The 144,179-nt window shown below is 38.8% G+C and overlaps 3 protein-coding genes across 4 annotated transcripts in view; 2 read left to right on the top strand and 1 right to left on the bottom strand.

Annotated features, from left to right (window-relative positions):
* The window catches only part of rab4b (RAB4B, member RAS oncogene family), a 14,315-nt gene extending 771 nt beyond the window's left edge, over positions 1-13,544 (top strand). The window contains exons 2-8 of one of the 2 annotated variants that reach the window (XR_003675393.1): positions 6,460-6,540; positions 6,880-6,994; positions 7,171-7,233; positions 10,503-10,657; positions 10,749-10,844; positions 10,940-11,112; positions 11,669-13,108. Coding sequence is in view for 1 of the 2 variants with exons in the window: in XM_028465319.1 (XP_028321120.1) it covers positions 6,460-6,540; positions 6,880-6,994; positions 7,171-7,233; positions 10,503-10,657; positions 10,749-10,844; positions 10,940-11,055 (626 nt within the window). In the remaining variant the exon portion in view is untranslated. Of the gene's footprint in view, positions 1-6,459; positions 6,541-6,879; positions 6,995-7,170; positions 7,234-10,502; positions 10,658-10,748; positions 10,845-10,939; positions 11,113-11,668 lie in introns of both variants that reach the window. The other variant, XM_028465319.1, reaches the window with a different exon arrangement.
* Positions 13,545-15,685: 2,141 nt separating this feature from the next.
* Positions 15,686-22,360, bottom strand: ap2s1 (adaptor related protein complex 2 subunit sigma 1). The gene is made up of 5 exons (XM_028464527.1): positions 22,212-22,360; positions 19,852-20,001; positions 18,798-18,911; positions 17,376-17,435; positions 15,686-16,587 (listed from the first exon to the last, which is right to left on the bottom strand). The coding sequence occupies exons 1-5, from the start codon at positions 22,212-22,214 to the stop codon at positions 16,486-16,488; spliced, it is 429 nt and encodes a 142-aa protein (XP_028320328.1). The 5' UTR covers positions 22,215-22,360; the 3' UTR covers positions 15,686-16,485.
* A 5,896-nt stretch (positions 22,361-28,256) lies between these two features.
* arhgap35a (Rho GTPase activating protein 35a) lies at positions 28,257-111,908 on the top strand. Its single transcript, XM_028464153.1, has 7 exons — positions 28,257-28,916; positions 79,620-83,463; positions 88,601-88,742; positions 101,260-101,337; positions 103,898-104,029; positions 107,187-107,292; positions 108,599-111,908. The coding sequence occupies exons 2-7, from the start codon at positions 79,735-79,737 to the stop codon at positions 109,077-109,079; spliced, it is 4,668 nt and encodes a 1,555-aa protein (XP_028319954.1). The 5' UTR covers positions 28,257-28,916; positions 79,620-79,734; the 3' UTR covers positions 109,080-111,908.
* Positions 111,909-144,179: the final 32,271 nt, after the last annotated feature.

The following is a 144,179-nucleotide window of genomic DNA, read 5'->3' as shown; positions in this document are numbered from 1 at the left end:
GTCTCTCAAATTGATTTGACGTTTTGTTTTTTGGGGGGTTTCTTTTGTATCTCTCTGTGTGTACCAATGCTTTTTCTCTGATCTTACTTTGTTTTTACTTATTGTCTTGGTGATAATTGACTGCCTTGCTGCATCCACAAAGCAGAAATGAAAAGAAGTTGTAGTTAAAGGAACATTTTTCGACCGGCAATGAATCAAACAATGTGTCACAATCAGAGGTGGAAACAAAGAGTACTGAAAATTTCCACTCAAGTAAAAGTACCACTGTTTAGTTGAACATTTATTGGTCTAAAAATGTACTCAAGTAAAATTAAAAAGTAGGTTGTTTGAACAATGTTGTGGTTCTATCTTCTGTAGTCTAAAAAGGACAATGGAATACAAATATTAAACTAACTGGTTTTATTTCAAGGCAGACCTTTTATCAAATTCAAACATATGAAATGAATGAGTCTGACATCTATCAGAGATGCCTGAAGATGGAATCTAGGGGTGTCCTGATCTGATATCAGCCAGAAAACGAATATTGGCTTTTATCGGATTGCATCTACAATCTCCGATATATATTATGTTATATTATATTTATTCAGTTGTAAAATACTGTAGATGTTATTTTGAAGGTTAAAATGTGTGTAACCAATTGGTTAATAATAAGGCTGTTGCTATTGGTCCGGACCCAGACCTCAGACAAACCTGACTATAGTTCCAGCACTTCCTGTCTGCATGCGCAGTAAACTGAATGCCAATAGTTCTGTCACTACCGGACTCATGTCCTTCTAGCTATAGTTTTGTCAGTTTTATTTTAGCCCTATCCCTAACTCTGAGGTGGAATTTGCCGTGTTAAATATGCTAAAATTAAGGAGAAAAAAAACCTAACCCTAACCCAGGAAGTATCCTAAAATGTTTCTTTTTGTAATTGTATTTTTAAAGGTGGAATTTGCTGTGTTAAATATGTTAAAAAAAATGTCAGAAGTGGTATTCAAGTCCACATCAGCGGAAGGAAAAATCCTTGAGTCTAGCGCTTTAGACCACTCGGCGATCTTAATACGGTGGTAAAACAGGCACATTATGCTTATGTAGAAAAGGTCCGGCAGTGACGGAACTGCGCTAAGGAAGTGCCGGAATTATAGTCAGGTTTGTCTGAGGTCCGGGTCTAGAACTATAGACACTTATAGTCAGTTTTTCCTCATATATACTGTAACTGACTATTGTTCTCTGAGTAACATCACTTGATCAAGCCTTTTTTTAACATTCCACGCTACAAAATAAGTAATAAAAGTATATATCGGTATCGGCCAATACACAAGGCTGCAATATCGGTATTGTATTGGAAGTGAAAAAGTTGTATCGGGACATCCCTATTAAAAAGTAGCTTTTTTGAACAATGTTGGGGTTCTATCTTCTGTCATCTAATAAGGACAATTGAATACAAATATTAAACTAACAGGTTTTATTTCAAGGCAGACCTTAAATCAACTTCAAACAAATCAAATGAATGACATCTATCAGAGACGCCTGAAGATGGAATCATAACTATTTAAATAGTGGAAGATATGTCTCTACTAGTACAGACAATATCACATTCCTATTAAATGGAAAGTTCAGGCAAACTGTGATAATATCAGACAACTTTAATGTTTATATAGTTGGTCGGGTCATTTTGAACACTGTATTTTAAGTTATATCCCTATTGCATTCAGACAGGCGCTGACAATTGCATGATGTATTGTTTGTTTTTTTATTTTATGTCTTTTCTTTTGGAAGTTCGTTCTTTGACACTTCTTTTTTTTTCTTGTGAGTTTGCTTCACTCCAGAGTAACAGCATTCTATGTGGTCATTTTGCACATGTCTATTTTGTCCTTTGCATTTTGGTTTATTACTTTTTTGTAGTTAATTTATCTCCATGTTTAAAGGTTCAAAGTATTGTCATTTTGCATGTTTTACATATAAATGGAAATTTGAGCTTAAAGGCCAGTGGCATACAACAACAAAAACATATCAACGTAACCCTCCCAGCCTCTTTTGTATGGTTTTCCATACTTTAAAAGTAGGTTTGTTTGTCTTTTAGTTTTCTTGTAATATTTTTTTTTATCTCCCACCACAAAGTGTGGAAGGGGGATATAGGTTTGAGCTCCGTCTGTTTGTCCATCTGTCTGAGTTAAAGTGGACAGCTTTTCTCAAACTGTTTAAAATACTTGGATTACCAAATTCGGTGTTTGGCTTCTGGGTATCAATACCTTAATGGAGTTCGAAAATGAGAAGTGTGCAGTTATTTTTTCTGGAGTTATTGCTCTTGTTCTGTTTTTTTGGCGGGGGATGTTGGTGACTGTCTTCTTGTTTAATTTGCACTTATATTATTTATTGTGGGTTTTGTTTATGCAGCAGTTTTTTTGTTTTTACTTCGGTGTGGTTTTGTTGACTGTTTTCATATCACTGGAGCCCATCCTACTGAGCCCATGTGGCCCATGCAGAAATGTTTCCATGTGAATATCTAATGTTGGGAGCAGATCAGGTTACAACTTCCTTTAAGCATTTGCATTGTTGCCTGCCTCGGCCACAAAGGGAAAGTAATTGGTGTCTCACTTTTGTATAGTCACAACTTCCCTACTCGTGTCAGTAGTCAGTCAGACAGACAGCATAGATTCTGAAATGTCACTCCCTGTATTGTGCACTCAGACACCCTTGTCTGTTCCTACTCTTATTCACTTTATCTGTGCAGGCAGTATTTATGTAGAAGTGCCAGCCCTAATGGGAGGGTTTAATAGCCTTTTATCGATTCTTGTCGTTGTCTCCTTGTAATGTTGACTGTAATGTGAGCACTGGACCTTTTGTATTATTTCTTACATGAACATTCTAATCCATGCTGGATTTGGTTTTTTGTTTCCAATTCCATGTTTAGATTACATTACGACCAAAATGAGACAGTGTTGTTTTTAAGTTAAACATTAGTAGAAAATGTACACATTTTTCTCTCTTTCTTTTCTCTTGTGTTTTGGGTGGTGTTTTTTTCTTTACCCAGCTGCAGTTACAGGAAGGGAAACATCTCGTGTTACAGACTGTACATTGTTCATAGATGGCAGGACAGAAAATGTATTAATATCCCAGGATGGTACATTGTAATGAGCCATAAGGAGATCAAAAGCAAATTGCGTTGTTCTTCTGTTCCCTCGTAAGTTCTACCAAATGTATACAACGCATAAAGAATACAACAGCGCTGAAAGGTTGCTGTTGAAGGAATTTCCCTCCCTGCATTGCCTTGACAATACTGACAGCTTGATTGTTGGATGCTGAATGATCTCACTTGGGATTTAATGTCTGTGGAAAAAGATCAGATGCAAAGCAGGAGCCTCAGTTCTGCTGTCAAAAACCATTGAAAATGTGACGTATACAGCTGAGAAATTTTAATGCCTAAACCTGCCGTTTATGGTTATTTAGTGTTTAGCTACATTTTTTTAGGGTTTAGTGACTCAGGGGGCCCAAAATGAAGAATCAGTTATTAAAATGGTTGGTGGTACCGAATCATTGGCACATACCAATATATGAATGGGGCCCATTACCCAGTATGTGGCGACCGTGGCTCAGGTGGTAGTGGGTCGTCTTCTGATCGAGAGGTTGGGGGTTCGATCCCAGTACCTGACTATGTGTCGAAGTGAACCCTAAGTTTCTGGTAATTTCCAAATTTATGGGAACATAGTCGTGTGATATATCGTTTCAAAGGTAATTCAACGTAGATTACGATTATGCCCCGGAAAATTTGGTTGGGGCCAGAGGAGCCCATTTTTTGGCAATGGTTCATCCAAACGTGTTTCAGAATTTTTGGGCCGATCACCAATCAGTGAGTTAAAAAATACCGATCACCAATTGTCGAATTGAGGTTGTTTTTTAGGTACCGACCGAAATCCTTCGGTACTACTTGATACAGATGAACAGAAAATCAAACGGTACCATGTTTCGGGACCTCAACACACCTTGTGACTGTGAAGGAGTGGAAGAGTTGAAGAATTTCCGTGTAGGACCTGAACATAACATTTGTTGTCAGAGTGTGGGTGTGTGGCCCTTTAACTGCAAATGAATGCCCTAGTCGCTCGACCATGTGCGGAGTGAGGGAGCGTCTGTGACCGGAGCAGATTGATTATAGGCTGTAAATTTTGAATGATTGGCAAAATAAATGTTGCAGCTGCTGAATTTAACCGGAGTCCCATACTCAATGTCTGCTGTGAAGCAAGGGAGTTAACTCCAAAGCTGAGGATAACTTCGGCCTCCGGAGCGAAGTTAGACTCCTAGGTGTACAGCGGAGGTGGGGCGCGCGCACATGTGCGATTCTATGTCCACCACCATCATGAAAGACAGAAATGTCTGTTATGAAAGCGCACCGTTCTCTGACTCTCCATGTTAACAAGCGCACGCACACATACAAACACACACATAGACACTAACAGCAGACGCTGCCCCCACTTTCAGAGCCAGTAGACTGGAAGTCCGGTCCTCAGCCGCTTCGCTCCAACCGAGGGACATTTTTGCCATTTACACCTTTGTGCACGAATGCGAGTGAAATAAAGCTGTGTCATGTAAAGCAAACAACTCTTCGGTGTAAATGAGACAATGACGTCATTGATTGGATCAGCCAATTGATATATTCCAGATCACATTAGTTGCATAAAATGCAACATATCGGCCGATCCAATATAGCCAATCAGATGGGTGTAAAGCCTAATCATGAACCTAACCTCCAGGTTGTGTTGCTTGATAAAGAATAAAGGTGCTGCATGTAGTGAGCTATCAATCAGAATCAGAATCAACCAGAAAATATAAACAGTAATTAACGACTTATATGTACAAAACTAAATAGGATAAGATAATAAATGGTGGGGGGAAGCTAGAACAGCAGTAACTATTACATAATTTATTAGTAGAGGACGCAGGAGGCATCCTCACTTTTGTTTTCCTGAGATTTATGCTTGTACTCATATAATTTGTAACTTTTAAACTTTTGGAGTTATTGCCCGTGCAACTTTTGGTTCCCATCCACTTTCATTAGAAATTTTAATCTTTTAGCTCCTTCATCCCCAGCCATTAATCAACTGACGTTGACCATTCAGCCTTTAACATGTTCAGCTTCTGCCTTCAATCTATTTCAACTTTTTGCTAGTGTTCAGCTATTGCTAGGTTAATGCTTAGCTAATTCTCGGTTAGTGCTAATGCTAGGTTAATGCTACCGCTAGGTTTGGGTGGGCGATATCGGAAAAATATCATATCACGATCATGATTTTTTTCATTCAAATCATTTAGACTATTTTAAAGTTATTTAGCAATAAAAAAAAAACAAATCACCTACTTAAAATAATCGCCCTAAACGGAAAAACGGAATAAAAGATTATTTAGAACAAGATTTTTTTAATTGTATGTAAGCAATTCATCACACTGGTTCCTAGTACAATTAACATCAAACAAAAAGGCTGACAAGTTATTTTAGTCACACACAGTCTTAACTAAAGTGGTAAAGCATTAGCATTAGCATCACTTTCTACATAACAAGGCAGCATATCAATCTAGTGATTTCTATTTGTTATTGAGGTAACACACTCAAATTATAAAAATCCTACTTTAAGCAGTGTTTGAACGCCTCATTTCACACAGTTTAAACAATAATATCCTTAAAGATAAAATGTTACTGTTACTTATATATTTTTATATACATATTTACTTTTACCTTTCACAATTTTGCTTTATCACATTGTACAAGCGATTGAAATAGGTTGAGCATTGCTGGGTGGGGTCATTATTTTCAGTTGTCTGAAGCCACCATTAAGAACACACACAGCAAAGTGTAGATTAAGGAGGAGGTTATTTTTGGAATTGATCCAAGCATTTCTAAAGACATAAAAATGAACCTAAGCATTTAAATATTTACATTCCTTCAACTTTCATTATTGCACAATATAACTAAGGATGCAACATATTGATTTGAGTTAAATGCATTTCAGCATTTAGCCCACCAAATACACACAGACGATACTGTGTTTAAATGATATCTCATGGATTAAGTCAGAACTAGTGGGATGTTATTATGCTGAGTCACCATCAGAGAAAGTTTTTCCTGTGCTCTCCTGCTGTGGCCATCTGCATGTGGAAGTCTATGGCTGTCTATTTTACATGTGAGGGTGGGGTTACACTATCTGTATAACCAGCCTGTGTCAGTATGTCACACTGTCACCTATAGCTTGTTTATTTATTTATTTATTTGTCAATGGGTCAGTCGACTGCACCCCATCAGTCTGACCACATGCATGGCTTTGAGATTACGAGGCTAATTTGGCTCTGGTGGATTTTGTGTCCATGGTAGCTCAGTGGGATTAAAAGGAAATCTGAGGATTGTCTCTCAAGATGGCAGCAGACATAGAATGCAGATTTGTACCCCTCTTGTTGCTGTTGTATTGATCTCCACCTCTTTCCTCCTTCCAGACTTTCTGTTTAAGTTCCTGGTGATTGGCAGCGCTGGGGCTGGGAAATCCTGCCTCCTCCACCAGTTTATTGAGAACAAATGTAAGTCACTCGGCCAGAAAAGAAGTGAAATATTATGACAAGTATTAATCAACAAACACACTCATATGAGAACTTTTCATGAGTCATCAACTGAACTCTGTCAGCTGCAAGTTCCTACTGAAAGAATTATTCACTGACTGCTTTCTTTGTGGAGGGAAGTTGCACATTTCACAGCAACAAAAAGTAATACTAATGATAACAGATGTATTATTATCATAATACCGGTATTAATGTTTTTTCTCCTAATGACTAAAATATGAATTAATTCATCAGGAAATCTTCAAGCTAAATTTTCTGACAAAGCTGTTCTTTTATTGTGTTTTTATGTTTTCACTGCAGTTAAACAGGACTCTAACCACACTATTGGTGTAGAGTTTGGTTCTCGTGTGGTCACCGTGGGTGGAAAAACAGTCAAACTGCAGATCTGGGACACTGCTGGGCAGGAGCGATTCCGGTGAAAGCTTGAAGCATTTCCTGCTTACTGTCTTTTTGGTGGTTAACATCTGCATTTGCTACCTTAAACTGTCCCCCCCCCCCCAAAAAAAAAATTTTTGAGACAACAATTGAATAACGATGATGTCATATACTTTGATAATTACACTAAACATGGTTTGTGCTTATCCTCCACAGCTCTGTAACACGCAGCTACTACAGGGGTGCAGCTGGAGCTCTCCTGGTCTATGACATTACCAGGTATCACTTCCACTGCTCTTATCTCGTAGGATTCATCCACCGTTTGCTCCTTACTAGGTTTAGGCACACACACATTCATTCTATCAGCGCTAGGTTTTTTCTACTACGTAAGGAAAGCAGACAACACAAAAGACTAGTTGGATTCTAACCCTTGATGAGATGTGGCCTCGCTAACTTTCCAGGGCTGACCTTTATTTTAAAAATTGATAGATGATTAGAAAATAGCCAAATAGGTCATAGGTTCACCCGTGTTCTTTTGCCTGTTTGTTTGCAGAAATCTGCCACGATATAGCAGTCCTCCATATTGCATTGCCACCTAAATATTGGTTCCAAAATCTAATCACTTGTTTCTTACCACATTTCGGATATTTCCTGAAAATTTCCTCAAAATCTGTCCAGTTGATAATTCCCGCAAGTTCATTTTGTCTTTTTATTCAGACAACTTTTTTTCAGGAAATTTACTTTGATCTCCTGACACATTTCGACTGCCAACAACTGCCAGCCTTCCTCAGAGGCATCTACTGATTGCGTTCATCAGTGGAGATGAGGGAACATTTTTACACTCCCACACCTGGGACTCTCTTGTCCAGAGACCATTGGGCCACAAGGGACGTGGCCAGACTGAGAGAACTGAGAAGTTGGCCACGCCCAGAAAGATGCCTCTGAGGAAGCCTGACAGCTGGCAGTGGAAACATATCACGGGATCAAAGTAAATGTCAAAGTAAATTTCCTGAAAAAAGTTGTCTGGATAAATGAGTCGAATTTTAAATAAACTGGATTCCTTTAAGAATAAAACTCACAAATGAATGACGTTTTCCTGTGAATTCCCTCCCATCTATTTTCCAAACTAACATTTAGACTTGATAACACAGGGACCTCCTTCAACATAGGATGTTTTACTCCTGACTGCAGTGATGCAGTGGACCAGGAATGCAGCTCTGAGTGTTCTTGTGAGTCCTGAGTGGCAAGCAGCACAAGTCCATCACTGGATCTGTCACCTCGGGTAAAAGGAGACTAGAGGAATGGGAACACAGGAGAGTTAATGGAGAGTGGAGACATTTGTCACCTTTACTGGGTGAAAGGGTCAGCAGGAGGACACACAGCTGTGGATGTGTTTCTTCGTCCCATCTGCATCCACGTAAAGGGTTGCGTCATTCTTTGGCTGTTTGTGAAGCAGCTGTTTAACCTCACAGAGCAGTTACTCATGTTACTGGGGACAAGAGACCTGTTTTAGGGTCATCACTTTCTTCCTCCATAAATAAGTTAGCATGAAGGCTATATTGCTTTGTTGGTGCACACTAGTACCATTAGCTGCTGTGCACTGAAAGGTTTGGGTCAGAGTGTTTTACCCACTGCTGCTTTTATAATGGCCAGGGCATCACATGCTACTCCTGAAAGTTGCCGTTTAAAATGTTTGCATTTGTTTGCTCCAACGTATGTTTTCTCATGTCCTACGTTAACTGGTTTGGTTAACAGTTTCAATATATGCACCAAGGTATCTGCAGCTCCAGGCAAAAACAAACATAGTAAGTTAGTCACAATTTAATTAGATCTGAGTTGAAAATGAGAGTGAAACCAAAAAAATGTACAATACATAGTAATGTTAATGATATGATCTACCTGGTCACATGACCACTTCTCTCAGAGAATTACTGCCACATTAGATGGCAAAACAACAAAGTAATGCAGGAATTGTTTTAAGCAAGTTTTGAGCTTCCATCTTCCTGCAAAACAACCTTTAATGGAAACATGTTCAAAGCGCAATTGTACATTGTCAAAACTTTTGAAATATCGCTATTTTGTGAAAAACTGTAATAGGAAGACAGCTACTGATAGCATGTTCAGGCATGCATACATCCATTGTCATAAATCTGCACTGACTCCTGTTTTACAATGTCTCCATGTCATACTTCAGTGTTATTCTACTGCAGTATGGTTCATTACTGCAGTAGAATATGGTAGTATGGTTCATCATTTTTTTATATATTTTAAATATAGAGACTTGTATTAAAGCAACATTCTTTGAAAAGAGCATTTCAAATTTTGTCTTGCAAAGTCTTTGACCAAATCTGTAATGCAAAAACATGATCTGGATTTTTTTTTTCTGATGCAGTCATACATACAATAATATTTGTTATGCAAACACTCTGACACAAAGGCAGGGCGTAACTCCCTGTGTGTGAATCATCCATGTGAGCTCAAGCCTTTAGAAGCTTTGCATGACTACTAGGAGTGTTGAAAAAAATTGATTCGGCAATATTTTGCAATATTACGTCGCGCGATTCTCGGATCGATTCAAAATGCATCTGTATTGATTTTTTTTTTTAATCTTTATTTAACCAGGAAAGTGTTTTCCACTGCAGGAGACATAGTAACTACACAAAGAAGTGCACTAACACCTGGGCATGTTGACCAGCTCGTGTTTATTCAATAAAATCAAAAAAGAAAGTATTAACTTTCTGTATTTATTTGTTGTTCTAGGCATATAAATCAGTTAAGTTGCACTAAAGTCAAAGTTGGTTTAAAAACCACAGGCAGATTATGTTATTTCTTTATTTGAAGTTGTTGGCACATGACATGTTAAAGCCCATGTTTTAAGTGTAAAATATGCAAATAAAATATATTTCATACGTCATGTTCTCATGAAGGTGTACACATTTACAGATTAGTTGTTTAAGTCATAAATATATATTTTTAAAATCTCAATAATTGCCTTGTACTTTAGTATTGGGATACGAATCATATCACCAGATGCCAGGCAATACACACTCAATGACTACATATTAGTGTTGTACATAGGCCAGGGCCATATGGACCAAAATTCTTATCTCAATATTTTTTCTCAAAATGGCGATATACGATATAAATCCTGACATTTTAACTCTATAAAGTCTTACCAGAAAGACAATTCTGGGTTAAATTTGCCGATGACAAATGCCACTCAGGCACATTTATTAATAAAGAGCTGCACAGTGCCACTTATGGCTTTTTCTTCTATAAGGGACAGCATGTGTGAGTGAATTCTCTAATGTGGCTTGTTTGGGGGAAGGTCTAGGTTAGAACGCACTTGGGAATACTTCATCGTGTTATGAGAACTAGCAAAAGCAGCAATTTTTTTGCCATTTTAATACAAAATATGCTATAAAGTAAAAATATATCAGTATAGGCAATATTGTAATTTAAATGGATAGAAATCTTGATAAATTGCCCAGGCAGTTGTACATGCTTAGCTTTGCACTGAAACTGAATGGCTCCAACTGTTCTTGCAGTCGAGAGACGTACAACGCTTTGACCAACTGGCTCACAGACGCTCGGACTCTGGCAAGTCCCAACATCGTTATTATTCTGTGTGGAAATAAGAAAGACCTGGATGCAGACAGAGAGGTGACCTTCCTGGAGGCGTCACGCTTCGCTCAGGAGAACGGTAACTGAAGCTACATCTACTTTCTGTTCCTGTTCAGTTTTATTAATGCTGATGAGTGTCCATTTGTTTAATACTCATTGTGTCTCTGAAGAACTGATGTTCCTGGAGACAAGCGCGCTGACAGGTGAAAATGTGGAGGAGGGGTTTCTGAAATGTGCTCGCCTTATTCTCAACAAGATTGAATCAGGTACAGTGTTTGTTTCTTAGTCACCGAAGTTCTCTGTCTGCCTTGTGTGTCTATATACTGTAGCTGACTTTAGTGACCGTGCTTTTATTTTGAAGGCGAGCTGGACCCAGAGAGGATGGGCTCAGGCATCCAGTACGGAGATGCCTCGTTGAGGCAGCTGCGACAGCCCAGAAGTACGACTCCACAGATGAAGCAACAGTGTAACTGCTAGGGTTAAGCTCCTCCCCCTTCTCAGCCCTCACACGCACCCAATGTACGCCCCCTACAGGTCAGGGATGTCATCTAATAAAAAAATGAATCCAATCTAACCGTAGAGGGCTCGGCGATAAATCGACATCAAAGATATATCGAGTTTTCTATTTTGGCAAGGTAGAAAATTACAATATCACCTATATCGATATATTTCATTTTTTTAGCTTTTTTTTTTAATGCTTGTTTTAGGAGTCGCAGCTTTCACTAAATCTCAGAATGGCATGAAAAGCACAGTTTGATGGATTTTTGAATGCATCCTAACCCAGATCTTCCCCTAAACAAGCCACACTACAGAACTCACTCACACATGCTGTCTCTTATAAGAGAAAAAGCCAAAAGTGGCACATATTTAGAAACTGTTAATGAATGTGCCTGTGTGGCATTTTGCAACAGCAAATTTAACCCAGAATTGTTTTTCTGATCAGACTTCATTTGAATCAAAATTATTGAGATTGAAATCGTATTTTGAGAAAAGATATGGAGAGATGAGTTTTGGTCGATATCGCCCAGCCCTAGCTGTGACTTGTGAAGGATGTGATGATTTGTGATCTTGTTTTTTTTTTTTTTTGCAGCTCCAGGTGTTTTTGGGTGTGTGTGACCTTTTCTCCCTGAATGTCTCACACACCTCAGATCACCTTGATGGACGCTCATGACCCCCAACCTTTGTACTACGTTCCACGCCCTCATTGTGGAAGTCACTTTTTTTCCCCTCAACTGGACCTTAGAGCTAACAGTGAGAGCCAACTTCATTCAGAAAAAAAAGAAACTTTTAATTGGCTGTGAATGTGAACTGCAATCTAGTTGTTTTCATTTTAGTTTTTCATCCTGTTTTGAGTGACCCTTACAGGCTTTTTACAGCATCAATGATCCATTCTGTGCGTTTCCCAGCTTTTCCCACTATGCTACCTTTTTATTCTTTGACCTTTGCCTCCACACACTCCCAGTTTTTTATTTAAGGGTAAGTAGATGACTTTTCCGTCCTGGTTGGTACTGGGTGTGACTGATATCAAGTGTATCGTGTGCTTGAACATGCATAGGATTCTGTGTTTAATTTATTGTGAGAAAAACAAAAGGGTCATGCCAAGTGCGATGCAAATCCTAAAGAGCTGTGTGTGCATGTGTTCGTATCGCTCACCAGGGGATGTCTGTAATTTAGTCAGAGCAGATGAAAGGTCTGCGTTGAAATCCACTGTAAATGTAGAGTGTTGCTTTATATTGTGTATCTAGAATATATGATCCCCCTCCCCATGTCTCACTGCAAAGAAATAATCCAATGACACTTTTCCACACCCACACTGTGGGTTGTGTTTAAAGCACAAACGGAGACGTTTGCTCTTCTTTTAATCCAAAGGTTGTCAATACTCTATTAGATTAGCACCTTGTTCAAGTCTCGTTTTTTGTTGCACCTGCAGTCAGAGCTCCTTAAGGTGCAAAGACGGTGTTTGACATATGCTGAATAGTTTAACCCACACCCCAATGCTTCCACATTGTTGAATTAGTTAGGTAAAATCTATACTCTGTTTTTTTATCATGAAAGGAGAAGTGTTTCAGATTTACAGAAATGGAGAATTTCAGGTTGTGTTTTAATAACTTAAGAAACAAAAAACATCCAAGAGTCCTTAATTATTTAGTCAAAGCCACTGCTTCTGTGTGAGTCACCGAGCACACGTCAGAGAGGAGTTAATAAATGATCTGCTTGCATTGGACCCGTATGCCTGTCTCTGAACGCAACTTCCCAGGAAGTGTTTGTGTTAAAGCTCAAGTGGAGAACACACACACACACACACACACACACACGGGAGAGCAGCTTTCTAAGTAAACAACTCAAAGTGTGTCAAGAGGCAGGGGGTTAAAACATGTCGCGTCTATAAATAATCAACATTGTGTGATAGTTTGTATCCTTCTGCAAGTGCACTTTTGTTTTTAAATCTTTTTTTTGTTGTTCATATGCTGTAACTATAGAACTGTACATTTTGTTGGATTTGGGACTGTAATAAAGATTTTTAAATGTAGCCATTTTAATTTTTTTACGAGGCAACAGCTGAGCTGTGATTTCCTTGTTCGGGTGTTTGGTCTGTTTCTTGTTCCTCTGATGGCAGGTAATCATAAAGATGTTAACAATGTAAACTGACTGTTCCCCACTGGGTACCGATACTAAAGCAGTTTTAAATGGGAGAACGCTGCTCAAACAGTAGTCACTTAACAGTTCATTACCAAGCAATCAATAGAAAAGCCTTGTGTGCATCAGTTTATAGTCTGGATTCAATCATGTGATAATAAACAAATCAACTCAGTTGTTGCTCAGTAACTAATTGTACATGATAAATGGAAATACTCCTGTACATCTTAAGTAACTCTTGTTGTAAATAAGATTTGTCTATTGAGGGTTAGTGTTGCCCAGTGATTGTAATTATGCAAATTCCCAGTAAATGCTTGTTTTCCAGTTAAGTTGTCTCCTGTGTCTGTGTGTAGAAAACCACTCTGTTTGAATGTGAGCCCAGTTTAGACATCAGGGCCATCACCAGCTGGCTCAGTGTGTAGATGATTGATTTGGATCCTCAACCATCCTTCAGTCCTTCCTGTTCTCTGGAAGGCCTTTAGGTTGAGGTTAGGATATCAAAAGACTCGTATGATAAAGGCTAAATGTCCTTTGTGGCCATTTGTCAGGATTTATTCCCCAGGGTCGATAGAAGAACATCTAGACTGGTTTAATGTAGCTGGAGTGGATATATTGACTGATTTATTGATCCCAGTAAGGCCATCAGCCCGACCTCATATGTAACAGCAGATGTATCTGGTTTACCACCAGGTGGTGCTAGAACACTGGGGAGAAAAAAACTTCCTTTAGTTTAAAAGCGCCTTTAAGGTTTTTTTTATTTATTTTTTCAAATGTGACACTTAATACCAGGGGTGTCAAACTCATTTTAGTCAAGGATCAAATGCAGACCAGTTTGTTCACAATTGGGCCGCAGGTTTTATGTGAGACAATACCAAAGCAATAAGTGACAGATACTTAAATTGCCTTTGATTTATTTATTTATTTATTTATTTTTTTTTGACCAAATTGTATTTCATTTGTGGAATAATTTGAAAAAAAATTACAGGATATTGAAAAATAGGGAGGGGTGGGGGGGTTAATGACTTGACACTTAAATATTCTGCATTTCTTTTAGCTATAAAAAAAAAAGATTTAAATGCATAAAAAGATACCAAATGTGTAATAACTTAATATATAGTTACTAAATGACTTAAGAAATTTATTCTGTTATTCGAAGTTTCAAAATAACACGTGGTGCTGACTGCTGTTTTGAAAAATCTTTAAAATCACTTTTAATCTATTCAAATTAGGGGTTGAACAGACTAATCGACTTAAGTGTTGTCTCGCGACTCTGTCCACGTGACGTCGACTAGTCGCAGTACCTGACTTTTGTCCAAGATGGCGGCGCGACACGAGGGTCCTAGTGCCCCTGCAAAGCAAGGCAGCACAACATCAAACGTTTCTCCTCAAACTGCAGCTGGTAGGCAGATAATACGGCTAATATACATGCTAACGTTAGCTTTAGTGTAACATAATAACCTCTTCGTAGCTATTAAGGAGCTATTTACTCCCCCTTAAACATGACGCTCCGGTGGATGAAGTAAATGCAGACTGGAGCAGAATTACAAACGTGTTTAAGGGGGCGTAAATGTCCGCCGAGAAGCCACAGTGGTTGGAATTGTCGCCACCTGCGGTCACAGATTTTGGCACAACACCGGTATCACAGTCTGAGTTTACCTCCGTACTTAGATTAATACCGTAACCCTATATAAATAAATAAAACACGCGTCCGTTCACTTTGAAAACAAAATTTTATTTTATTTTTTAAAGCAAAAAAAAAAAAAAAATCCTTTTTCGGTAGTGCGCATGTGCACGCATGCGCATATACAATCTTAGTACGACGTGAACGTGAACTCAGTGCATGACATCGGCACTCGGCTGCCACTTTTTTTGCACTCGGCTGGGCTTCGACTTTTGGTGACGTCATGGACTAGTCGACTCCGCGAGTATGCACATAAAATCGACCTTTACAATGAAGTCGTTTTTAGTCATATTTAAGTCCTGTATGAAATTTCAAAGTTTTTCTATATTTATTCCATCGTAATATTCATGTAAACCTTGCACGATGATGTCCATTTTATGAAATATGCAGTGAAATCTCTATACGTCATTGACCCAGGTACTGACATCTGTTGAAATTGCAAAATGTCTCCACATAAAATCTGTGGCCCACTTGAGATCTGATTATTAAATATTAGGTAAATACTGCAAACTATTTCTAATGTAACTATATATATAATGTAAAACGATGTCAAAACGTCACTTTTATGGACAGTCAGACAAAAAGAAAGTTACCATTTAATCTGTTTTTATTTACACATTTGGGACTCACTGATGAATGTAGCTGTATACACACACACACATCTTCCATCAACACATACTCAGGTGGACAAGAAGGTAAGCGTACAAGTTATTTGCCAGTCGTAAAAAAAAAAAAAAAATACAAAACTTAATCAGTGACATAAGAAGCCATCATTATATCTGGATATGGTTCAACAGTGGGAATTTTATTTCAAATTTAATGAAATTATTTAAATCTTTATATGTCGGGAATGTACGGCCTCTAGCAAGAGTTCAACACAATACACACTTTAAAACGCAAACTCACATACACCTTTACGTTAAACATATTCTCCATATGCAGGCCTAAGTGTTTTAAAGAGTAACTAACAAGCACCACTTTATGTAAATTTGAAATTCAGTACAGCCTCCAAGGTGATCTATGTGTTCTCGTATCATCTCTCACCAGGAGGAGGTCTGACTCCACACCGGTTGTCATATCATAACAGAGTGAATGACACTCCACATGGGAACTTTCTGTCCAGGGTCAATAGCTGTGAAGGGCTTTGTGCACTGCAGCACTGATTATTAGCACCTCTGCACTGGTGGATTTATAGAAATAACTGCAAAGGTTGCTGTAAGTTCCCAAATGCACGAATCATTCCAGGCCGTCTATTTATGGTGCTCATTAGTTACTGTAGGGTCATTAAATGTTTAGGGTAACGAGAGGAGGAGGAGGAAGCAGTTTCACATCAATCTTCACAATGCAGGGAAATAAATGCCCTCACTCACTGGTGACTTCATAAGATATCAACCAGCTGCAGCCTCTGGTTTGGGCTCCAACCCACTGAATACAGACTAGTGGAACTCAGGCCTTTGTTTGAAATGTTAACTGTTGAAATGCATCTTCATTCTCAGCATTTAGACATTTTAATAACTTGTTCCAGACATGTGTGAGTGTCTGTAGAGGGTGAAGAATGATGGCAGTCATTGGTTGCAGTGGTTCAGGTTCTACTCCAGTGACTGCAGCATAAGGAGCTGTTTGAGGACCTTGGTTTGACTGGTTTCTCTGATCTCTCCAGCAAGGAACATCTCATCCACCACAGTGTAGACCTTCAAACAAGGGGATCAGACATCACAAGCAGAATAAATAATAAAGCACATGTGCTGTCATTGCAAATTATGGGCTATTCCTGTTTGGCTTCAAAATAATGTCTTCAGCCAGTCTTGATTTGTATCATTTTTAATATCTATTAGTAAAATCTAAACTCTGAATTATAAGTTATTAATACAAAATCCTGAAAATACACATATTGCATCTAGACAGCATGGAGATGTTGGTCACTGGTTTTAAACTATTTATCGGCTTTTTCAGTGAACGACTAATGTTTAAAAATGACATTTTTTTAATTGACTTCAATTCTTCACGAGTTAAATTAAAAATGCTGTAAAATGTCATTTTAATTTTTTTTTTAATGGACTGAAAATATATTTAGCAAGAATTTGCAAGTATATGTCAACATTACCGTTTACAGTCAACCATATTGAGGCACAGTTGGCTCAATTTTTGATAATGTGCTATAACATGTTTAGTGTCAATTCAGCAGAAATTGTGGAAGGAAATAGGTTTTACAATTTTTTTAAAAAACAAAGTGATGACTTTATAATTTGCAATAGATTTAAATATACAAACGTTTCTTCAGTATTGGGGCTACATTTTGGTGAAAGTTGCCAATCTGTAGCACACATGGTTCATTTGTTGGCGCACACACATGATTTGAAACAATGATTTTAAATGTTATCATGGCGCTATAATGAAAGAAACATTACTGTATACTTCTAATGCTTCTTGATTTACCAGGTTTAAAAAAAAGCCCAGGATTGGAAACAGAAAATCGTACCTTGTAAAAGTTGAAAACAAGATCCAATTCACACACGTTGTGAAAATACTCATTCAGCACCTGCCAAAGAACAAACATTTAAATATTAAATGATAAATCAGTAATCAGAAATGAAGTTTAAACAGAATTATTGAAGCGTTCTGTGTCTGCTCATACATAATGAGCAGACACAGAAAGAAACATGTTTACTTTAGAGTCACTGAACCCCAGTTAGGAATCAGCAGCAGTGTGTTTACTACTGCCCCCTAGTGGTAGAAACGAACACACCAAAAAAAATCTGATTTTTCTAAAAAAAAATAATAATAATGAATTATGCATTAAAACGAGGGCTGAACGATTTTGGAAAATAATCTAATTGTGATTATTTTTTCAAGGGCCTCTTGTCATGTACAGTATTTTTCAACGAACAGAAGCAATAAAATATTTATTTTTTTAAAGCACAGATTACAACAATAAAGCAAACAAATGTCTGTGGCTTTACCTCTTCAACATACTGTATCTAAATAACTTCACGTTTCATGAAACATGTAAAACATGTGGACTGCACTTCTTAAACACTCTGAACTTAACAGGACAGTACAAAAAAAAAAAAAAAAATTGCAGCTTAGAAAATCGCATTTTATAATATTACATGCAATTAATTGTTCAGCCTCAATTAAAACCAGCTGTGTGAACGTCTTATGATGCACCATTTGTCTTATTAGAATTTCAAAATACGACAAGGTTTATGCACGCTAATACTGACAGAGCTCTTACTTTTTAGGTTGTAATTCGTGACCAGTTCTAAGTTATTATTTAATTTGGCAGCAGGGATAGAGTTCTGCAGTGTGCGAGTGAACAACCCTTTTTGTTTTTTTTTTGTTTTTTTTTTTGGGGGGGGGTGGGGGGTAGCATGTACTTGAGTATTTCCTGGTACGAACATTTGAGAAACAGTGATTCAGTGACACCAGTGTTTTTGACATGCATGCAAAGGCATTTTTCCTTCTTAGACAAACATTTTAAATGACCTATAATCCAAAAGGCTCTAAACAGAAAATTTGTTTTTAATATTATCATAAACTCAAGGAGTGCCCTTTGATTAATTATTAAAAAATACTGTTGAACAGCAACTAAACAATTTAAGTTGAGATACACTTTAGAGGTCAAACACATCAACGTGACTCCATCACTTAAATCATACAGTAGTAGTCGTGCTACTTTGGCAACTGCATTGAGGGTTTACAGTAGGTACGTGACAATTAGCTGCTAATAATGTAATAGTACTTCTTTCTAAAAGCCACTAGTTAGAGTTGACTAAACAAAAGAGGGCAGTAATATCTGCAATCATCCGGAGGAATTCCAGAAAAAAGACCGACCGTGAAATTCCAACCATCCCATTTTCCTTATGGACTCAAACCATCATGATGTGTGGTGCTCTATTACCTCCACAAAGTTGTGGATTCCCTCGAGGTACGCCAAGTTATTATCAGTCACGTCCACACAGATGCAGAAGTAGAGACCAGCATAGCGTCGATAAATGATCTTGAAGTTCCTGAACTGTGGGAACCAAACAGAAGTAAGGCCAGTTCAGATTAGCACCATGTTGTGACAACAAGGCATCTTTAAAAAAAAAAAAAAGGTGGAAATGTAATTGAAAGGTATGTAGCTAAAAAACTGCTAAATATCCAGTGTTGTTTTTAAAATGTTGGTTGTTTTCAGTGAGTTCATCTAAAGCATCTTTAACAGACACACTATGATGAAAATTACAGAAATGTTTGGGTGTATGTTACACCAGTGTTTCTCACACAGGGGTATGTGATGACACTACGGGGCTACTTAAAAAAGTAAGATTTATTTTTGAATAAGAAATGATAATACTAAATATTACCAGCAACTTCACAAAACGACAACAAAAAACACACAAAAATAAGACTGAGAAAAGTGTACTGATAATTAAAAAGAGCAGACAAACAACTAACAAAAATACACAAAATGACACCAATAACACACACACACAAAGGGGGAAAAAAGTACTTACTATTACAGCAACATACAGAACGACAACACAAACTTAAAGGAGAGAAAAACAAAAAGATCACGACGAAAAAACACACAAATAACAGAGAAACATTACAAAACAACACCAAAACACCACAATGAGAAGAAGAATAATTTAATTAATACCAAAACACAAAACTAAGAGAAAAACAAAGAAACCGAAAACAACAACAAAACGCAAAAGTAAAACCACACACAAGGATCAGTTTTGCCCAACATCAGGAGGGAATGACCGGAGAAATGAAAAAACCTTAGGGAAAATAATCTGTCAGAAGCCAAAATACCTGTACGTTATTGTCATTCTGAGCTAAATGTTGCAGTCAGACAAAGGAGGGTACTTGGATTTAAAAGTAAGAGAAAGGGGTAAGTTGAGAACTCCTGTGCTACCACTATAGAACCACACGTCTGTATACAGTTCCTGTAGGAAACAATAACACACCTCAACAAAGTTAGTGTGCTTGGCGTCCCTGACGGTGACCACGGCGTGCACCTCCTCAATCAGCTTCTGTTTCTCGTCATCATCAAACTGCATGTACCACTTAGCCAGCCGTGTCTTCCCTGCTCGGTTCTGGATGAGGATGAAGCGAATCTTTGGACATGTGAAAAAGAAAGACAAGGTTACAAGAATTCATAATTAAACACATTGAGTGATTTTATTCAAACTTAACCCCAGTTAAGATTGCAGGAATATAATACAAGTGTGGAATTAACTATTGGAAAATTAAAACTGAAAATGTTTACACCATTAGCAACTCAACCATGGTTTTACCCTTAACATGGAAATCTTTAGTCACCTCATGATTTCATTCAATTACAATTAAAGGGACTGTGATTCGATTAGGAATCGTTTACTGATGCATTTATTGTATGCACATTTTCACAGCATTTCTTTGTTTCTCACTGTGACCACTGATGAATTACTGTTTTGTTTTTTGAAACATGGCATTTGCATTCAGACAGGATACAAACTAGAGGTGTCCCGATCTGATATTGATATCGGTCCGATATCAGCCAGAAAATGAATATCGGACTTTATCGAACTGCATCTAAAATCTCCGATATATATTATATTTATTCAAATTGTAGAATACTGTAGCTATTATGTTGAAGGTTAAAATGTATGTAACCATTTGGTTAATAATGAATGGGTCAGTTTTTCTCACACCTACTGTTGCTGACTATTGAGTAACATCACTTGATTAAGCCTTTTCTAACATTACACACTACACATTAAGTAATACAAGTATGTATGATTCAGCTGATACTATATCAGCATCGGCCAATACGCAAGACTGCAATATCGGTATTGTATCGGAAGTGGAAAAAGTTGTATCGGGACATCCCTAATACAAATGTAATGTTTTACCTTTTTTTTTTTTAAACAAGCAGAGGACACGTGTAAACGATTCAGTTAAAACTACATAATAAAGTGCCAAAGTAGCAGAATCCTGTTTGTTGTGAAAATACAATAAACATACAGTAAACAAAAAGGGCTGTTCTAAATTATAATTATATAATTCGTATAAGCAGCTCAGCCATAAGGCTTTGAAAATATCCATTCATTGTTCTTCTACAGTAATTCTGTAGAATTATTCCATTCAGATAATTGATTATCTGAATGGAAATGTCTGCATCATTAATCAAATCATTTAAAGCAGCGGTTCTCAACTGATCTCACCCTGAGACCCATATTTTACAAAGGTCATTTTTAGAATTCAACAAACCAAGTTTAGTTTTTCAAAAATAGCTGTACAAAACACACATATATCATCTTAATCTAAATATTTTCCTGTGCAACATGCATTTCACAGCATGCCTGTCAATAGAAAAGTTTCTTTCAAGATAAAATACAAAGTCCAACATGAGAGGCATTAAGTATTTGTTCATTTTTGACCAGCTGTCCGCGACCCACTCAGTACAGGTCCACGACCCACTTTTGGGTCCCGGCCCACCAGTTGAGAATGACTTAAAACACCATGCCACACATCAAAAATATGTCAAAATACTCTGAAATAGCTGGGACACACCTTGGCACAGGACAACAAACACGTCTTCAACATTCTAGTCTCTCTAAACTACATATTTCCTCTCATAAACTCTCTTTAAATTCTTACTCCACAAGCCAGTGGAAAGAACATCTCTATCCCAGAAAGCTCCATGGTGTTAACCTTCTATCAGACACTTCATCCCTATCACACACCTCCATGTACTGTCAGTGTATTTGGGAGGGTTAATTCTGGGTTAAAGCATTTGTCTGTGGAACTGATTTCTAATAAAAGGTGCAACAGTTCAGAGTCTAGAGGAGTTCTGGCCTCGATTTAACCAATGTTGTTTAACGTTGACAATAGAATGAATGTCAATGACCATTTATTTTACTACCCAAACACTACAGATCAGGAGGTCATGATGTTGACTGTTATGTGGAGGCCAAAGCCATTTAATTTTAACCTGTAAATACATGATGAAAGATGTCATCTTCATCATAAATGTACTTTAGTGAGAGTCGCTGATCAGCCTCAAACTGCTGTAGATTAGAGACACTGTTAGCTTATCTTGCGTTTACAGCAGCTTTGCCAAACTGCAATCCTTCCATTAAAACGTAACATACAGATAGATAAACAACAATGACTATTTTAGAAAGTTAAAGTCCTGTTTGATCGTAAAATACTGAGGTATTTCATTGTAGCAAAAAGCTAGCGTTTAGAACAGTCGGTAAAGGAGGTTGACAGGCTAACAAACCAGGAATTCGTCGCTATCATGAGATGAAAATCAAAGATATTTGACTTTTCTCATACTCACCATGTTTCTTGCTTATAACAGGTCCAATACACTTCAAAACGGCGCGTTTTAAGGTAATTCTGATAATATTTCTGTTAATTCATGGGATTTTTTTCAACGCTCGTCCGCTATCTAGGGTAAAGCTAACAGGAAGACGAAAATCGCCCCGAGTCCCGATGCATTGCGGGAAATGTAGTTCCTTGTAATGCTTATTTGAAATCAGAAAACGGGAAAGAAAACTACAACATCCAGCAGCATGCCTTACTTGGTCACATGAGAAGCAAGGAGAGATTTTCTTGTTCGTTTTTAGATGCTTAAATTCACTTTTTTCCCTTCTTCTAATGATTAAGACAAGTACTCTTTGCTTTAGATCAAATCAAATTAGTTAATATGTAAATGGATTTGAAAAAGGAAAAAAAGTCAATAATTAAGTAGATATTGATACGTTACAAATGAAAATCTGATGCTTTTTCATTTTGCTTGACCCTCAAAATATTTTGGTTTATCATTTAACAATTTAAACAATTCTAAAATGTCTGGTACTGATGTGTAGTGGCAATACAAGAATTGTAGTTTATGATTAGATCTATTTACAGTGGATTTATGTATTTACATTGTATATTTTCCTACTTTTTTAATATTTCTTAATGCTTTTTTAAGTTTTTAATTCTTTTTTTTTCTTCTTTTTTTTTTAGTAGTCACACCACATTATATACAAAATATGTAAATTAGTTATTATAATTTAGGCTTTACAATAAGCCCAAAACCCACCTTTTGAATTAGCTTTCAATGCATGATTATACTTGTCTTGCTTTTAATTATTTTTACGATCTTTTTCTTATTTATGTCTTTTTGTTATGTTTCTTCTATTCATGTTTTTATTTTATGTCTCTGATGTCTCACCTTTGTAAAGTGTCTTTGAGCACTTGTAAAGTGTTAACAGGTGAGTGTTTAATGTTTAATAGTAATATTTAATACAGTCAGACAATATAATGTGCTGGGGTTAGCTTGTGGGTATTACCTCTTTTTTGTATTTTCTTTCCCGCCCCAAAATTATTTTAGTGGTTTAGAAAATGTACTACTTAAAGGTGTCAGTGTTTATGAATCAGTGATGACTGTGTGCACATACTGGATGTGGTTCTAACTCCTTTACATTATTCTGTCCCTCATAAGTGTTACGCAAACAGAAGCCCTACAGATTGTTTTAGTTCACTTGACTATTAATTTTCCAAACACTAAATACCAGCGTTGTGCTAGTTACTGAAAAAAGTAACTAGTTACCATTACTAGTTACTTCATTCACAAAGTAATTCAGTTACTATTTGATTGCTTACACCAAAAAGGTAATGCATTACTGGAAAAAGTAACTTTTGAGTTACTTATAATTAAAGAATGTATTATTTATTTGGGTCATTTGTGTCCATACAGCTTCATATCAGTGCTTGTAATAATATAATAATCCACTGTTGATCAACTGCTATAAAACAACCATAAATGATGTGCATATAAAGCACAAAACAAGATGCTCAAAAATTAAAACAGTAATTTTTCAGCCTTAGACACAGTAATGTAAAGTAAGCTGTGCATTTATTCCAGGTGCACATTCTGCTGTTGAAATGCTTATAAAAATAAATGTGGAAAAAACAAATTCACAGCATTTTTCTCAGCTACACAATGCTAAACATATCAGGCTAACGAGCTGATATGTACAGGAAGTACACTGCTGCTAGCCAAAGTAACGGACAAACGCACCATATTGTAACAGTAACGGCGTTATTTCTTAGAAATATATTGCGTTACAGTACTAGTTACTGTCAAAAGTGATGTTGCCCAACACTGCTCAATACTGATTCTGAGTGTCTTATGTGTGATTTAAGTCAGCAACAACACTCTTTACAGTGACAATGAATATGTGCACGCTCTTGAGTTACAATATTTTTGGGCCATTTTTTTAGCACAGTGAGGGTTTTCAGTGTTTATCTATTGGTCAGGCTTGTCAGCTTGTTTACCACAGAACATTGCCTAGGCGGTGTTTACATCCTTCCTGTGAGTGTTTTGGGCATCTGTTGAACAAGCGAAGTAAAATGGCACGGGAAGAGAAGACTGGTATTGTTCTATGTGTCACCCTTTGCACAATTTAAGTCACAATGGAAGGCATTAAAAAAAACTAAAATAACAGTAAAATATATGCATTGAGCATCCAGAACTTGTAAAGATTTTAACCCAAATAAAATATTTGTTTGAGTTTAAATTCTGTTGTCATAATTTGTTAAAAAAATGTGTCTTTAAAGCTATGGTGCTATCATAAAAAAGCAGAGAAAGGTGAAAGGGATGTCGAACGGAGGGCAGTTTATTAAACAGGAACTTTGACCCCTGCTAATCTTGTTCGGTGTGATTGGGGTGTGCAAATATTGCTAAAAACAGTGAAAAACTGGATTGGACAGAAGCATGTGGACCCCCCTGAGGCAGAGGGGCAATGTACCTTGATCACTGTGTGTGAAGGTTGGGTCACATTTCACAACTGTCAAAGCCCTCGCAGATTTACATTTTTTTGTGGGATTCATGTTTCACCTTCTGTTTTCAGAAAAAAAATAATTTTTCATCCACTAAGAATGTGAAAACATTTACCTTGACTAAAGTATAAAGACAAGTCTAAGACATGAATCTCTCTTGGTTTACAGGGTGCAGGGTTTCTGTCTTAAATATCCTTCAAAGTGCAAATTCCAACTCAAAATAATAAGCAGAGTTTACCGCCACATGCAGTATTTGTTTTTATATCACACAGAGTTTAGATTTACCAGATCAGAGTTACATGTTCTTGGAGATTCAAGGAAGGACTAACAGCGTCAGGGTCCTCACAGCAAGAAGCAAAACATCTGTTTGAGAGCTCAGCACAGCCTGCCTCTTGTGCTATGATCTAAAAAATAAAAGGACCCAACTCTTTAAGTAAAGACTCCTGGAGAATTGAACAAGAAACCTTTTGATCCATCGATGGGGGCAAAAAGCTATCCAATGGAAGATGATGTTCTGGAAATAGGAAGAGCATTTACCTTCAGAAGGCATTCATCTTTGAGTGGATTTTGAGGATGTCTGACGAGTATTCTTGTTTTTTAAAAAGAGTTTGAAACCCTCTGCAACCCAGTGCATACTAGTGTTATAACTCAAGAACACGGTCTGAGACCAAGACTTTCCCCGAGACCAAGAAAAGCCAAAGACTTTTGGGAGTCGAGACTGACTTAAGACCAAGACCATTTTCAGTTTTCTTTTTAATACATTTGACAGACAAAACAAGGCAAATGCAACTCTTTCCAAAGCACAACCTGCAAAAATCTCAAATCTTGACAAATTTGTCCGACTAAATTCTTGAAAAAATAAATCCTCTTATGTATTGAAAGTCACTAATAAGTCTAGATGTTTAATATCAAGAATACGTTTATGGGGCGGTGTTTAGCTCAGTGGGTTAGAGCGCCCCGCCCCATGTACAGAGGCTATAGTTCATCACCTGCAGCGGGTCCAGGTTCGATTCCCGGCCTGGGACCCTTTCCTGCGTGTCATTCCCTGCTCTCTCTGACCCCCTTTCCTGTCAAGCAACTGTCATATACAAGGCCACTAGAGCCAAAAAAAATCCTTAAAAAAAAAAAAAAAAGAATACGTTTATTTTTCAGGTGAATGTGACCTAAAGTAAGTGTTCAGAGATGTTTCTGACTAGAAATAAGATTTACTCATGTTCAGATTTTTGCTGATGCTCTATAAATAAGGCACTTGTAAAGATTTCCAAGGAGGCAGAACAATCAGTAAGTGAATGGTAAATGTCAAATTACAACATTAATTAATCAGTTCCAAGTGCTCTCCTGACTATCACAGTAATGAAATATGCTAGTTTTAACTGGTCTTGATGGGAAATCCCCGAGTTTGGCCAGTCTAAGGCCTTCAAAATGGGGTCTCAAAACAAGACTGATTGTGTACTACACTGATTTCACTTATTTAAGTTAGCGATATATTGTTTTTGCTTGTTTTCTGTACAGCACTTTGTAATGTCTTTGTTGTTTCCCCTCTCACCTAAAGGTCCAGGCTGTCATTTAAAAGGACAAGCCAACAAGTAAACATTGAAAGCATTGGTGTGCAAATCACAGACAATCAATTGAAAACGCCAATTATTTTTGAAATGTTACAGAATGTCAGTTACAAACTCATCATCTCGAGAAGGAGGAAGTTGTTGGTTAGTGAAATGTCTTGATTTAGTTATTTCAGGGCATTTTAACTTCACACTTTTAGAGAAACTTTTTTGGTTTGTCATTCCTACATTAGTACACATGTAAACTTAAAATTTTGCCATATTTTTACTCATATACTTTAGTTCTGCTTAAAGCTTTCTGACAGCAGTTCCTACAAATAAAATCATTTAAAATAGTATGTTTCCAATTGTTAGCGAGAATTCTCACTAACAATTAACTATCATCCATTAATCCATTAATCCATTTTCTAACCCGCTTGTTCCAGTTTTCAGGGTCGCGGGGTCTGCTGGTGCCTATCTCCAGCTCTCAATGGGCGTTAGGCGGGGATACACCCTGGACAGAGTGCCAGTCCATCACAGAGCAACACACAGAGAGACAAACAACCACTCACACTCACTCCCACATGTAATTAGAGACTCCAATCAACTTACAGGTCATGTGTTTTGGATTGTGGGAGGAGAAGCCAGAGTACCCGGACGAAACCCACGCAGCACTGGGAGAAAATGCAACTCCACACAGAAAGGACCTTAGTGTCCCACCCAGGGCTTGAACCCAGGACCTTCTTGCTGTGAGGTGGACGTGCTAACCCTAAAGCAATTAACTAGTATTTCCATTTAATATTAATCAATCAATCAAAATTACGTGTCAGTTTCATCCCATCCAAGGAAATGAAAAGACAACCACATATAACTATAGGTTATTTACATAACCCCGGTTCTCAGGAGTAATATGAATGAGATGTTTCACTATGGGATATAGGCCTCCGCCGGTCATATCACAGAAGCCCTTCTCATAAAGCCAACCTCATTGGCTGGTGAAAATGTATCATTTGCTGGTTCTCCAGTTGTGATTCCATCTCGCATAGAAGCTGAAAAGCTGCAACCCTGCGTGCTTTTGAGTTCCTTTATTGCATGAGTCTGAGTGTGAAGACCCCCATACATTCAATCAGTCACGACAGGCAGCCTTTTCAAAACAGCTGCCAACGTTACCCGGACTTTGCGATAAATCAGAAAACTGCCAGCTCCAATCACCAGCATACCATCCATCCATCCATCCATCTTCAAACCCGCTAATTTCCGTTTATCAGGGTCGCGGTCACCAGCACACCCTAGATGTCTTCCACGCTCCTCACACACAATCCTCCCTCCTTCCAAGAATCCATCATGTATCCGGCAGCACAATGTTTCTCGTCAGGGCCAGGCGGGCTCTCCTCTGCCCATTCTTGTTGTCAACAAAACTTTGTCGATTGCATTGAGAGACCAGCTGATCAATTCCATAATTTCGGTTTTTGGATAGATATGCGGGCGAGAGGGCTCTATTACATTTTGACAAAAGACAGTACAAGACAAAGGAGCAAACAAATGGGGCAGATAAGGGTAGGAGGGAATGAGGAGAAAAAGCATCTGCCTTCATTGAGACCAAGAAGAGATAATATATTATTAATATAGAAATATTTTTCCCCACGAACTTGTCCCTAGTTGGGTGTTATCGACCGGGGTATGCCAAAATACAGAATACGAAGTACACTCTTGCCATCTTCCATTTTTGTAATTTTTACAGTTATTAATTAAATGGAGAAATATTATTGAAATGTTCCCATTCAAACAATATAATATACAGTTTATTTTACTCCGAGGGGTTATAATGACAGTTATACTGACTCTGAGGGGGTTCAGTTTATGCATTCTCACTTGTATTTTCTTTGAGAAATTATTTTATTGATTATAATTTATATATATATATATATATATATTTTTTTTATGGATGTTGTAATTGAGTCCATAAACCGCTGGGCGAGACTCTCGCTCTCTCTCTGTGTGTGTGTGTGTGTGCGTGTGTGTGTGTGTGTGTGTGTGTTAATAGGAGGGGAGATGCTGGATTGGGAGAAGGTCCGCCATTATTGGGAAGCCTGAAAAAAAAAAAAAAAAATAGACTTAAACACAACGTCACGCATTTATGCCGCGAGGAGCTTAACATCCGAAAGGACAAAAGAGGCTTTGCTCCGAGCGGCCTGAGCACAAACTGCAACCTTTGGCTGAGCAACGGAGGAGCGGGGCTGTCGATTTCTGGGGACCCTTATTTTTTTTGACACAACAAAGGAAATAATTATTGGTCAAAACAACGTGGTGGTGAAAACAGCGAAACAGCAGCGCTTCCCAACACCACCACCACCCCCTCTGTTTCCTGTCTGTCTCCATGAACTGGAGTTTTCAGGAGGGTTTTTCCTCCTTTTTCTTTCCCCTCCCTCAACACGTTTGACTTGTTTTCACCCCACAGACGGCGAGAGACGGACACGTCTGTGCTTTTGTGTTGTCGGAAAAACTTCAGGTCCGTGAAAAGGATCAGTTAGCAGCGAGGAAAGCCACGGACGGACAGCGGGGGAACCATTGATGTGGGGAGTGTTTTTGTCGGTTTTTAAAAAGTCTTGCGGATCGCAGAGAGGGACGAAGAAAGGAGTGGAGCAGAGCTGGAGAGAGCCAGGAGTCAAATGGTATGTAAAGCATTCTAGATACCAACCAGACACTATTTCCTTCAACATTCTACACAGTTTTATAGCTGTTTTCTCCTCTACTTTTCCTTTTGGTTTAGTGAAAAAGAACCTGGGAGTCAACCCCAGCAAGTCCCTGGGGTTGATTTGGTTCGTGTCCCTTTAAAAAAACAAAACAAAACAAAACAAAAAAAACAATAACGATATAAAAAAAAAAAACCCTTTCTAATGCTAATGTCTGACATTACCTTTGCTGTGAGCCAGGGTTGGGTCAACTTTTATCAAACCAGTCCTGTCCAAACCTTCACATTCACATTATTGTTGGTAATGTATTGGTGTTGTCAGGCTTGGGGGACCTTCACAAAATAACTTTCACCTGCTATTGAGGTGGTTTTAAGGCTGAAAAACTACAACATGTCAGAAATGTGCTTATGTTTGAAATTTGCAAATCTTCAATAAATCAGAGATTTATTTTCATTTTTTTTTAATTGTTAAATTAGCCTCTATTATCATATTTCCCTTTGCATCTACTTCAAAACATGACATGTTCTCAGATTTAGGTCATGCTTTTTAATCTCTTTATGATGAGAAAGTATTCTCTATTTTATTAGAGTGGCCCTGTAACTTTACAAGCCCACACATGCAAGACATCCTATACTGATTCAAGGAACAATTATTTAACCATGTCTTACACAAATGTGTCCATTTTACCTTTAATCTCCCATAAATTGGTGTGTGGCTACTTTCCATGATCACATATCTGAGGTTTATGTTTGTCTGGTTTATTGACTTACAATATACTGTCTTTACAATCTAAGAAAAGGTACACAGAGACGGATTAGAATGACCTAATCAAAAGAGTTAATTGTCCATTAGTCTTTTTTTTTTTTTATGACAGATTGAGTCACCAATGTGTCAGCAGAGTATAGCTGCCTCTGCAAAGTGGTCATTGCACTGGCAGCCACTCCCTTTATGTCAGAATTCTTCCTCTGGACTTCATTGCCTTCATTTCACATGGGGTCCCTTTACTTTCCTCCATGGAATGGATTAAAAATTGACTGTGAAGCATTTCATAGGCTGGCTGAATGTGGAGGTTTTTGTCATGCATGTTGGGGGTTTTTCCATCAGGGGCTTTCAGAAAACTCTGAAAACAGGGGAAATTGTCATGTATTAATGTATATGTGATCTGTTATGTTGCTGTAATCCACTGACTCAGTGCTTTCTCCACGAGTTTGCCATGTTTAGTTCTTAATGAAACATTGGGAAGGGAAGGGATTGTTCAACACACATACACTGTACTTCAAGCAGACTGTCACTTCACTCTCAGGTAAATGCATTAGCAGCTGTCAGCACTTCTGTTGTGTGCTTGATTGGACCCTTTGCAGTGCAGTCACACCTCTCCAGGAAGCCTCTTTTCTCTCTAATAGCGATGCCATTTGCCCTGGCAGCAGGCAGGCTACCAGCGTACTCACTGCCTGTCTCTACACTGCTGATCTAGCAATGGAACATACTCCTGAGACTAGAGGGGACAGTCTTTGTTAGTTAGGAATAGACCAGAGAATGATGCAGATACAGTTCTCGATAAGGGTGCAAGATCTGCAAATCTGTCATATGTCAAGATCATGCCAGATAAAACCAAAAGTTTGGCTTTGGAACAGGACATATCAGTAGGAAAATTAATTTGACTTCTTAATAATAAATATAACTTTAATTTATTTATTGCTTCCCATAAGTGCTTGTAACTTACTATAATATAACCACTAGTTCGGAAGTTAGGATTCTTACCTGGTCATTGGTTTTTACAGTTGGCTCACCTGTTATTAGGTGACCCCATGTGCCAAGGTTTGATATTTCTACACTCACTCGCTGTCCCGCCTTCTTTGTATTGCAGGAAGAATTTGCTTGACACTTGGTTGGGGCTTGTTTGATGGAGAAATTAGCTAATTATAGCAGACAGCTTTGGAGTTTGGTGGACCAGATTATAGTCAATCTGCTCTCAATGGCTGCCTTGTTCTGGTTGCTGATTATTGGGCAGAGAGATGTGCAGTCTGGCATGGTTGTATCTGAATTTCCATTAGAAAGTGGGCCCGACCCAGCTGAACTGTGTTCCTCTTTTTTCTTTTAACACTGTTTCTGCTTCAATGCCCATTACAGTCTAGCAGATGGGGGACAATTGGGTATAAAGGCCTCTGTAGTGTCCCCCCATTCTGTTCGGATGCCAGTTTGATTCTAAATGACTAATGTACCATTTAAGATTTTGATGCTAAATTAGCATTTGTTGCCTTATGAATGTTCTATTAAAAAACAACCAAAAACATCAGTATCGCAATGCAGTAATATGAACAAAATCATTATGTATCACATTTAAAGGTGGACGACTACTACCACTACAACAACAACAGAGTTTCACTGAATTGTAAATTGACTTTCTCACAGAATCGCCTTCTAATATAAATAATGCCCGAGGAGGCCTTTACCAATCATCATTAACTAAAGCTGAGGACACAGTCTTTCAAATTTTGAAAAAAGACTTCATATACACACAGAGAGTGGTTTCAGCAGATTCTTGTATGACAACCAAAAGACTGGGAACGCACTGATGAGGTTGACAGAAAACAAGATTTGCCAAACCCACCGAAGCCAACAAAACTATGGTAAACAAACTGATGAAAATTCTTAGTTCTGCAGTTTAAAGCAGGGTGCTCAGTGCTGGGGTGGTAACATATTGAGGTTTACATCTAGTTTATTCAGTGCTGCGACTAGCTGTCCTATATATGGGGTCCTGTGAAAACCACAAAGCTAAAGAGGGGTACACACATAAATAAAATCAGGCAGTTTTTGGATTAATTTTTACCCTTTCTAACCAGGAGTGGCAAAATAAGTAACTTAGTTACTTTACTGATTGCTCGAGCCTAGAAGTAACTAAGTCAGATTACAAGTTACTTTATTAGTTATATTCAGCAGCTGCTGACAACACTCTCCATCGCCTCAACATAAAAACGACAACCGTTTTTTTCAATACTGACACTCGCATAATAGAAGTTTATTTTTAGGAGTGATGTCAGCATTGTGTTTCCTGACAAACTATTACCTGGAAAAATAAGTTTTTATAAAAAATTAAATAAGGACTGTCTTTTTTGACCAGATATATTTCATATCCATATGTAACACATGAGTTTTCTTCATGCTGAACACGTAACTTGTCGCATGCGTGAGAAAAATTACGTCATTAGTAACTTACGGATTTGGATTAATAACTTTATTCTGATTACTGTTTAGAAATAGTAATGTTTTAGATTACTCTGAAAAAGGTGGTCATATTAAAGTTTTACATTGATAAGTAACTAAGTTACCAGCATTTATGGTCAAGAGTAAATTTGTTTTCGATAATTGGCTCTTAAACGGGTAGGGGCTGATAATCGTAAATATTAAACCTCTTCCACATTTACAACCAAAACTCCTCAGTACATAATGCTGCATTCAAGGCTACTTGGTACTAAAATATCTCAAACAAGGCCTGATAGGTATAATATTGACACTTTTTTACAGAGTCGGAGCTCGTTCTTCAGGTCCAAGTCACTTTTTCAAACAGGAGGTTGGAAAATCCAGAGTTCGGAGTTGCTTGGAATGCAGCATTAGATCACGTTGTTAGGTCTTGTTTAAACACAAGAGATTTCTGACTTGGAGGAAGACTGGTGGTGGGACAGAATCGTTTTTTTTGTGTGGTTTGCTGTGTTGAGATTATCTGAGGAAACCACAACATACAATAAAAACTGTGCTATGCCTGCTTTTTTTTATCTTCATGTGTTGGGTCTGTAACAGATAAAAAATTTCTCCAGATTTAGAAAATCCTTACGTGTGTACCCTGCTTAAAGTTGGTGTTGAGGATGTGAGACATACAACGCGTGTTTGGGGTGCAACAAAGACCCTCAACTACGAACGTTAACTGTCTGGTGATTGGTCAGAGTGAGTCTGATGTGGAGCAAGGTCAATAGGCTCTATTAAGTTCCTAGCTTAAGACACATTGTACATTTACTGCCAATAGCAGTGAAGTAAACAAACATCTCTGACAATGACAACTGACTTTTTTGTATCATCTCCTAAAATAATTTTCTTAAATCCTTTCATCTCTATCTGAGGATAGGATATAAGAAAGCACGTTTGCTTTTTAGTTGTTAGTCAGTTCACACTGCCTAACTGCTTCCAGATTCAGCCAACAACGTCAAACAGAATTAAATATGTAGAAACAAGGTTGTTGTTTTTTCTGTTTTTGCCAATTAGTTAGAAAGTATGTACAAAATAAAAGTGCCTTTAACTTTTGATGTAGGCTGCAGGACTCTGTTAAACAAAAACATGTTCTTTACATACAGTGACTATGGGGGAAAAGAACCAGGATGTAAGCCACAGAGGAATGCTGACCTCTAAATACAATTACTCAACAGAGGGACAGAGGCTAATGGGGCTATGGTATTTTTGAGGAGCCTCGAGAGAGCAAGCTTGAAGGAAGATATGTTGGGAAGTGAAGGAGTGCCACTAAAAGTAGGTTGTCGGTTGGGAGAAAACCAGCTAGAAGAATGAGTGAGTGAAGCGCTGCCAGTAAAGGCTTCAGGCTGTGTTCCTGCTATGTGCCCTTTCAGCTTTGTGCTCCAGGATCAACCAATCTATGACAGTCACAAGTAACAGGCTGTTTGGCTATTAGCCTCAGCTGAATTCCATGACTCAGCAAGCTCCAAGTTAAGATGTTATTTATGATTGAGCCAATAGTCATGGTTTAATTGATGGCTTGTTACAAATTTTACCGCTTTTGCCCTGTGTGTGGTTTTTTGTGGATTGTGTTTATCAAAGTATCCTAAACAGAGGGACTTCTTTACACTAATTTTTGGTCTTTTCAAGGTGAAATAGCCTCTCATTGTTTTTTGATAACTGTGTTTACGCTTGTTTTACTGGAAAGGTGTAGACACTGGAAAACATCTCCCCCTGAGAAACAAAGGCAGCTTCAAAATCCTCCTGCACAAGTAAAAAAGGATTACTTAACGCATGAATGTAATCTAACATATTTACCACAGTAGAGCCCCATGTAATTTTAAATTGAGGGCTTTTGCCTTTATTTATCGTCATTTATGTTAACACATTAATGAAATTTGTTCTCTGCATTTGACCCATCCCTGAGGAGCAGTGGGTTAGGGTTAGATTTGAATCGTTGACCCTTCGATTACAAGTCCGCTTTCTTAACCACTAGGCCACCACTCCTCATTTCATTTTTGTATTAACCTGTTATGCAATTCCATCTCATTTGAATTGCCTAAACGTGGCCAGAGTGAGAAGAAGAAGCAGTTCTGGTGTTATTGTTTGGCTTGCTATATAGAGATAACCGTCTAATGGAGTCCATTTAATACACCAGTTTTTTTTGTTTTATTTTTCATTGGAAATTAATAGTTGAGAGGAAGAGTGTTGAGGATCAATGGTTAACAGAGGAGTGAGAAAGTAACTACTGGTTTACTACAAATAAAGTCCATTTGGTCCATTTTATCCAATGATGAATGACGATGTAGATAACTCTGCTTTCATATAAGACATACTGTATGCACATCAGTGTGTGTTTTGTACAAGCAGTTCAAGATTGTCTTTTTGAGTCCATGTACTTGCTTATTTTGAAGTTTGAAAAACAACAGCAAAGCTTAATCATACACATACATAGAGATTTGTTTTTTTAGAAAGTAACAAATGTTGATAAATAATGCACCTTTTTTCTAGAATAGTTTCTATTATGCCATTATTCTCCATAGTGAACATCATAGTATAACTATTACTCACAGACAGAATTCCCAAGATGCATATATTCTTTCCTATGGTGGAATTATAAACTTTAATGATCCGAGCAATCCAGGCATAATATATTAGCTCCACACCAAAAAAGTGCCCCTGTTCTAAGTTTAAACCACGACACTCTTGCTGGGAGCCAGTCACAGGTTCAAAAGTATTTAGCTGTAAATTGAAATTGTTGAATTTAGGTCTCAGAGGGGATCTAAATGTTGGATTATATGGGCCTGCCAGTGACAACAAGGGTTTTGCTATTGCTGTTGTATAATGTGTTTATGGCCAGGGCAATTCCTCTTCTAATTTATTAGATACAGGTATTGTTGTCACTGTAATCTGTTACCACCACTTCAGTATTGAGGTAATAATTTACTTTTACTGTATCAAATGCATAACTATTCCTAAAAGCTTGCTGGGGAGTGGATCAGTATTACACTTATTTTAAAGGATCTTGGGTTTGACACCAGGTGGTTTAAATAAATTTACAAAGGAAAAAAGACACTATTATTGCAGTAACTTGTGAATGCAGTTTGGGGTGTTATATGTGAAGACCAGCTGTGAGCTGTTCGTTTTGCATGTAGTTTAACAACAAAAAAACCCACCAAATAAATAGGTATATTACCTTAACTCACCTCCTCTGCTCAAGCTGTTCTGTAAACATTGTAGCTAAAACCATTCAGGTTTAAAATAAATAGCTATTTGCATGCTTATACATTATTCACCACAAATCCTTTATTGTCCTTTTAATATAGAAGAGGAATATTTTAATTGTTTGGCAGTTTACAAACGACCAACTGTGCAGAAACCAGACAATAAGCTGTCACTTAGCATTAGGGTTCAGATGTGTGTTGATTCAAACTAGAACTCGAATGAGTGTGCGTCTAATCTCTTTGCTAATGTTTATATTAAAGCTGTTGGATTGTGATGTTTGTAAAAATACTCCAACAGGTTTGTTTATCATGATGTGGCTGCAATGTGTGGTGCAGTGCTGGTTTTCTGACAACTTAATTGGACACGTCGTTATAGACACGGCTTGCAGACAGAGAGGTGAAAGAGGAAAGAGTGCGATGCAGCGGTGATCCGCATCAAACATACAAATTAAAGTGGGCAACACTGTGCAGAGACTGCTGAGCTTCAGCCATGAACAGAAGATGAAGAATGCCTAGAGAAGGTCTTTTTGAAACAGACGGCCAAACGCCACGTCGTATGGAGAAACTCACCTGGCCTCAACCCCTGACGATGTTGGATAAAATTAATCCAAGCCATCGCCCCCGAGCATTTTTTAAAATTTTTGTTTGTTTGCTGCTTTGCTTGTATTCTTCTCTTGCCCTTGAAGACTAGTGAGCTGTATTATAGGACAAAGGAAGGCCACCAATCTGTCAGTAGAAGTTTTTGTCACTGACACTTCAGAGGAGTCTTACCACCACTGTGGAAGCCCTTGGTATCTTCTTTGTTGAATGTGTAGCCAGTAACAAGCTCCTTCACACGTATGGACACACTGAACCCTTGTGTGAATTGACAATGGGTGGAACAGTGTTATTAGGTAATCTTTATGGGTGGCTTGCCTGAAGCATTTATTCTGTGTATTAGCTGACTGTGTGTTTGGTATGCATGTCTAACACAAGTCAGAGTTTTTGAAATATTGGGTATAAGTAAATAAACTTTTGTGCTCCATCAAGAAGAAACTATTAGTCTCTATAACATAACCGTCATAGTGGCTTTGGTCATTCGGTAGGCTGCCTGGCAGTAAACATCATATCCTCTTTAAAGTGAGAAGATAAGGTGGCTGTTCATGGCCATTTGTTATCAAAGGCACTGAGAGCCTGACACCACCACATGCCTTATCTGGCTTTAACTCAGACTCATGCAAACCCTGGGCTGATGAGTAAGCACTGCTCAGCCCATGCATGGCCTATGCCTGCCATTATTGATCACAGTGTCCCAGTCTCCCATCCAGCCACCACTTAGCTAATGATGTCCATACTGTTGTTACATGGCGTGGAAATCGGCCATAAAGCAGAGTGTCGGTTAACTGCGGCCTAGCAAAAAAATGGATTTTAATGATAGAGGAGGCACACCTTAAGGAGAGCCTGGGCCAAGTACTACAGTGTAAGGCAGCAATTCTCCTCCCTCATTTTCATTGAGATTGTTAACTGTCTGTCTATTCATTGGCTTTAAATAAAGGCAGACTGACACTATTTCTTTGTCCTCACAGGGTTTTGATCTGTGTGCTCACACAAACCAAACAACAGCTTCTAACAGCTTAATTTTTTTATCACTTGTACTAGTGTTTTCACAGTCTATCGCTTGACCTGATATTGTTAGAAAAGTATTTGATGGTTTTCATTGCCATCAGCAAAGCGTCAAGTTCAAACCTTTTCTGAACTCAAGAATGACCTCAACCATACTACCACAGTTATTTTCAGCAACAAGAAGCCCTCCAGAGTGTAGAGGTTTCAACACAAATGACTCAGTGTGGGAATGCTTAAAAAAGACTCCTGAAGAATCATGACAAAGTAAATGTTTATCTATGAATAGGTCTAACGGTTATTGAAGGATTTATTTTTCTTTAAAACTTGTGTGATTAACATTAGATCTTTATTCTAGAAGTTGGAAGGGGAAACTTTTAGTAATTTTTTCTATCCTGAAAACAAAAAAAGTAAAAAATAAAACACCAAAAATAATGTATATAGTAACATACAACCATGTATATTTCCATTGTGTCATTTCAAAGCCTTGTATATTTATTTTCCTCAGAGTTTAGTTTTCATGGGTCATCTCATTTCTCAGTACCATGTTTTCCCAGCATGCATTTCGGCCCCTAAGGTCCAGTGCTCTTGTGTCAGAGTTCATTTCCTGAAGCAGTGCTTGTTCCTGAGGATCCACCATTTTGTAACATTCCTGATATAGACTGGAGAAATGTCTCCCCACCCGAGTATGCAGATCTGTATTCTTACTGCTGAAAAGACTCAAACAAATTTTAAATCACCTCATGAAACCTTTTCTTATACGAAATAAAGAAATTAGCCACAAGCTAACACTCTATGTACTTGCCAAGGCCACAGAGTTGTAAAATCTTTGAATCACAGAGCGTGAAACAGCCAAAAACCTTTGAATAAAACCACTATGCTGACTTTGTCTTTCTAATAATACCTGAAAACATCATCATTGGTCATGAATCACAAAAAAGAATCCTCATGTCTGCACAACAGTCCTGCCTTAGCCTTTCTTGCCTTGCTGACAGCTCGGTGTGTCCTAAGTTGGACAGATAAAAGTAAGGGAAACATAAGTGAAGAATGTAAACAATTCTGGGAGTTGTTTTTGGTTGTTTCGAAGGTTGTTTTGAGAGGTCAGCCTCCCCATGCCACCGCACGTATTAGTCACAGTTGTCGAGAGAAGAGAATACAGGCCTCTTTACCCAATGAGGGAAAAGGTCGCTGGGAATGCTGTTTGTCAGGTCGTGGATGAGCCGGGTTTGTTGTTGCTTTAAGGTATGTGAATGACAGAGAGGTTGTTGGTGAGTGGTTAGCAGTACCATGAAATCATTTTTGTTGAAAACTAAATATGATAACAGACACTGTCTTTTAGCAAGTATGAGATCAACGTGCATTTTTATTAACTTAATGTTTCCATGTCAAGCAAGGTACTTTTAGAGATATACCGATACATTTTCACGTTCTCTGTTTAGTCAAAAAGGAGGGTTAGCTGTTGTTCCTCAAGGTAGGGTACCATACATCTTGGACTAGTCACAGAGGGAACCTATACTACATGGAGAGAAAACATGCAAACTCCCTACAGAAAAGCCAAAAACTAGATTTATAACAATGTCCTTTTCAGGCTAATGTTGGGTCTATTGAAAGCACTTGCCTGAACAATATTGACTTCAACTAAGGGAGTTTCTTGTTATCCACCAGTATGTTTTAAATGAATCTATTGTGCTGCCACCAAGCCCATTGTATTTATTTTGTCTATCAAGAGTGTTACATTTTCACTTTGGGCATGAAAACAGAACATTGAAGGACTTGGTGTAATGTTTTCTTCAGGGTTAAAAAAAGATGAAGATTTATCGCATGATTCCACGGATTTCGCCTACTACAGAAACATAAAGTTTGATATTTATTTCTTTACTCTATACATGCCTTTGCAAGCAGGTTTTAGGAGGAAACAATTTGTAGCTAGGGGGACTAATTTATATTGCACTTTGTTCAATAAGTCATAAGAAACAAAAAAAAGGCTTCATCTAGCAAAATTGAGTCACCAGTACTCGTGGCTGTAATGAAACAACTTGGATGATGCGTACAGATTGTTTACCACAAGTTAAAAAAACAATAAAAAAAAAAAAAAAAAAACAGATTGGTGACTACTGATGTATTAATGTTTCTGTGTATTGATTTAGTCTCTCCTGTTGATCCACTGTGTTTTGTGAAATATGGCTTAGGGATGCTTTTCAACACATTAAAAAGCAGTTACTCTTCTGATTAGTGGGGACATGACTTTTTGATTGAATGCTATAGTTCTTGTTTCTGAATATGAGTTTTAGCTCGAACAAATAAATGAGCAAGTGGCAGCCCGGGGCCACATGCGGCCCTTAATCTAATTTTGTGCGGCCCCAAAAGTAAATGCGCCAAATGACCAAAAAAAAAAAAAAAATACAAAACTATTAAAAAAAAAAAAAACGTATATATTTATTTTTTTTAATGTACATTTCTATCATCTCTATTTTGTAGTCATATTTGCACTGTAATTATTTAAGAGCCTCAGGGGTTTGGGGTGAGGGGTGGGCTTTCTTTGTTTTGTTTGGATCAATTTTTTTTTCTTTTTTGTCCAAATTGTTCAACTGTATAAAAAGAAAAGTAATTGTACATTTTGTATACAATGATGTCTGTGACTTGCATTTCATAAATAAAATTATATATATATATATATAAAAAAAAAACAACAACTATTAAAATAAAGAAAATGACCACATAAAACACAAACAGTTTGTTCTTTCCTGTATTCATGCTCAGATTTGTCGCTGACATGAATGTTGTTGATGTGGTCCTTGAATCAGACAATCACATTTTTGCAGCCCCTTCTCTGTCCTAGAGCATTTGCTGTCTATTTTTTTAGGTTTTCTTCACACTGAATGTGTGTATTTGAGTCTGTATATGTCTCGGTGATGCACTGGCAACCTGTCCAGAGAGTGTCCAGCATGCTGTGACCTTAATTATCATAGGTGGACATGATGGATGCATGAAATCTTCTTGCATATAATTATGTTGTTCTTTCATATGCTCACATTTTTAACAAATTAATAAATGTAGGTGTGAAACCTTGCTAATGTAGAACAGCTGAAAAGCGAGAAAGAAAAAAACCTTTTCTAGTGATTTATTTGAATATGTTTAGCCTATTTGTGAAAGTTGGAATGAACGTGTTGTCTTTGCAGTTCAAAAATAAACATAGTAATTACAAATACTGTAGCACCTGTTTGGGAAAACCCATTTTTAATGAGGAATGCAGTTATTTCACTGCCACAAGATTTAGTTTAGTCTTTTTACTTTAATCACACTGCTCCAGTCTAGTTGAGCTATAAGTGCATATTTTAAGCATGACTAGAGCTTATTCTTTTTTGAATGCTTATTGATTAAAATCAAGCCTCATTCCTCATGTTGGCTCTTGTTCCTGAGAGAAACGGCACATGGCAAAGGGAGTGGCAACAAGCAAAGCGTTTTCCCCGGTAAATGTAATCCAAATTTTGTGACTCAGATAACATAACTAATTGCAGTTTTTTGTTTTTTTTTCCGAAGTGTTTTAATAAAGCAACACATGTTTGGTCATGAATAGAAAACGTTAGCTAGGTAGTGTTTTCCTCTCTCACAATGTGTAAAAAAACCTAATAATTTATTCATTAAAAAACAGAAAACCACAGCGTTTGCTTCAAAGTCTCATAATTTGATAGTTACACTAGGATTGCGAGTCGGCGTCTACAATTGTGCGTATGTTGGAAACAGAGCGTTGGGTATCTAAATTATTTAGATACAAAGAGATTGTTGCAATGACGAGAAAGGGATGCACCAAAATGAAAATTTGTGGCCGAAGCTGAATAAAATATTAACGCTTGGCCGAATATCGAATGCGGTTGTTAAGTTTTTCACAATATTTTCATAGTGCATAAATATTCTAGAATACATTTTTAGACATGTTTTTTAAAGAAAGTAAATGTTTATTGAATTATTCTGACATTTTTTGAATGTTCCAGTAGCCTTTGCTTTTCAAAAAGCACAACAAAGTTTTTCATTTATATTAGCCATATATGCAAATGTAAACTGCACTACTTTTTCTGCTGCCGATCATGTTGGGAGTCACTTGTTGGAGCCATGGCCATTGTTCACACACATCAGCTGTTAGCACTCTGTGCTAATGGTACACCAGCCTATGCAGCGAGACCCGACATCGCTTGTGAATTGAGGAGGAAACGATGTGGATGTTTACGGATTCGTGGCTCACAGCGCTAAATACAGACTTGGTTGTGGAATTGGACGGTTACCAACTTTACGGGTGATGGGACAACGGAGAGCGGAAGGAGAGAGTCTGGTTGTGTTTGTGTACCGAAAGGAGGAGCTGCTGTTGCTGCTCCTGCTGCTTTGGTTTTGCAGCTACGCCAACACACTTTTCTGACTCAAAATTATTGCGTCACATGCAACTATTCGACCTTGCTTTTAACTCACTCCACCGAAGGCCTAATGTGGCTTATTTTTGCAATATTTGGCCAAATATATTTGGTTTCCGAATATTTGGTGCATCTGTACGAGAAACCAATGAGTGTAGAATGTTTCAGTGTGTCTAATTTTCTGATCTGATGATCTTTCTGCAAAGGTGTTAAAGTTTACATGTCAGACACTTCATTGTTTTGATATGTGTTGTCTGTTTCCCAATACTAAAAACCAAACAATGGACTTGTTGAACCTGCTGCTTAAACACAGCCGAAGGTGTCACTCATAAACTTGTTTACTCTTAGACTTTAAAGCAGAACTAAGTGCTCCCCCTAAAGGTCCCTTTGGTCACTGTCATTGTATTACCCTCACAGGGACTACGAGACGGATTATTAAGGTGAAAAGTTACTTAGTTCTGCTTTAAGCAACCATGTTTCAACACACTCATACTCAACGGAAACTCCCATCTACAACATTCTCATCTCTTGACAACGTGGATTCTTTCGACAACAGAGTTGCGCTTCCAAAGGCCTCGTCTGTTCATCACTTCCATTTCCTTGATCTGCTTCGTCAGAGGTCAGAGTGGACAGGAGACATGGGTGGGTGATGTCAGCCATCTCTGTAGGGGATCCTCTGGAGTCTTGCAAAGAGAGGGACAGCTTTTATTCAGTGGCAGACATTGGGATGTTGTTGTTTAGGGCTTTGTTGTCAAGAAGAGATTATTCATGAAATATGCATAGATTTATACATTATATTATTCTAAAAACACTGGACAGTTGACTTGGAGAGAAAAAGACTTAGATTTCTCTCTTAATTGAGAATTACTGCTGGTTAGCTATTCTGGAGGTTTTGTATTCTCTAAAAAAGATCATTGTAGTGATCTCTGGGTCATTGACCCGCACATCGAGGGCCCTCAATGTTCAGTATCATGTGTTCAACAATTGTGTTGTGGTTGCGGGAGCTGTGTATGCATCTGGATGTTTGGGCCTCCTTGATGATGTCCTTGGTAAACAGTTACCTCCTGCTTGCTCAGTTTGGGCACACTTGATGGGGCTCTGCAGTGCATGCAGAGAGGCTGATGATTGAGGCAGATGGAGAAAGTAGACGGATCACTACAACAGTGGAATGCTGTAAGACCTTTGGGCTGGACACAGGCTGCAGAAATCGACTGCAGGAAAAAACGCAAGCAGTAAAACTGATTAAAAACGACAAATCTTTTCTTTCCCACAACGTTTTCAGCTGGTGCCTTCGAGGGGAAAATGCAATAGTGACCATTGGGACTCCTGTTCAGTCACCTGTGGGTTTTCTGTTTGTACTTTTGTGTACGTGGCCTCCTGAAACCTGCAGATAGACAGGAAATTTAGCTCCTCCCTTTGTCATCTATTCTGTTCAGTTCCCTTTTACTGATTGGCTGGAGGGAAAGTGAGGGATAAGGTTTTGTCGTCTAATCTGCCAGCAGATCGTCACTGATGGGGCTCTGTAGAAGGGCCTTTAGTAAATTACTGTTCCAGGGAAGGGCCAAATCCCTTCTATCAGATAGCAGCACTCTCTTCATCTCCCCATCTATCCTAAATCCAACACTCCCTCTTCTCACATCAGTTCACCTCTGACTATATCTTTCTATTACTACCCTCATTCTATCGTCTGTCCTGACTTTGTGGCCTCTGCTTCTGTTTTAGGTTGCTTCTTTATTTTTCATTTCTCTGCATTTTGTTGTGAGAGGAGTAACTTCATATCTGTGCAGTGATCTGTTGCCTCTGCCTGGGGACGGGTTCAACAAATTGGTACTCACAAGGTATTAGCATAGCTTCTTAATGTTGTTATAATATATTGTTTGTTTTTTTGTCATACCTCTAAAGAAGTGAATAGTGAGGTGTTGGCTGGCTGTACCATAATCCTGACTCAAGTCAGATCCCGTTGGTGGTAGTGGTACATAGCATACATGGAGCAACCGCACATACAGATACTTTTTTTCTGTTTAGTGTCATTTCATAGCTGTGTTGCTTGGGTTTGTAAAATCTTGGCAGCAAAAATGTTTGAGCTCAAAAACAGATTTTTTTTTTCTCCAAAGTCTTTTTCCAAATGTTGATTGAAATAATCATTTCAAAAGAAAATGTTTAGTCATCTGAAGCAGTTTTTGTACCCACAGTGAAACCAGGCTCTAACATGCTTTCAGAGGGTTCTTCTTCAGCTTAGCCTTGGCCAAGTTGGAGGGAATTATACTAAGTGTTTTTTTTATTTTTAAATTAGATGCAAATACACAATTTGATGATGTATGAACAAAGTGACAAAAAAACTAACTCAACTCAAAGTGAACTTGAGCAAAGCTTCACGAAAATGCCTTTAGCATTTCATGATGGCCCGAGCACCGCTTTCAAATGTGTGAGTGCTCTGAGGACATTTATGCTCTTGCAATGAAATACACTTAATAATAACATTTAAAGCACTTCTGCTGGATTGAGGAGGAGTCGGCCAATACTGACAGACAGGATGTGTCATGCTGAATGATTCCTGTTAACTCGAAATAGAAATGTTGTCTGAAGATTCTGCACTTCTGCAATCCAGGTTATTGTCAGTGGCAGTAAATCAGCCCAAATTTCCCAATTCAATTTGATTCGTATTATTGAAGTTTCAATTTAATTGCAAACAGACTTTCGATATGGATTTGATTTTTGGTTATTTTCTCTTATTGTTATTGATCTGCTATTTGACATCCTCCAGCTGTTGAGTTTTTTTTTTTACTTATCTCTTGAGTAACATTTCACAGCAACTGTAACAGGGCTCGAGACTGCGACCAAAATGGTCGCATATGCGAGTATATTTTCAGTGTGTGTGAGTGAAAATTTATCTGGTCGCATCCGTGCGAGCGTGTATGGGTGACCTTATTTTGGACGGAGTGACTAAGTGCTTCATCACGTCCCACAGAGTGCACTTCTCTTTGTCTCTCTCTGTGGGTGAGGAGACGGTGTGTGCTCACGCAACTTGGCTGCAGGTAATGCAACGGTGAATACGCCGAGGATAAACACCAATGTGCTCCTTTGGAGTGCGAGCGATCCGCGATTGGAGCCAGGCATAACGAGCCCTTCACTGAATGCCGCGCTCACATTGAGGGCAGCAGTAAAAAGGAAGAACATTCCGAGCGCAGAGATAGAGCGCTACACGCTCATTAGAAACAGTATGGAGGGGCCAGAACTGATAGACTATGATGCCAGGCCAGGTGTTCAGCTGTGATTCTCTCAGGGCAGGGGGTCTGCAACCTGCGGCTGTGGGCCTTAATGTGGCCCTTTGACTCTTTGCAATGGCTCCCTATAGCTTTAATAAAAAACTATTGAAATAAAGTTATTTTTTACAGAGGCTATTAATGATTAATGACAATCAAAATCAAGATTGTTAACCTAAAATAAATCACATTGTACAATGACTCGCCCACCTTCCTACTTCACCTCCTGCAAACATCTACAGACCATCAACTTTCCTGCACCTGTAGCTAACCTTAAGTTTTAAATACCTGGAAGAAAATAGAGATTTTAATTGTGTGGGACAGATTCATTTAAACGCCAATGCGGTTAAATATGTACGCTTTGTGTGGCAAGAATGAGCAATTAGCATGTTTTGACCCCATGATCATGTGTTTATCAAATTCAAGTTACTTTTTGTAGCCTTTCAAATACATTAACTTAAAAAGATCTTCTTTGTATAACATTGTGTTCATGTAAACTGAGATGTGTAAGAATTTGAAGATGCAAGATACTGTTTTATTTCTTGATGTCAATTTATTTTATTTTATTTTAAACTGTTTTTAAGTTTCTATTTACATGATCAATATAAATCAAATCAAATGAAATCAAACATTATTCTATATAATTATAACTGTATAGAATTGAAGACATTGTCTTCATTGAGAAGGTATTTTTTCAGCTCCAGGAGGACTTTATTCCAGGTGAGATGAGGTTTAATGGTTCCTTGTAGAGTAAAGGTTGCAGACCTCTGACCGGGGAAGAGGGTTAGGAGACCCCACTATAAGAGCTGGACCCTCTGAATTTAATTCCATGGGGTGAAGCAATACAGATTTAATTTGGTTATGTTACTGTTAAGTTAATTCAAGTACAGCATTTCTCCAAAATAAAAAAAAAACAGAATACATGTAACCTGTTGTTATGCTTTGCTGTTATTAAAAAAAAAATGTTAGGTCATCTTTTAAAATTTTATAAAATAAATGCTCTGTTATTTTTGCCACTGCTTGTTGCAGAAAAGCTTAATATTGTCACTCAAACCTGAAAACATTTTGCAAATAAATCTAGTCATTGTCAATCTTTACTTCAAAAAAAAGGGTGCGACCAGTTTCTGTGTTGGTGCGACCAACTTTTTCAGTTGGTCGCACCAACACACTAACTGTTCCAGTGCCACCACTTGAACAGTTAGTGTAGAGCCCTGTGTAATATTGTCTATAGTATATTTGAAATATAAAAATTAGGAGGACTCGCCCTGGTTGTATTGCAATTTGAAAATAATCGATCTTTGGAAATTCAAGAACCGATTGATAATCATCAATAATACAATCATATTGTTTGGTTTGTTTAAGATATATTACATTTTCTAAAAAACGATTGTTTTTTACTAAGGTTAGGTTTTCTAAATGTTTTTCTGACCAGTTTAAATTTTATTTAAAATAAATTACCAAACTTGGGCACACAGTGGCGTAGTGGTTAGCACATCCGCCTCACAACAACAAGGTCCTGGGTTCAGGGTTCTGAGGTGGGTCTTTTCTGTGTGGAGTGTGCGTGGGTTTTCTCCAGGTAATCAGACTTCCTTCCACAATTCAAAAACATGACTTTTAGGTTGATTGGAGTATCTAGATTGCCCGTAGGAGTGAATGGGAGTGTGAGTCAGTGTCTGTCTGTGTGTATGTTTCCCTGTGATGAATTGGCTCCTTGGCCATGGTGAACCCTTGCATAGCACCTAATGACAGCTGGAGATAGGCACCAGCAGACCATCCCATGTTGGTGGAGTTTTCATTCTAAAACTGTTCTAGATGATTTAACTCAGTGCAGATTAAGATGACATGATTTAGTTGAACCTCTGCAAAGCGAACCCCCACCGTCATCGAGTCTCTCCTTTAGACGCCTGAAAGGAATAATCTGGCTCTCCCCTCTCTCTTATTCATATTGTCTCCACAACCCAGACTCCTTCCACAGCGCCTGTTTAGCTATCCAGCTCTCAACGATGTCAGAGCCTCTAATCTCCCCAGCATAAAGGCCATGCAAAGGGAATTTATGTTAGCCTGCCACGGTAATGAAAGCAGAAGCAGAGAATTGTCTGAGCAGGTTGACAGATAAGACTCTTGTGCTTTCTGTGTGGTGGCGTTTTCAAACCATGTTAAGCTGCTTAATTAGACATAATCTACGGACCCCAGACTAAAGTGGAACTAATGAAGTTAAAGACTCAAATCCCATCCCACCATCAAACTTTCCTCCACAACATCCCATCACTGATGACCCTGTCTTCACGTGGTTCTGTTCTCAATGCTATCACACTCACTAGGACAGACTGCACTCTCCGCTTTATGTCACTGTCTTTTATTACTCTGAAATCATCTGTCCATGAGAGCAAGACAACCTTAAAGGGGACATATCATGCTAAATCCACTTTTTTAGCCCTTAAATGCATTTTGTTGTATATTTAGAGTGTTTAGAAGTACAGAAAAGTTCAAATTAGTCTCTTCAGGTGCTCCGTTGATATCTTTATATTCTGTTTTGGTCATATTTTTCAATCTGTTTCGATTTTCGATTCTCTATTACGTTTTTTGAACAATAACGTCACAGTATTTGCAGCGGAACTGCCAAATTAGGACATCGACTCCAGGCCCAACACTTCGAGCAATCTGCCATTTTTATTTCTCGCTTTTATTTTGTAGTCCAAGCTCAAGGATGCCGAAGTTACGAGAAGTTATGTTCGGTTGTTGGATGTAGTAACCCACACGCTTCATTACACCGTCTCCCAGAATCAGAACCTTTTCAAAGTGCCTGGCTGAGTTTTATTTTTCTCGAAAATGTACCCACATCTGTGGGTAAGGTCATTTTTTGTGTGCACGAAGCACTTCAAGGATGACTGCTTCAGCAACCTCCACCAGTATAAGAAAGATTTGCCGAAAGACTTTGTCTGATTGAGGGTTCAATTCCTTCTATCTTTGGAGACGGCGAACAGAGCACTTCGGTAAGCTGTAAATAACGCTAAAAAGTGTGATAAGACATCCCTGTCATTGTTTTTGTTAGCATTAGCAGTTGCACCATCTTCATATGTTAGTGCTGTGTGCTCGTTTTAGATCCTTGATGATATGGCCTACGTGATTTAATTTAAGTCTAAAGTTTTCATTAGTCATTTCATTTTGCCGTTCTGTATTAAAATGCATTTCGTGACGTTAGCTCGGCGCTAGCGTTAGCTCGGCGCTTGTGTTAGCTCACTTGTTAACATCCATATGAAGACGTTGTTCTGCAGGTTCATCATCATTTTTATCTCGCTCCGCCAGGTCTTACTCTGGCTCGAACATGTAAGGCTGGATGGACAAGTCTTCCGTTGTTGACATTTGTAAATAACGTGTGAATAAAAAGTTTCTGCGCCGCTGCGTAATCGTATCTCTTCTATCAAACTACAAAAATGGCCGAACTTGTGGAGTTGAACCGAATGTCACCTCTGCAACCTGGAGAGGGGGCGGGGTATGAAGTGTCTCATTTGCATTTAAAGAGACCGCACCAAAACGAGTTGCTCTCAGAAGCACATCAGAAAAGGGGTAGAGAAAAGGGGCCTGTGGAGCTATAATAATGAGGAATTCAGACCCAAGCATTGCAGTTCCGCTTTATATAGACCACAACTGTATGATTTATATGTAAAAAGGAAGGATTTAAAAGCATGATTTGTCTCCTTTAAGTTCAGAACCACTAGTATGTTAAAAATAAATGTCTTTCTTTATGTTAATGCAATTGAAAGCAATTACCGTAAAGTAAATGCATAACATGTTAAACCACAGAATAGTGTTGGAAATGAGCTACAGAAATGAGTGCGTCACTTCTGACATTATAGCTACTGTAACAGTACAACACAGAGAAAAGTTTAAATGTTAAGGTTCAAATACGTTCTTCGTTTTTCTCATAAAATGTATCAAATATGTTTCATGTGGACTTTTAGCTTTAGCATTGATCATAACTTTGCCTTGGAAAACAACAATATTCTGTCTGTTTCTGAATACATAGGAGAAATAATATTTGAGGCCTTATGAAATGATTTGCTGAACATGAAACTGGATTGAACCTGTCACCGATGATGTTGAGGCTTTTATTAGACATATTGCTTTTATTCATTGTTTCTGGAAGTTACAGAGTCATAAAAAAGACATTTCAGCAGCAGAACACCAAGTCAACCTTAATAGGCCTGGCTTTCCTCCCTCTTATTGCCTGTGAGCACAGCATATAGTGGGAAATGATGTTGAACATAATCTTTCGCTGTTTGTTTTAACAATGAGTTTTCTTAGTGTATGCTGGATTCCTCTGCCAAGAAAAAGACAGAATTTTAAAGCAATGCAACAGTTCAAATTGCAAAATGAGTGTCAGGAAACTTAGAATATCCCCAAGTATTCAATGGTGTTCATTACATATCTGCAGGATAATATAACACTGAGTGCATTGCAGTTTTTTGACAGCTGAAGACCTTCCATTGAGTGGGCCAATGTTATCATAACTTTTTTGTTATCCTGGTTGCTGGTCCAATGTCTTTGACCCAAAGTGCTAGGGGGAGAAAAATAGACACAAATAGATACTCGGATGTGTTTGTCAAGCAACAGAAATAAAGAGATCCTGATTGCAAGCATCGGAAGGACCTACATACAACGCACTAAACTACTGTTAATCAGAATCAGAACCAGTTTTATTGGCCAGGTACAGTTTAGAACAATACAAGGAATTTGACTTAGTAGTTGCAGTGAAAGAACACTCGTCAACACATCGGCGCAGCCATTTGCGCCACCCTCATTAGGTGAAAATTAATTAACTTAAATTAAATTAATTTGAGAAGATTCTCATCAAGACGGTGGCCACTACAGGTTCTCCTTCCAGTTTTCACCAAAGATAAACTGAACCGTATCCTGATCAACTTTCAAAGGGCACAGTACGGCTCTGACTTTGGGTTGGGGACCCAACCCAAGTGCCTTAGGGATACCCGATGACCCCAGGTCCCAAAAACAGGTTAGGGATCTCTGTTTTGAAATTCATTGTTAGTTTTCATTTTCAATAGTCTTTTCTTCATTTTCAAATTCTTGCTTGACAATTTGCACCAAACACCCATTACACCAAATTAATAATGGAAACATTAAAGGGGGTGGTGGGGAAAAGGTCATTTTAATCGGAGGGTCATCGTTTCTAATCCAACCTGGGCCATCACTGTGGGATGTGAGCAAATCTCTTAACCCTAACTGCATGTGTTGTATAACACTTTGGATAAAAGTATCTGCTAATTGAAGTCATAAAATTGTAAAGGTTCAATTTGCTCAAAATCATATTTACAAGTTACTGCTGACCAACAATGCTCCATTTAACTGTGAACACATGTTTGATGAACGGATCTTGTAAAACTCGTAGGCTTTTGTTGTTATGAACATTTTATTGGAAGTACTTACAGAAACACTACAGCAGACTGACCATCACAGTGCCATCTGTGTACATTAAAAATCTCTTGATAGTTGTGACTCATCTTAGTGTGCAGAAATAATATAAAAAAGCTAAACCTTGTGGAAAAATCTGACAAAATGCTGTCTGTCCTGTTTCCCTCAACACACAAAACCCCTCCCCACAAAAATCTAAGCAAGTGAAGCCAGTTAAAGCTGCAGTTTGTAGAATCTTCTCTCCGCTTAATTATGAAACCAAAACTCAACCTCCCATTGTTTTGTGAAGGCTCTTTGCAAGTTTTTTCTCGAGATAGACAAGCGACAAATGTAGTGACGTAATCTTGAGTTAGTCGAGATTTTTCTGGTGTTTTAGAGACTCTGACATGAATGCACGTATCACTCTGTAGTTACTGTCCTGAGCAGCGGCTGCTGCTGGCGTCTCGTCTGTGCCACAACCACACACAGAGGCGGCTGTGATCTCGGCTGCTCTGAGCGGCAGCCGCATTCAGACTAAAATGAATTCACCTTGAATAAGCTTCTCTTAGGTTTACACATGATACCTGTTCTTGCTCTTTCTCTAAAGCCAGTGCGTGTGCGGCGCAAAGCAAAAGCAATCTTTCTCCTCAGTGTTTGTGACTTTATTCTGTTGCTTCTCCACATCAGTCTGCCTTTTTCCGTTTGATTTGCTGTGTAACTGTTGTGCCTATCACTGTTATGGGGACTTCTATTGGACAGTCCGCGAATGCACGTTTACTACAAATAGTACGTGAACGCGCCTGACTTCAGGCGAACAGTTAATAGAAACACCCAAAACAGCTCATGAAGCACGTTTTTTTTAGAAAGATCTCTGATTGGCTGACAGCCAGATTCCAGGAGCGCCGCGCTCCTGGTTTTATAAACTTTTTTTTACAGGGCCAGGAGAAGGAGATTAGATTCACTGTCCACTCAGAACACTTTGGATTACAATATGCTCAAAGATGATTATGGATTTTTGACCAAATGATGCCAAAAAAAACTTACAAACTGCAGCTTTAAAGAACACATTGGATTATTTATATCCAAACTAGCATTCTTGATTGCATGTCTACTCTTTTTTTTTTTTTTTTTCTTTTGAAAGAAGGAGGAATCTAATGTCTGTGATTACTCTTCTCTTCCTAAAGCCCACCACAGGGCAAATCTCCTCCCCATCCTTGTCTATGAACATCTACCCGTCGGTAAGATGGATGATTCCAAATTTGTGCCTGCACATGATACACTTTGTTCACAAACGTGCCTCCTTGTTGCTATGGCTTGTTTACATATCTGTACTATCGCTACATCATCTGCATCTTTCTGCTTTGTTGTAAGCTTTCCCTGAAGCCTGAGCAGCAGTAGTTGTGTTTCTTCTAAGACTAGCAGTAGGCATGTTGACTTGTATATGTTAATCCTCTGTCCAGGAGAAAATTGTAGCTGACCATTGTTGGGTTTCATCATCTTTGTAAATGTGCTGTCTCACTGCTGATGGCCTGTCAGGGAGTTTCTTTGCACTCCATTATCTCATTTGCCTCCCCCAGCCTCTGTTGCCCACAGCCTTTTGTGCTTCCAAACTCATCCCCCCCTTGGTCTTGCACAAGTTAGTATTTGAAACACTGAATTAATTTATTGATGGCTTGAATTAGGTGTTAAATTTTACAAATGTCCCATCTAACCCTCCTGTAAAACAAGCCCACCATCATGGTTCCGTCGAGTGAATCCAAGGACTGCTGCATTTTGGGTGTTGCTTGATTAGCGATTGTGATGCTTTAGGGCGGCAACTTTGTTTGTTGCTGAATGGGCTGTTCCACAGAGCGCACTGGAGACAATAAGCAGGAGAGTATGGAGGGGATGGCGAGGAGAAGGGTGGAGTGGAAAAAGCAGAGGAGTATAAAGGAGGATAAAGTCAAAGGGGGAAGGATAAAAAAAGGAGCGGAAAGGTAGATAAATGAGACAAGCGAAAGGGGGTAAGCAGAAATGAGGGAGAGGACGCTGATGCAGAGGGAAGAAAGAAGAAATAAATGACCTCTCTTCCTGTGGAGGAGGAAGATAACTGTGTGTGTTTAGAAATGCTGAGGTGGACAGAAGCCATATCTTCCACCAACACAGCACCCACAAGAGTGCCTGCCCCCTCCCATTCACTGACCGACTTTCTACTGTAGATATTTCTGTGAAGGGGAAGTGCCTTTGTGTGTGTGACTATGAATACATTACACATTGTATTACACACACAGTTTGTGAATTATTTTTGATTATGCCTATGTGCAATAGGGCTAACATTTTAACCTAGAAACATGTACAGTACATAGACAGATGCACTGCACCATTTTCAATATGTGGTTGGGGGGCTTTAACAGGTTTTTAAGATGTCTGTGCTTTAAAGTTGAATTCAGTTTGGACATTAATTCATTAAACTCCTCAGTGGATTTCACATTGAATGGTTTGATGTGGTTGGATATGGGTGTGGTTGAAGAGTCAGAAACAAAGATATTCAAATTGCCTGAACACCTTGTATACCTATCATGAGCTTAATTATTTGATTCTGTGGTATCTTCTCTAAGTAAAAGAAAAATTTGCAGCAACTGGCAATGTTGGCAAATGCTTGTGGCGGTCATTGCATCTTCGCTTTTTCACTTCCAGATTTTGTATCGCCAGGCGTTCCACTTGAGAACAAGCAAACCTATTTTGATCTTATGCTTCACTTTGTGGATTCATCAAGGAGTGGCTAGGGTATTGGACTTGTGTTCGTGCCACGTGCACACGTCAACATGGACATTCAGTTTTACTCAGAGAAAATTGGCCACTACTCCACGCTTGTGTATTTTAAATATTTTTTATACATTTTTATCATACATGTTGCACACTTATGCTTTGTCGCATTTTTAGTGTCTCTTATGGCGCGTTTCCACTGTCGTTATCAGCTCTACTCGGCTTGGCTCCACTCTCTTTTTGCGCGTTTCCAATGGGAAAAAGTACCTCCTCCGTAGTACCTGGTGCTGCTTTTTTTTAGTACCTTCTTCATTGAGGTTCCAAAAAAAGCAGCCCTGGTCTGAAAATGTGATCTAGGCTCAAAGCAGACACTTATTGGGTCTGAGAATCATCACAGCATAGTCATCAATTCATGCACAAAGAAGGAAGCATTTGGCTGCCATTGATTTTTGTTGGCAATCTTGTGAGGATGGCAGCAAAAAAGTGCAATCCGTGGATTCTGGCAGTTTCGCCCGTCAGGTTGGTGCTCAATGGAAACGCTCCGGAAAAACAGTATTGGGTCCCGAAAGCGAGGAGGAGCGAAACACGCCATTAGTAGGAAATAATAAACAGCATAAAGTTGCCAAATAACAACATTAGGTTTGTTTTAACTATAAAAAAGCTGTACATTGGCTGATATGCAGACATGGAGCAGTGAGGAGGTGAGTTCATGTGTAGATGGAAACTCTCCGTAATTCCAGATGGAGTATCACCCACCTACCTGCATGCTCTGATTGGCTGAGTCTTTTGAATGACACCCTCATCAGACTGCAGCACATTTGTAGGAGTGGCCTATATGTGAATTTTTCCAAGAGTATTGTACATTTCTTGTAAAGTGGCCAATACAGTGTGTTTGCTCAATACTATGGAAAATACGGTAATATCCAACCTGCCGTAGTTGCTGAGAGTGGAGTGCGCTATTAAATAATGTGTAGAATACATCACTCAGGGCAGCTCTACCTAGTGTTAAAGTCAGTTAGTGCAGAAGAAATGTTTCATGTTTATGTCCAAATTTAATTAGAATTCTTTAGGTTCTCGTCGGCAATCAGGAATTGACGGCCAACTGTTGAATTGTTGCTATTTGTTAAATATCAGTTAATCCAACAAATGCATAAAAATCAGTAATTAGATTAGGTCAACATACATTCACAATATATTTATCAGCAATTAATTATTAAAATTTTCTTGAGTAATTTTTTAAACTCACTTTACCTGAACTGACTGAGAGAATGGCTCCCTTCATAGCTTTAAATCCCTGACAGCTGCTTGTAAGGTGATATCCTTGAAAGTGATGAATTCTAAGTAGTTTGCAGTCTCAAGGATGTCCCTGTTTTGTAAACTGTTTCACACAATGTGTTTTAATTATCTGCAGCCGAGAAAATGGGAGGATAATTGTCTCTGTAACTGGTGAAATCAACACCTATTGGTGTAAAACTTTACTTCCAGCAGTTAAAGTAGTTAAGATGCAATCATGTCAATATACAGGATTGTGTGTGTCCTTATATCTGCATGTCTGCTTGGCTTTATGGAAGCAGATTGTGTTGTAGAGGGCCATAAACCTGTGGTGTGCGTTGACAGTTTTGGGCTTGTTAGTGCTGATATGTTGGCTGAATGCTCAGACAGCGAGGTAAAATGTACCTGCAGATCTGCTGAGTTTTTTTTTTTTGTCTGTTCATCTGGATTCCTCCATTCTGCCTGGATGTGTTCAATGTTGTACAAAGTGAAATTAAACTATGACAACACAACAACCTACCTCCAGCTCTCTCTCTCGCTACCGAGGCATCAACTTCTGCTTTCTATTCAGCTTTCACTTTTTCCTCGTTCCCTTGGCTGATAAGTGATTTTTTTTTTTTTTTTTCATTCATTGCCTTATTTTTGTTTGACTTGTTCTAGAAAGCCTCTTCTCTGCCATCCCCATGCACTTTTGTTTTTTACAAAGGGCCTGTTAAATAGATGGTTTGGGAGAACACACACATGCACACATTCATTCACACAAGCAAAGGGCTGAAATAAAGAAGCCCTTATCTCCTCAACCAGAGACACTTTCATGTGCTTGCATGGAGATGAATAATATATGTGGTACACACACACACACACACACACACACCACACTGGTAACCCTGTTTGCTTTGCTCCTGATGCTGACACGGGGCGTTGTAATGCTGCACGTTTTTGCTTTTTGTAACACGACTGTGCGCTCTGATGACTGCTGTCACTGTGAGGGGATGCAGCGTCTCAGGGGCCATGGTGATGAATGGGATGGTTGTCATTGGTCAGGTCCAGCTGCCGTTTGTGGTGTCTTTTTTTGTTACATGTTCCTCATTATACTGCAGTGCAAACGCTGCATGCTTGACTGTGCTTGCACTGAGGATGAGTTCAGGAAGGCTTTGTCTTGACGTGGCTTGAGTGAAACTCTATTGTTAAAAAGCATGAAAATGTTTCATCTGTGAGAATAATATGTTAACAAATTCAGCAGTTTCATGCCCAGAGATGAGGCTGTATTTTACTTCCCGATATGTAACATTTGCCTACATAATTATGTGAACATGTGTGTTGGTAAGTGCAAGTGTGCAGGATGCTGTATCTTTAGATACTTTTGCTGGGTGAGAGTAATGCTGTGCAAGCAGAAGCAGAATAATTTGCCTTCTTCAGACATCAAAATGATGGCGCTTGTGCCTAGATTTGTCTTCTGATTGACTCACTTTACGGTTGTGTGATGTCAGAAAACACACGGCTCTATGAGGTAGTCTGGTTTTTACATGCTGGGCTATGCGAGTATATTGGTCCCTCTGGAATCCCACTTACAAGAGCAGCAGAGCTTGAGTAGCCTACTCTACCCATTGGATAATGTACACGTCTTTATATGAGTTGTGAGGAGGATGTTGTACTCATATGTACTCTTTGCAGATTATCCAAAATAATGTTTAATAGATGTGCAGCAGGCAGTCAACATAGACTTTCTCTCCCTCTCTGCTGTAAGGCGTCTGCTTCCTCTGAGCTGATGCAATATTTAAGCCAGGTCTGAAGTTTTTGACAGGAAAAGAACTGGATCTGGTAAAGGAAGTAACTGTATGAAGGGGGCACAAAGTCTTTAATAGTGTACAGAAAAAGAAGTGCATATTTCACGAGACAAAGGCAGAACCAATATGATCTAACAAGCAACTCAAAGATTTCATTCTCAAGAAAATCAAGATAGTCGCACATATTTTAGAGAAGGAAATTATCATATGTAATCAGTAAGTTGGGAACTAAGTGGCAGGGATGTCCAGAAGCGCAGGCGGTGGGTGGAATCGACTACTACTACTCTCTTTCTGGCCACCTTCTACTCTAAGGTGTGTTCACACCGAACGTGATTGCAGCGTTCCAGGTGTTTTTTTGGCCACTTCATCGCTCCAGTGACATGTGCAAGTGTGCGTGTGCCGGTTGACAGAGGGGACAGAGGGTTGATCACTTCTTCTCTGACTGTATGTTTACAGCACCTGTCATTAACAGCGCCGCTTTTACGGTATAAATGATCAACTTACAAAGTTAATAAAGGATGAGTTCATTCAGAATGTATGCTTATTCAAGAAGTTAACCGCTTTAATTTTGCCCCTGAAAATTGAGGAAGTGTAGTACAGCCCTCTGCTGCAGCCGTCTCACTGTAGTGGGTGGGAGAGGCTGCTGCCTCGGCTCTACAGACAGTGATGGAAGGCGTTGTTGCTTGAAATGGCGTCATTTACATTGATTTTAAATGTAATCTAGTTACTTCAGTCGGGTTCGGTGTGAAAGCCTTTTTATCCTGGTAATTTCTCTGCGTGAGATATACATGGTGTGACGTGTGAACAGGTTGAGATGCGCGTGTCTCATGCCCAATGCGTGAGACCTGGGAGCTTTGCATATACTGCTGGTGCGCGACGCACACATACTTCATGAAACAGTGTTTTTCTGAAATTCTGACTCACAATCACAATAGCTGCTTAAATAGCCATATGTTTTACTGTAAGGTGCAGTTTTTTTGCTGCAAACAATAATAAGAGTGTATGGATGGCGTCTACAGACACGCCTCATGAATATGCACAAGTAAGCCGCAAATCAGCCCCTTTCTAGAATTGATCAGAAAGTCAATTTTCAGAGGCTAAAACTCCAGAAAACAGGTGAGTTTGTGAAAATAAACCTCAAATATTATGTTGTTGGGGTTCTTAGAATAAATGGAGATAGGTGAAAAATAGCATAATATTAGACAGATTTAACATTCACAACATTACTGAACTCAACTAAATTAAATAAACATATTTAAGAAAGATTCAGCAAAGAAATGAGTCACTGGTAAGAATAATTCAGACCAAATTTGAAAAAAGTAGATTTTGAAGGGGTTTTTAATTCTTCTCTATGGAGTTGATTTTTTTTTTTTTAAACATTCACGATCAATATTATCAATAATCAGAATCATGAAATAAAAGTCCTGCATCCAGGGCACTGGGTTACGAAAATCACAAATGTGAGGTTACATATAAAATATATTATGAATATTAATGTGCATTGATACAACTAAATATATTACCAAAACCAACTACAAGCAAACCGCACAAAAATTATGTTAATCATGCAGATATGTTACACTGCCAGACAGCATTCTACAGAGGACTACTAAGAGACCAAGCGCCCATACTACTGGTGTACTATAGGTTGGTACATTTTCAACTGGAAAGAGGTAAACAGAATTGAGGACCATTATCAGTCATCATTATCATGGATACCAGATTTCAACTTGTAAATGCACCATGCAAACAAAAACTAGGTGAGAAAATACATCATTTTATTATTAAAAACAATACTACATGTATGTTGGTGTGTTAAAGACAATCAGAAATTGGATCGTCGCTGTGCGCTTGCACAAAAGTAGAGGTGTGGCTTCTGGTAGATTGGCAGAGGCAGGGGGAGGATGTAGAGCTTTTTGTGGAGGGATATATTGCTGTAAGTCTCCTTGTGTTTTTGAGTTAAAGTTTTTAATTTTTCACTTAAAAATTGTTTATTCTGAAATATCAGCTTTTCCGCTGTAGTACGGTATTATTTAATTAGAAATTGCATGTTTTGGTTTTGCCTTAAGGAGATGAATTCATTGTCTCGTACAGTGGTTCCCCCTTTGAAGAATAAATCATTTTCAGGGCCCCCATCGCAACAAAATGTCAACAAAATGGGTAAAAAACTGTTTCCTTTATTTATTGTGATTCTTCTTCTCTAAAATAATAAAAATTAAAAATAACATAAAATGTACAATTATATTATATAACAGTAATAACTAGAAAAGCACTTAGAGAGCGCAGCTTAAGCTCAGCTAACACACTCTGGTCACAGTAACATGGTAAAACTCAGGATTACCATGACTATCTGTCAACTGCGACCTGTTTCTTGTCCCATTTATCAATTTGCTTGAAAATTGAATCCAAAACCGTTCATAACTTTTCGAGTTATCTTTCTAACACACTGACAGACAGAGAGACAACGGTGGGTAAAACATAACCTTACCGCTCGCTTGGCGGAGGTAATAATAAAATTCTTTGAGGGCAAATATTTTATTTAAATTTTTTTACCATTTTTCATAATCAATGACCCCTGCCCCCCTTGCTCTGCCATGACATCGGGCGCGCCCCCTAGTTTGAGAACCATTGGTTTAGTATTATAGAGTTTATTAGATATAATAAACTAAATAAGCAGCTCAAGTACTATAGTCCTTTTAAAATATCAGTTAATCCAACAAAATATCATACAGTATTTAGTGAAACTTGCCATTTAATTAAACGATTATTGAAAACGTATGTATCGATTACTATGTCTGAATGACGATGCATTGATTATATCAGCAGTATTTGTTTGGACAAAAGCTTAAAAGGATATACTTTTACCTGAATATCAAAAAACTGTAAGTTGGAGCTTATATTGTTTTGTTGTAAGCTTTTGAGTAAAGTGTCATTAAAGAAAAATAAAATAAATAAAAAGGGAATTTGGTTCTTTTAAATATTCACATCATTTTTTTACCAACAAAAAGTGTTACAATGATTCTCCTCTCCTCCAAAACAGGAGTCAGACTAAAGGCAGGCATACACTGTGCGATTTTTGGCCCATTTTGAGCCGACTTTTGACTCGTGCAACTATTTCGTGGGACCGTGTAGTATACATGGGGTCATGAGAAGCGATTAACACCTCACGACCAGCTCCCGATCAGCAATCGTAGGTCGTAAGGATTTCTTATGCGCGAACACCGTAGGACCGCTGTAAAATTGACGGACTGTCATGCCTACGTCTGTCCAGCCATCTCCTGGTCCATCACGTCGCCGTCTTTTCTTTTTTAAAGCTCTTTTTGCTGAGATTTGCTAGCGTTTCCCCACTACTGGGTTTTTCTTCTTTGTCTGTTTTAATGGTGATGCTTCAGTGTTCTTCTTCTTTTCCGGAAACATGACCCAGACGTGTCGTGTATGAGCGTACAGTGTGAGCAGTCAGATCGTATCACAGTGTCGGACCGTACAGTGTGAGAACATGCATCGTGAGCTACGCACATTCGGGCTCTGCGTCTGAGTCGCACAGTTTGAGCTGGAGCTGAGTACAACGATTGAAAAAATCGCACAGTGTAGCGCAGCCTTAAGGTGATTTAATTCTGTTTTATTGAAATAAAAATTTTAAACCCTGCAAGACTTGATGTTCTTAGATTATTGTAAGAGAAACACCATCACCTCTGGTTCCTCCTCTGATGATCTAAATGAGAATCTGACTGAAGGTAAACATGTCACTGTGTCTGCAAACAGACAGCCTGACAGAGCAGGTAATGGGCTGATCAGAGGATATGTTTTAGTAAGCAGATTACTTTATTTAATCAGGGTGGCCAACCTGAATATGTTAAAATAGCTTGAGATGTCCTTCTTGCATCATTCATACATTTTCTTTTCTGCTTCTACAGAGACTTAAACCATAGAGTGGATTGTAGGACAGGAGCCAGGAGCAACCTGCTGCTCCTGCTGTGCACTGCAGACACTGAAGGCTTTTAAAGGTTATTGGACACTGGGAGGTACCAGTAGTGCTGGCTACACAGCTTTAAATCAGCACAGCTTTAAAATTAAAAAGAGGGGTGAGGTTTCTGGGTATCTTATAGCCTCATTTAGAAGAGCTAGTATTTGTTAAAAACTTGTCAAAATAGCTCCCATGCATGCAACCTTAATTCAACTTTATCCACCCCTTTCTTGTTTTTTACCCTCATGTATTTCTTTCTCCAGAGCGCAGTAGAATCGAGGCGGTACCAGCCTTCATTTTTTTCTGCTTTTATTCCTCCTTTCCGCCTAGTAGATTTTATCTTGGTTATCTGGTTGTTTCCCTTTCCTTGCTATGCAGGCTGGCTTATGAATGAGCCATCTAAAGGTCGTATGGTCACTGTGCCACTCCAGGCTTTGCACACACAGCTTTCACACACTCATTTAATCTTTTGACAGAGAAGAAATTACACCATTCGACTGGCTCACCCCTCAATCTTTTGCTTCCTCTTCCTGCTGCATATCTTTACCTAAATCCTCATGAAGAAAGGTGAGGGAATGATTATAGGAAATGAAAGGGACAAGTAGAAAAACATGACAACCAAAATCCCTTTGTAGAAAAAACAATCAATGTCAAATGTGTAATAACCTTGGCCCACATTTCATGTATGGACTAACATCACTCGGTGAGAACTGTGGATTGTGTGAAGTGTTTGCAAGCAGCATACTACACTGACGGGGTTATAGATGAAGATGCGACTCTCAGATGGGTGGGTGTCTGTTATCTAAGATGACGTCAGCAAGAATCAAGTGCCGTGTGCCATTTGAAAGACTGCCAAATGCAGAGGCTGCAGTAATGCTGACTGACACCAGGCTGTGAAATGGACGTGTTGGTTTACTGTTGTTTACTGCTCTAAGTTTTTTGTGTTTGTTACGTTATATGACACAGGACTATTTATACAACAAATGTGACTCCACGATGGAGATGTCCAGATACAATTTTTTTGCGTCTGATACACCGGCCTGAGCGCGGGCCATACCAATATCGATCCAATATGATGTCAGCATGATTCATGCATACTTTTATTCCTTTTTTGTAGTGTGGAATGGCTTGATTAAGTGATATTACTCAAACAGAAAACAATAGTCAACAACAGTAGGTATGAAAAAACTGACGATGTTTTTTTCATTAACCAATGGTTTACATGCATTTTAACCTCAAACATAAGAATATTCTACAACTAAACAGAATAAGTAAAAAAAAATAAAAATAAGAAGACCCTGAATAGTACCTCAATAAATCCAATAAAAACAAATTATGTATCAGAGTGTTTGTATCGGAGATTTTAAATGCAGGCCAGTACAATAGGCTATATGCAAGCATCATTTCCGCGTAGCTGTGTTAAAGTTTAAGTTACTGCAGCAACGGCAGATGTGTTCAAAGAGGACCAGGGTGCTAAGCTGCCCTCATCGATGCCGAGTAGCTTTTATTTACGTTGTACAGCTGTTTAAAGTGTTAATTTGTGATTGTGTTTGCAGCTCTGTGTGCGGATGCGTCACATGCATAACACCAGACTTCTCGGTGCAAAGTGGACTCACCGCGGCTGTTGTAAACAGGAAGTTGCACTTCTTCAACCCTATGTGTTTTTTTTTTTGTATTTTTACAAAATCTGCAGTCTGTATAAAGTGATGAAACAATAAAACAATGAACACGTATATGATCTGTCTCATAAAAATAAGTAAACATAGCACAAGTCTTACACATCGAGATTTATGCTGCGCACTTTCATTGAACTCCTATTGAGTGTCCAGCACCTTATAAATTTAGCTTTCCCATCACAGTTTTAATCACAGCACATGTATACATTATATTCATCTAAACAAACACTATGAGCTCACCAAATTATTGTAAATCCACACAAATATAGTGATGTTGTAAGGAGAGTTTTTATATATGTATATTATTTATTTTAACTGAATGAAGCATTATTTCTCGTCAATGTCAACTGGTGACCCACTTCTGACGGTCGCAACATCCCACAGTTTACAGCTGCTCACAGGTAGCCTGGAAAATAAAAAAATATATAAACCTATTTAAAGACACTAAACGGTAAATTTAACAGCTGGCTAAACATGATTATGGGGTGCATTATACACTTCCGCATTGTATATTATTTTCAACTTGAATGTAAAGTTAAGTGGGACACAATAGAAGTTGCAGAGCGGCACACTGCAATGGTGGCTTGAACTGCTGTCCTTGCGTTTTTGAAGGCAAGGCTTTGTTCGCTTACATGTTGTATTACACATAAGGAAAGACACATAGTAAAACAATACAACTAAAAAGATGTGATAATAAAAGGCAAATATTGACTAAACCGAGCGGTGAGGTCGCTAGCGTAGCACAGTTGTAGCATTCAGTGATCGCCGAAAGTTAACAGCCTTGCTGACATTTCAGTGGAAATTACGTCATGTTCCTGCGTGCGTAGAACCCATCCAATACTCATTTTGTTTCTGATATCAGACCAATATCTGATGTCAATATTGAATTGCGACACCCATATGTCATGGTGCAGTTAGTTGAGCTTTTATAAACATGAAGTGAAATAAAGTTTTAAAGATAAATGTTTAACTTCCTAAATGTTCTTCATTTACCCACAAATGCCCTTCTGGCCATGCTTTGTCTAGAGTTTGAGTGAAATTGTTTAAGTCAAATCCAAATACAGGTGCAATAAAACTTGTCGCTGATGATGCACTACTTTTAATTTGATGTGCTGGAATACAAATTAGTTGGCACCAGTAGTGACTTCAGATAAGGATGCAATTATTATAATACCTATAATCACTGGGTGATTATAGATCACCCAGTCCTACCCTAACAGTGTTTTTAGCAGGGTTCCTCCCACCCTTCCTGGAAGGTTGAAAATATTAAATCTGAAGAATATAGTAGGAGCTTTAGTTTTTTATCAAACACAGAATAGCTCTATATTCCTAAAAAACACAAAGACACATTGTCATCTAGAAATGCCCTTTTCAATGCACACATGTTGGTTAATTCTGCTGCAAAAAAAGGAACAACCAACATTTTATTGGTGTTCTGAACACTCCTAAAATAAAGTGTGATGAGAAGACAACATTTTTGCATCAGTGATGAGCTGCAGCTACAGATGGACACAATAACAATAAACTGCATGTCAGTAATGGATGTTCACTCCTTTGGAATCAAACCTTGGTTGTCCTTGCTGTGAGGCAGAAGTGCTAAGCACAACAGCTCTTTCTTTCTTTCTTGGCCAAAAGGTTACTTTTGGGAAAAACTATCACCAACTGTGTTTTTCTGCTTTCGCCATTTAAAAGAAGAAAAAAAAAGAATCAAGCTGAATATTGTACACTGCTTACAGACACAATGATAAATGACCTTGATTAATAGTGGATAATAAGACAAATAAATTACATAGTTGGTAATAACATATTGATTTTTTTAACTCTGTATAAAATGAGAAGCTAAAGACTTCAAACTAGCTAAAAAAGCATAAATATGTGTCAGCAGTGAAGACGGGGCTAAGGAGTGGACAGACATAGCTGAGCCTCTGCAGGCAGATTCTGGCCTTGGGTCTTAACAGCACTGCAGCTCCAGGCAGATCATTGCAGAGTAGCAATGTCTTGAGCTGTAATGGCGTACCAGTGTCTGTCTCTAGACTGATTTAAAATGGATGAGTGAGCACAACCTCTGTAACCTCTGGATGGGCTGCCCAGGAGCCTGCCAGCTTCCTCCACTCAGACTGCACAACGAGCCCAGAGGTGGCACTCCCACGCGTGCGCACACACCAACACTGCTGGAGGACTTTTTCAGAGGTGAAGCATTTACATTTAGAGATGCATTTATGAAATTGTGATAGATAGGGAAGTTGCTTGACATGTTCCACATTTTTGAATACCAATGTTTCAAATCTGGCCTTCGCTCAGAGAAATTTCTTGCTAAAGGAGACGTAGGGCAGGATGGGTTATTAAAGCATATGTTTAATTTGTCTTCCCAATGCCCCTGCATTAATTGTGCAAAGGTGAATCGGAATAGTGAAGTAAAGCAAAGAAGTGGATGAAAGAGAGAGAGAGAGAGAAAGACGAGCGAGAGGGGGGATGGGAATCACTTGGTTTAAAAAAAAAAAAAAAAAATCATCTTCAGCTGTCAGCTTTTGTGCCAACAGTTTGTTACTGTGGCAACCAGTAAAAAGGCATTATCTTTAATTGACACTGTGGCAGGTTCAGGTGTTTTCAATTGTATCGTCGGCTTTTTCGCTCTTCTTCTGTGATTCATTAGACTTTGGCAGCGCCACTCCACTTCACCCTGTGGTTCATCTTTTTCCTTCTTTTTCTTTTCAGTCTGTGCGATCCTTTTAAATTTCATATATCCAGCGTATTGCTTGGAAGTATTTAGGTAGACCTTGTTTATTTATTTTTTACTCACATTAAAAGCAATCTCTGTCCCAGTCTAAACAATATAGCTTGTGTCACAATGGGCTTGTTGGACTAATTCCATACCCAGGCTAATCTAACCTTCACCATTAGTTACAATAACCATGCCTTTTGTTCTCTTTTTTTTTTGTGTAGCCCTAACATCTGATGCCTCAAATATACATAAACTCATAGGGTATTAGTATTGCATGTACTTATGTTCTTGTAAACCTTGAATTTAACATAATACTGGTGTACCTACATTCAGTAGAGTGGGTACAGCTTTGAAATTTCACTCTTGAGATGGGTAGGAATCCAGATTGCTCCAACTTGGATACTGGAAATTAAATTTTACATTTTACAAGATGGTCATTATTTTGTTTGTATAATATGTTACAATATCAGTGGTTTAATTCTAAACAGAATTTTATAGTTTTCATTTATTTCTCTAATAACATTTGACTATTTTTTTAATCATATTTTGCCAAAAAAATTTGTATTTTTAGACCCAAATTAATAATGTTGAGGAATCACTAAAACCCCAATCTTATGAAAAACTGTCAATTATTCCATTATTTTCTAACCATTCACTGTAGGCAGATTTAATTTCTGGTACAATAGAATAATGTTCAGCCAGGCTAATCCTACATAAGAAAGTAAAGTTTTTGGAAGTAAGGTTACGTTGTTACTTTTTTCAAATATCAAAGCAGTAGTTTCCCACCTTTTTCTGTTGCACCCCCCTCTGTAGACAAGAACATTTTCAGCCTGCCCCCAACACTGGTAAAACATTTAACAATTATTAAAAAAAAGGTAAGTAATTGTGGCATTTTTCTTCAAAACTTAAAGAAATACCATAAAAGGTGCTATTACATATTTTAGAAAAGTCATAATAAACTTTTTTGAGTGCAGAGAAAAAAATGTTTTTCTATTTTTCATGTTCAACAAGGCTGTTCTAGTGCCCCCGCCCACATATGTCTCTCGTATATGTCCGTTACATGATTGTTCTAATAATTAACAATTACCAGTAATTGATACAAGCTAGTGCATTATTGCGATGACCTCTGATTAGTCTAAAATAATTGCTCTGTGTTTTCAAAAATCATCCTGATTTTAAAGGACCAGAATTTAGATTGATGAGATAAACCATTAGCCTGAAGAGCTTGTAAGAGGAATGAGCGAAGTCTGAATAAATATTTATATGAAGAGCTTCTTCCTCTCTGAGAGTTCTGTAATATACAGCAGGTTTCTGTCACACCTTATTTGCTGGATAACTGCTCTTGGTTCCCATTTGTTTGCCTTGATTTTAAAATTTCACAACCCTTCTTCCTCACTGTCCTTCCTGTTCCAAGAAAAACATTATTCCTTTATTTAGTTATTGTATTACTAGACTTTATTATGTGCAGCCTGGGTTCTTCTAATAAGGTTATCTCTTTCTGTAAACAATGTAAAATACGAAGATGTAATTTGTTTTTTTTTTTTGTTTTTTTAAACAATACAAGCTTTTAAAAATTATTTTTGGGTTACAATTTTCTCTTACCTCTCTTCTGTTGTTGTAGAATAATTGTCCATTCACTAAAATTATGACAGGCATGTATCAGAACGCTCCATCATCAACTTTTGTTCAACCGTGACTTGTGCCATGAGCCCAGACTCATCTAAGCCTGTCGGCAGTGCTGCGTCCAGGCGTGTCTTTTTATTACTACTGGCTGCTTCATTAGCCACTCACAGTGCTGTGAAGGATTGAGGAGATTGACTGGCGACACAAGTGGAGGAGGCAAACTATTGACTAATTTGTCTCCTGGTGCTACTGACAGGGTGTGATGATGCTACATGGATATTGCTGCCCAGACCAGCCCATTAGCACTTCGACGCGACACACAAGAACATGACGAGAACAGACCTCATACAGTGTTCACGGTTTCTTAGTCATGTGCAATAGCTGATGGCAAGGGCCATTTTCACTGCTACCTCTTTGTTTCTGAGAGAACAACACATACCATCAAGTTTTATGTTCTACGTTGATTCTGTTTCCTCTTTTCTCTCACTTAATCATTTAGTTTTTGTCAGTCTCTGTTTAATTTGCACTGATTTATCCAAGCGTGAGCACTTCAGTTGGAGAGAGAGATGGTTAAATGGTTTATTTTACTGTATTTTAAAATCATTCAGTTCTAACAAGTTTGAGGGCATGTGTTTATTTAATGAGAGATTCATGGTGAAGCATATGGTGTTGGCGTTTGACTCCTATGGTTGTGTGTTTGAAGACCATCTGTTTTTGTGTAACACTTAGGTTGATCTCTAGTTGATGTAAGATTTCCCTCTAGGCTTAAGCACTTGATTATATTGAAAGCCTTCAGGTTTCGAGTCCAGATGGAAATGATTCATTGACATTATTGTATATTTTCTTAAAAGCAGAGATGATTTTTTGTAATTACTCAACTTAGAAATACATACATTGCATACATACAGTACATACAACAGGATACATGAATAAGTCGATCCGTCTGCATTGATGAGCAGCTGCATCAAAGCCTTAAATCACCAAGTGCAATGCAAAGAATGCTGCCACTAAAGAATAAACCATATTATAATGTATAAGAATTATTATACAATGGTTTTAAAATATGTTTCTGGGTTAACACATTTAAAGTTTTAGCATATCAAGAAATATTTCACACTTTCATGCTTTTAACCTTGTGTGAACGGTTTAGTTACCGTTGTTAGTTTAGCTTGTCTTTGCTTAAGTGGACACAGAAAAGTCCTAAACACATTGTTTAATGATTTAGGTATGTCTATTTTGTTCGACGTTATTCCATAATCTGACAAATGAGCTATCAAAACTTTATTGCATTGTCTTTCTGTTCTATTATATTTGATAAGGTGCTGGCTTCTGATTTGTCACTTCCTGTTTTCTCTACGATACATCTTGAATGGCAAGACTTAATGCTTGATGTAAATGTATTTAGTTTAATGCTGTAGTACAAGGTCAGATGAGGGACACTGCACTTCCATGTTTATTTACATCTAAACCAATGCAAACAACCAACACTACTCTCTAATGTCTGTGTTTTTCAAGTGAAGTTTCCACCTGCTTTAATCTTATTCTTCATCACTTACAAGCTAAAAGCTGGGAATTGATGACGCACATACACGGGTGTGCACAGCTTGTTTAAATAAAATATCCTTTTGAAAGCTTCTTGGTTGCAATCAGAGCCGTTTGAGTTTAGTCCGTCTGTCACAATTGTCGCATGAGGAGATGAAGCGATAAAAATTAAAGTCTAGAGGCAGCAGCATCACTCTTGTGCACCACATGGAAGAAAACATTTCCTAACACATCTATCAAATAACCAACAAAAAATGGGTTAACAATGACAACTTTTTAACGGTGATATCGGAAGCAGCTCACAAATCATTTTGTTTTATGTAAATAAAATGCTATTTGGAAGATTTGTAGTTTTAAATGGGGTTGGGTCAATTACTGGGTCACTTAAATGTAGAAAAAAAAAATATATATATATATATATAAGCCAGATCTTTATTTGTAGAAGTTTTGCTGGACTTTTCTCAGTTTACTAAGACTTTTAGAAGTATTTTACCCTCACTTTGAAAGGCTATGAAATCAGTTCACATATTCGTGCTTCAGCCAGTTTCAGCCTTTGTTACCTTCAAGGAACAGATAGCACCAGAACGCACTTTAGGAAAAGAAAGACAAGTCTGCACATGCAGTCAGGCGCTGTGGATGAGGAGTTTTCAAGAGCGGATAGAGTACATATACTCCTGGGGTTACTAAATGCACCGCAGAGGGTGGGACTTTTTGAAATAATGCGTGCCTCCCAAAATCTTTTATTTTTTACATTTAGTGAGCACAGTTCTCAATTGTCTGCTTGGATATGCAGGAGTTTAATCTTCTTTAATGTGGATTACCTCAATTCAATTTTGCAGCGAGTAAGAGCAGATTGCTTTTTAACATGTTGCGCTGGATACCGCAGAGATTAAAACTGTTTGGTTACTAAATATATCCCTATGTATTTCTTTTTTATTAAGGTGCAGTCTGCAATCTTGGAAAGCTACCATTATTGGTGCAAGCAAGACCTCCTCTAAGCCACACCCCCTCCTTCCTCTCTGGTATGCTGCCCTCAGGTCCAAAGCCACGCTTCTACTAGCTTAAACCTGATATGAAACAATGGTCGGGGCCAGGAAATCCTAGGCCAAATTAGGATATTCTTAGTTAATCGTAAAAGTTAAAATTGACTTAATGTAAATATTGATTTTGTGACAGGGTAGTTCCACAGAGCTTTACAATCTCAGCTCATTCATCATCAATGAGACAGAGCTCCCATGCAAGTTGCTAGTCGACCATTTGGAGCGACTTAAAGTTCATTGTCTTGCCCTTGGACACTTCAACACATAGACAGCTATAGCCTTAGGATTGAACTCAGAACCTCTCGATCAGGAAGTGACTGTGGCTCAGGTGGTAGAGTGTAGGAAGATGAAAAAAGGTGGCATTCTGATGTAAATTTTACATCTGTTGAGGCTTGAATTCACATTTTCTGGCACAAGAGACGATGCTCTATCTATGTGACTGAGTTAATTAACAAGAGACAGCTTTGTGGTTGTGTAGGCCTAATAGATCAATAAATCAAAGATAATTTACTCACAAACCAATGCAGAAGGTTGAATTTGCCACTTTAAATTTTAGATTTTGTCTCCACCGTATTTGGTCAGTTTGTTGATAAATGGTTATGTGACTTGAACATCAGAGAACTTTTGCGCATTGCATTGTGGGATTGGGAACCCCGTGGAAGAATCCAAAGATGGTGCTGAACTGGAAATGTTTCTTTAAGAAGTGTATTTACTTCATTCTTATTGTGATTTTTTTAGGTTTTTTTGCCAGAGAAGGACAACAGTGAATCGCGAGCTGCCATTTTTGTTAAACTCTTTTTCCGCATTCGGCTTTTTCCGTTTGTCAACAAACCCATTGTTGTTGAAGATCATAGCAAACTTTCGAGCGACACTTTAAACTTTCTACATTTGTTTGTGTGGAAATGATCTTCAATGTATTGATCTATGAGGCCTTCACTATTTTTTTATCTGTTAGAAAATATAATCTTCACCAGCAGCTTTAAAGGGGACATATCATGGTTTTAAATCCTTCCTTTTTACATATAAATCATACAGTTGTGGTCTATATAAAGCGGAACTGCAATGCTTGGGTCTGAATTCCTCATTATTATAGCTCCACAGACCCCTTTTCTACCCCTTTTCTGATGTGCTTCTGAGAGCAACTCGTTTTGGTGCGGTCTCTTTAAATGCAAATGAGACACTTCATACCCCGCCCCCTCTTCGGATGACACTCGGTTCAACTCCACCCTGCTCGGCCATTTTTGTAGTTTGATAGAAGAGATACGATTATGTAGCGGCGCAGAAACTTTTTATTCACACGTTATTTACAAAATGTCAACAACGGAAGACTTGTCCATCCAGCCTTACATGTTCGAGCCAGAGTCTGACCCGGCGGAGCGAGATGAAAATGAAGATGATGAACCTGCAGGACTCTAACAAGTGAGCTAACACAAACACCGAGCTAACGCTAGCGCCAAGCTAACGTCACGAAATGCATTTTAATACAGTCTTTTCAAAGACAAAAACGGCAAAATTATATGACTAATAAAAATTTTAGACTTAAATTAAATCACGTAGGCCATATCATCAAGGATCTACAATGAGCACACAGCGCTAACATATGAAGTCTGAAGACGGTGCAACTGCTAAGTAACTGCTAATGCTAACAAAACAATGACAGGGACGTCTTTTCATCACACTTTTTAGCGTTATTTACAGCTTACCGAAGTGCTCTGTTCGTCGTCTCCAACGATAGAAGGAATTGACCCCTAAATCAGACGAAATCTTTCGACAAATCCTTCTTTATACTGGCGGAGGTTGCAGAAGCAGTCATCCTTGAAGTGCTTCGCGCACACAAAAATGACCTTACCCACAGATGTGGGTACATTTCCATAAAAAATAAAACTCAACCAGGCACTTCGAAAAGGTTCTGATGCTGGGAGACGTTGTAATGAAGTGTGTGGGTTACTACATCCAACAACCGAACATTTTGATTTCTCCTCTCGTAACTTCGGCATCCTGGAGCTTGGACTACAAAATCGCAGCGAGAAATAAAAATGGCGGATTGCTCGAAGTGTTGGGCCTGGAGTCGATGTCTTAATTTGGCAGTTCCGCTACAAATACTGTGATGTAATAGTTCAAAAAACGTAATAGAGAATAGAAAAATCGAAACAGATTGAAAAATATGACCAAAACAGAATATAAAGATATTTACGGAGCACCTGAAGAGACTAATTAGATTTTTTCTGTACTTCTAAGCACTCTAAATATACAACAAAATGCATTTAAGGGCTAAAAAAGTGGATTTAGCATGATATGTCCCCTTTAACATTATATCTTAAGGGTGTGCCAAAATATTGATATGACGATATATCACAAGGTTTTGTCTAGCAGTACGTTATCGATTCACTGGCGCCAAATATCGATATTTATTCATTTTAAAAAAAAATGTTCCTTTAATACACAAGTTAAGTATGGAGACCTATAAAATCCATGTTAATGGAATCATGGACAGAATGGGCATGAAATTTGTCACCGTGAGGCAAGGAGCGTTTTTTTTATGGGGAAATGTTTCTGGGGAGCACTGATTAGGTGCACCGCCCTCCCTCTCCCGTCTTGGCTGCATTAAACACCGCCTAAACAACCTGAAACCCCGTCTAAAATCCCAAAAAACGATGCAAATCATCACTGACTCCTAAACACAGAGCCGTCCAGTGCCTGCTTAACTTTACTGTGTCTGTAAAACTGTCTGTTTCTCGTCAAGAGCAGCGGCGGTATGAGTAACTTCACCAGTGTTAACAACATCTCATCAGAGCTACATAAGATCTGTGGGAAAAGTTGTGTTGTTGTGGACGAGATCATCGATGCCAGGGCAATGCACTGACTGAAATGTTTATTTTTCATATGCAGTGAAATTTTCAGGTTTTCATCAAACAAGTTAATTCTACTTGTTTAGCAGCACTGGTATGTGTCTATGTTTACAGAGGAGTTGATAAAACTAGCACTGAAATCAAATGAGTATTTTCCGCATTCATTTTGTTTTTAAGAATTTAAAGTTAATTTGCACAAACATCAACAGTATTTTGGTGTAGCATTATTTTGTATTTTTGTATTATCAGTCTTTCCTTAAAGACTTAAACAACACAGACGTGTGTGTGTGCGTGTGTGCGTGCGTGCGTGATAAGAAGAGCCACTGTGCAGTATATACACTTTGTTTTACTTGACTGTCATTCATGTGAAATTGATTGAAAATGTTTTGTAATTCCTGTGAAATGGATTCAGTGCAGTCAATAAATTCAGAATTTCTTCAGTGACACAGATGCCATAATGTATCGTGGATGAATTTTCCCGTGATATATCAATTATCGCCGTATCGTGGTAATATCTTTATCGTGGGCAAATAAAATAAATAAATAAATGAATTACAATATTTCGGAACTCGAGGTACCTGGCAATACCAGCCCTATTGTATCTACTGTATGTATTGCAGAAAGTCTGATTTATTCTTAATTTTACCTTCACTCAATCTGAAGAATAAATAACTGCATCACAAATATTTGGCAAATAATTATTTATTGTTAGGTTACCTTATAGCTCTAATGTAACCGCTCACTTTTCCTCCTGTCAGCTTGTCTTTGTCCATGTTTCCAGCACATTATATTTAGCCGTGCTATCAGTGAGGTCTTTTTGTGCTGTTGAAGAGGTCAAACACAGAGACGATCCCCTCTCCTCCCATCATTGCTCACTCTTCTCTTTATCGGGCCTAAATGTTGCACTTTTCTGCAGCTTTGGCTGTTTTAAAAACACATTTAGATTGTTGAAATTATCAGATGGAGAACACAGCCTTGGTAATTGCGCAGTAGATGGTTTATTTACAGAGTGTGTCCCTCCGGTCCTATTTGTGCTTTTTCGGCGTCTTTCCTCTGTGTTTGCTTCTCTCTTCAGGGGGTCTTAAAGCAACTGACCTTTGAGTTGGTGGCAGTATTCAAACATGTTAACAACGAGCTTAATGAAATGCAGCAGGGCTTCAGTTTACCTCAGATTGAGAAGCTGAAGGGAACATTTTTTATTTCTGTCATCAGATCATGCTAATGCTCAAACTGCGCCATTGATGCTTGAAATGGAATGCTGCAAATATCCTGAGATAATCCACTGAGTGTCTGTAATCCCAGTAACTACTGACCTGCTTTTCAGCATCAAAGCTTTAATGATCAGATTTTTTTTGAAAGATCAAAGATTCAAGGATGCTTTTTCTCATACGGTAAACATGAAATGTATGAACGCATATTATTACTTGCTTTGCTGTACAATTTTTCTAAAGCTTGTTGATTATGGCTCTGCTTACATTTTGTGGTCAGGTTTACTTTTGTGAAAGAGTTTTATTACCTTTGGCTTTGGATATAGCTGCGTGGATATGTTGGTGAGTTTTGTTTGCCTGGTCCCAAGTGAAAAGCAATAACAATGGTACAATAGTAGTGTTTATGTGTTCTGTCGATGCATGTAGACAGTAAATGGAGAAGGAGAGGAAATTTGTGTTTCCTGTTGGGCGAGTGATAAATGGTGCGCTGCTTTTGTTGAGCAGACAAATGACTTTTGTTTTGCTGAATAAATAAACACACATGCATTACACTGTTTCATGTAAAGAATTGCTGGATAGACTTTGCGTGTAAAAGGAGTTGTTTTCTTTGTATGAATGCTGGCTTTGTTATAAGTTATTATCTTGTCAAAAATTATTTTTCTTTATCAATGTGTAGATTTTTCCATAGGGCTGTCCCGATAGAACTCTTTCAGTTCTGATATGATATCGATATTGCAGCCTTGCGTATCGGCCGATACAGATCTTGATCCGATACGATATCAGCACAAATCATACATACTTTTATTACTTATTTTGTAGTGTGGGATGTTAGAAACTGCTTGATCAAGTGATGTTACTCAAACAGAAAAGAATAGTCAACAACAGTAGGTTACTTTGTTGGAGTGTGAACCACCTATGGATAGAAGTGCTGGAGTAGAAAATGTTATCAGAAAGTCAGTCCCAAAAAATCCGATATTCGTTTTCTGGCTGATATTGGACCGATATCAGTATCGGATCGGGACACCTCTATTTTTTCAGATAGTGTACAAAACCTGAGATGGATGTTGCAGCAGTACAAAAAACTGCTCTGATTCACCCACAGCCCTCCAGCCACAACCCTACAATCTTACTAATGGACAACACATCTCCAGAGAACCACTGAAAGGGTGTGTGTGGTGGAGATGGAGACGACTAAGAATGGGGGGGGGTGATCTGACAGATGGGAATGGGAAATCTATACGAGGATGGTTATTAGATGGTTATGTTTTTGTGAGAGAGATGATTGGGGAGAAAAGTGAGGGAAAATGCTTAACAAACAAAGACGGAGACCAAACTTAGTCCCTTAAGAAAGATCTTTGACCATTGTTCTGTTTGTGCGAAAATGGAGGAAAAGGTTCTCCCTAATGCCTTTCTGTCATTTTCATCACCATCACCCTTCTTCATGACTATTTCATGGCCTACGATTCAGTTAACTCCCTCCCTTCCTGTAAGTGTTATAATGTACTAACAGTAACAGAACTGCTTTCTTGGAAACTGAGCTCCATTTTGATCGGATCCCATGCACTTAGGTATTCTATAAAAAATACAAATCAGCAGAAGACTATCCCTATTTTTTTTTCACAAATCCATCCTTATACCCATCTTCAGTGGCCCCGTTTACACGATAAAGTTTTCCCGTGAAAGCACAAATGTTTTGTTGCGTTTTTGGCAGTGCATTTACACGGCAACAGCGTTTTTGATGATTGAAAACAGAACTTTTAAAAAAAAAAAAAAAGGGGTTCCTTGGTGGAAGTTTTTGAAAATGCTACCCTCTCCATGTCTGTGAAAACAGCAAAACAAAACTTTCGTTATCACAGGCATGCACACTGCAGCTGCAGAGCCCCAGATGATAGCTTTAATCGGAACTACAAAATTAGACCCGACCTGGCCCGTAGCCATCAGAATACGGCCTGTACCCAAAAAAGCAGCTCTCTCTTTAAGCCAGAACCCATTGTTGCGACACCGGTTTCGAGCAAATAGCTCTCAGTAGGAGTGCAGCGTCCGAATCAATCAATCAATCAGTGTTTATTCATAAAAAGCGCTTTTCATACAAAGAGATGCAGCTCAAAGTGCTTTCACATAGTTAAAAAATACACCCACCCCATACAAACCCCATCCACCACACAGACACACGAGTTAAAATAAGGACAGTGGCACATGGCTGGGTACAGAGGATCTGGGTAAGGACATCACAAGGAGCCATCTGCTCCAGGAGCAGGACACAGATCGAGGGCACAGGACGCTGAGACAGAGCCCCCAGTCCAGCAAAATAGCAAAAGCTATTCACCAACACCGAGGGCCACGACACAGCACCACTGCAGCTACGACCCATCACAGCCCCTAGTGCAGAGGGATCCCTCTGAGGAAACACTGGGATAGTAATCCTAAAACATAACAAAACTATAAAAACAACATAAAAGAAAACAATCCTAAAACTATTAAAAACAACATTAAAGAAAACAATCCTAAATCTATAGAAAAAACATAAAAGATGACAATCCTAGAACTATAAAAACAACAAAAATAACAATAAAAACATGAAAGATAACAATCCTAAAATGAATAAATAAATAGTTAAAAGCTAATTTGAAAAGGTGGGTCTTCAGCCTGTTATTAGAAGCATGATCGTTCTCTTCCGCCCTGAGGTGCTCCGGCAGACTGTTCCACAGACGGGGGCCGTAAAACTAGAACGACTGTGTATCTGTTCCAAGTGACGATGAAGTAAATCAACACTTTGTTGGAGAAATTCAGGTTAAATCCAAAGAATGATGCACACGAACACTCTTACTTGTGTTTGCTTATTTTGGTTCATTGCATAATTCTTCCACCATCTATTGACCTGGCATGTATATTACATCGTTTTCAATGATTCCAACAGTCCCATGTAAACAGAGCTAGTTTTGAAATTGTTGCTGTGTGAATACTGAACTTTTTGGAAACAGAAACAGAACAAAACATTGTTGTGTAAGCAGGGCCTAAGTCTATCCCTATTTTAAGCAGATGCAAGAAACTCTTAGAGCAACTGTTTTGAGATGATTTAGTCCTTTACATAAGTGATGTAAATTAGTGTGAAGGCTGTGAAAAAGCCTTTACAGCTGAAGGTGTGAAGAAATGCCAGCCTATCAAACAGAAAAGAAAGGTGAACACGAAATGGCATTAAAAATTGTGTTTTTGTTTTCATGTTTAAACCAGAGACTGTTTCTGCCTGCGTCTGCATATCACAGCAAGCCAGTCACCCTTTACCCCACATTTCCCAGGCTGATGCTCCCCTGCTAACCTCTCTACCTCTGTAATGAAAGGAATGCAGCCTGCCCTTGAATGCTACATGGGTTCTGCTCATGGGCAGTAAACGCAGAATCTTTCCTGCTGCCCTCTGTAGCACGTGTTATGATGAACTTCACGCCCCACCACCCCAGCATTAGCTTCAGGCTGCACTTCATAGCCTAAAAAAAATCACACTATCTTCTTTGGCTTCTCTTGTCCTTGAGACAGACAGTGACCTGGAATAGGCTCCTTTAGGCAAGGCAAGATTAGGTTGTTTCAACTGTTTTTTAGGCTGATACATTCTTGTAAGGGCAGAGTTAGATCGACAGGAGAAAGTGAAGCTTCTTGTAGTAGTGCTGTTAATGATAAGAGAGTGGCTGAGTGATATTAGTGATCAGACCCTGACCCCAACTTATCCATGCCTCTCCACACCCTTCCTTTCTTCCCCTCGGGGTAATCCAGTGTGCAGCTCACATGACCCAGGCCACTGACCTCTCTTGTCTTCCTCTCCCAACCATTCTTCTTCTTCCATACCCCCATCCTCTCCATTTGTACTTACTTCCCACCAATGCCCTTCTCGACTTCCTGTGTCTCTTCCACCTCCTGCTCTGCTTATCGCTGCATTTCAGAACCAGAGGGGGCAGACCGTAAAACCGTATCTAACTCCTCCAAAAGAAACCCAAAGCCTTGAGACTGTGGTATGTGACAGGACATGCGCAGGAGACACCAGGCTTAAGGGTGAACAGGGACTGGCTGCCTGAGGCTAGCTGAGTGCTAGCTATAGTGTCTTTTTAGGAAAGATGAAAAAGTATTCCCTTCACGACTGGATTCATTGTGAAAGAATTGCTGTGCTTGATTTCTAGTAGATGCGCAGCTAGTACGAGCCGAATTGAGCCATCATTGTGTCATATATATTCTATGTTTCTGTCAGTTTTGTTGTAGCAGTCAGTCAGTAAGTCTTAGTGCTTAGATGGCTTTCCGCTGCAGTGTTTTACACAATTACCTCAAGACTTGATTCTTTTGAAGGAGGTAGTCATTTATTTTAAGGCTATTATAAAAGGCTACAACTCAGCAGGGTTTATTTTAATTGACTGTCACTAAATGTCTATGAACATGAAGCTCCACAGTCACAGTGCTTGAACAGAACATTATTAGAAAAAAATGAGGCAGGTCAGCAAAGCAGATGTTCAGTGCATTTGTAGAGTGTTGATCCCCAGCTTGTCTCCAGCTCCATATGGACTTTTTAAGTGTTTGACTTTACTTAATCCCAACCACCAGAACATTAACGCACATATCTGTTTTTACATTCATGTCGGCTTATTTTAGGTATGTGAATTTTACAGTAAATCTCACAGTAATGCTCTCCGGTTCCAAGGATTCCTTATGCATCTGTTAAGGTAATGTCTGCTTAGTGAACTAATGCTAATTCAAGCTTATCACAGCAGGGACACTTTCCAGCAAAAAGGAGGTTATATTTTTGCCTACATTATTTTATCTATTTATTTATTTATTTGTCTGTAAACAGTCTAACTCAAAAACGGATTGACGGTTTTTGCTGAATTTTTAGGAAATATCCAAAATCAGATGAGAAACAAGTGAGTAGATTTTGGGGACTATTCGGATGACTAAACCGATTCTGGATTAGTTCGAAAAATTGATAAATCCCTATGTTCAGCTTTTTGAGCTTGTTCTACAACACCTCCGGCTGGTGACTTTGTACATTACATGCTGTAAGTTCCATTTTACTTTCTGTATGGAGCATACAACACAGCCACGCTCTAGAAATTTCTTCCATGGCCTTGAAGTGTGAACGGTCATCATACCATGATACCAGGACATTTGGTGGACATCCGAGGTTTGTGCTCTCTGAGTGCTCTTATTATTTTTGTTTGTTCCCAAAAACAATCAAACTAAACATTGTTTATTTACTGATAATGAATCAAATGTTTTTGTTCCACAACTGCCTCAATATTTCAAAATAAAGAACTCTTCTACGCCATATCTCTTAAGCAGCGTGAGGAAGGAATCATGTAGAATAAGGATGAGCTAGTGCTGTTTGAGCACTGGACTTTATCCAGGGTCAGCAGGTCATGTTTGTGTGGCTGATTGCAGTAAGGCCAGTGATGTAATGTGTAAATGACTGTCAAGACTCAGGTGTGCTTTTAACCTGCTGCTTAATGAACAACACACTTGTGCTATTGTCACACAGTCGAAGCTTCATACTGCAAGTGAATGTGTTTTCTGATCAGCTGTAACACAGATGTTAAAACATGCTTGTAGGGGACCCCTGAAAGAGAGGCGCAGAACAGTGAGGTTGCAACATATTCCTTCTGCCAAAATGCTTTAAAATGACATTTTTTGAGAAATTTGGGATCTTCACTTTCTGTTTGTGGCTACCATGCCTTTTATTAAGACAAAAGGCTTAAAATGTGTGTACATGCATTGTCAGCTGTGCACCCTTACCTGCACTTTAAGTAAACCTTAAAAAGTTCCAGTGCCTTGTGGCCCTTATGATCAAAGATATAACACAGATATGAAATGAAAATAGATGTACTTTTTATGTCTTTGTGGTCCTTAATGCATTTTTTTAGCTCGTTTCCTTTGCACATTTTAAATGCCATTGATATTGAGCCCTATTTCAAATTACACACAGGTACATACATTCAAATTATTGTCAGAAATACAGTCTATTAAAAGGGTCGTGGTGAGTAGCAGGTGTAAAATTGTTTTTCTTTCTCTCCTTAGTTCCCTTGAGTTGCTCATTCCTTCGGCTTCCTTTTAGTGTTTACCCCCCTGGTGTAGCAAGAACAGACTTTTCAGTTAATCTTTGCAAATTCACATTTCTCTCCTGTTTGGCAAGATATTTTACAGCTATGAAGGCTTTGTCAGCTTTTGTGCTTTCTGTCAAAATAGCTATTCATCATTAATACTGGTTTTAATTTCTAGTTTCCTTTTGTAGTGCCTCTGTTATAATATTAATGGGAGGGTTATGTTGACATTGGGCTCAAAGCATTATGATGGTTTTGATTTTCTGAATCTGGGCCTAAAGTTTTTTTTTTTTTTTTTAATTTTTAGCTTTTTTTTGTATGATTCTGCATTGACAATTACCGGTATCCTGAATTTGGCCAATGAGCAGATATGTTAAAATGTCAGATTTTCTTTAGGTATTTTTCAAATGTATATTTTTGACATTATTAGGGATAAATAGTCGATTGAGTTTATCTGTTAAGGAACATCAGAAAATCTGTTTTGATAGAGACAAGTCAGCCAACAGATGAGGCAGCTATTCAAAATGCAGGTAGCTTTCCCTAGTTGGCCAATTAGTATCTTTAGCTCTGGAACATTCCTCTTCTTTCATCTTCCTGTGTGTGCATTTCATTTTGAGTGCAGTGAGCTTAAGTGTGTCTACTGTCTACAAGCGCTTTTCAGTGCTTGCATCTGTTTGGTGAATAATACTCTTTTTTTAAAAGAAGTTGGCAGCAAAACAGCCAACCATGCCATTAGTTTTCAGATAGTAAGCCAAAACACAAAACTGATCTTAGTAAATAAGTAAATGTAATGGTAAGTGCTCTGTTGGTAGTGCTACAGGCCAGACAATAATAAAATGAAACTAACTTTGCTACTGCCGGGTTGCATATTGTGCAGCATTCCAGCAGCTTTACAAATGACCTCAATCTTTTTAGGAATAATTCTTTGCAAAAACAGGATCACAGATTGACTAACATTGAAAGGCAAAAATTTGGCATTTTTGTAGGAGGCACAAAAACCTTATTAATGTGATTTTCTTCTTAATTGCATACAATAACTTCTTTTTTTTCTCTGTCTATTCAACAGGGCCACACTGCAACCAAGTGAGCTCCTCTTGCATGGAAACCCAGCTTTCTTGGCAGCCTCCACCTCTCCCTAGAGCTCCTGGCCAACATGGCAGGATGAGACCCTGCCAGCGATAATGATGGCCAAAAAACAAGATGTCCGGGCACCAACCTACAACCTGGCTGTTGTTGGGCTGTCCGGCACTGAGAAGGAGAAAGGCCAGTGTGGTGTGGGAAAGTCCTGTCTGTGTAACCGCTTCGTCCGGCCCAGTGCGGATGACTTCTACCTGGATCACACATCAGTTCTCAGCACTAGTGACTTTGGAGGCCGTGTTGTGAACAATGACCACTTCCTGTTCTGGGGAGAGTCTGGAAGAACATTAGAGGAAGGACCTGAATGTCGGATAAATGTGGTAGAGCAGACTGAGTTCATTGATGACCAGACATTCCAGCCACACAGGAGCACGGCACTACAGCCTTACATTAAGAGGGCAGCTTCTACAAAGCTTGCTTCAGCTGAAAAGCTGATGTACTTTTGCACAGATCAGCTTGGACTGGAACAGGATTTTGAGCAGAAACAAATGCCTGAAGGCAAGCTCATGGTGGATGGCTTTTTACTCTGTGTGGATGTTAGCAGGGGTATGAACCGCAGCTTTGAGGACCAGATGAAATTTGTTACTAATCTTTATAACCAGCTGGCCAAAACAAAGAAGCCTCTGGTAGTGGTTCTCACCAAATGTGATGAAGGAGTTGAGCGTTACATTAAAGACTCGCACACTTTTGCTCTTGCAAAGAAAAACCTTCAGGTGGTAGAAACATCTGCTCGCTCAAATGTCAATGTTGATCTAGCTTTTCTTACACTGGTTCAGCTGATAGACAAAAGTAGAGGGAAGCCAAAGATTATCCCTTACTTTGAGGCACTGAAGCAGCAGAGTCAACAAATAGCTTCAGCCAAAGACCGCTATGAGTGGCTGGTTAACCGAATTGTAAAGAATCACAATGAAACATGGCCAGTTGTCAGTCGCCGTATGCAGTCAGCACTTGAGTACAAGGATTACGTCTTCCTTGAAGGAACAGCTAAAGCTAAGAAACTCTTCCAGCAGCATGTGCATAGACTCAAACTCGAGCATATAGAGAAACGTAGGAAGGCCTACCTTAGTACTTTACCTCAGGCCCTGTCTGTACTGTTACCAGAGCTAGATGAGATAGATCACCTGAGCTGGTCTGGTGTTCAAAAGGTTTTGGAGACAAAGAGAGATTTTTCTCTGTGGTTTGTAGTCCTAGATGACACCCCATGGGAGACCACACCGCACATTGATAACATGGAGGATGATCGGATTCCACAAGACCTCCTTGAGACTCCTGCAGCCCAAGCTATCTACGAGACCCACCTGGAGCAACTAAGGAAGGACCGAAAACGGGCTGAGATGAGATGGGACTTCAAGGAAAAGCTTAGTGTTTCTCCCTTCATCACACCAGGGAAACCGTGGGAAGAGGCACGAAGCTTCATAATGAATGAAGATTTCTACCAGTGGTTGGACGAAGCTGAGTATCTGGACATCTACAATAAACATCAGAAAGAAATTATTGACAGGGCCAAAGAGGACTTCCAAGAGCTGCTCCTTGAATATTCTGAGCTTTTCTATGAGCTAGAAGTTGATGCAAAACCAAGTAAAGAAAAAATGGGAGCTATTCAGGAGGTGCTGGGTGAGGAACAAAGATTCAAAGCCTTGCAAAAGCTACAGGCGGAGAGGGATGCTTTAGTTTTAAAACATATCCACTTTGTCTACCACCCCACAAAAGACACTTGTCCGAACAACCCTCACTGTGTGGACAGCAAGATAGAGCAGATTCTAAACTCTCGGTTCCCTACCCGCTACCCATCATCAGAAAGTACAAGATTGGAAGGAGGTCGAGCTGAACGGATAAATTTAGTCATTTTAGGGAAAGATGGGTTAGCTAGAGAGATGGCAAATGAGATCAGGGCCTTGTGCACCAGTGATGACCGGTATGTACTTGAGGGTAAAATGTACGAGTTAACCCTTCGTCCAATAGAGGGGAATGTACGTCTGCCGGTCAATTCTTTTCATACACCAACCTTTGCACCCCATGGTTGCCTATGCTTGTACAATTCAAAAGAGTCCCTGTCTTATGTTTTTGAGAGTTTAGAAAAGCTTCGAGAGTCTACTATTAGCAGAAGGGAAAGAGAAAACAGTTTAGCTCATCTCCCTATGTCCCTCCTGCTGGTCACCAAAAGAGGAGTAGGGTCCATAGGAGATATTGGGGGCGAGACAGCTCAAACTCTGATACAACAAGGGCAGCTGGTGGCTGGAAAGCTGCAATGTGCTTATCTAGACCCTGCCTCCCCAGGCATGGGCTATGGCCGCAACGTCAGTGATAAACAGATCAGTCAGATGATAAAGGGACTTTTAGAATCACGGCGAACCTTTGGGAGCAGCTCCCCTCCATTACCTCCTCCACCTTCCACTTTCAGAGATTCTCAGTCCCAGCCCATGATTGAAACAGACCTAAAGATAGTCATGTGCCTGATGTGTGGGGACACATATGACTTAGACCAGCTCCTAGCTCCATTCCTGTTGCCCCAACATTGTCGCCCTGCTTCCAGTCTGAGCAGTGGCACCTCCATTTTGCTTGATCTCAGTATAGGAAGTCAGAGGCTAAATATCGAGCTGTCCTTGTTGTCCTTTCATTCCTCATTCTCCCTTCGCAAAACTGGGCTGGTCCATGGATACATTGCCGTCTACTCAGCTCGGCGCAAGGCCTCAATGGAGACATTATGTGCTTTCCTTTGTGAAGTCCAAGACATCATCCCAGTGCAGCTGCTAGCAGTTGCAGAGAATCCGATGGAACTGTCAAAATCGGAGTCAGCTAAGGAGCAAGTCAGTCAAGGAGAAGATCTTGCCAATGAAATCGATGCTAGATTTAACTCTGTGATTTGTGGCCATGGAGGAGTTGTAGGGGGGCTTCATAAAATTGAACTTTTCCAACCCTTTTTTAAGGAGGTTTTTGAGAAGCGTACCATTGTTGAAGCCACACACATGTATGACAATGTGGCTGAAGCTTGTACCAATGAGAGCATCAGTCCTCGCTGTGGCTCTCCCAGTCCAGTTAACATACTCATGGACTCAGAGGATGATATTGACCCATCACCCCCATACCCCACTTTAAGAGAAGATGGTATCACTTCCCACCTCGTAACTTTCAAACTTCCAGAATTGGATTCTAGTGATAACTTTTCTGTAATTTCTGAACTCAGCTCTTTTGAGAGCAAGCTAAATAATAAGGTTCCTCCACAAGTGAAGCCCAAACCAGTGCGTAAAGTTAATCTTGGCCACTACATGGACCAACAGGTTGGCACTAACCGCCGCTCTTTGCCCCAAGCCGTCACATGGGCTCCAGGTAGTGATGGTGGTTACGACCCCTCTGATTATGCAGAGCCTATGGATGCAGTGAGCAAACAGCGAACCACAGACGAGGAGAGTATTTACTCTGTGCCTCACGATAGCACACAGGGCAAGATTATTACCATACGCAATGCCAACAAAGGCCACTCCAATGGGTCTGCTGGGGGGAATGGTTCAGACAGTGAGGCTGACAGCAGCTCATTGGAGCGCAGGAGAAAGTTGTCTGCCATTGGGGTAAAACCCAAGCTTTACAGAGACCATTCCAAAAGACTTGGAAAGTTCAGCAGCTTTCGGACAAGCTTCTCAATTGGCAGCGATGACGAGATGGGGGGTACACCCAAGACGGGCCACGACGAGGGTGGTGCTCAAAAAGACTCCGTTGAAGAGAGTGAGGACCCCAAACGAAGAAACATTCTCAAGAGCTTGCGCAGAAATACAAAGGTTAGTGTTTTAGCGTTTTTTTTTTTTTTGAGTTTGCAATTTCTCTTAAGACTTGTCTTTTCTCTAAAACTTTTCTCTGACTTCTCAGTGGGAGTAATCATCACACACAAAAAATGACCAAACTTTTGTCTGTAAACTTTTACACTGAACAAGCAAATACTCTTAATGAACAAAAACAAAGCGAATTGGAATGCCTTTTTTCCTTCAGGTTTTCCAATATATCACAGCTGGCTTAATAATGTCAGGCATTAATCTTCGGCAAGACTTTGTTAAAACAGCAGCCTCCGTTTACAGGGTAGAATCTAATTTAAAGCAAATGGTATATCTCTATAAATTACTTGTAAACATCCCTGCTATGGAGTAAGCAGCACAAGTAACAGTACTATCAAGCTCTATAAAAAGTCCACCATATACATATGATCGAAACCTAGCTTAGACTAAAATGCATAAGATTCTCAATTATTCTCATGTCTGGTGCAGCCACAGCTTTTGAAATGCAGAATGGAGTTTTTTTTTTAAGTATTCTATCGTTTCATTTCTGTTTAGTATTTTTACACTACTATAGTACTGCTTCTAATCATAAGGTTTTTTTCTCCATTCAATTTTTGAAATTGCTTCCTTCAATGGAATTTTTCACATTTACTGCATTCAGCCCTCTTTTCTCCTTTTCACTTTGTTGTCACACTTTCTTTCCGATTATTTAAAGTTAAAACTATTAAAAGTAAAAAAAAAATATTTAAAGGTTGCATTCAGTCTTTCTTTTTCTTTCTATTTTGTTCTGACAGAAGTCTCCTGCTTCCCCTGTTTCATTCTTTGCTTTTTTCACACCCATGTTGCAGGGACACTGTTGTCCTCGCACTGCTGTGTTTTATCGTTCAGCTTTGATGTTCATTCACACGTGTTGTGTGGTGCAGAAGTGCCAGCTGAACAGGAGTTTCAGCTGTGCATGTTGTTTGCTCATCTCTGACAATTACCATTGCTGTCACTACCATGGAACAGGAGGAGGATGATTAACGTTTTTACACACAGCTGGGATGTTCTAATACTTGCAATAGGACTGTCTTCTCACATAGTTCAAATGCCTGCATGGCATTTCCCCCACCCCCCGCAATGATACCATTTGTCCTACGGAAATGCGTAAGAGCAGCTCAACTACAAAGCAAGAGTGCAGTTTTTAAGTCTGACCTCCCTTCATGTGGACAGCCCAGTTCAAACATTTTTCTGTCACAGATTTCATTGTTAGTCAGTTCGATTCAGGCCTACTTGAGTCAAGGAAATGGCAAAAATCAGATTGGCAAAATTTTACCATATCACCTTCTGTATGGAGAGACTGAATAGAAAATTATCTTTAGATAATTAAAGCTTGCAAAATGTAGCTCTCCATCTTCCATGCTAACTGGGGTTTTAAATTTACGATTTGCAAATATACATTACAATTTGCAAGCCATAGATCTAGATATGCACGTGTTGTACTTAACACCAAACTATCCGAGACCAAGGCTTTCCAGAGACTAGAACGCATCGAGGTCAAGACTGAAAAAAGTAGAGACTGAGACAAGGCAAAGACCATAAAAAACAAAAAAATATGACAAGGTTGAACAGTTAAAGAGCTTGCCCTCTATACAAGATGTCTGCAACTCTTTCAAAGCACAACTTGCAAAAGTTTACTAAATTCTTGCATAAGTTAAACCTTGTTTGAATTTAAAAGCCACTGATGAGTCCAACATTATTTTTGAGTGTCTGAAAATAACATGTTTATATGTCAAGTGAATGAGGCCTAAAATAAGTGTTCTGACTAGAAATAAGATGAACTGATGTTTGAGCTTTTGAAAGTGTCTCACAATTGTGGTACTGGAAAAGTCTTCCAAAGGAGGCACAACAATCAGTTAATATACAAAGTCAAATTTCAAAAAGGGCTTCTCCTTAATGAAGTTGAAGAATAGCTGATTAGTGCTAGTCTCAACTGATTTTAATGGAAAACCTGGCCGGACCGAGACAAGACTGAATAAAAACGATCTTGAGTCCGAGACAAGACCAAGACTTTCAAAATGTCTGATAAAGCTGGTCTCGAGTACTTCATCACTAGCACTTGTATTCATTAACCAAAAATAACACATACCACAGTTATCTTCACACATAAAGGTCATGTCCAAGACCAGATGTAACATCTTTTAGCCTCGTTGATATGCTCTGGCCAAAGGTTTGACACTTTTCCGCTTTTTAATTTGTACCCAACACCATGTGTGACATGAATATTCCAAGACTGCAGAAAGTTTAAAATCGTTTTTTTGCTCATTAAAGTTAGGTGCAAAGTCCAAATTTCAGTTTTTTTTTAAGACTGTTTACACAGTTTAAATACTTTACAGGTCAAAGCCCTTTGTATTGTCCCCACTGTCATGAGGAGGTGGAACAAATAATTAAAAGTATATTTTAGGCCCATTTGAAAACCTTTTTTAGTGCAGGCAATGAGCAGCTCTGCCTGTCCTGATCCCCGTCCTGTATTGAGAAGCCGGAAATGTTTTTTTTTTTCCTCCCTCCTGCTGCTTTTTTCCAAACCTCTTCAGCCACCAAGAGGAATGCTCCACATTCCTAAATCACCTAGTTTAACTGCTGTCCCCATGTACGAAACCAAGCGACACAAATTCTGCCAAAGAGATAATAATAAACTGTTAGTGAGGAGAGACGTGTTAAGTGTAGTCGACTCGTGACCTGCAGTATGCAGAGTCTTTATAAACATGTTTTGTTTTTCATTGGCGTAGCGGCCTGTTATGTCTTCTCAGTGTTTGCTTCATATCCTGTCTTAGTCAGGAGTTGCCAGAAGGCAAAACTGCAGGGGGACCAGACAGTCAGGAGGCGCTGGTGGAGGATTCCTGAGACAAGTCTGCTATAGTGAGATAGGGTACAGATATGCAACACAGTCAGTGTGATAGGACACAAATAAATAATGAGCTGCTACCTGGAACCAAAAGAAAAGCTGACAGTGAGTTACAGCAGCTCAGCTCTAGTCACTTTTGTTATTATGCCATTCTAATTCAAGTAACAAGTCTTGTAGCAGTTGTATACAAGTGTAAACCTGTGTGTAATCAGAGGTGACTACAAAGAAAGTCTCGGAGAGAAATATGGCTTGGCATTAGGGGAGGTCACTCAAAGAGAACAGTGAGAAAATATCAATTAGGACTTCCTTGGGCTGTGGTGGCCTAGTGGTTAAGGAAGCGGGCTTGTAATCGGAGGGTCACTGGTTTGAATCTCACCTGGGTCATCACTGTGGGATGTTGAGCAAGTCCCTTAACCCTAACTGCTCCCCGGGCGCTATATTGTGGCTGCCCACTGCTCCTCAGGGATGGGTTAAATGCAGAGAACACATTTTATATATGTCACTGTACATATATGACAATAAAGTATTTTCTTTTTCTTCTTTATTTGTAGTTTTAATGAAAATATAACCATGCAGAGATGACCACTGGGAAAATCGGCAAATAAATCACTAATATATGTATTATTGGCTTTTGTTTTGTACATGCTGGTTCGTAAATTTGTATCTATTATTTAGACCCCATTTAATAATTAAGTGTGCATTTACAGCTTTTATTAAATTTATAGTGGAAAAAAGAAACAAATGATAAAAATTTACCAACTTCTTTTTCCTTTGGAGGAATACAGAAAAGCTCCCCCACAACCATGATTGATTAAATTTAATATATTTTATTCACAATTGAAGCCTAACTAGCATTTGATATCATCTTCAGCTAACATTCTTCTTGACACTAATATTTCAAATATTTTTTTTTACAGAATGCATTTCAATTACTGTGTTGTACTTACATGATAAAAGTAAGAAAAGACCATGCTGGTACTGCAGTGTGTTAGATAATTTAGCGTTTTGTGTTGTAAGCCTTTCATACAGCCATTAAAAACTAAGTTTTCTATTATTCATCCAGCAGCTGGCAGATTAAATCTTTGGATGTGTCTTTGTTATTTTACCTATTGGGCTAATTAATGTTTTCTCTGCTTGTAACCTTTACTCTAACTGAAAAAGTGAGTGTATGTATATGTAGTGTCCACATTGTTTGGAGTGCACATAGGCCCATATATGGGGCACACTGAACCTCTTCCCTCTAATGAACACTGCATGCATGGCTTTGCTCCTGCATCCGCAGTCCATGTATCCATCCAACCATGCATCCCTGCCTCAGTACACAGTCTGCCTGGGCAGAGCCTTGGTGGGGTGGGGGGGGGGGGGGGGGGGGGGGGGGGGGGGGTTGTGTGACTGACTTTACTAGAGAGGAATGCCTCTGAGGCCTTCAAAACATTCTCATTGACTGCTGGTGCTTTGCTCTTAAGAGGTAAACAGAACGTTGACCCATTGTATTGTAAGTTGCTAAACGGATGTGGAACATCGATAATGCATTTTTTCCATTATTCCATCCATAATTCTGCACATTATGAGAAAGTCTAAAGTTTTGGACCAAACGGAGCATTTCAACCCAAAACAAAGGGACAGTGTGCCTCTCATGATCTAAGATTTTGTTCTCCTGAGATACAGAGAAGATGCATTATAATGGAACTTTTTAAAGAAAGATTGAGGAGTGGTTGTCGCACTAACTGCCAGTATGTTTATCTTTTTCCTTTGTTTAATATTGCATTACTGTAACTATCGCAATTGTAAAGTGTAAAAACATTTTCTTCTTGCCATAGACGTTATCCTAAACCACAAGTTGTCCAAAATTATAACGGTTGTGACAAAACATAAAAAGGAGCATAAATGAGTCATAGCAGCAATATGTTTTAGGTATATAAAGCACATTTTTGTAGTTGTAATATTGTTGAGTGAATAATAAAAAGCAAAATACTGAAAAAGGAATGTAACAGCAATGTGATTTGAGTGCCAAACCGATGTGTATCTTTGATATACAGAATAGATATAGAGTAAGGAATGCAAGATTACTTATCATTTTACCATTTGGAGGAATGTGCCGGAGAGATGTTTCCTTCTAACACAATTGGCTACGAATCAACAACACAGAAAAACAGTCACTTTCAACAGTTGGAAACTATACTGATGTGTATATAAAAGCCCTGTCACATTCAAACCAATCAAATCTGTATTTTCTATTGTCTTTTTTTCTTTTTGAAACAGAAACCAAGATCCAAACCACGTCATTCCATCTCCAAACCCATTGAAAGCAACTACTTCGGAACGCCATTGTCCACAGTGGTCAGTCTAGAGAGGCCGATCCCAATCTTCATCGAGAAGTGCATTCGATTTATTGAAACAACAGGTGAGTAATCTTTTATTTAATAATAGTGCGTATGCTTTATAGCCTCCTGTGTGATGCTATTCATGTATTATATAAAGAAAAAAAGAATTCTCCTTTCTCTGGTTTCTATCTAGTTTGGACTGGTTTGCTGCTGCTGTCCTGAAGCTTGGTCTCCTGTGTTTACGTATTTCTTTATTTTGTTTGTTTAGGCTTGTGTCTCAGCCGCTTGTAGTCTTTACACAAAGACACCTGAAACAACAGTAAAGACAATAAAATACACTACACAGACAATAAAATATACTAGTATAATATGACAAAACAATTTCCCTATTAAAATGTTATTGCACATAATCACTGGGACTGGGAACTGTTGTGGTATTTTACTAAGTTGGTGAAAAACTTTAAATGAAACAGTGGCCTTGGTTAAAGATAATTAAATAGATGATATTTTAGGTCCATTTTTAATCTACTTGGTAAACTTGCTGCGGTTACTATAGTAACAAAGCAGAGCACAAGGAATGTTTTGATCCCCAAAACTTCACTGGCCTTGCGGATGAGTCTGTTGGCGTCAAGTCTATATATGTAAAACACGAAGGGCTGTATGTTGTGCAGAAGTATATAAAGTATATAAATGTTTACACGATAGAGGAAGTTATTGGAAGGCGTTGAAGACTTTGATAAAATGACTGTAGGATGTTTGCAGCACCAGTACGATAATGCCCTCTGCTGCCACATCCGATGGTAAGATAGTGCCTTTTAAAGGTGATTTTGTTCATTTGTACACAAGTATGTGAGATATTTGTGTGTGTGTAACAAGATATTTACATCTAAGGTTAATGAAGTGGTAGCAATCCTCCCCTCAGCTAAATTTTTATATTCCTAAATTAAACCAACGACAGATATCATTAAACAGAACTTTTATACATGAACTCTTTTTTAGATCAATAAAAAAAAGATCATTTGCTTGAGAAAGATATAGAAGATTGAAATTGCTGCTTGAAAGTTTTTGATCTCTGTTGTAAACAGTCTTATTGACATTGTCAGAAAAGTTTTGTGCATTGCATTGTGGGATGCGGAGTCCCTTAAACGGATGCATACTGTAGAAGTTTTTCTTTCATTCTTTCTGTGATTTCATGCGTTTCTTTATCAGACAAGGAGGTGAGTGATTTGCATGACACCATTTTTATTCTAGTGTGTTCCGGTATTTCCCATGATGGGCGACCGTGGCTCAAGTGGTAGTGGGTCGTCTTCTGATTGAGAGGTTGCGGGTTCGATCCCAGTACCTGACTATGTGTCGAAGTGTCCTTGGGCAAGACACTGAACCCTAAGTTGCTCCCAGTGGTCGACTAGCGCCTTGCATGCCAGTCCTGTCCCACTGGTGTGTGAATGTGAGAGTGATTGGGTGAATGAGCTCATATGTAAAGTGCTTTGAGACTGCTTCAGTGTGGGGATAAAGCGCTATATAAAATCAAGTCCATTTACCATTTTACCATGATATCACCTCATTCCGCAAGACATTCAGTTCTGGCCGGATTCGGGACTTTCCGTGTTAGCCCTAAAATAAACATCCACCATTTGTTTGCCGCATCATTAACGTGTTGGGAAGTCACTTTGGTACTGTTTTTGGGGGCAAACACAAGTAGTCACGGTAAGAATGGAGTAAAAACACTTCATTGCATCCGTCTACGGGACTCCACATTCTACAATATAATACGTGAAACTTTTCGGACCATGTCAACAAGCAGAGTGTTTACAGTGAAGATTGAAACAGACATTTCAGCACCAATTTCAACCTTCTAGCTTTTTTTGAGAGTAAGTTATTTTTGGTTTATTGATCTATGAGGCCTATAGAATACGACCCAAACCGGAATAAAGCAGATTTTCTTTTAAGCTATCTTTCTCGTGCTAATCGAAATGCATCACCTGTTTCCCCATTCCCTAGTTCGTGTAGAAAAAACAAGACTGAACCCGACCAGGCGGCAGGTTTGGGCAAAGATCTTCACCTCTAGCCTACTCTATGTTTTTAAAATTTAAAATTGTATCATCTCCAGTAGCTTTTAATGATCAGTTTATACATTTTTCAGAAAGAATAATTCAGAAAGTTCTATTACCTTAGAAATCATGAGGTTTTCTATTAAGACCATGTACTTTACTACAATCTCTGTACCGATCAGAGACTTGAATTTGTAAATTACTGCAGCTTCACAACACATTAACCTCATTTATGTGAGTAGGAGTGCCGGGGCAAACTTCTAGATAAAAAGACATCCCGTTAGATTTAACTTAACTTACCGTGTTCAAGTGCTAACTGGGGCAGTCACAGCACTTACCTCTGGATAAAAGTCAAATCCTGCATGAGTGTGCCTTTATACATCCACACAGTTGTACACACACGAGTGAATCGGCTGCTCCTCCGGAGGTATTTTCCACCTCTTATCCTCACTCACCTCCTTCTGTGATTTTCTTAATCCTATGTTTCCTCTCCATGTTTTTGTTTTTCATCTTCTTTTACCTGATTCACTCATCCTTCTCCTTCCATCTTTACGAGCTTTCTGAACTTTTCTGATTTGATTTCTTTCTTCGTTCTTGACAATTTCAGACAGCTGTCCACCTTTCATTTTTCCCATTTAATGCTTTCTCGATGCTTGTGTCCACATGTGATTGAGCCCGTAGGCTGCGCTGGAAAGGTTTGATCTCATAGCTCCTTCTGTCAGATCAATAACACAAAGCTGGGAGAATGCTGATATCAGCAGTTTTTAATTTATTTGTTTTTATTTATTTTTGTACATTTAAGCTTCAGGCCTGTCTTGGACTTAGTGTGTGTAAAAGGTGCAACCTTACACATTTTATTGAATAATCTATCATGCGTTAGAAAATTAGTCGAGATCAAATTTCCGGTGCAATATCATGTTTGAGAGGGAAAAACTTTGCTAATTACATACACTATGTAACATATTATACTGTATACTATATATATATATTTTTTACATTATTTATAATCTTGTGCTGACACAATGTTTGGCCCTTTGGAGGTCACTGATGAATGATACTGCCAAGGTTTGCTCCACATCCCATAATGCCCACTTCTAGCCAAGGGTGCAGTGATAGTCATCAAAAATATATACATAGTCGACAAAAATCGATAACCAAATTAGTCACCGACAATTGTATGTTACGTCATTACCATATTTTTCAAGCTGTGGATGGAGCTGAAGACTGTTTTTCATGATGAGTGGCTCATCCCACCTATATATCTTTGCTCAGCGCTGTATGCACCTTACAGACGTGATTAGCGGGAGTTATATCGTCAAAAACATTCCCACTGGTAGAATAGGTCGCTGTTGCCAGGAGCTCAGCGCTGTCGACGTCGCTCACACGCAGCTCTGCTCAACACAGTCTACCTGAAGCTGTGACGAGCAGCGATACATCACGCACCGCTACTTCGTTTAGACCTGACACACACCCAACAAAGTGAACCAGTTTAAGTTCCTCCGTCAGATCCACCCAAATTCCCACAAACACGGTGAGAGTGCTCTACTAAAGCATGCTAAGCTAACCCACAGAAACATAAGACTAGGCTAGGAGCTAAGGCTAACCACTGCATTGAAGGAATAGACCAAATAAAAACTACACAGCTTACTGTCATCAAACCACAAAGGGCCACAGCAACATGTCACATGTTGTGTGAAATAAATGTTAGCATAAATATTAATGTCACTATTCATCCGTCCCAAATTGTGAAACACAATATATTTAATTATATTTCACGTGTTCACAGACAAAGCTGGTCCCATTAGACAGTAATATAAATATTGTGATTATTACACCTAAATATCCTGAATGATTAAATCATCGAGCTTGATCTGGTTTAATTATAGGTAATTGGAGAGATATTTATCAACCATAACTTTATGTAACTCATTATCTGATATAAAATAAACTAGATTCAGCAGCAGTGGTTTATATTGAACAATAAAAACACGATTGTAGTTATTTTTGCTTTTCATGTGCTTTTCATTTTTTTAGAAAATAATTTCATTATAAATGGAGTGACCCTTATGCACAATTTTTTTTTAAGTGTACATTCTATTACTGAAGCAGATTCTAGTGTTGATGTATTCAATTTCTTTTGTGTTTGTAAAGAACCCGTTTACACTTCAATTTATTTATTGTTTTTATTTGTCGTAATTTGCCCCAAGCCAAATATAAAAGATTGTAGCAACATAGAGCAAATAATTGTATGATTTGTCATCTGATTAGTCGACTAATCATTTCAGTAATCGATGACTAGTCGACTATTAAAATAGTCGTATTTGCAGCCCTACTTCTAGCCTGAACCCCACATCCCTGCTTCTTTCTTTCTTTTTTTTAAATGTCTCAGAAAATCCACTTTTTAAGCATGTGATGCTCTAACGCTTAATAGAGAAAAAAACAATAGATATATGATAATAGATTAATAATAAAACTATTAAAAAAGCCAATGCAAGCAGTTGGAGAACATATGACCACCTTGCAGTCCAGGAGAGAATGTAATTTTGTCACATGTTCAGCTTTATTTTACATATCCGTGATATGTTAAACTAATATAAGTTTAGATGAACAAATGCAGCGTCTAATATTGTACTTGCTGGCTAATTGCTTGTTTTCCATTGCACTCATGAGGTGAATAAAAGTTGTATCGTTACATGATAACATCCATAGCTTCTGTTCTAATCCTCCTTTGCTTAACTGCTCACTTGTCCTGTCCTGCAGAATAAGACACACAAATGTGGTATTCTTTGGTATTTTCCCACATTAAGACAATATAAAATCAAGTGATACAGTTATCTCGCACAAATTTGCACTCCTTGGGCATCCTCGTTGGGCATGAGGGTGAAGGATGTGCTTGAGCGTGTGCAGGCATATCTGGTTGAAGGAGCCTCCATAGCGACATAAAGGGCAGCACCCAGCAACTGCCTGTCTCCATGGTGAACTATGAAATCAGCCCCTAAGCTGCTGTTCCCCCTGAGAGGGGCCAGGATAGGGGCCGATGTGGGATCAGCTGTCAGACGGTAACACGCTGCAGGAGCCTAGCGGCTAACCGCACTAGCATTTATCACAGTCCCACTTGAGTGTGTTGCGCTCCGACGTCGCCAAAGGCATATGTTTTTTTTCTTTTCTTTTAGAATTAGTTTTTTTTTTTTTAGATGTTCACTTTTTATACATAGTGAACAATAGCAAATGTATTTAGTGAAGTAGTGTGGATCATTGTAATAAATAAAAGACAGAACAGGATGTTAATAGAAGACATTGTTTGAGAATGCAGATACATTTGTTTAATAAAGGAAGTGTTTCTATTATTTAGACTTCCGGGTGTGCTGCTGCTTTGTTAGAAGAGGATGCTATTGTTGTAGTTGCTCACCTTTCCAAGTTTTAATTTTACATTTTGTTTATGTTCCACTGACTCTCTGTTCTTCGATCTGCTTTGTTTTAGTTCAGTGGTTCCCAACCTTTTTTTTTTTTTTCGCTTATCCTTAAAAAGTCTTTGAATTAATGAATTTTAAAATAAGGCCTTAATTGTCATTAAAATGTCTTAAATCAATGTTTCAAAATTTGTGAATTTTAATACAAGTATGATTTTATGAGTGTAATTAGTTTCACATTTCAAAATAAATAACTATGCGTGTCATGCTTGTAGCAACTTTCAACAACATGGGCCTGTAAAAAGAAGATTTTTCTTAATGGCTTTTTGTAAATAGTTTTTATTTTTTGTATTATTGTTGTTGTTTAATAGATTTCTGGCTATTTTTGTCGTCATCTTGTGTGTTTTTGTAGTGATTTTGATTATTTTAGTCTGTTTTTTTTTGTGTCTTTTACTGTCATTTTGTGTATTTTTGTGTGTTTACTTTGGGGGCTACCAGTTGCATGTCTGCACTAGACCCTGGAAAAAATTGACCCTAACTTAAATTTAATTTCAAATGGCAATAAAAAGTCTTAAAAAGTCTTGAATTTAATTTGACTGAAGCTGTAGGAACCCTGTTATTCTGAATTTTAAATGAACTAGATTTATATTTGAGAAAGAGAAAATATAGAATATTGTGTGGAGTTTTCATTTGAAAAATAATAACAAAAAATGTTGAAATACATTTTTTTCAGGTCTTTTAATTTTCGTATCAATTACCAAACATTTAAGGGAACCCCCGTTTGAATTCCAGGGGACCCCACATGGGGTCACTACCCTAAGGTTGAAAATTACTGTTTTAGTTCCTGTTATCACCATCTTTGGCATTTTTGAGGCTCACTCTCTCGTTTTTCCCTCAGTCTGGTTGATCCTCGCTCTCCCACACTATCGCCCTCATTCGTCGCTGCATGTCCTATTTTGCCCTATCTCCCACTGTCACCCCACCACTGCAACACCACTCCTCCTCCACTTTCATTTCATCCTGCCATCCCTGTTTTCTAAGTGTTGGGCTAGAAAAGCATTTGTGGATAATTGATTGGTAGAAGGTGGAGATCGATGTTGTATGCCTTGACTGAGAGCTCTCTCATTTCCTCCCTGCCTCTCCCTATCTCCTTTCTTGTTATGCCACTCCCTCTGTCTCCCCTTATTTACCACTGAGGTCCAACTGAAGACAGAATTAAAGTTGCAGGGCTGTCTCGTTGCAAACTTGTGCAACATTTTTTTTTCAGCTGACCAATTTGGGTAAATTTTTACTGATACACTAAATGACTCTGAATATGCTATTTGACTTAAACTTGTTTATTTTGTGTGTGGTAGACTCGCAGATAAAGAGGAAAACTTACCTAATGACAAACTAAACAAGTCACCCAGTTATTAATTTGTTGAAAAAGTTGAAAAGGGTTTCTGTATTTAGTTTATTACCTCTGTCAAAGAGAAAATATATATTCATTGTTTGTCTTTCAGCAGGATTACATCAAAAGTACTTAAAGCTGCAGTTTGTAGAATCCTCTCTCCGCTCCGTTTTTAAACCGAAACTGAACTTCCCTTACCCGTGTCTTTTGTGATCGCTCTTAGCCACTTTTTTCTCAACAGAGACATAGTGACAAATGTACAGACTTTATCTTGTGTTATTGGAGATGTTTCTGGTGTTTTAGAGACTAACATGAATGCACGTATCACTCTGTAGTTACTGTCCTGAGCAGCTGCTGCTGCCGTCAGCTCGGCCATGTCAGAGAGTTCACAGCTCTAGGCTGCCTGCCGCTCTAAGCGGACTGATAACCATCACTCCGCATCCAGACTATAAAATGAATTCACCTTGAATAAGCTTCTCTTGGTTTACACGCCGTTTATCCCGTCTATTATCACTCTCTCTCTGACACCAGTGTGTGTGGGCTGGACCCTCCGTGTCCATGAGGACACAAAGCGATCCATTGCTTCTCCATCTCGGTCTGCCTTTTTCCTCTTGATTTTTACCGTGTAACTGTTGTGTCTAACGCTGTTATGGGGACTTCTGCTTGGACATCCTTCATTTCACCTTTACTACCGAGGGTACCTGAACGCACCTGATTTCAGTCGAGCAGCCAATAGAAATGCCAAAAGCAGTGTTTGTAGAAAGATCTATGAGGCTGCAGCAGGTCAGGTGTGTAATCTGCTGATTCACTGCCTGCTCTTAAACAGACAAACATTAAGTGCAGCACTATAAGGAAATCCATGCAGCTTAACTCTCGGGGGCTGTAATTTGGTACTGGTATACTTGGTATTAGGTGAGTGTTTTGTCCTTAAGAATTGGGTAAAATTAGGAAAATGGGAAAATCTATGCATTTAAGTTGTTTAAACTGGTCAAAGTTAAATGTCCGTGTTCCATGTAGTTCTCTGATCTCCTTCAATTTTACTGCTGCTGGATGTTTGACTTAAACAATGTAATGCAGATGTGCATGAGATGAATGTAAGCTAAAGGGAAACATCAGCTTATACATTAAAATATGGGATTCATGCTTCATTCATGCTTTATGGTTTGTTCGGGGTTTGCTGTTGGTTCCTGCTTCATGGTTTGTTTGTGCTTCTTCTAGAGTTCATGCTTTTTCATGCTTTGTGGTTTGCTCGGGGTTCACGATTCATTTGTGGTTTGTTTGTGGTTCATGTTTTGTTTGTGCTTCATTCAGGGTTCAAGCTTTGTTAATACTTTGTGGTTCGTTCGGGGGTTTGCAGTTTGTTTGTGATTCTAGGTTTGTTTGCGGTTCGTGGTTCGTTTGTGCTTAGTGGTTCGTTTGTGCTTCGTGATTTGTTTGTGTTTTGTGGTTCGTTTGTGCTTCGTGATTTGTTTGTGTTTTGTGGTTCGTTTGTGCTTCGTGATTTGTTTGGGTTTTGTGGTTCGTTTGTGCTTCGTGATTTGTTTGTGCTTCGTGGTTCCTGCGTGTTTTGTGGTTCGTTTGTGCCTCGTGATTCGTTTGTGGTTTGTGCATCGTTCAGTGTTTGCAATTTGTTTGTGGATTGTTTGTGGTTCATCGAGGGTTTGTGCTTTTTCATGCTTCGTTCATGCTTTGTGGTTTGTTTTGGGTTGGCGAATCATTTGTGCTTCATGGTTTGTTTGTGTTTCGTGGTTGGTTTGTGGTTCATGTTTTGTTTGTGCTTCATTCAGGGTTTATGCTTTTTCATGCTTCGTTCAGGCTTTGTGGTACGTTTAGGGTGCGCGATTCATTTGTGCTTTGTTTGGCATTTGCAGTTCGTTTGTGGTTCATTTGTAGTACGTTTGTGCTTCGTGGTTTGTTTGTGGTTCGCGGTTCGTTTGTGCTCCGTGGTTTTTTTGTGCTCCGTGGTTTGTTTGTGCTTCGTGGTTTGTTTGTGGTTCGCGGTTCGTTTGTGCTCCGTGGTTTTTTTGTGCTCCGTGGTTTGTTTGTGCTCCGTGGTTTGTTTGTGCTTCGTGGTTTGTTCACGATTTGCGGTTCATTTGTGGTTCTTGGTTCATTTGTGCTTCATGTGTTTGTGGTTCAATTTGTGCTTCGTGGTTCATTTGTGGTTCATGGTTTGTTTGTGCTTCGTGGTTCGTTTGTGGTTCGTGCAGGGTTCGCATTAATTTGTGGTTTGTGGTGCGTTTGTGCTTTCTGGTTCATTGGCTAGCATCCAGATTCTAGGAGCATCACGTTCTTAGATTTATAAACTTTACAGAGCCAGGAGAAGGAGATGAGATCCACTGTCCACTCAGAACACTTTGGATTAAAATATGCTCAAAGATGATTATGGATTTTTGCCCAAATGATGCCAAAAAAAGTTACATATTGTAGCTTTGACAATGGATTTGACACCAAACATGGACATCTCACCATGTAAGATTCCATTAATTTTTTTAGGGAATCCAGATCAATGTATTGATTCTGAATCAGTTTTTAAAATTAAAAATTCCCTATTCCTTATCATTGGCTAAATTAATATATAAATATATACACAACATTTTCAGTTCCGATATGATACCTGTATTGCAGCCTTGCGTATCGTCCGATACCGATATTGATCCGATATCAGCACAAATCATACATACTTTTATTACTTATTTTGTAGTGTGGAATGTTAGAAAAGGCTTGATCAATAGTCAGCAACAGTAGGTTACTTTGTTGGAGTGTGAACCACAGTCACCTAAGGACAGAAGTGCTGGAGCGGAAAATTTTATCGCAGAGCTTATATCGGTGATTTTAGATGCAGGCCGATAAAATCCGATATTCGTTTTCTGGCTGAAATTGGACCGATGTCCGATATCAATATCAGATCAGGACACCTCTAATATATATATGTATATATATCCCCGTCCGTACTTGATCGATCTTTATAAAATTTGACTCAGTTATGTCGGGGTGGTTGGAAATTTCTCATTTCATTGTGAATTTTCAAAAACAAAATGGGGGTGCCCATACATTTGGACCTACTGTATCATTATTAATGGGGATAGAAATTTCTTACAAGCCTTTTAAAGTGTGAATCATTGAATTGAATAACTACTAATATCTGGCAAAGAGGATATCTGGGGCATTTTTGAAGTCTGAATCATCCCAAGAGAAAACCAACTTAGTCTATTTGGACTTTAATGTTTTTAATGCTTCTTTGCGTGCTAATTTGCACAATTGAAATCTTTGTTCGAGAAATGGTCAAATATCAAAACCACGTATTTAAAATTAATATTTACATATATGTGAATAGTTAAAAAATAAAAAAAACACTGATGTTCCTAAATACCGAATGAGTTCATCAGAACATATGGAAGAATCACTGGCCACGCTCAGTCCCAGTGACTATGGATCAGCCTCCATTCTGAGCTTTAATGACGTTGTACACCTAACGTATAAGTAACCATTTTAGCATTTAAAAGACTTTTTATTGCAATGTTGTTTTTTTCAGACAAAGAAACTATTGGGCTGATGCCATGCCGTACCTGGTGGTTATTATAATTGCAGCACAAATCTATTTTTGTCTCTATGCTTGCACAGAGAGCAGTAAAGCTGAAAGCTAATTATTTTCAATGGCTGAACTTAGTCAATTATATTGTTGCTCCATTTAGAAAACATCTTTGGATTTTTTCCTTACAAAACAATACAAAAAACACCCAAACACAAGATACAATTTTGTATTGTTGCTTATTCTTTAAACACGCAACACAAAGATCAGCAATTAAAATGAAGAATCAATGCAGTGGGTAACATTTGTGTAGCGGCGGCGTTTTGAAAATTAAAACGTGCTTCTTTTCGAAGTATTTAATTGGCTGCCACCGAGGACGACACCTGCTGTGAAGCATTAAATGTCTAGAAAATTACATATTCACTCTAAAAGTGTCAGTGAAAGGCAGAGGTGTAAAAGAAATTGCACATCTTTGTGCTCCTTCACTTTGGTGAATAAATGGAGTTGCTCCCCCTGTTTAATATTCTCTGTATTATATTTTTCTTGTTTCCATGTTGATTCTGTGCGAGCTGTTGGCAGGAACTAAAAACTCCATTAGTAATGAAAGATTACTGTGTTTAATGCACCCGCTATTGAATAACCACTGTATGTAAACCAGATTTTAATACTTATTACCTGCCCAACGCCTATCATAGATACACTTGCTGCTGCGTAGGGGTTAGTGATATTGTCTTAAATGTTGTAACGTTGGTATATTACTATTGATTTCTTGGTCTACTATCTCTCCTTTACAGTTTCCATGGTTTCCAACAGCAGGTTTGTCAATACATGCGTTAACACATGTTCAGGCTTTGGTTTGGTTTCTGTAGCTTATAATAATAATAATATGGATTATTTCAATGTACATATGCCCTAGTTATTGCAATATTAAGATGTCACAAGATGTATCGTCAAGGGTACAGGTGGTATTGTGAGGGGGGAGTAAAAAAATAAAAAATAATCCACACGATTTACTACACATCAGATTGTTATGATTTGTATTAATTTTTTTATATTCCTAATGAGTTTAAAAGGTCATAAACAGAGTAAGTATGTAAGTCAAATAAAAGCATGGTTAATTTTCCAGCTGCAATTTTTTTGGTCTTTTTTCTTTCTTTGTTAATTATTGCCTTAACCAAAAAGGTTCAATTCATTTTGGTTCTGCTAGATTTTGTCCCTTTAAAACTAAACTTTTCAGAATCAGAATCAGAAATGTTTTAATGGCCAAGTACAGTTTTTAGGACAGTACAAGGAATTTGTCTTGGTAGCCGGTGCACGAAACAATTAATTAATTAATGAAACTGGGCTTTAAGCCTTTATTCGTCATGTATATATGTTGTTACACATATATATTGAAATTTGTCCTCTGCAATTTAACCCATCCCTGGGGAGCAGTCGGCAGCCATTTTGCAGCGCCTGGGGAGCTGTTCGGGGTTAAGGGAGTACTCCACAGAGCTCACTGTAGAGTCTCCCCGGGTGAGGGGGGTGAGGGGGGCTGGGTTCTTCCTAAAGTCTGCTATCATCTCCACTGTCTTTAAAACATTGAGCTCCAGGTTGTTCTGGCTGCACCAGGACACCAGCCGGTCTGTCTCCCACCTGTAGTCCGACTCATCTCCATCAGAGATGAGACCGATGATGGTCATGTTGTCTGCAAACTTCAGGATATGTGTAGTATATTTTTAGAATCAAAGAAAGATTAAATGTCAGATTTGTTTTGACTGCTGCACTGAAATGTATTTATTTACTTTTGGGGTAAGATCAAATTACAAGAGAACTTTATAGGTTCACACATGTTGTGATGATTCTTTTGTATTTGAAGCCACAAAAGTTGTGGTGTGTGTGTGTGTGTGCGCATGTGTGTGAAAGTGTCACGGTACTCCAGGGGCTCTTGCTGGCCAGCAGGCGTGCTTTATGGCTTTAATAAATGATGCTAATAGTGTTTTAGGATGAAGGGGAGCTCTGGGAAAGGTCATAAGCACTGCCTGCAGTGGATGGAGCTTTTTCTGGTCCTTCCAAACACACACACACACACACACACACACACACACCTTGTGATGATTCATTCAAGGGTTCTTGGAGGTGATTGACCAGCGGGCATGAATACCTCAGGCTGGTTTGCAAATCAAACATGAAAACAACTTTGCACTAACACAAATCTCTCTCTCTCCCTGCCAGGGTTGAGCACAGAGGGTATCTACAGGGTCAGCGGGAACAAGGCAGAGATGGAGAGCATGCAACGCCAATTTGACCAAGGTGGGTCACTTTCTTTTAATAGTACTAATTAGAAAATGCCCTGAAAATCAATCAATGTGTGGTATAGGCGTCCTTCCATCTGTAACAAACCTGAATGCCCTTAATTAACCAGGACACATTAGTTCTTCTGAGGGAATAGTGCGACGGAGTATTCGGGACACGTGAAAATAAAAAGAAATCTGAGCACTACGAGATTAAAGTCGGAATTTTTTTGGATTAAAGTAAAATTTCAAGATTAAAGTCAACTAACACCTATTAACAACTAGCCTTTAAATCAACCACTTCCAGCCTCCACAAAAGAGGCTATTTGCTTCAAATCAGTCTGATTCTTTTCTCAGAACAAACGCAAACATCTGCAAAGTGGCTTTAAAGTCCTTAAATTGATAAGTGTGGGGATGTTGGACCAAAAGGCTCAGTATTTTACCATGTGTGAAACCTAAACAGAAATATAATCTCACTAAATGCTCCACATTCTCCATAAAATGCACAAGTGAGCACAATACAGACACAGTCCACTTTGCATTTCATTTTTATTCTCATAATATTACGACTTTATTCTTGAAATATTGTGACTTTAACCTTGAAATATTATTATTTATATTTTTTTTAATCTTGAAATATTATGACTTTAATCTCATAAAATTACAATTTTATTAAGATATGACTTTATTTCTCGTAAAATTACAACTTTATTCTTGCATTATTCTGACCATAATCTCATAGTGCCCAGATTTTTTCATTTTAATGTGGCCCAAATCTGCAGTTATGGAATTGAGTTTCACTTCCTTCTTAGCGTTTTTTTGTGCTGCTTCATCGAGTGTTTACCTGCTCCTGTGTGTAGTGTTGTGTGTGCACGAGCACCTTTTGTGCACACATGCGTTACCCTGCTTGTGCAGGTCAGGTGTGCACCCCTAATTGAGTCCAGATTGGTTTGGTTAATGAAGCGTGCGGCTGCTCAGACAGATAATCAGGCGTGATGTGCTCTTTCTACCTGTGTGTGTGCGTGTGCGTGCGCGCGTGCGTATCCGTCTGCAGCTGGTTCAGGTCACATCGTGCTCGAATAATCAGAGTTGAAATCTGGTGTTGAATCATTGGAAGCCGCGGGCCAATAGGGCAAGACAATTACAGGAGACAACTAAAGCTCAGGTGCCTCTTGGCTGCACTTAAGATGGCACTTCATCAGCTCCCTGAAGATTCACAGAAGTCATTACAGAGGAAGGCAGCATCACACAGAAGAATTCATCCTCAGAAATCTGCACTCAGAGCTGGAGCTCGCCTCCGTCATTTACAAACTCATTATACAATTGGCTTTTGAAAATCAGTTTTCCTCCTGCCATGCACTTGTTTCAATTATCATCCAATGAATCGTACATACCCAAAATGTTACAGCTGGTCAATAATGTAACATTATTATATTAAAAAGTTTTTACCTTTTATACGTACACTACCGGTCAAAAGTTTTAGAACACCCTAATTTTTCCAGTTATTTATTGCAATTCAAGTAGTGGAAGTCCATTGAATAGCTTGAAATGGTACAAAGGTAAGTTCTGGACAGTCAGAGGTTAAAAAAAAAGTTTTGGTTACCCAAAATTGAAAAATAATGTACATTTCAGAATTATACAAATAGGCCTTTGTCAGGGAACAAGAAGTGGGTTAATAATTTAAAGCTGTTCTGCAGCAATGAAGGTTGAATCAGCCTTGAAAGCTGGTGCTACTAATTTCTACAGGTGTTCCAACTTTTCTTGGTTACTTCCAACCCCCTCTGTCTGCATAAAAGCAGTGTTGGAACACACTGTGGTACCAGACCCTCATGAGCATCTGGTGAACAGTATTGTTCATGGATTCCATCATTTCTTTTTTAACTCAAATTGCTTATTTGTTCTATGCTTTCATTTCAGAGTGCAATGATGCAATAAACTGAATAATTTTCAGTTATAAACTTTGTATTTTTCTTTATTTTTCTGTATTTTTGTTTGGACAAACACACAAAGTTTACAAAGGGTGGCATACAAAAAAACAATTTGACAGATACAATAAGAAAGTAAATAGATGCCTGTGAACTTTACAAGTCCTCTTTCTTAAAACAAAACTCAGAATTAGGACAATACCCTGTAATTATTAAAATCCAGAAGAGAGTGATTACGTTTTAAGTGTACCTCAAGGAAATTGAGCCCAGCACCCTTCACCTACTTCACATAATCTAATAATGAAAAGTTAAAAAAAAAAAAGAAACGTTTTTACGTTTTGGCCTCAGCATCTTGTTACATTATTGACCAGTTGTAACATTTTGGGTTTCATTATTTAATTTTATTTTTATTACATTTCAGGCTCAGCACTTTTGTTACATTTCAGGTTTCATTACTTTTTTTTTTAATAACAATTCGGGTCTTGTTACATTTTGGGTCATTGTTACATATCAGACTCTTAACACTGTAGGACCTGCCCAATGTTTTGCACCCACTATGAATGTTAGTTATCATTAAATCATGGCTTATATTGTGTGGGTGGGGTGTGTTACCACCCCAATGTTCATATTCCTGTTTCACTTGTTTATTTCCAGACCACAGCCTGGACCTGGTAGAGAAAGACTTCTCCATCAACACAGTTGCAGGTGCCATGAAGGCTTTCTTCTCTGAGCTGCCTGAGCCTCTGGTTCCCTACAGCATGCAGACGGAGCTGGTGGAGGCCTTCAGTAAGTCCTGCATCTGTGGGTTTGTTTAAGGGGACAAGGAGAAGAAAGTGATAAATGCTGGGAATGAAGAATCAGGAAAGACGCGCAGTAACTGGCTGAGCGTAGGCCAGCTAAATAAAAGCAATTGTTTTTATTAGTTTGGCTCATATTTGATAGAAACGCAGTCATTTTCAGTAATTCAAAACTCAATTTCTATTTCTTTTCTATTTCACTATTTCAATATCTAAACTGAAATTTGTTAGCACGATTATAATGGCACTACTTTATCATTATACTGATAAACAGCACAAGAAAATGTGCACATGCCCTAGCGATTCAAAGTAAATCAGGATCTGATTTATTTCAGATCACGGCTCATAGTTCAATAAACGCTCTCTTTCACAACTTCACTTTTTACATTTTCAATGCCACTTTTCTCCAGAAGCTCTCGAATCTCACGCTGCACTTGACGTAAATCTAGAACACATCCAAGGACGTTTCTACTGTCAAATGGAGTAGATAAAACTCATGACAATATTTTTGTGAAAAGCAAGAGGAAGTCGAAGTGTAATGGATTTAGACGAATTGTACACATCAATTGTATAGGTTCTTCAAAAGTAGAACTACAACAGAAAGTATAAAATAGCTCCTCACTCCCATTTGTGGAAACAAAAAATGAAGCTTGATGATCAAGATTCTATGGAAGAGGATTAGGACCACTGGGGAAAAAACTAAACTTAATAGAGCCACTGGAAGAAGAAAAAAAAACTTTTTTATTTTTTAAGTCTTAATTTTTTTCTGGTCATTTTTTGGGACAAAAGAAATCAAGACTTAAAAAAAAACAAACATCGGATTTTTTTTTTCCTTCATTCTTTCACGACTGGATCTGTGTTTTGTTTGTTTGTTTTTTTAAGTGGCCCTAATCCCCCATCCCGAAAACCCCAAAACCCCTGTAATCCAAAATCATCCAAGAGGAGAATTGGACTTTCCATGAGTTAAGCAGAAGAAAGGATGAGATGGAGATGGGAGGGTGTGAGGATGATTGCCCATGCTGATAAAAGGATGCAGGAAGTCATGAGAAAATAGTATGTTGGATAAATGAAGGTGCTTGTGCTCAGTTAATCTGTCGGAATGAAGATTTAAAGCATAGCTTAGCCTTTTGTTGCACAGCAGATATTTACTCACTAGCAGCGCGCCTGCGGTCACTCACTAAGCTCAGCATGCCAATGTGTTTTTCTGAGCATTCTTGGCGAGACCTCTCAGTCGTGACAGAGACCTGATAAAAGCCCCTGCAGAAGGAGGAGAGTCAAAATCATTTATTCAAAAATACCCAATTGGAATTGGCATTTTCAGATTTAGCAAAACTGTGGAGATAACGGCAGACTGAGGAGAAGCTGTTGAGTGTGCTTCAGTGCATGTTGTCATGGTGACCCATCCCAAACCGGCTATATGAAGTAACTTAAGTTTTGATGAATGTTGCAAAGCTGTAAAGGAAGTGGGGCTGTGGACAGTGTGTCTGGCTGGAATGTGTTTTTGATCCACACTGACCCACAGTGGGAATACAAACTCTGAGCGTGAAGCATGTTTTGTATTGTGGAACAACATCTGCAGCTCTCTGCTTCACTCACATTCACAGAGGAGGGACTGTGTTAGTCGGTGACATCAGTTTTTCTGACTCACTCCTCACTGCATCAGGCTGAACACACACTGTGTGTGTGTGTGTGTGTGTGTTTATGTGTAGTCTGTAGAAATGTGTAATGGGTGTATGCAGGGTGGATTTCTCCTATTGAATCTGTCAGGCTCTTTTTCCCAGAGTGTAGTTTAAAGTCCTTTTATTATTATTAATAATAATAATAATAATAATAATAATAATAATAATGTCTTCGATTTATGTAGATTATATGTGTCAAACTCAAGGCCCAGGGGCCAAATCCGGCCCTTTAAAGCTCCCATTTCAGCCCGCTGTAGAAAGTCAAAAATGACAGCGAAAACATGACTTCTTGTGTAAATAACTAATTCAGATGTAGGTATCTCAGTACCTCCAAATACACAAATTCAATGAAAGGCTCACAGTTTTCCCATACCTATATCACATGATGGAAATCATTTTTATCTTCAAATTGTTGTAAGTACTCTCAGGTACTCTACAAGTTTCCTCCAATGAATCTCCAAAATTTCCCCCAAACTACATAAAAATTGGTCACAAAATTAAGGAAATGTAGGATCCTGCAGTGTCTAATGCTTGGATATTGTCAGTGCCTTACATACTTTAAATACTGTTATACTGAAAGTGCAAACTAGGGCACAAGAAAGATAACATTTCTTGTTTTACCACCTATAATCTGTGGCCCACTTGAGATTAAATTGTATTTAGCGCCTGAACTAAAATGAGTTTGACACCCGATGTAGATGGTTAACCCAACTATTATCCTTGGGGTCAATTTGACCACATTCAATTTTTATCATTCAAAAAACAATAGATGAGTATTTTATTTATTTTATGCTTTATAATTCATGACTTTTCTTAATTTTATGCTGAACAAATATCGGCGTTCCTCTGGGGTCACTGTGACCCCACGCTGTTTTAGCTGTGTAAAAGTCGTCTGTCTGTGTGTGACATTACATCCCCACACCTGCAGACGCAGAGTTGATACTTTGGAGTTTATTTGAAAAGACTTGGATAAAAGATTTTCCAGATTCACCAACTCTAAAACTGAAGGTTTGACCTGATGGTGGCGCTAGAGAACAGGTCAAGGTTTTATTATTAAGGGGTTAATTATATATTCAACAAATAAACAAAAAGCCTGACACAAAAACTTGGTCAACAGTTTTCTAAAATTCATTTTCTGGAGGCAAATATCCCTAGGATCAGACTGACCCCAGTAGTAAAATGTGTTAGTAATATTTGAGGATAATAGCAGGGTTGAATCATGCTTGTGTGTCGTTTTGTCACTGAGATATGTGTGAAGATGTTCCAGGATGAAATCACTGTTTTCCGTATGGATTCTCTGAAAGATGAACAGTTGCTTTCCTCCAATATTTTGAAAATCTATTGTTCTATCGAGCTCTCTATCCCCACTCAGTCCTTTGATAGCTTTTCTTTTTATTCCTCTAATCTTTTCTTTCAGCCATCTTCCCATTTCTCCTCTAACCTCCCTTCCCTTCTTTCCATGTTCAGAGATCAATGACAGGGAGCAGCGTTTCCAGACGATGAAGGATGCTCTGCGTCGCTTCCCCAAGGAGAATTACGAGGTTTTCAAATATGTCATCAGCCACTTGAACAAGTGAGTGAGTGAGTGACAGGGTCAGAGACGGCCACCGGCAGCTGTGCTGACTTCACAGATGATCACCCAGTCAAGTGACCCGGGAATGATATCACTGCAATAAGCATACTGTGAAGACAGAGCTTTAATTCACACTGTGTAGTGATCTGTGTTTAAAAAAAAAAAAGCATCTTAGTGATTGGTTAAATACCTTTGGTCGACAGAGGGAATGCTGCTTTTTTGAATGTTTAAAATAGAATGTGCTCCTTTAAGACTGAAGAACGACACACAAAAGAAAGAACGTTAGCGCCATCTAGAAAGGCTCAGTTGGTTTCCCTCATTCATTTTTTTTTTTTTTTAACTAAGAAAATGTTTCGGCTGCTAACTGTCAGTCTTCCTCAGAGGCATCTAGTGATTGATTTGATGTATCCCTACGAGTTCTTTCATCAGAAAAGCATCAAAGCATCTACTGATCGCTTTCATGTGTCCCTGTCATCCCAGGGGGGCGTGGCCAGCCTGCACACTGAAGATGGTTCTAGAAATCTGCACACTGTGGACTTTTTGACCTAAGCAGTTGACCCATATGAGTTATTTTAAATGATGGGTGGCATAAGTCAGATGTAAAAAAGGGTTTGTAGTGCGTTCACATTAGATAGTATGGAAAGATTGAGTACGTGAGAAATACTATATGTATTTGTATTTGTACTATATGTCTATGTATACTATATCAGGACATTTTTGAAGAATGCACGTTGGGTACACTTGTCATACTCAACCGCCCCACAATGCATTGCGAGCGGAACTTAAAATCGTGCTGGAACCGGCTTCAAGCTAATAATCAAACATTTCCTTTTCAAAACAAAAGCATCTCTTCTTGTCTTCCATTAGTTTTTAACACTCTTATAAGTAGGTCTTTTGTTTTGAAGTTAAACGGAAGTTTTGTCAGTAGCACAATGGAGGGTCTCCGAAATGTTGGCATGAAATGTGTTTCCGTGAGTTTTATGGATCAAATGACCACATGTTGATATTCTACTTGGTCATTTTCTCGCTTAAAATGTTTTCAGAACTTTCAAAGGTGGAGAATCAACAGAGATATTTAGCCTCAGTGTGATTCAGGTTTTTTTTAATTGTAGGTTCGAAATGCTTCTTGGCAAACTTGGAAGTATACTCAGTGGAAACGCTCATTATCCTAATACTCGTAACCATACTTATAGTATATAGTAGACAGTGTCTACTCATTGAGTATTCCATTTCAAACACAGCCAAAGTTTGTTACACTCCTATTTTAGATGTTTTCAGTGATTTTGGCTCCTTTGTTTTCTATCAGGGTGAGCCAACACAACAAGTTGAACCTGATGACCAGTGAGAACCTGTCCATCTGTTTCTGGCCCACACTCATGAGACCAGACTTCACCACAATGGACGCCCTGACGGCCACCCGCACCTATCAGACAATCATCGAGAGCTTCATCCACCAGTGCGCGTACTTCTTCTACAATCAGCCCCTGGCCAACGGCCTCCCCGGCTCGCCCTCCTCCACCCTCTCTGGGGGAGGAACCTCGGCCTACTCCTGCATGGCCGGGGGCTACCACTCCTCCTCACCCGCCGCTCCGTCCCCGGCTCCCTACGTTCTTCCTGCCACACCTCCTGTCATACCTCACTATGGCCCTCCCATTCACCATCACCTTCTTCATCATCATCAGTCACCTCCACGGTCTCCTCCTGCCACCCCCCAGTCCCCACTGCCAGCACTGCTGCCGCCCTCTCTCCATCCACATCACCCCCCAACGGAACAACACACGCTGTGAACCGAGCATTAAGGGAAAGAGAAGAAGACGAAGGAAGGGGTCAGAATAATAGATTTAAAATTAAAGAAAAGAACCGAAGAAGGTGAACTAAAAACTGAGAGAGAACATGGGGAAGTGAAGCAGTTTGTGCAGGAAGAGCCTAATTATTAGGGACAGGAAGGAGGTGTATCAGAATATGTTGCTTTTACAAATGATGCGTAAACACACAAAAGCCACGACAGAGGAACATTATAACTAATTATAGAGCCTCAGAACATGCAAATATGATCCTCCTCCTCCTTCCATGGCACTTTGTTCATTTGTCTCTCAGCTCACGTGATCTGGACATGTTCTTCTTTTCTTAGAGCAATCCACACACAAAACTAATGAAGAGAGAAATGTTGCCAGTAAGTGATAAAAGGGACTCAGAGAGGGATTAGGATGTTAAATAAACAGAAGAATGTGAGTTTTGCTATTTTGGGATTGCCTTATTACACACACATACGTACACACCAACTGGGACTTATTGGTAATGTTTAGTGTTTCTCCTGAACAACCTAAGGTTTCACAGAGTTCTACTAGTTACTATTCTACACCACCAAAAAAAAATCCACACATACATACACACTGACAGGGAAAATCAGATAACTGAGGCAGTACGCCAAGCTCCGAAAAAACAAATCCAAACAGACTGGATCCGCTGGGCTACAAATTGGAGCAAAGGATTATGGGTGTTATTACACCCTTGGCATTCTGGGAAGCTCCTCCCTGTCTCCTGTTTGCTCGGTTGGTCACTTTGAACTCTAGTTTCATGAACCTGACCTTGTAAATACACAACACAGGTTGAAATGTGATTTTTTTTTTTTTCTTTTTTAAATGATTGACTAAAACTAGATTCCCGGGATCCCTGTGCAAACGTCTGAGGTGTGTATGGTGGCTTGTCTGTTGCTGGCTGACCATTTGTGTCCATGTAATTTAGTTTAGGATGCCTTACACCTCAGAGATTTCCATGATCGTTCCTATGTTCCGACTTTCTGTTGCGTCACTGGGGCTGTGTTAGGAGGAGGGATGGTCGCTGCAGTTTTCACAGTAAGGACCTTGATCAAAAAGCACTTTTTTGAGCACTTTGAAGGCACATTTTCATTTGAGGTTGCTTTGTCATGTCAGCCACCCGAGATTTTCCTCCCTACTTCTCTGAGAACACACCACTGACCCCTGCAGGAAGAAGTTAGTACTGCAGCTCTAAATAGTGCAGTCATGCTCAATTCCTCTTATTGTTTCTGCTGAAAATTACTCATAAACTGAGATTATATTGATTTTGCTTGTAGCCGCTAGTTTGAAACATTGCATTCAAACATGCAGTGAATAACATTGACTCATTTCATATTTTGTTCCTTTCTACTTTGGCCCAGAAGTTGATTACACTACCTATAGATACGCCATATAAAAAGTAAAGATTTTTAGGATTTATAGAGATAAACATTTAGCATTCAGTCAAAATATACGAGATGAAAAAGGGAGCCAAGAGTTCTGATCCTATGAAATGATTGGTAACCACTGCCACACAATGTTGCACCTTTGGATTCCGGACACTATCGTGGTCTTAGTAGACCTCGCATATTAATTTTTGAGAATGTAACCACTATTCCTAAATCCTCTCACCATTCCCAGTCCAAAAGGAGACCACAGACCAGAACAGACAGTCCATTCATCCTTCTGCATGACTGGAGAGAAGCATCACAGAATTCCTTGGCTCAGCCTGCTGTTACCGTAGAAACCATTGAGAGGAGGGGGGAGGGGGGGCAGAAAGAGTTTCTGATCGAAGCAGGCTTCGATAATGTGTGTATTAAGTGGGATTGTGTGTGTGTGTTAAAGGATGTTTGCTAATTCTCACCAAGGTCGAGTGCAGTCCCAGAATGAATGAAAACCCCTGTATGTCTTTAAATCAATTTTTGACCTATAATCAAAGAGCTTTTAAAACAGCTGTTTCTGTCCACACTACCTATTTTTGTTCATGTGCGCCTCTATAACAGTACATGTGTGAGTGTGCACGTGTGTGTTATGAGCTGAGCTTAGGAGATGGTCAGAGACAACAACAAAAGTGAGGGAGAGGAATTCTGCTCTTTCTCTCCTTGCGGTCATTACCCCACTGTGTAACCCTATTAGCACGTCCAGATTACATACAAACACACACACAGGGATCCTCACAGAATAGTGTGAGTGAGAGAGATGCGGACAGAGGGAGGAGGAGGGAAGATGGACAGCAAACTGGTGAATGGGATCATTATTTGGGGGAAATAGAAGGAGCGAGGAGGGGTGGTGCCACTGGTACTTGTTTGTGAATGCTGGCCAGTGGCGTTTCTTGTGTTTATCAATGAGTTCATACTGAAGTGACTGTGAGGCCGCCAAAGACTGTTAAAAAGGGGTTCAGGAAGAGATTGGAAGCAAAGTGACAATTTAGAAGAACAGATGAATTATAAAATGTGACTTTGGTTTTGAATGATGTTGGCTGCACTGCTTCCGTTTATTATTATTTTTGTTATTGTTTTTTGCAATGATGGGGACAGAATTCTTTTAAGTTAAACTGAGATACAAATGAAACTATATACGAATGACTGTTTATTGGTATGTTAGGGGGTCTAACACTGCCCTTTAGTCAGTGGTAATAGAAAAAAAAGAAGCTTCATTTTCATGTTTTTTGAATTTTGAATTACAAAATCTTATTTTTTTTTTTGTTTTCTTTTAACTGTTTGTGAATTTTCAAGAGATCAGCCCAATATAGTGCATGATTTCTTCCAGACTGAGGAAGAGGGCTCGAATAATCTCATTATTTTAGAGATTATGGAAAATAAAAAATGAACATGGGGTTGGAAATAGAAAAAAAAATGAACAAGGGGTTGGAAATGTACAAAAAAAAAAAAGAAAAAAAAGAAGAAGCTTTGTAAAGTGAAAAGATAACATAAACAAAGACATGTCTTTATTTGCCGAATATGGTGATTTGTTTCAATGGGAATGGTGTATACAGCAAGGCCTTATGTGAACTGTATCATAGTTAATAAATGAAATCTTGTAAAATTGCCTTTTTTTGTGTGCGTCTTTGTAACTAACAAGTGGAACAGTAAAATAATGTACTCAAATTTTCAGAGTAATGCTGCCGAGTTGCTGTGATTTCACAATTGACTACCAGTGTCTCACTCGAAAATGGCATTAGATCTGCTACATCAATACAAAAATGCTGAATTTTTTTCTCCCTATAGTGGTAAATATGAGAATATTGGTTCGAGTAAATTAAATGGACACTTTGCTATTTTCTAAACCATCCCAGAAAGCGTATACCAGCGTACAGAGGGTCAAAGCTGCCAGTTCATCACAACAAGGCACCAACACAGACCTGGACCACCATAATAATCTATAATCTAATCTCCATATAATCTATGGAGGACATGCAAACTCTGTTAGTTCAAACTAACACAACACCCAAAGGCTGGATCAGACACGGATGCCAACAGCTGCAGAAAAAAACTGGTGCTTGTGATGCAGATTTAAAGTCGGCATTGAAAAGTCACCAAGGTTTGATGCCATGGCAGTTAAAAATATTTTTACTGATATTAGAATATCTTTTAAAACATCATGGATTTTGTGATTTTTAATGTGATTACTTTTTAAGATCTCTATAGCCTAATATTTTTAATACTTAATGTGGACTATTCTGATTTTCTGATGGCATAACAATATTCAAGGATTTGGTATCATTTAACAATTTCAATGAATAATCGAACACATTTTCCAAACTTGTTCAATGCTGGCATGCATGACTAAAAAATGCAGAGAGTAAAGGTGGAAATATGGAGCTGGTCCAACCAATGTGAAGAACATCTACTACTGGTAAGTTTCCAAAGCAAATTTGCTAGCTCCAACTAACGGTAACCAAATGTACTGCTTGAAAAGAGAAATGCTGCTCAAAGTGCATTTAAATCCTGTTCAGAAAGCCTTTTTTGTTATTATGGGTGAATTAATTCTTCTATCCTGAGAGTATTCAATACATTATGTATTCAGGAGAAATAAATATAGGTTATTTACATAACCCCGGTTCTCTAAGTAATATGAGTGAGATGTCTCACTATGGGATATATGCCTCCGTGTCATATCTCATTACGCCAATCCTGATTGGCTGGTGAAATGTATTCATCTGCGACAGGTAATCCTACCTATGATAAGTACAGCGCCATTTAAATAGGCAAACCTCTCCTCACTCATTCAGTCAGAAGGGTTGTCTGGTGGGACATTTCACTCATAATACACAGGGAACCGGAGTTACGTAAATAACCTATAGTTCTCTTTCATTACATTTGTTTTGCTGTCTTACTATGGGATTTCGTAGCGCCCATATTGCAGGCAAGCTTATCGCACCAGCCCGCAGGGCAAGCACTGTACCGATCAGCACAGGAGAGCAGCCCATGCCACACACGGAGCGGAGACATCCAGTGGGTAAATCCAGACAAAGGTGTAGGGGGAGGACCAATTCGCCACCGCACAAATATCCTGAAAAGACACCCCCTGGAACAAGACCCAGAATGTGGCTAAACCCCAAGTTGAATGCATTGCACACGCAAGCCAACAGGTGGCTGCAGACCCTGAGCTCGAGCGGAGAACTCATCCTCCCATCGCCTGGGAAGAACTGAGCACACGATGAGTATACTCACTTTCACTGACATGCTTGGCTGATGCCAAAGCCAGCAGCAACACTGCTTTCAGGGACACAAACTTCAAGTTTGCACGTCCCATCGGTTCAAAAGGAGGACATTTAAGTCCCTCCAGAACCCCAGCCACATCCCACGACGGTACCAGCGGCCTGGACACAGGGAGGAGTCTGCATGCTCCTTTCATAAAACTAACAATCAGCGGATGCTGACTCACAGTTTTATCCCCAAAGCCCACGTGACAGGCAGCTATAGCTGCCAGATACACCTTCACCGTGGAGAAGGCTTTCTGTTTGTCAGTCAGCTCCTGCAGGAATGACAAAATCACTCCCACAGAACACTGAAAGGGGGTGTGTCCCGTCCAGTGACACCAATTCTCAAACACCCTCCACTTACAGTTGTACAAAGACACAGCGGTGGAGGTACTAGTACTCTGTGTGGTGGAAATCACACACTGTGAGAGCCCCAAGGCTGACAGATTACACCACTCAGGGGCCAAGCCCAAGTTTAAGATCCCCTCCGGGACGATGGGCATGTCGACAATGTCGCCCCTCTCGTTCTCCGAATGGTTCACCAGGTTGAGCCAGCGGGCCCGCTCCTGGAGGTCCATGGACCCCATCACTCTCCCTGTGGCCTGGACCACACAGTGCTGGACCCGGAGGCACAAGTCGGTGACCACCGACATCTCCTCCACCTGGTGTGTGGTGCATTTCCCTACATCTTCTCCTTCCTCTGTGCTGGTGTGCAGGCAGGAAGAAGAGGTTAGCTAGCACTGGCACGTGGCTGCTAGTCGCTAAGCTAATGGATGGCCGACACCCAGCGATTGGTGACCGCGTGGGGTGGCAAGGGCGGTATTATCTCCCCGAGCCGCCAACTGGTGTGTTGGGTCCGGTGCTCGACAGCTATGGTGTGGCGTCGAGTGAAGCGGTGAAGTGTTGAGCCGAGCCGGAGACAGGTGAGTCAGCGATCGGACGGACGGCCATGGAGGGCAGTGTAATCCCGAGCGTGGAGGCAGTTAAAACACTGGTGGACCTGGTGTGGTTGAAGAATACTGAGAAGGATATCGACAGCAGCGTCTCGGGACGGAATCCAAAAGAGGGTCCACCTGTGGACAGTTAAGCTGCTGCAATGTGAGAGGCTCTGAGTGAGAAGAGGTTTTGGAATGGCGCTGAATTCCCCACCCACTCTACTTATAGTAGGCAGGACTACCTGCGGCGGTTGATTACATTTCACCAGCCAATCAGGATTGGCTGGTGAAATGTGTTTAGACCAAGTTAATTTACTATCAAATAATATTCCCAGAAGTTAAATTTCATGTACTTGTTCTACAGCCACATCATTTACATGTAATTTCAGTTTTTTTGGGTCCCTTCAGTAACATAGCATTTGTTCCAAATACAATATATTTGTTTTAGAGATATTAATAACTAGTTAATTTTCGGTTATCCATTTCACTACTGCTTGAAGTTCTTGAATTAACACTACTAAGTTCAGATATTGTGGGTTTTCTTATGTATATTGTTGAGTCATCAGCATATATCAAAATGTTTGCATCCTAGGGCGAAGAGACTAAACTTTGACTTTATACTCTTTGTAAACACCTCTTTGGTCTGAAATGGATCGTCTGACGAGTGGTTTTTGCCCCGTGCAGGTCTTATGTTTGAGACACCTGATTTCACTCTTTCTGCACACTTCAGAAGAACACTAAAGAGTGACAGCTCCAGGTCAGGCCCACAGGCCCTTCTAGACCCACAGGAGCAGCTCAATATAGGCTGTATAATGGTGATGTGAGGACTGTGGTCCCTGGACTCGCTGCCATTTCACTGTGCCCTCATCTGACCTTTTCATTGAGTCAAACTAAAGGAAATCCATGTCCGTGACCTTTGGGTTGCTTCTCTACGTTCTGGCACTGGAAGAAAAAAAAAAGTATGAGCAACTGATTGGGAATGAAAAGGGCAGGCCTGCATGCACACAGGGCACACGACCCCTGAACTTTAACCTTTAGAACGCATCAGAAGAGAGAGAGAGGGCGATGAGGTTTAATTGGAAGTCAAATATGGGGAATGTCAACATCGTTTAACGAGCCAAAACCCCTCAAGGGTGCCAGGATTTGTGATTTGTAGAAAAATTAAACTATGAGCCCATTAGGTATTTAAAGTTGCAACATGCTGAGGTGAATGAAATGTTAGAGTATTTGGTCCAAAATAGAAAGAAAGACAAAAGAAATCTCTCAAATATTTATCAAATATTACAAAAGCAATGTTTAATATAAAATAGGGTCAGTGAAAATGGGAAAAATAATTAGATTTTGACATTAAGGTAGATTAAAATGCAGAAAACAACAACAAAAATACAGAAAGTGACCCCCAAAAGGCACAAATCAACAGCATAAATGCAGAAAATGACAGAGAAATACACAAAAATACAACAACATTTATTGTGGCCCCCGCTGTGATAGTGTTGCCATCCCTGCTTTAAATGAGAGAAAAAAAATAACAGTAAAAATTAGAGATAACCTGCAAAAAATCAATAACATTTACTCAGAAACGGCTTCTTCCTACAAGCTGTCACTTCACTACACAATCTCATAATTGCATCAAAAGATGTGACAAAAAGCACTTACTTTTTATATTTGTCCCCAATTTCCTTTTAGGTATTTCTTTTAAACTTTTGCTTTCCATTTTTATATTGTTCTTTTGTTTTCATTTGTTTCTTGTAAAAAAAAAAAAAAAAAAAAAAAAAAAAAGGGTATTTAAAGTGAGCTACTTTTACCGTGTGTGTACATATCTGTACCGCTAGGGGGCGGGCTTGTCCCGTGCTTCCACGCCGCTGTCCTGCTGCTGTTTCCGGGTAAAGGTAAAGGGAGGCCAGCTGGAAGCGTGGACCTAATTGATTGGGTCAAGATGTGGATGTCAGCACTGAGGCAAGTCTTTAATCTTCAACTCTCTGACAGATAAATACTGAAAACGAGCTTCGGAATAGTTTTCACCATTCAGAGACTGAGTCGGGAAGGGAAAATAGCAGGTTTCAGTGAAGCTGAGGGGTCATTGAGAAGATGTGAGCAGACAAAAGAACTTAATTTGGACTCATTGCTAGTTGTGCTCTGCGTTAGTATTATGGAGGCGTGCTGCCATGTTTGGTGAAAGGCATGGCCTTAAAGTTCAGACAGGGAGGAGGAGGAGGAGGAGGAGGATGGAGGGGCCATAAGCTGTATGGAGGAGAGGAGCCCGGGCTGATGATGAGTCGGAGCACGTATGTCCGCTCAGCTCAACCGTGTCTTTCTGGGCTCGGAGCTCACAGCAGCTGCAGCGGCGGGTATTGAATTCAGATGTGTCTCCGCTCCGGCCTCCACAGGTGGAAATGCTCCTATCAATGCACAGTGTCCGATCAGTCTCATCGATGATCTCACACACACACACACGGACCCTGGCCCCGCCCCCTCCGCCCTCAGGGGCCCCATTGATCCATGTCTGGGTCACAGTGGTATTTCCATATTGATACCTCGATTGATGACGGTGCTTCAGGAGCAAAGCTATTATTGACCTGTTGGGAAAGTGATACATTTCAGAGTCTTTGGTGGATTCATTTATGACAAATGATAATAATATTAGGCATAAATAAAAGTTATGTGCACGCGATGCTCTTATATTTTCCAGGGAGATGATTCATGCAGGAGGAGATGCTGAGTAACGTTACTAGATGCTGATTTCAAAACAAAACTTTAAAATGAAAAATTCAATAAGTTTGATTCTGTCCCGACAGGCCTGTACATTCAATAAACAATATAATTAAATTACAAACATAACCAAAACTGTGGAATAGTATTTAAGTTAGAAAAAAAGAGACACTCTAAACTTCATTTATAGGGATGTAGTGCAGATTAAAGAAAGGATGACATTTGAGATTTAAAGGATAAAAACATGGCAGTGGCTATCCGTATGGTTACCGTATCAATATACCGACATTCCGTCCATATGCAGCGCCCTTCATTGGGCAGTTTAGATCACGTGATAGGTCAGTCATTGGCTAGTTTAGGTCACGTGACTGTAGAGGGTTTTCACGGCCACGCGTCATCAACCCCGAAGTCGCCATTTTGGAGATAAGCTGCCGGTTTACAAACAGCACACAAACAAGCAAATCCCGAATTTTGAGAGGAAATGGTGAACTGTTGCCATGTTTTTGGCTGTACTAATCGGTCAGACCGTGAAAAATGTGGAGTTTTATAGACTGCCAAAAGTTATAACAAATCAGGGGAGAACAATGTCTGCATTTTATAGTCAGTAGTTCTATATATCAGGAGAGCTATACTAGTATTCTTATATGCTAGGGATGTAACGATTCACTCAACTCCCGATACGATTCGATTCATGATACTGGGTTCACGATACGATTCTCTCATCATTTATTTTACAAAATGGGACTGTAGACAAATGATGAATGAAAAATATTCCTTTATTTTTTTGGGAAGAAATACGGTATTATTTTCTTTTTCTTTTTCATTGTCAAAAGAATCCCTTGATAAACTATTCAAAACAATGCAATTTCACTAAAAATAAATCTTGAATGAAATGAAATCTGATTCCTTAGTAAACGATGCAAAACTGCAGAAGTTCTTTTTCTTTTTAAAAGTGCAACTGAAAATGTATTTTGTGCCTTAACAATTGGACTTTAAAAATAAAACCAGTCATTGCATTGTATTTTTTACGTCAGATATTTGTTTGGGCCAGCAGAGGGCGCTGGTAACCCAATGGTCAGTTGTCATGCAGAAATTCTAGCAGTGAAGAAGAGATGCTATGCGCTAGCAGACAGAGCTAATATAAAAACGTGACCTCTACAGATATTCACGTTATATTACAGATATTCTTTCGGTGCTAAAGGGGCGGCCAGAAAGAAAGTAGTAGCAGATTCCGCCCGCCACCAACACTTCTGGACAAGAGAATAAATATACTGCGATTCAATTTTCACAGTATCGATGTGAACCGTGATACATATGAATCGATTTTTAACTGCCTTACGATTAATCGTCACATCCCTATTATATGCTATAAGCTTTCTTTTTTTCTTCACATTAACCCAGAAGTTCCAAGCCTTTTTTTGGGTCGTGACCCCATTTTGATATCACAAATGTCCGACAACCCCAGAGACATTTTTTTTCTTCCGGAATTAGTTTTTGATCAGGTTTATTAAAGTGTGTTACAAATACAGAGTAGCCAGGATTAGTGACAAAGTAACAAGTGCGCCACCTTAGATATTTTTATACTGTATTTTATTTTAACTAGATATATATCTGATGAAGTTGAAGTATAGCATACAGTTATTTGATATTTATTGTGTGTGATGTGTATTTGAAAAACTAAAATTCTATATTCTATTCTACTAAAATTTAAATTTTTTTTAATTTTTTTTACCAATTACTAGACATTCAAACCCCATTTTAATTGCAGGCTGAACCCACATGGGCTCCTGACCCCAAGGTTGAAAAAAACTGTAATAACATAATGACTCCACATTTCTTGTATTTTATAAATTTGTTCTACTATATTTTAGTGGTTTATTGAATATTGTGTTTGTGACATTTTAAGGGGAAGCTGGTAATTTTTATTTTTTTTATTTTTATTTTTTGGGGGGGGTATAGCTAATACACACACACACACACACACACACACACACACACACACACACACACACACACACACACACACACACACACACACACACACAAAGGTTAATAAGAGGTAAATATAGAATGATTAGAATCATGGGAACACTGCCCACCTACCTAAAGCTGATATCCGGAGTTTCTGAGAAATCTATGTTATGTATGATTCTTTTGAGATTCATAAAAATACTTAACTAGTCTTTTACTCTGGCCTACTGCCGGTGGTCAATGTATATAACTCCCTCCTTCATCCTATAGACCCCTATAGAAATGGAAACGATCGGCGACTGCGCCCAGCCAATAGGCTTCGACTTCATGTTTTTGAGACTGTCAATCAAAGTGAATGTGGAATTGTGCACAGAAACAAGGTCGCACGTCACAACAGCAAAGAGGTAAATATGATTTTGGCTCTTATCTGACCCATAGACCTATGTCGATGCAACCTTGTTATGTTCCCCGATGCGTGTGCCGAAAAGTAGAGGCGTGGCTTCTGGTAGATTGCAGAGGCAGGTGGAGGAAGTGGAGCTGTTTAGGGTGGGACATCGCGACGTTTCTCAGAAACTTTGGATTGCAGCTTTAAGAGTGTGCAACAAAATTGTTTTCAAAACTTAGAGCTTGGATTCACCCTTAGGGAACAAAGGAGCAGACGTTACGCAGCTCAGAAGATCACAGATGCTGACAATGCCAACGACCTAGCAGTAGTGGCAGACTACCTGAAAGATACACTACTTCATAGCATTGACAAAGTAGCTAAAGTAATTGAGCTATATGTCAATGCAGAGAAAACTGAATTCATGTGCCTCAACCAGGATGCATCCGCAGGCATGAATAGCGGTGGTATGGTAAAGCAGGTGGATGATTTCAAATGTCTAGGCAGCTACATTGCCTCAACCGAACAGGACGTAAACATTTGACGTGAAAAAGCATGGGGAGCACTGAATGGAATAAATCAAATCTGGAAGTCTGACTTCCCCGACAATTTAAAGAGGAATTTCTCCAAAGCTACTGTAGAGTCTGTCCTTAGATACGGTTCCATCTCATCTGCGTTTTTCTTAACCGGTCTTGGAAAGACCATCCTGCCAACAAAGGACTATACGACAACATTCTACCCATTATCACCTCAATACAACAACAACGACTGCGGTTTGCCAGACACTGCTGGCACAATAAAAACAAACTGGCTGCAGACGTCATCTTATGGAAGCCATCCCACGGAAAGAGATCACAAGGGCGGCCGAAGAAGTCCTACATCGACCAACTGACTGATACTGGATGTAGGGCCGAAGAACTGGCTACCGCTATGAGTGACAGGGATGGATGGATAGAAAGGATCATCAAAAGCAGAAAACTACCCAAACTGGCAACACTGCAGCTTGGTCCCCTTTGATTGGAAAACCTCAACGTTGACATCAATTAGTAAAATATATAACCACTGTGGTGAGTGATACACTACTAAAGTTGATAATGTTGTATTTTTAGTATAGGCCTACACACTAATGCTGGGATATTTTCATTATTTTCCTTAAAGTTAAGTTTCATTAGTGAAAGCTTGGACTACCCTCCACGAATGACATCATCCTTTCTACTTGGACTCACTCCAAGTATTCCAGCTCTAAACTACCCAATGAGTGACGTGGGTGTTAATGTCCTCTGATAATGGTGGGACAACAGAAATGTATTCCTAACTCTTTTAGGACAAAACTATTGATGTATTATCACGCCTGAAGTGGCTGAGACTCTTATAACAGGATATATGGTGGTATGAGCCTGTTTGAATCGATATCTATTTCGCTTATTAAAAAAAACGGAATCCTAATTTCTTTTTAATTTAGGTAGATTAACTATATTTAAGTAATCGTTCCATGTCAGTGTAACACGGGGGAAATGCATGGCTATGTCTCGTACAGCAGTGTGTGAATTAGATGAACCTCCAAAACATAGTTCCAGTGGGTTTTTTGTTCCAAAATTTAACAGCCCAAATGGTTTTTGGCCCTAGTTCAGTTTTGCTAGAGCCTGGAGGTATTAATCAGAGCCAGGGCCAGTCCAGCAGTCAGGAGGACTGGCCTTGTGGCCACTGTTACAGCAAGTGGAAAAATATTTACTTTTGGAACTGTGTGGAAAGTACTGGTACTTTATAAGAGATGTAAGATATGAGGTATTTTTTTTTATCTGTAGTTAAGATTAGTTGTAAACTAGATTATTAACTCACAAACTTGCCCTCAGAGTGTTTGTGCACAGTGTATAAGACTGTTTTTTTTTTTTTTAACAGGTGGATGAGATTGTGTTCACACTAGTCAGGTGGTCCTCTACGAATAAATCATGGTGTATTCAATTTAGTGTTGGTGTAAACTGAGCCCTGGTGTATCTCAAATAAACAAACACGATTGGCTGAAATTTGTCTGAATCCAACTCCTGCTTGGCTTTTCCATTCTATTAAAGTGTGAATACATCATTTGAGAAAAGACAAAATGTGATGGACCCCAGAACTTCATCAACATCGAGATTATCAACCAAATGTATGGAAGCCCGTTTCCACCGCTAAAAAAAGTAGATACAATACTATGGCAAGTTATAATTATGAGTTAGTAAAGTCGTAATTGAGATAAAAAGTCTTGATTAAAAGAAAATCAGTTAATGTAAATTTTCTACATTATGTACCATGTGTTGAATTCTAAGAATTGAATAAACAACCAAAATGTTTTTAATAATTTATTAAGATGTTAATTAAGAGGACTTCTGCAAATTCTCACTTTGTATCTCAAACTTTCTTTCTCGAAATTATGACTTTCACACTCATAATTATGACTCTTTATTATGACTTACTTTCTCCTTTCCATAATTAAGACTTTTTATCTCACAATTCTGACTTTACTAACTTGTACATATGCCACGGTGATTTTTTTTGTTACTTTTTTATGTTTGTTTTTTTTTGCTGCTTTTCTTTTAATTGATTTTAATCAATATTAATGTGGAGGTTTTGAAAGCTAATTACACAATTTGTACATTTAATGTTTTTTACTGTGTTTTTTTTTTTTAAATGGCACTCAAAAAAAAAAGCTGAGGCAAGCCAAAAATAGATGACCACTAATGTTCTGTTAACTTAGATTCAAAGTATCAGCACTCCGAGGAGTTTTTAACGTGTTACTGTTCCTAAATTATTTTTATTATGATTTTCTCATTTTAATATATATTTTGAAGTTTACATCTGGAATTCTTTATGTACGCAATCATATTTCTGTGATATATCTTTGGTACTCATCAAAAAGTGACCAGTTGTTTTCATTGGGTCAAGTGCACTTACTGCATAATGCAGAGCGGCTCCACTCAGGGCCCTGTGCTGTGAATTCAGTTTTGCAAACACCCTAATTTAAAGCAAACAGAGACAACAATGGTCCGTGGGACTTGTTCTGCTTGTTGTGTAGATTACTTTGGAGGCAGAGGGGCTTGTGTGGAGATGATCGTCTGGAAGGTAAAACACTTCTTTAACGCGTTGGTACCACACATTCCTCTTTGGGCTCCTAGGGGTCAGCGGGCAGCGGGGCTTCCAGCCTACTGGGCCCTTGATCCTTGTCTAAGGGCCCTGCGACAAGGATCAAATGGCCTGATGTATATTTGCTGATTACATCTCCTGAAGTGGAAAAAATGCAAATAATAAATGTATGAGCAACGTGCTTGTTTTTTTGCTTGATTAATTATGCCGTTTAATTCCAGATCCACCACGCGGCTCCACCGTATAATTTCCCAGTGGTCTTGACTGTTTCTTCTCTCACATGCGCACTCTGTTTTTTTTTTTTTCTCTCTCTATGCAAAATGAATCATGGATCCAACCATCTGCACCCGGGGGAGAACGGCGAGCTGGCGAATGGGCTGACCAATCATGAGCATCAGAGGCAGGCACACAGACACAGGCTGCCTTTTGTTGTGCACTACATTCATCAAGTTAGAAGACAAGTAGCAGTTTTTGGGGCTGAAGTAAATTAAAGGATGGAAAGTGAGGAGATAGAAACACAAGCAAACTTTGTGTTGTTTTCTTTGTGTTAAAATAAATGTGATTTTGTCTTTTTAGTGATTTTGGGCGCTTCCAATCAGTCCCCGCCATTCATAGTGTCAACTGGGATCCTGACTGCCTTTCTGAGCCACCCGACAGTTCCAGGTTAGCCTTCTTTCCTCTCTCCCCTGGCCCTCCTGTTCCTCCTCTCCCCTCTGCCTGCTATCCTCTCCTGCTCTCCCAGGGGTCCCACTGAGAATACTGCTCAGATCCAGGCCTCTGAGCCCCAAAGCCGGTCTTAATCCCCTAAATCGATCGTCCTGAGAATTTCCTCCCCAGCACACAAGGCCCCGTTCCCAAGTGGTCTTTTCATCTGAACACCAGGCTCCTTTCGCTTTGCAAAACATGGAAAAATAGGGCCAAGTGCATTACCTGCGCGTCCCCCCTCTCAGCAGATGGTTATTTTTGATTTTCGGTTTGTTATTAGGTGGTTATGGCAGGCTGCACATAGCTTCTTAGACATCAATGTTGCTGTCATTTTGAAATCCACTCTCACTTGGCTGTGATAACCCTCACAAACTCTTATGCATCCCAAACATATAGATACCTATCCAGTTCCTTTCTAAGTGTGTACAGTCAGAAAATGGTTTGTGATCGCCTTTTTTCCCCTCAGAACTTTCCTACGCTCCAGTGATATTCAGCTAGGGATAGTAAATTGCAAAAAGGCATCTTTGCTTTTTCCAAAACCCGATAGGGAATTACCTACTAACATATTAGAAGTGAGAAATTGCATTTATTTATTAGGACTGTACAAATGCATTAAGTTTTAAACAAAACAGATGTTTGTACGAGGGCTGCACAATTAATCATATTTTAATCGTGATCATGATTTTGGTTGCCACGATTAAATTAACTTGATCGTCTGCAATATTTAAGTTTATAATACAAGCTCTGCACTCTGTAATAGTGTATTTATTCAGTTAGCCTTTGGTACATTCTTTATTTTTTGTTGTATACCGACAATTCCATTTTATAGGTCCAGTATTATGCTATTTTTCACCCATCTCCATTTGTTCCAAGAACCCCAAAAACATAGGATTTGAGGTTTACTTTCCCAAGCTCGCCTGTTTTCCAGAGTTTTAGCCTCTGAAAAGTCACTTTCATGACGCTTCTAAAAACAGGCTGTTTTGGGGCTTTCGTGGAAATGCATGAGTGGGGGTGCCTGTAGATGCAGACTCTACGCCACAGCTTTATTACCATACATTTTCTTTTGCTTTTGTTATTGTTTTTGTTTTGAGTCAGTCATCTGTTTCAAACACTCACCGGAGTGTTAAACTGCTGAGTCACTTTCTTGTTGTCCTTTCCTCTTCTAACCACAGGAATAGTTTACCATTTCAGGTGATAATCATTTGTTTTGTCCAACCGCTGCATCGCATTGTGTCACAAACACGTCAGATCATGTCAAAGTCGATACGAGGCGGTATAACATCTACTAAAAATTGAATTGCTCCTCGGGTGCTTCACGGTGGCTGCCCACTGATCCTCAGGGAGGCGTTAAATGTAGAGAACACATTTTGTGCATGTAGCTTTACATATATGACAATAAAGTATAATGTATATTGCTGTGTAGTGTGTACAGTGTACAGCACAGTATGTGCTGTATAATGCTGTGAGGTAGTTTGAGAGGGAGAAGCTCACATTCTTATAGGGTAGGAGGAGCCTGGATCGGCAGGAGGAGGGAAAAATCCAACTTGCCCATTTGGAGCTGACTTTTTACAAAAATATGGAATAACAAGGGAGGGATCAAATAGAACTTTTTCAATTTTGGCCCAGGCATGTCTATCACTGTAACAAAACCATTGTAAAGTGATATTTTTTTCATAATACTGCCCCTTTAAAGCTTAATTTTGCACTGTAAACTGTACATATATTGTTTGTTCGAAAGTATTGTAATAAAAACAACCAATGAAAACGGAATCCACTGTTGAACGTGGAAATTGACAGAATCGAGACAAAACGCCATCATTGTGAGGAAGAGATTTTTTTTTTTTTTTTTTTTTTAATTAATCTGAAAATGTTACCTCTCATTAGGTGCACTGCCTGCTCCCCTCCTGTTCTGACCACTTTAAACACCATCTAAACCACCCCAAACACTGTCTAAACTGCCAAAACTATGCAACTCCTCACTCACTGCTAAATACGGAGCCCACCATTGCCCACCTAACTTTAATATGTCTGTGAAACTCCATCCGTTTCTTGTCGAGCCCTGCTGTGCTCCTTAAAAACATGATCAGCTTTTACCGGCTTCACCCGCTGAGAGCGTTAAAACAACTCATCAGAGCTACAGAAGATCCGTGGGAACAAGTTGTCTGTTGTTGTGTACAAGTTCATTGATGCTAGGATTGTGGAGTCTGAAACATTGTAGGCTAATGATAGCTTCTAATACTGTCAAATATTCTGGCCCTTAGTGATGAAATAACGGATGCATCCTTGCGTCCATTTATTTTTATTTTCATTTTCAGTGATCGACCGATTCATCGGCCGGCATTGTATCGGCATTGCTTCTCAAAGTTTTTAACTTTGAGAAGCAATTTACTATTTGTTTGAATATTTATTGTTGTTAATGTTGATGCAATTTAGAACAGAAACTTGAACAGTTTGTTGCTTAATGTGCAACTGACATCACATTATTTTCCTCTGCTAATTTATGTTCTGGGTTGTGTTGGAATGGACTATTATTCATGGTTTCTTTTTGTGTTTAATACTATAATTATATATCATTATACTCAATAATCCTTCAGTCAGGCCAACTTTTGTCAAAGCTATTTTCAGGACAAGGATGAACGATTCTACATCACCTGTTTTTATTATTTGTTAAATATTTTTTAATTGGTGTCGTTCTACCTCACCTTTGTTAATTTCAATAAATGTTCCTTTTTAAAAAAAATTGAGACTTGTACCATTTGTTATCATCTGTGTGTAATTTTTATTATGTAAATTGAAGGAGCAAAAGTAGTATCGGCTCTAAATATCGGCTAAAGAAAATCGGCAGTGAGTATCTGTCATCTGCTGAGGCTGATGGGAAAAAAAATCGGTATCGGCCCTAAAAAAACCCATATCGGTCGATCCCTAATTATTTTGGTCTGGACTGATGTCATCAGGATAATTTGAATTGAGTTGATCAAAACTTAATTGATAAACCTGCTCAGATTCAGTAAATCATTGATCCCTGAGGGGAAATTGGGTGACATTAATGCTGCTCTCATACATCTTTATATGACATATAAATAATTAAAAAGGAGCAGTCAGAATAATCCATGTCAGTACAATTTACATTTACCTTTTAATTGTATCTTACTCATTATTTTAAGTAACATTTTTATTTTTGACATACATGTTTAATTTAGTTTTTCTTTTTTTTTTTTTTGTTAATTATTTTGATTCCTCTCAGGAGTTGAAAACTAAAACTGTTTTTCTAAAAAAAAAAAAAAAAAAAGGAATTTCAAAAAACTATTGTGGAAAACACGGAATTTGGAAAAAAAATGAAACAGAATTTGGAAAAAAATAAAAAATGATTTTATAAGGCCCTACATAATCGTGCAGCAATAGTATGTACTAGACTCTAGCTTAAAAGCTAATTCGAGGGGAGGGATCAAGATGCAATGCATACAGTGCAAGTTATGTAATTCTACTGGTTATTTATCATTATAAATAGCATTTTAAGATCACTAAGAGATTCAATAATACTTCCAATTGGAATTCATCTCAGTCATACAAATCAATCATACAGCAAAAATCATATAACAAATCTTATTCCTACAACACACAGATATACAATCAGAGGGGAGTGCATTTTTGGTTTTCCAAAAGCCATGTTTTATAGTAAAAATAGTAACTTTACACAAAGGAAAAAAGACCTCTAATCAACAATGGTGTGTGTTTTAAAGCTAATAAACAACTAAAATCATTGCTCAATAGAATGTTGCAGGTTATTAACTACAACTTGATTAATTCGAACTATCAACATTTTAAAAGACATTGATTTTTTTTTTAATATATATAAAGGAATGCATAATAATGTAGGGGTTTTGTATACAACTGTGCTGGAAAGATGCAAAAGCATCATTACCGGAGCCCTCCTGGGAAAGCTCCGAACCAACAGTCTATCCCGCGCAACATTCTCGTTCATAATTTATTTACGCGGCTGTGCTGCGGACTCTGCTGTGTGTTTCTTGTAATGCAAGTGTGAGAGTTTTCAAGAAGTACCTTCCTGTTTGTGAACAAGCCAAGGTTGTGTAGGCGTTGAATAAGGACTCGGAGATGATTAAATCTCATACCTGTACTTTGCTAATTCATCCCAATCGTGAATGAGAGATGGACTATTAAGCACATTAAAATGTGTGGGAATTTAAATCAATGGGCCAGTGCATGTGTTATGTATCAGTGCTCTTTTTAAACAGGATGCTAAGCTACGTTTCTAAATCAACCCCAGAGATGATTTTTGGCCCCTGTCTTGCAGCCGTTCAAGGTTAAATACATTTTGTTGGATTGTTGTTCAGTGTGTTGTTGTCACAGTATCATGCAAAGGCTTTACCTAGATTTGGAATGTTTTTATAGAAATAGATTCACCACGTATTCATATTGTGTGCACATCTTTGCCGACATAAGCTGACCACACACACACACACTCACATTTCCCTCCATCTCTTCCTGACTACCTGCCCATAGTTTAGTGGGCTGCTCCATCCTCCCCTTCCTCTCTTCCTCTGCCCTTTCCTTGTGCTCATACCTTCTTCCTTCCCTCCTTCCTTTTTGTCGTTTTTACCCTTGCTCTCCTCTTGTCCACTTCCTCCCTCTCTCCCTCCGCTCCGTCTCTTCCCCCTTCCTCTTTATTAATTTATTGGGTTGTTATTCTCCTTGCCTGGCTCTGCTAATGAAGGCAGGATGCAGATGAGGGCTAAGGTCATCTCCGTTGCGATCGACCCCACCGCCCTGCAGCATGGCACTCTGACTGGCACAGGTCAGTGGCAGCTGTCAATCAAAACACACACACTCACACCTGCAAGCATACATCCATCCACGTGCACACGGTCCTCTGCCACCTAAAAAAATGTTTATGTATCCTGGCTATCATGAGTTACAATGTTCAATTTAACAGTTAAGAATCACACAAGTGATGACAGAGGATAGCAGTGCTCTCAGCAGGAAATCCTTTGGAAAGGTTTGAATCCCTGTTGTGAAATTGAGTGATTGATGCACTATTCAAGAAAAACTACAATCACAAATTTGTATAGCACATTTCGTACATAGTGTAGCTCAAAGTACTTCACATAGTTAAAACCCACAAACCCCATCAACCACACACAGAAAAACGCACACAGGTTAAAGAATGGGTTGTTGTTGTTTTTCCAACATGCATGTAAGGTTCATTAGTTTGTATGTCTGTGATTGTCTGTCTCTCTGTGGAAAAAATGGATTTGAATAATTGAGGGGAAAAAAAATCCCTCCCAAAAAAACGCAACGTTGTGTGGCAGTGTTTCACGTTATTGTGGCGTTAGTGACATTCTCAGTGGCATTTTATGCCGCCTAGGCTTATTTTACTGTTCTTTTTGTCGTAAATAATTTTTTTCTTCTTCCTTTATTGCTATTAGTGTCAATGTTATTGCTGCCATCTTTGTTTTTGAGCATCTTGCCATAAAACTACAAATATGAAAGACCTTGTAGCTGTGCACAAAATTAGAACATTCAGGTTTTGTACCTGATGTTAGTAAATATATAAAAATGTATGTTTTGTGTTCATTTTGTTAAGATGTGCTGGAAACAACTGTTTTTGCCTATATTGGTTTTTGCATCCTTTCATTTTTTTGTTTGCATAATTTTTTGTTGAAAGTGATTTTTTCTTTTTTTTTTTTTTAGCAATGTCTTTAAATATATAGCCAGCTTATTCAGTCTTTCTACTAGACCTAGATGTCCTGACTGGACTTTTGAAGTTAAAGCTATGGAATAAGTCAGTAAAGTTGCTTTCATTGTGTTTAAAATTGTTCATCAAACACTTTTTACATTAAAACATTAGTTTGTGAACTCTTCAGTTTTTGGACACATCTACAAGGTAATCATTTTTTAGTTAATTGATTGATTCATTTTACTTGATTCACCCAGAAAGAATTCCTTCGGATTTAAGACCTCTTTTTCTAGGTAGTCCTGGCCAAGTTTATTAACCCTTTAGTACTGTATATAACTTAATTAGATAAAACTATAGTGTATGCCTCATAGATCACTGTATTGAACATCATTTACTCCAAAAAGAAAGGAAACTGGTTGAAATTGCTGCTTGAAAGTTTGTTTTTATCTCTGACCTAAAAAGTCCATTTGTTGAAATGTTCACACATTGCATTGTGGGACGTGAAGTCCTGTAATTGGATGAACAGAAATGTTTACCAGGAACAAACAAACAAACATGAACATGCACAAAAATTGTGTCAAGCTAATCATTGTCCATCTTGTTTGGGGAAGACGCACAAGAAATCACTTTCAGAATGAGGTAAAAAACAAACAAAAACACTTCTATGCATCTGTTTACGGGACTCCATATCCCATAATGCAATGCGCAAAAATGTGATGTATGTATGTTATTGATGTATAAGGCCTACAGCTTGACTTTATAATAAGAAATGATCAGAGGTAGCAGCTTAAAATTGAAAAAATTGTTTATTAAATCAAGTTTATATACAGTACGTGTCACTTTATTAGTGTATTTTCCACAATGCACTTCAGAGGTAGAATGAGTCGATACTGTAGAGTATATGTTGTGTAGTGATATGTTAACATATAAAGACATTTGCATATCCACAGGTGTGTTCAGTTTGTTTGTGTCAGAGCTGCGTCTGATCTAAGGTGTGTAAGCGTTCACCTGCAGCCCTTTGGATTGTTCCTCCATGCCTTCCATACTCCGACACCTGTAGCGTTTACAACCCCTGCTCCTCATCACTGCATGTCAACGTGTGTGTGTGTGTGTGTGTGTGCGTGTGTGTGTGTGTGTTTGTTAACACATCTTGTGTGCATGTCGATTTAGTTTATTGTCATTGTTGGGGGTTTCTTTGTGTCGTCAATCATGTTCTTAAAGTGTGTTCACCTGTATCTGGGCATCTATGAACGTGCACGCGTGCAGAGCGCACGCACACCCCTGCATGCACCTTTTATTAGCAGTATAGTAGTGTTAACAATGTTATGCCATGCGTGAACCTCCCCACCTTTCCCTCATATCTATGCAAAGCTGGGGTCCTGTCAATCAGTCACCTTGGTGACATAGAGCCCCACCTCCCCAATTAGAGCTGACAGGGCAGGATTAGGAGGGGGGCGGGCCCCCGCCGACCTGCCTACATGTCAATCACGGGTCGGGCATCCACATGCCTGTTTACTGTCAGATCCCATCTCCGTCTGTCAGACTGCACGGCAAAACCGTCGCCCGGGGAGGAGGAGGGTGGGAGACGGAGAGGGGGAGGAGAAGATCTGATCAGAATTAACTATGCTTCTCCCAGTAGACTGGCCGTGCTTTTAATTCATGAAAGGGATGAGAGGAAAGAGGGAAGAGGGAGGGAGGGAGGGAGTGATAGAGGGAGCAGAGCGTTTAAAACCCAGAGCAGGGCCTTCTTTAGAAGTTCTCAGAGTGATGTTTCTTCTCTCGCTGACAATCACTTTTCTTCCCTCACCAACTCTCCCTTGTCTTCCTTTCTCTCTTCCACTTGTTTAGAAAATGAGGCCTGTTGTACCTTAAAGCTGCAGTTTGTAGAATCCTCTCTCTGCTCCGTTTTGAAATCAAAACCGAAACTCAACCTCCCTTACAGGTATTTTTTGTGAACGCTCTGTGACTTTTTTCTCAATATAGACATAGTGACAAATGTATGGACTTTATCTTGTGTTAGTGGAGATTTTTCTGATGTTTTAGAGACTCTTACATGAATTTACGTATTACTGTAATTACTGTCCTGAGCAGCGGCTGCCGTTGGCTCGTCTCTGTCACAACCGCACACAGAGGGGGCTGTGATCCAGCTGCTTTGAGTGGCAGCCGCATCCAGACTGTAAAATGAATTCACCTTGAATAAGCTTCTCTTAGGTTTACACCTCATTTAACCTGTCTGTTCTCGCTTTCCCTCTGAAGCAGGTGTGTGTGTGCGGCGGACCCTCCGTGACTGCGACAATGCAAAGCGAAAGAGGTCCGTTCCTCCTCCTCAGTGTTTTTGGCTTTATTCTGTTACTTCTCCACATCAGTCTGCCTTTTTCCACTTGATTTGCTGTGTAAATATTGTGCCTAACACTGTTATGGCGACTTTTGCTGGAACGTACGCAAATGATGCACATTTACTACCGATGTTACGTGAACGCACCTGACTTTTAGTGGAGCAGCCAATAGAAACACCCTAAACAGCTCATGAAGCACACGTGATTGTAGAAAGATCTCTGATTGGCTGACAGCCAGATTCTAGGAGCATCGTGCTCCTGAATTTATAAACTTTGTTTACAGAGCCAGAAGGAGATGAGATTCACTGTCCACTCACTTTATATTACAATATGCTCAAAGATGATTATGGATTTTTGACCAAATGATGCCAAAAAAACTTACAAACTGCAGCTTTAATGCTGCTGCTCTCCTTCAAGTTGTTTTCATTTATTTTTTAGTCCCATTCTGAAGGTAAGGAATTGACAGAGTTAGAGAGAGTACTAATATATCCTACTCAAGTAGAAGTACTGTTACTTGATTGAAATTATAAGTCGTACATAAAATACTCAAGTACAAGTAAAAAGTAGCTCAATTAAATGGTACTCAAAGTAAAAGTCACTAGTTACTTTCACCTCCACATTTATTTTTGATAATAAATCATGCCACGGTTTCCTTGCATACAGTAAACATCTTGTGTATAAACTTAAAAAGGAAGCGATGAAATCTTGCACAATTGAAATTTAATTTATTTTCCACAAAGGCATCTGTATAAAATAAAAGGTTTGTCAAAATGTACAATTCTTTAAAAAATAATAATAAAAAAAAAAAACACCAATGAATTTAATTCAAAATAATAATAAAAACTTCTCAGGCTCTAAGAATTGCTACATTTATGAACTCTAAAACTGAGAAAATAACCAGCATTTAATGCTGCTTTGGAGCCGTGCATTATGTTTAATCTGATTTGTGAGCTATGATGTGATGCATTTGATTGTTGTTTATTTCATTTTTTGTAGTTTCACAATGTCTTTTCATCATTCTAAAACAAAAAAATAATTTACTCAGTAACGGTTGGGTGTAGAAATGTACCAAATTACTTTACTTCTTTTAAAACGTACTTAAGTACAAGTAAAATTACTGATTTAGAAATATACTAAAAAAATACAAGTGCCCATAAAAGCAAGTCATTTACATCTGCCTTGTACTCTGAGCTTTAAGTGAACTGGGATGACCTCGGTGTCCCGTCGTCCACTGTTGGACAAGTGGATAAAGTTAATTAAGGGATAAAGTGAAGGTCCCTGAATTTAGTTCCGCACACGTGAAAACAAATGTGTGTTTTTGTTTTAGTATGTGTTGGAGGGTTTGGGTCCTGCCAACACTCTTACAGTATGTGAATACCTAATGCTGTTGGTCTCCTCAGACTGCACTCTAAAGCAGTGTCATGCAAGCAGAGTTCACACAATGCTAATAAGTGTGTGTGTGTTTGTGTGTTTTCCCAGCGCTGTATTCGCTGGGTTTTGTGCATTTTCTTCCTTTTCAGGGTCCCTGGTGGTGGCCTCATGTTAACCTTGGTGCCCCTGCTCTAATCCTGTAGCAAATGAGGGCTCTGTTGGACTGAAGGGGTGTTTGGGGGTCTGCGCCCAGCCATGGTTTTAGGATTAGAAGACCACAGTGAAGGTCTTAGGGTTATGTTGGATGAAGAAGAAGAAAACAATGGATAGAGCGAAAGGAATGAAAAGGATATAGTCAGCATCTCGTTGGTCACCAGTGGTCTCATTACCTCAACAAAAGAGGTTACGCTTTTTCCTCCCACAGGTTTGTTGTTCAAGTTTGAAGGTTCAGAATGTACTAAACTACTTTTTATCGAAATCTATGAAAATTTGTATTAGATATCGAAAAAACCTTTTCTTTCTTTGCTTAAATTAATAAAGGCTAAGAAATCAGGTACATTACATGAACGGGAAAAGTAGAAGTGTATGTTTTTACCAGGAGACATGTTTAATTTTACAAACAAATGAACAAAACAAAAACAGTTAATACAATTTTATTAAACACTTACCCTATCTACTCTAACTTCTGAGAGTCACCAGCATGGCAGAAAAGAAACATGATCAGCTGCTGTCACTGTCAGTGGCCCAATCCAGTCAATCTTGGCAAAGGCAAACAGTGATACATAGTTATACATACTGTACAACATGCTAAAATATAAATAGTTTACAAACTTTTAAAATGAACTTAGTGTTTGCAGGCTTGGTTTAACACTGCTTTAACGCTTCACTTTGCTGTTGAACAAGTTCAGATCTCAACTGTGTATCCATAAATTCTATTTTTCCCCTTTTGTGCAGGTTAATACATTGCTATAAAATGTGACGGAGCACATCAATAGAAAGAGCCCAAGAAAAAGACAAACTATATTAACTGGCATCTCTGTGTTGCTCTGTATTGAAGCCAACACCAAGTCAAGTTAAATCAATCAGAGTCCAAAATAAGTCTAAGCCAGTGTTACTCAAATTGGGGTACGCGATGGCACTACATGTACAAAAAATGTAAAAAAAAAAAAAAAAGTGAATGTAACCATGTCGGAAATAAAAAATAAATAAAACAAATACGTAAAAGCATTAGAAATATGGGCATGGTCCGTCTCATTTCTGGTCATTTCCCACAGAATGGAGCTGATAAAAATATATTCAGGAGGCACTAAATACTGTTGCATTCCACTTTTCTTTCATAGTTAGATTCTTAAAATGTTCTTAACACTCATTCCATCATTATGCTCTATAGTTGTTGATTTTTTAACAGTATTCTGAGCAAAATGTTGTATCTAGACAAAGAGGTACTCCAATTCAGAAATAAGAGAACGGGGCCTACTTGAGCCCAACACGTTTAAGAACCACTGCTTTAAGCCATGTATCCTAGTTTAGGATTGTTTTGTGGTTTTTCGACATTTCACTATAGACAACTTCTGTGTTTTCTTGTAGCAATTATGCAACAATTTTTCATATAAACATTTTGTGTAGTATCCATAGCTTTATGATCTCAGCACTGGACAACACGTGGCCATTTCCCCCACACACCAATGAGAACTAAGACAGTTTCAGTGAATAAAATATTATCCTACAAGTTCTAAGTTAGCATCCTCTATTGATTTCCACTTTCAAATGCTTGTAAATATTGTTTATGGTATTGAAGTCTTTTCTTTATTAGTTATCAGCTGGCAGTTTTCTGGCAGTGTTTTTGTTGGAACACTTACTTCCCAGCACTAATGTAACAGTTCGACTCCAGTTCAAGGATGTTGTATAAAGTTTTAATGTTAAGGATATGATTTAACTTCTGTTAAATGGGAGTTTCTGACGCTGTCTTTAAGAGGCAAATATTGATTTCTCTTCCATGTCTGTCATTAAACCTTAACTCTTTCTCTTTTTTTGTGAGGTTAAATTGTGACTGTGAAAGAGCAACGTTTTACTTTCCATGTACAGTATCTCTTTAGTTTGATCGTTTGGGAAAATCCAAGTAACTGACTTGATTAAATCTTTTCTAGACACAGTTACAAGGTTCTTTTTAGTTTCATTAAAACTTTAAAGCTTGCGGCTCACTAACATTTTCACCTGCGGATATTGATACTAGTTATTTCGGGCTATTTTCCTGTTTAAAGAATATTTCAACTTTGTTTTTCAGAGTTTTACAGGAACCATTCTGATAGAAAGTTTGCATATTTGTTATAAATTAACTGGGTTTACTGTTGAAAACTGTGTAACAATAAGATGTTTTTGCATCTTTAGATTTCCAGTTACGTATAATAAAATCTAATTAAAGACTGAATAGTTTCAATAATTCAGTTCTCTGTTAGACTTTTGATGGATTTTGAACAATGATTATTGCTAATGATTGAAAGCAGGCATTGCTGCAGTTGTAGAAAGTCAAGCCGGCCTCACAATGACTCTTTTAACTGTGCTTTTAGTGTTGCAATATATTGTGAATCCATGTCAACTTGCATGGGGTGCAGACAGTTTTCCATGGCACTTGAATAATTACTAAGTAGCTATTTTAAGTTAAACAAAAATCTCTAGTTACATCTCCACATGCTAGAATTTGTATTGTTACATTACATTTATTTTGATTGTTGCAATATTGTGATTGTATAAATATTATAATAGGTATGACTAGTTCATCTTTTCAATAATAAACATTTTTCTTGATTTGGGGCAATGACATGTCCACTTCGTTATATGTTCAGTTTGATTGCCAGACTTCCTTATTAAACCTTTACTGAGTCTATTTTTTTTCTCTGTTGTTTAGCTACTATTTTTAAGACCTGTAAGAAGGTGCCTCTTTTGTAGCGGCCTAAAGAAATTTACCTCTTGACATAAAATCAATAAATGTATTATCTTCGCTTGCATAGCAGTATCCAATTCTTCACACTTTACTCTTCGTTAATAAGAGCAAGATACACCTGAAGCTGTTCATTCACTCGGAAAGTATTGCTAAAAGTGTCCTTGAAAAGTGTGTAAAATCTCTCTGATCTACTAAGGGCTTGTTTGATGAAGTTATGATGTTCCAGAGAGTCGTTGTCTCCTATAACTTACAACTAAAATTAGAGTAAAAGAAAATAGCTCTTCACACATTTGGAATATATAAATAAAACATGAATAGCAAGGGTCATTCAGGATGAATATATGTATATAAAAGTGATAGTTATCTATGGAGAGAGGTGTGTGTGTCTGTGTTTTTGGTTAGTCAGTGGGGAAATTATTTGCGCTACCTCTCCATCACACGTTAGGTGGAGCATTGGTCGCTAAAAGAGCTCTCCAGATCTGTCAGTGTCCTGCAGATGATGAGGGTTCATTGTCCATCATGAGCTTACGTCCTTCGCTTTCTTACCTCCTCCACTAAAGTGAGGGGGCGTCACAGGACAAAACTGCCATTTCTGATCAGTCTGTCACTCCATACAGGATGGCTGATGCCACCACTGTACCATAGGAGTTAAGGAGCAATCCAAACCCCCTTAGAGTGCAGTAGTGTTGTGTGTCCAGTGCAGAACCAGGATGTGAGAGGAAAACATGAGTCTGAGGCAAATTCATTTTGTAGGAACTGTATGGGTGCGTCCGAACAGTCCTTCCTATCTCTTCCTATCCACTTTTCCTTAAAGGGCCCATGTTAAGCTAAATCATCTTTTCTGTGCTTTAAACATAAAGTGCTATTTGAGCTTCATACACATTATCAAAGTGTTTTTTCATTGATTCCCTCAATTGTTAGTTAGAGGGTGATTTGTTCCTTTCTTACTGCAGGGCGAGCCCTAACACCTCGCTCCAATTTGATGACGCATTCCCACTTTGATGACGAATTTGACGCGGCACTGAGCTGGAGAAGCCGCGCCTCAAGGAAGCTCTCTGCCATGATTGACATGTAAACAAACACGTGTATGTACCGCCGAATGCCCCGCCCCCACGCTCTCTCGTGTTTATAAAGCAGCATGAGCTGGACTACGGAGGGGGTGGGAGAAGGGCGGGCCGTCCTATGGCTCTACGTCACTGTGCAGGGAGGGGGAAGTCAGTGTCCCGTCTATAGACACGCCCACTCATGAATATGCATAAGCAGGTCACAAATCAGCCTGTTTGTGTAGAGTTACTCAGAAAGTGACTTTTCAGAGGCTAAAACTCTGGACTCTTTTTTTGACGATCAGATGCACTTCCACTAGATGACGTAAGAATCCGATGGCGGTGAAGGTTAGTGACGTCTGCCGTGGTGAGAAAAACTACAAATTTCCGTAAATTGACTACTAAAGGCATTTCTAACACTTTCCCCTGTGCCTCTAACCGCTGATATAATCTGAAATATCACAAGGTTTGAATGTAAACCAGAGGAAAAGAGGCTACCAGGCTATGAGGAACAAAAGTTAAACTAAACGAATGTCACATTGAGAATGGTTGCTCACACTCACCATCCACTCAGAAATCAACATTAATTTGAATGAATAAATAACGAGTGCAAACTGAAAATAGGCTGCACAAAAAGTTGACTTTACTGTGTTTGTTTTACAACATTTGAATAACATTCATAGTTCAAATATAGGTTTTAGATTATTTAAAGTTGTTCAAGGCATATTTTTGCATTGGTAATTTACATGATCTGCGTCACTTTTAAGTCATCATGAGTTTTGGTGAAAGCTCAGATTAGCGGGTCCCTTTAAATGTTGTCGCCGCAAGGAATTGTGGGGCAGCATTATCTCATCTTCTTTGGTGAAGGATGCATCAGTGTTTCCTAGGCTAAAGGAGGTTATAAAGGAAGCATTCAGCCTCCTTTCCTTAGCTTTTAGAAAATTGGAATGCTCCTTGTCATGGCAGCCACTTAAACACTTCTGGGGGTTAATGAAAAGTGGATAGGAAAGGAGGAACTATTCCGATGCACCCGACATCTTCTTTTTTTCCTTTTTTAACTTCCACATAAATAATAGTTATTGTTAGGCAGCTCTGTTGTTCTGACATTGACAGGTTTCAGTGTTCAGTTTCATTTCCACTCATTCTTAAAGGTGCTTGATATTTGTTGGTACTAGGCATGTTTGTGTGTCTAGGCGTGCGTTCACATTAGAGATGTGTCTGGGAAGCATCTCAGGTGTCTGCTGGTGTGTGTTGAACGACCTCGCTGCAGGGAACAGGCTATCAGGCTGAGAGAGAGGCTATCATGTTAATTACTTTACACACACCCTGCCAGCCAAGCGTGCAACACAACTGCTGAGCTAACACACACACACACACACACACAAAAACACACACGCGTGCACCTGAGCGCATACACATAATCATCCTTCTATCTTTTATTTTCTCATTTCTCAGCCTTTTCTCTCTCCCTGTTTGAAGGCTGTGGACATCAATTCCCCTTTGCTTCCCCGAAAGATCGTTTTATATTCTAATCAATTCAACTCCATCTTGTGAAATTAATTGACATTCATTCAATGATTTTAAATTCCTCTGAGGCTTTTCTTTTGTTTCAGCCTGTCAGTGAGCTGCAAGTCAGATCAGGCTAAATGTTTTGTCATCTTGCACTCTAGGGTAAGCTGCTCCAAAGCACGAGCCTGAGGTCAGCCTAACCTACTTGCACGCCTGTCTTTCTTTTGCAGCTGATGAAAAAAGAAGTTATTGGGGGGGTGGGGGGGCAACGAGGTTCATGATCAGAAGCATGTATTAAAGCATATTCTTCTGGTACTCTTCATATAGTATCTCCATAGAACCTTTTGTTTTACAGAATCAATCAGGGCGTTGAAAGGAGTCCCCGGTTCCTTAGATGGAGGAACCAGTGAGTGGACTGGTATTGGCTGGGGGAGGTTGATCTCTTTAGTTAAATGATGCTGGCAAGCAGAAAGATTGCTCTGGGAAGTTTTCATCCATCATGATTTTAGAGTGACTCCGAGCAGCATATATGCTTTGGGGTTATAGGATGCATGATTGATGTGGATCCGTGTCTTCAATGGAGCTTTGAGTAAAGATCTGTTGGTAACACTTTACTTGAAGTTTTATACATAAGGCTGACATTACGCTGTCATTATTATCACATGACACCTGTTAGTAGCATGAATAAGGTGTCATGAAGGCTGTCATTAAGTGTTGTTCATTACCCTAACCCTTCCTAACCCCACTAGATCCCTCCACATAGCCCAAAAAATGCCGACATAGCTCCAAAGATTATGGACGGGGCTCCTGGAGCAGTCTTTACTATAAAATCTCCATTGGACAATTTATGCTATGCTAACTAGCTCACTCAATATACTTCTCTATTCACTCTTCTCTCAATCCAACCTACTCACCACAGATTGTAGATCCCACAGGTTCTAGTTTTTATATAAGGGGCGGGGCTAACAGTGCATCTTTGTGATGCAAGATAGTCCCAAAAGATCAAGATGCTCTGCTGTATCTGTCATCTTATGTAAGTTGAGGACCCCCTCGAAAACGAGATGTTCCATCTCAAGGGGCATATCCTCCAATAAATAAATTTGAAATTTGACATGATCTGGTAGCTGGGTTTCAACCCATAGAGGACATTTTACAACAAAATATGGCAAATTGAAATACTTTGACTAAAATGTTAATTGTTGGACCAAGATCAATAAGTGACACTACTTCATACCCAAATACATTTTTATTCAGCAGAAAAAAGTGGTTTTAGGGTTTAGTTACTCTTCATGACACCTTAGTCATGCTAATGACAGCGTAATGTCAGCTGTTGTATAAAACTTTAAGTAAAGTGTTACCGAACTGTTTGCGCCGATCCTTTTCTAATCAAGCCTAATTTCTCAATTAATATCATGACCATAAAAAAACTTTGACTTATTTCTATACTCAGGAGTAAATTAAAAACTATTCTTCCTGATCTGGTAGAGAGCTTGGTCTTTACCTCATTTTGTAAGTGTATGCCAGAATGGCCTCACCCCATGATATCTCTTTAATCTGGACCATTTGGTCTCTCTTTGCCTTCTCCTGCTCCCCTTGGCAGGCTTAGATCTCCTCTAACTTCATTCTTCAGTTAATGCGATCCCAATATTTAAGAGAGATCACAGGAGCAAGCGCTGCAAATAGATGTCTAATTAGAGAGGCTTCAGAAAGAAGACGGAGGGTGAGAATTGTAGCGGTTTCTCAGATTTCCAAGGCAATAAGGAAGGGTCTGAGGTTGGAGGTACAAGGTTAGCGTAGATGGTGGGAAAAGGTGGCGTGAAAGATTGAAGGGGAGATGAAACGATGGTAAGAAGAGAGAAAGCATTCATGGTCTCTAAGTGGGTGGAGGTGAAGAGGGAGCATCAGGGTTTGAGGAGGTGGGGAGTAGATGTTAGATGCTCAATCAGGCTGTGCGAGGACAGTGTAATTAATCCATTGAAGATGTCTGATTGCAGTTGACTTTGGGAATACCAGAGTGGTGGCTAGGCCTGAGGGAAGGGGGAGGGCACGGAAAAGATGGATGCAGGGATGCGAACAGAGAAAAAACGGAAGGGCAAACACGAGGAGGGAGTGTGATTAATTGAGACAAGGGAGATACAGTAGCTTTTAAATGAGAAGGATGAGTTTCAGTGACAATGTAGAAATTGGAAGGAAAGGGAAAAGCGAAAGTATTGATCATATCTGTGTTAGGTTGACTCATTACTCACTGCTCTGTTGGGATAAAGATGGTCAGCAGAAGTCACGTGCATGTACAGATACCAGGTTTGTAACTTATCCATGAGCATTCCACTGCCAAAACACTTTCCTGAGAGACAAATGCTTGTTTATTCCATTCCAGTGCTAATAGGCTTTTAAGGAACCATTAGCAGGAATGGGCTAACATTTCTTTAATGGACTATTAATTCATTTGATTGCATTTGGTCATTGTGTCTACAGTACAGAGTTGATTTGGCCTAAACATGACTACTGACCATGAGATTTACTTATCCTTAATGTAATAAAGCTACATAATCGGCAGAACATTGAACCAAACAATGGCATACCATAGTTGCCTTGGAACTTCATGCTTTGATGAAGTTTTTTTTTTTATTTATTTTTGCATTTTCTTTGTTTGCAGTTTTGAGGCAATGTCACATGAGAATTTTATCATTTTGTTTTCCTGAAAAACCCTGACAGTACAAGTTTCTGAGCTCTCAAAAAGCTTTTGCTAAAACATGCTGACAAAGGCTGGATCCCTTAAATGTTGTCCTGCTTTCATGACCAAATACAGTAACCACAAAGTCCCCTTTTTTGACAGTTTAGAGGGAATAGGTGCACTTACCTGTAGCCTACTGGGTTCTCTCAGTGGTTGGCTCGCTCTAGATTGTTGTAGTGCAGCTTTATGTCACTCTTATCATTGAGTATGCAGAGTAGGGCCAATCACAGCTGTACTGGTGGATCGACATCCGTCTAGTGTTTTGCTTCTTCATATTTGTGTATTATAATAATTAGTGTTCATGTACAGCATTTATCCTGTGTATATCAATGTTCTTATTTCACTTTGGATATCAGCATTTTTAAACCCCAAATATCGGTATTGGCATCAGCCGAATTTGCAGTTGTTGACTTCATTTATATGAATTGTTTAATTATTATGATCTATTATTTTATATTATTATCTTTTAATTATTATCTATTACTATTAATCATTATTATCAATGTTCTTATTTTACATTGGAAATCAGCATTTTTAAATCCAGAATATTGAAGAATTTGCATTCATTATTATTTTAAAAATGTTTCATTCAATTCACTATATTTGTAAAATGCTAGCATGCATATATATATATATATAAAATGTGAAAACTTAGAAACAAGGCTGACACAATTAGCAACTGATACTTTATCATTTAAATTTCATCTGTGCATGTAAACAAACCCATTTGGAATCTTCTCCAGAGGCGGGGCTAGACTTTTGTATGGGGAGGGCCAAAGGGTGACTTTATCATGGGTCCATCAATTTACTGATAAGCTATTTGGCTAATTCTGGTATATTTACAGTATTGTTTATTAATATGTACTGTCCTTAAACTTAATAAATGAATAAGCATTTATTTTTATCTAATTTTAAGCTATTTTGTGAACTGCTCATTTAAAGACTAAGTCTATTTAAAACAAAGCCAATTTACTATATTTCAGTATATAACTGTATTCGTCTGGTATCATGAATCCTCAGACTTTAAATAGCTTGCAAACTTGTGCAGTTGTGCCATCCTTGTGTTTATTGGTTTTTCCAGCGTGCTATAACATTTATCTGGTCAACATTATAGTCATAGCCTTGCACCGTTACTTTGTTTAAAACAAATACTACAGCTTCTGGACAATTCAGGCTACTCTGCGATACCCTTGAAAGCTCTCAGCTGAAGGTCAGCCCTTGAACCTCATTTAAAATCCAATTTTGAGTACACAACCTAAACAGTGTAATCACTGTCCTACTACTCATGGCCTACACAGTACATTTGTCTGCTGGCTGTCACCTTCTAGTTAAGATAAGGCAGTGACTGAACATTTCTCTTCCAGACACTTTGTTGTACAGCGGTGAGCAAAAGGAAAGGCAGTGTTTTGGTTCCACCTGGCTTCTTCCATTTGCCGCCTTTTATTCATTGACTTATAGCAATGATTACTTATAATATTGTTGTAAGATGCAACTGTTAATACATTCAATACATGATTAAAATTGTAGATGATGGGATATAGCAAATTGCTTTTGATATATTTTCATGCTTGGAGAGGCCTAGGTTTATCAAAATCCCCATGGCAACAGAAAGGCTGCTGAGAATTGGTGAATTTGTGTTGAAATTATTGTCGTCAATGAAATTCCTAGACTTTGGATCAGCAGACATTCTAGTTGTATGTCTATAGCTATCACAGGGCCAACGCTGAGGTGGGAAGTTTTGTAATTTGTGGTAAACTAAACCCCTTCAAAATGTTGTTTTGCAGCATAAGGCGCGAGGGGAATAAACAACATGGATAAAAAGGAAGAGCCTGAAAACTCATCATTGAATAGATTGAAATTCGGGCTCCACTTGAAGTTTTATACATAAGGCTGCCATTACGCTGTCATTATTATAACATGACACCTGTCATTAGCATGAATGAGGTGTCATGATGGCTGTCCAACATAGCTCCAAAGGTGTTATAATTTAGCGAACAACAATTAATGACAGCCTTCATCACACTTATTCATGACCGATAATGACAGAGTAACGTCAGCCTTTTGTATGCAAGTAAAGCGTTACCAAAAAGCATATCACCTCTGAGGAAGACTGGCAGTTGACAGCCGAAACATGTCAGGACTCAGGAGATACAATTTTGTGTAGTGGGATACTCTCCCTGCCTACTAAGAGTGGATCCAGTCAGTCAATCCAGTGGCTAATACATAGAGACAATCACAGTCACATTGCTCGTATTGTCCATTTAGAAGCTCAATTAAACCTATGTTTTTGGACTGTGGGCAGAAAGTATTCAGTGGAAACGGATACATGTTCAGGGAGAAAGAAGCATCTGTTAGACGGATGACCTTATGGCTGTGAGATGGTGATGCTTCTCGCTGCGTAACGCAAGACCTTTAGTTTCTTTGTTTATTCTGAATTTTTGATGGATAAATCAATTGAGACAGGTTTAAGGGCTGACATCATATATGATGGTTATATCTGGCTTATTCCCAGCTCCCAGATTCTTTAGGCATTTTTAGGGGACCAATTTTTTACTCTATCTATAAACTTTGTCAAAGTTTTAAAGCAGTTCCCAACTTTTTTGTCCCTGGAGCCCTCTGAATGTTTACTTATGTGTAATATAAGCCAACTTACATATAGTTTGAGCACCCCATTGTGTTATTTTTCTTTATTCAGATCAGACAAGGTCTCTGGCACCCCTGATATCTTTGGCGCCCCCCTGTGGGGCTGGGGCCAAAACCAAGCTTGGAAACCCCTGTTTTAAATTGAACATTGTTTTTACAAATAAACAAATGCAATTGCTTTCTAAAATAATTCCCATAGAATCCTTCCTGTTGATTAGCCACAAGCTAATCACTTTGTGTAAGACACACTGAAAGTTGCTCCTTTAATCAGGAAGTAGCACCACCAGATTTTTTT

The sequence above is a fragment of the Gouania willdenowi genome, chromosome 13 (assembly GCF_900634775.1).
Source record: "Gouania willdenowi chromosome 13, fGouWil2.1, whole genome shotgun sequence".
In the NCBI taxonomy this organism is placed as follows: Eukaryota; Metazoa; Chordata; class Actinopteri; order Blenniiformes; family Gobiesocidae; genus Gouania; species Gouania willdenowi.
Note: the sequence above shows the minus strand (reverse complement) of the source record. Positions and strands in the feature narration are given on the sequence as shown.

Coding starts and splice junctions, on each gene's coding strand:
- arhgap35a (XM_028464153.1), top strand. CDS start 79,735: ATGATGGCCAAAAAACAAGATGTCCGGGCACCAACCTACAACCTGGCT. Junction 88,743..101,259: donor TCGATTTATTGAAACAACAG/GTGAGTAATCTT, acceptor TCTCCCTGCCAG/GGTTGAGCACAGAGGGTATC. Junction 107,293..108,598: donor GTCATCAGCCACTTGAACAA/GTGAGTGAGTGA, acceptor GTTTTCTATCAG/GGTGAGCCAACACAACAAGT.
- ap2s1 (XM_028464527.1), bottom strand. Junction 18,912..19,851: donor AGCACACTAACTTTGTTGAG/GTGTGTTATTGT, acceptor TGGTTCCCACAG/TTCAGGAACTTCAAGATCAT. Junction 16,588..17,375: donor TTGTTTTCAACTTTTACAAG/GTACGATTTTCT, acceptor CCTTGTTTGAAG/GTCTACACTGTGGTGGATGA.